Consider the following 144,179-nt stretch of genomic DNA (forward strand, 5'->3'; position numbering starts at 1 on the left):
ACATAATTTTATTCCTTGCGTTATGTTGTAAGGGAAACTTACAACACAGTTCAGCCAGTAATTGCCGTTTAGCGGTTAAAAATGAATAAAACGAGCTCACTTCATACGTATGATTTTACTTAATTAAAGTTTAAGTTCGTTAAAATTAGTTTCAATTTTACTTTCTTTACATTTATTGTATTTTTATGAGATTTGCTGTGTGGTTGCTTTGAGTGTGAGTGTGTTATCTTTACGCAGTAATTTCAGTTAACAGTGGAAATTCGCAAGTATATTGTGTAGAGTAACATATCCTTTGAAGGTATATTAGAGTAATCAAATTCCAAACTGTCTTGTTCACGCAAAGCAGAAGATCATCTCAGGTATAAGAGGCAGTATCTGTTTTAAAATGTGATGTGTCATGTCAGAAATTTTAAAGCTTGTTTAAAGAAGACTACTATGGAGCAGATTCGATGTGCTGTGTGGCGAAATTCAGTAATTACTGTTCGTTATCCACTATGACCTTGATAATAGACTTCATTAATCCTCGAGCTGTCACGCTTTGTTAGGTTGTATCAGCATAGCATATTGATCACTGATAATGATAAGATACAACAATTCCACTGCAAATCTGGCCTCTGATTTCTTTTATTCACTGATGTTCAAGTATCATAAAACCCTATTCGCTATTCAGTTTAAGAGAGTGCAGATAGAGAAGTCCTTGAAAGATATAAATGGCGAAATAGTTCTTGGCAATAAATTATAAATTTCACGAAACTTAAATATAAATCTAAGAATGAGATGCATTTACATTTGGGATGAGACCGCTAGAATGTTAACTCTGGCCCGACTGTTTAGTTTTTTTTTAATAGTCAAGTATTAAAAAATCAGGGGACATAAGGAAATCCCAATGACTGCTTGAAACGTCTGTACTCGAATTAAAGTAATAAAATACAATCAATTCATTTTCTTTAAATGTAATGTATTTTATTTGGTATATACAGAGTGAACCGTAAGTAGTGTCATTAATTTCAGGGAGTTTTTTTTTTTTTTTTTTTTTTTTTCAAACAAAGAAGTTTAATACAATTTTGCTCGTTTTCTCTTCCTTTTCGAAATAAGAATTTTTTATATTAAAAATGTCATATCGTGTTTTGGGAAAACCATTAATTGAATTCCCATATGCTCAGTCAGTTTAAGGGAGCAGTGTATTATGATAATAAATGATTGAAAAAATTTTAGTTTTATCCTTTAAATATGCAGAAATTTCATCTGAACAAATGTAGTTTTTGTCGTTCTACAAAGGAATTTTACAATGTTACATTTGTTCGGATCTAATTTCTGCACATTTAAAGGACAAAACTAAAATTCTTTCAATCATAATACACTGCTCTCTTAAACTGACTGAGCATATTGAAAACTAAATCAATAACTTTCCCAAAACACGCTATGAAATGTTTAATATAAAACAATTTTTATCTGCATAGGAAGCAAAAATGAGCAAAATTGTATTAAACTTTTTTATTTTAAATATCTCAAAGAATAACACCCTGAAATTAATGATATTATTTACTGTTCACTCTGTATACAGGTCTATATGTATATATTACTTATATGTACAGTATATACAGGGTGATTCACGAGGAAAGGTAAAAAAATTTGGGATGTGAATTCTGAAGTCATTCTGAGTCAAAACGTTCATATGAATATGGGTCCGTTCTCAAATGGTTACGGAGATATGGCTCTTTGATTTCACAAAAACTTCTGGGATTCCATTGTACTAACTCGCATTTAGAGACAGATGAAGGACAAATTTAAAGTTTATATTCACGAATGCATACATACCTAATATTCTAGATGTCGGGGTCGATGTTTTCGCACATTTTCAAAAGTACCTTCTTCTGCTTGAATGCGTGCATCGCGCTCATCGCTCGGGAGAGTTGCACGTGGCTGTTCTTTATGCGGCGTGCAGCATTCAAAATACGGTCGATTAGCGCCTCTCTCGTTTCCACCTTCCTTTGGTATACCAAGTCTTTATCCAACCCCATAGACAGTAAATACTCTTCGATATGGTACTCTTCTGTTCGGAAAGCGTCGTTCATATTCAGTGGCGGCAAGCAAGGAACTTCCATCGCACAAACCATAAACATACACAATATCGGCGTATTCTGCAGTCGAAAATTTATAAGGCATCTTGAAAAACAACTTAACACTTCCGATAACTGTACCTGTATAACTACTGTACTGTAAGTAGCTGACTGAACTGCTGTGAACTGATAAGTGATAGTGATTTGTGTTACGCGCGGGATCTGTGTCATTACATCAGATAAAGGCAGGCGATTGGACATTTGTAATGCCCCATCACCCGGTTTGTGAGGTGAATGAACTTATCCACGTCGCTCACAATGCAGATTCCAATGTTACGTCATTCATTGCGATCCGTGACCTTGTCTCACATCTCATGTCAACAGCATATGGTAACGTCTGATTCACATTGGGGCGAGACGTTTTACCAAAAAATGCATCTAGTTCCGCCATCGTTCGAAAACGGACCTAAGTTCATATGAACTTTTTCACTCAAAATGCCCTAAGATATCGTATACTAAATTTTTTACCTTTCCTAGTGAATCACCCTGTATACACGTACAGATGCCTCAAACTAGGAAGCTGCCTGGAGAGGAGAAGTAGTAGAGCTAACGGAGGGGGCCCACCTAGGCTCCGATACCCAGGTATAGTTATATTATCTGAAAAGTTGACCTCTTGACAATGTATTCAAGATGTACTCTCCCTATGCACCCTTCTCAACTGTTATTAGAACTGAGCTGTACCGTTATAATCCACAGTGCACAGCAGTAGGCGGACAGTGGTAGGGGAGAAGTGCTCTATGTGCCTGCGCGAACGAGACAGCTTGCTAGTTTGAGGCATCTGTATATGTGTACGTAATTAATATACCCGATAATTCCATGACTATTGTGTGAAATGAATGAATGAATGAATGAATGAATGAATGAATGAATGAATGAATGAAGCAGGGGAACCATTAAAAGTTACGCGATCGCGCGTCCTTGCAAGGGAATTTGGGGCTGAGAGGAAGAATCTATGTGAACTCCAAGCCTGTTGGCCACTTGTCTTAGTCTCATTTCCGCCGTTCCGTTTGATGGAACTCTAAAGAATTTTGAAGCAGAGAAGCCGAAAATGACCGTAACCTAATAGCTACCAACAAGGAGGAGGAGCTTTACAAGCACGACTAAACAACAGCAGGGCAGAATCGCCAAAGATATTACTGGCATTGTGTGAAAAACCTCGAGGCACATTTAATATTGTGATGTATATAGATATGTTTTGCAGTAAATTTTGTTCCTTAGACCTGTAACGCTTGTGCCGGGTCTGGCTTCTGCATTTCGTATGTTTTCGCGGATTTTTAGGCTGCACTTGTAAAGCTGTAACTGAGGCATAATTCTTCTGGCCTCTTGGCCTGGTCAGGATTCACTTTTCACATTCATAGACCGGTCTTTTGTAAATTCCTGTCTCAAGGATGGGATTGGGTAAGAATAGCAGCGGTGACAGGTCTTCATAAATAAGCCATAAATAACATAAAAATTCTGTCTAGCAGACACGAGTCCACACTGTTCTCTCCCCTTATGTCTCAGATCATAACTTATACGATGGTGTTGTGCTATTGTACTTCATAGCATGGTAATGAGTGTGGTTCAGTGTTATGTGTTTCGGGAAAATGGAAACCGAAAGAGATGCGAGAAATAATGATGATATAATTCATCGTTAGAATATCCTTTTTGGAGAAGAAATAATATTGAAAGAAGGGAAATTTTAAATAAAGAGATACCTACGTCATAACTGACGATTTTTCGGGGTTATGCGTTAATGTGATGCGAGATAAACTTTTCTGTTGGTCGTGCTTGTTGCTGTCGAAAAAAAAAGGAAAGAACATTGTATCTACTGAAGGCTTCAGCGATCTGAAAAAATATTTCCAGAGGAATTTCAATACACACTACTTCAGCTGAGCACAATATGCATTGCTTCATCAGTTCATTACATTCAGTCACTGAAAGAAACTTGCAGCATAGCAACTTATTTAATGAGTGATATTATTTTTCATTAATAACAACAGGCCTAATAATAATAATAATAATAATAATAATAATAATAATAATAATAATAATAATAATAATACTGATATTACTAATACAATAACAATAATAATTAGTATCATGAATAATAAACATTCTATATGAGAGATAGCTACTTAAACAAGTTACATCAAGACTCAGCAACGATTTCGGTCACCGGCCGCTACTGTCAGAGTTACAATTTTATTTATTTCGAACTTAAATGTTTTTCATAAAACATACATAAAACTTGCTAACTGGACTTGTTGCTATGTATAAGTTAAAGTAGGTTGTTTTCAGGGTTTATGTGTTACTCTATAATCTGATTACAACCTAAATATTATATTAATTAAATTAGAATGCATGGCAATTTACCTTATTCTGCTATTCAATTTGTTACACAATCTCAATAAGACGTCAATGTCAACTGAGGAACCATATATGTAGACTATTATAGACATCCAACAAGCAAAACTCAGTGCGCAGAAACCAGCGGGCGTGACTGTCTCGCGCAGATGACGTATGCTCCCGTTCCCAGCATGCTCTCAAGCCTACTGCGGGGGGGGGGGGTAAGAGTGGTATAGCATGCGCGCCGCGAGAAGTCCGAGCTGAGTTTTGCTTGTAGACTACCTATGGTAGGCCTATTTAATTTCTGGCGACAGTCGTGAATTTGACATGCCACAATTTTGCTACAGCTGACAGGTGCTCGCCAAACGGGTTTAGGCGTTTTTCGTAACGATAAAATTCGTCACCGGTATGTTTCGTCACGGTAGATTTTGTAGCAATGTCATGTTTTGTTACAGAATATGTTTCGTCACACGGTTTTTTTCGTCACGGTACAGTAGGTTTTGTAACAATGTCATGTTTTGTCACAATATGTTTCGTCACACGGTTTTTTTTGTGACAACGCGTTCCGTCGCAGCCTCGATTTTCCGGTCTTCAAACAATTAGCAGTGAAACATAACATAGAGACCAGTATTATCCAAACTTTCTATGTCCTGATGTATATTAGAAGTTTCACTGTGGAGCGCCTGGAGAAGATAATACAGTGAAGAATGGTGTTTTTTTCCAATTAATGTGTTACGACGTCTGTGCCACGCCTCGCATGTGTTCGTTGTTCTCGGAAGGTTCTCTAATGTCCGGGCATAACAGTTCCAAGTGAATGGGGGGATGATGGGTACCTGCCGTCCTCTACCACGTCTCCGTCCTTTAACGAAGGTAGGCTATCTTCGACGTAGTTAAAAACAGTAACAAGGTCATCTGTGAGTGTGTCCTGAAGCAGATCAATAGTGTCGACCACGTCCTCCTCGGGAACCAAAGCTAATTCTACTAGCGAGTGGAACTGGGCTCGTAAGTTAACATTGTCTTCCTGGAGGTACTCATCAGACAGCCTCTCAGACTGGAGTCGTCTCCGAAAAGACTGTCCGAGATGAAACAAACAACCGGCGAGCTTTGTCTGTGGGAATATATTTGAAACAGCCGTCAAGACGATTGCTTCATAGGCAGTTGATATAAAAGTTTGGTTACAATTTATTTTAGATGAAAACGATCTGTTTTTTTTTTACTTGGTTATTTAACGACGCTGTATCAACTACGAGGTTATTTAGCGTCGATGGGATTGGTGATAGCGAGATGGTATTTGGCGAGATGAGGCCGAGGATTCGCCATAGATTACCTGACATTTGCCTTACGGTTGGGGAAAACTTCGGAAAAAACCCAACCAGGTAATCAGCCCAAGCGGGAATCGAACCCGTGCCCGAACGCAACTCCGGATCGACAGGAAAATGCCTTAGCCGACAGAGCTACGCCGGTGGCTTTTACCTCCTGTTATGTGTACTAAAAATTATTTCATAGGCACGCCTGTTCTCCTCGCCATAATAAGTGCAACGACAACTGAAAACTACTGTCCACGGACGTTCACATGAATAACGTAGGCTATAATAAAATTGTTAGAATATTTGTGGTGCACACTTCAATGTTCCGTTTATAAGCTAGTAAACACTTTTCTGTAATTGTTTCAATGTCCGATCAGTTGCGAATATACGAGTAGGAACTTCTTCTGCAAGTGCAGCATCAAAGTATAAAAGCCATCGATTGTTTTCTTATATCTCTCTGTAGTATCGGCGATTGTATCTCTGGAAATAAGCGAACAATAAATGAACAACCTTTGTCTATGTTGAAATCTAATAATGTGACAGAATATGACCTTACTAATTTCTATACTGTGACAAAACGTCAATGTGACGAAAATGTATTTTTTTTATTTTAGTAGGTTATTTTACGACGCTTTATCAACATCTTAGGTTATTTAGCGTCTGAATGAGATGAAGGTGATAATACCGGTGAAATGAGTCCAGGGTCCAGCACCGATAGTTACCCAGCATTTGCTCATATTGGGTTGAGGGAAAATCCCGGGAAAATCCTCAACCCCAACCAGGAATCGAACCCGGGCCACCTGGTTTCGCGGCCAGACGCGCTAACCGTTACTCCACAGGTGTGGACTGACGAAAATGTAAAGTGTGATGAAACATACCTAGACGAAAAAGGAGTGGCGAAACAACCACAATACCACATTTCAACCATTTCAAATGTCAAGCATTTTTGCGCGACCAATACAATTTCTAAGAGACTTGTTTGTTAGTGACAATTTCGTTTAAACTTCGCGAGAATTTCAATTAAAATCGTTTTTATGTTTTGAGTGATATGTAAATTTTTTCTGTGACATGGGTTAAGAAGTAGAGAGACCAAATCTGTGACACCTGGTAAGATTACGCAGTGTTATACAGCCTACAGTCATTTTTAAATTACGCATTAGCTTGCAAGCAAAGCAATAGCCATTGCTCCTCTTCTATCTTTCGGTAGAAAAGTGGGAGGGATTGGGTTTCTTACAATACATAACTACTCACCCATTTCCTAGCAATTGCTTGACAACTCCTTAAAGAGTTCGTATTTACACGAAGTAGCTCTTGGGGCTTTTATAGCAATGTAAGGGCCTACCTCCCAGTTCTTAAAAAGTGTTGAGATTGTACTTACAGGCAGTGTTTTCTGCCGATGGGCTACCAATTACAGGCCTTAGATTGGGAAGAAATTCCAATTTCATGTACTTTCTACATCCTGTTAGCACACAACCTAGCCGTTTCTTTGATACCTGACGATTCTTATTTTATTTACATAAAACGGAAATATCGTTCGCAACAAGGTGCAAGAACGGAATTGTTACGAAACAAGTAAGATTTATAATGAGATGCCATCTTCGTGACACACTCTTCTTCTTCTTCTTTTTATGATCTGAGCTTCAAGGATTAGGGGAATAGTGTTCCAAATTTAAATCAAGTCATTACAACGTTCTATCGTTCTCGTTCACAAATAAATGAGAGAATTGTGCTTAGATAGAGAAGTTGAGAAGGAATTTGTCCAGAGCCCGCCTTGCTTTTCTCAGATTTCCTATTGTTTATACAGTTCTAACATACGTACTTTCTCACGCTGCAAAAAGAGAAAAAATACAAAAAGAAAAAGAATATGGTTTTTCCCCACCCACTCCAAGCATTAGGGCACTTGTTTCTCTCTCCACCTGATCTACGAGAACATGCGCGGAGTATTTAAATGGGCGGGTCATTTGTGAAGGCTACTACAGTCCCCTCTAGCGGAGGACAAGATAACGAACAGAGTTTCATCCCGTGTTTATAGGTCAGTTCCATCGATGAGTGCGTCAGGGTCTGTCATGGACGGGGGCCGGTACGCCAGCTGCTGCCGGCTGATTCTGCTGCTGCTTGCTTTCGTAGACATCTCGGTGAGTACACGAACAGGATGAACAGAAGCATTTGCAACGAAATAAGTTCTCTGAACGTAATTTCACTGATTTAGTGAGATTGTGAGCAACCCTACGAAACTACATTTCCACTTTTTCATACTACGCACTATGAGCAACTGTAATAATAATAATAATAATAATAATAATAATAATAATAATAATAATAATAATAATAATAATAAGGGGGAAAGGAACTGGCCACCCTACCCATTATCTCCTGGCCTGATTACCTCATAAGTGGTGCCTTGTTGGTGTCACTTATGAGGTTCAGACCTGTCATAATAATAATAATAATAATAATAATAATAATAATAATAATAATAATAATAATAAGGGGGAAAGGAACTGGCCACCCTACCCATTATCTCCTGGCCTGATTACCTCATAAGTGGTGCCTTATTGGTGTCACTTATGAGGTTCAGATCTGTCATAATAATAATAATAATAATAAAATTAATATTATTATTATTATTATTATTATTATTATTTAGTCAACTGTCCGAAGACAGGTCTGAACCCCATAAGTGACACCAACAAGGCACCACTAAATTTTATTATTATTATTATTATTATTATTATTATTATTATTATTATTATTATTATTATTATACCGATTAGGCAAAACTGAAAAATATTCAAAGAAAATTTATTTCATTATGTTCTTACAGATTTCTGCCTAATAACTTCGGGTAAAATTAAGAGCAAAATGCGAGTACTTAAAATGTCGAAGCTTGTATGCTAGACGTCATGATCTCGATTACTTATTCTTATGTAAGGTCCTTAAAGGTGACATTGTCAGTCTTTCTTAAACAGTGTCACCTTACGTATTCCTATGAAGAACATGAAACATCACAATCTCTTCTATATTAGAAATTCTAAATCTTTCTCTCCGGTTTCCAGATGTATTAAAAATGCTAACTTACATGTAGGCGATTTCGATCCATTCAATGTATAGAAGTATTGAACATGGCAGTGTCTTTGCTAATAATATTACCTAGCTATTTCCATAATCTTTCTACACCAGCGGTGACCAAAACTCGAGCTGCAGTGATTATGCGACAGACAGCCTTTGAAGTAAGGAGACTGTGGAAAAGTACTTGGCATGGAAACTACAACCAGTGGTTGTTCTTGTACTAACATCTTGATCAATTCCGCGAATAAAAATCTCAAGCTTTGCTGTATCAGTAATGTCACTGCTATCATCAAGAGCCAGTGAATAATATACGATTTTTCTTTCTTCTTTTTTTAACCTTTCTCTTGAATATACTCAGGAATTTTCTAAATTCTTCTCTCGATATTTGGTCGAGAAATTTGTAGTTTTTCAAAATTAAAACTTATGTACAAGTTATTTAAGCTATTTTAATCATTATTCTTTTGAGAAATTCTGTCCTATTAAAAGGCTTTAGAGCACGAGATATTTCAAACCCCACTAGGTAGCTGACTTCCTTCATGTCATCTTTCTCTTCCTGGTTATGATTTAAGACATGCCAATTCCTGGCGTTTAACAGTTCGTTGGCACATAATATTGAATCAGTTTTTGTACATTATTATTATTATTATTATTATTATTATTATTATTATTATTATTATTATTAAATGAATAATTAAATGAATAATTAAAAATATATACCCTCATCTAAAGATTAAGAAGATCAAAATTGAGATAAAACCAAATAATTTTATCCTTCTAGGGAGAAGATCTAAAAAATATCAATATTTATGCACATACACATAGTAGTCAATAATAATAATAATAATAATAATAATAATAATAATAATAATAATAATAATAATAATAATGCATTATTCAGCGTGGCAATTAATGTGTCTACATACTACTAATTGAACCCTTGAGCAAAGTAAACATATTACATTTTATTCGACAGAACAACAAAACAGTTCTCCTTCCCATTCTTTACGAAACCACCTCTTACTGCTTGTAGAGACAGAGTTTGTAATGCGACATGATACCGCCGCTGCTTGGCTTCAGTACGTGAATAAAACACACAGCAATGTACAGAAAACTCTTCGTACCCGTTTGAATGTCTGTGATTACACGATGTAATCACGACACCCGCTTTGGTCACCGCTGTTCTACACAAATTGATAACACGTTCTGTAAGAATTAACTTCCATAACATATATAATAGTATTAATTTTTGTAAATTAATCATTGTAATCTGTGTTCTCCATTTTGTTGTTATTATTTCAATTATTTAGTTAATTTGTACCATAGTTGTTCATTTTATTGTATTAATTGTATCACTGTGTTGGACTTTTATTGGCCAATTGCTGTTGACCAGCAGATAAATAAATAAATTTACAGATAAATAGATAAATCGATCAATCGATCAATCGATCAATAAATTATTATTATTATTATTATTATTAATATTATTATTATTATTTACTAGTATTAATGAATGCTTCGAAGTTACTTTTTCCACCTAAGTTATATATTTAATTAATCTGATATGTTGATATCCATTTTCCGGGCAGATCTTCAATTGTACTAGTAAGAAAGCTGTGATGAAAAAAATCTAATACTTAGTAGAAATGTGTGCATGAACAACGTTTGAATACAAAATTATGCATCAACACGCAAAAAGTTGTTATAAAATATACGTATGTATGCTGTATTAATAAAACTTTCCTTTAATCGTTTCCATTGTTTGTCGACATATAGAAGTTACGTGAATAACGTTATGGTTATCAAAATACGCATAGAGTGATTCATTCTAAGAAGGAACCTCAATAAATAAATAAGCAAATAAATTTTAATTATACACTTCAGTGACCTTCACCGTAAATTAAGAAAGTAAATTAACATGCCTTTCTTGTTCTAAAGCAGCGGTTCCCAAACTTTTTGAATGCGCGACCCACTTTTGGGTGAGACTTTCTTTTGGGACCCCCTCCCCCACTACTACACCGGTACTTAACCTCATTCGAAAAATACAAATCCTTGTCAAATCGAAAATAACTATAATTTTACTCAAAACTATTGCCTATATTTCAAAGAACGACAAAAATATACAAGTATATGCTGTAACAAGTATTGCCGTAACAGTGACACGAAATAATAAGTAAACATCATTTCTAATACTTAAACTATTACCACCATAGCACTGCAGCAATACTGTAGTTCAATACAAAGTGGTAAATTTCATCGAAGGAAGAGCTTTGCAAACTCATATTTTTCAGCAAAATTTGTGAAAACATGGGTTCGTTATACGAAAATATTCTTTATCATGCGAAAGTAAGACGGTTTTCGTGGAGTGACATGTTGAAGAGAATTTTACAGTTAAGAGCATAACTTTACTGTACCGCAGCGGTGACCAAACTTGAACAGCAGTGATTACACGCGAGACAGCGTATGAAGTAAGGAGATGGGGCAGAGGTAGTTGGCATGAAAACTACAACCAATGGTGGTTCATGCAAATGCTCAACTGGTCAGTCTGTCTGTCTGTGTACATATAGGCAGAATATGCTCTTTTATATAAACAATATTCATTAATATATTATTTTAATGTACCGAAGTACATATGATGTTTCCACGCAGATATTCTGCGTCATCGTACAATGAAAGAGTAGTGGAACGGAGAAAAATTATCTCCGGGACCGGGATTTGAACCCGGGTTTTCAGCTCAACGTGCTGATGCTTTATCCACTAAGCCACACCGGATTCTCATCCCGGTGTCTGATCGAATCGTCTCAGTTTAAGTTCCACCTCTTCGGTTCCCTCTAGTGGCCTGCCCTCTGCACTACGTCATAGATATCTATTAACGTAGGACAATGTCCACATAATACACCCGAAAGTGATATGCGTAAATCACTTTGTGATTTAAGACGGCGCTTATTCCGTCGGATCCCGGCCAATCAGTCACTCATAACGAGTGCACCTCCGCACATATGTGGACATTATCCTACGTTAATAGATATCTATGACGTAGTGTAGAGGGCAGGCCACTAGAGGGAACCGAAGAGGTGGAACTTAAACTGAGACGATTCGATCCGACACCTGGATGGGAATCCGGTATGGCTTAGTGGATAAAGCATCAGCACGTTGAGCTGAAAACCAGGGTTCAAATTCCGGTGCCGGAGAGAATTTTTCTCCGTTCCACTACTCCTTTTCATAATACAGTATTCATTAATCTCAATAGCTATGTTGCAAAGAAGCAAATAGTTTCATATTAAAGCATTAATAATGTAATAAGAAAACAAGCGGACCACATTTGTAAGATAAGTTAAACAAACATGAAAATCTTTTCCCTCAGTTATTTCTATACATATTTCCGAAAACGAAACAAAGTGTGGCTGAATGTTAGACACGGCAATTCTCAACTGTGTTTTAAGATTTTCGTCCATAAGGCGAGACCTGCTTTTGTGTCTGATATGTGTAACTTGTGAAAACAACTGTTCACATACATAAATAGAAGAAAAAAACGCCAATATCTTAGCAGCAAAAATTTTTAGCAAGGCATACTTTGTTTTACATATTGTTTTAAATATCTCGGCCCCTTTTAAACCTAAGTCCCTACATGTTGTTCTGAGATTTACATTCGTTTGCAAATCAATGATTTCAGTTTGTAATTCAATTCTCACAGATTTCATTTTAAGGGAATAGATCTAAAAGAATAACAGAATTCATGCACGTACAATAGAATAACACTTAGCCTACTGATATTATATTATTAGTCTTCTTATACCTGTTACGAGTGTATAATGAGCGTGACAAATATTGTAATGCCTTTTGATGTTGTTTCTATATACTTCTAATTGAACGGTTGGGCAAAGCAAACATAATATTACATTTTCTCTGACAGAACAACAACAAAATTCGTCTTCCCATTCTGTACAAAACCTTCTCTTCCTGCTTACAGAGACAGAGGGTTTAGACAGCAACATGATACCACCACTGCTTGCTTTCAGTACGCGAATGAGACGGAAAGAGTTGTACAACAATCTCCCTTACCTGTTTGAATGCCTGTGATTACACGATGTAATAATAATGATACCTGCTCTGGTCACCGCTGCTGTACTGATACGTGCAAGACGAGAAATCGGAATATACAAACCTATTTCCCAATTCTCTTCGACTTCTTAGATTGGTCTTCCTTGCTCATATTTTCGAACACTTAAACTTAATAGTTTATAAGGCCAGGATGTTAATATAAAAACAGTCAGGGATAAAAGCAACGGATTTATAAAGAAACTTGGCTTCTGGTCGATATCACTTGACAAAAAGAAATTGATTAATTCCAGTGTATTAAAGAACTCATGGAAAATTTAGGCACGTATGATAGGCAAATACTGACTTTGTTTGTGAGGACAAGCAATTAAGTTTGCACAATTTTAAGCAACAGTTTTTTTAGTGTTTTCCGAAAAAAAGCTAAAAAAAATTACGACAGTGACAGATGGATGGTTAGACATTTTCGTTCAACTGGCTTGAAATTTCACATTTATTACATTAATTGTTTTTTAATTCATAACTACTGAAACATTTTTTCATTCTTATGTTCAACGTTGTTTATGTTCATGTTTATAAATTCAAAATAAATGTATGTTAGTAAAAGTATTATTTTGTAATTCATCTCGTGACCCCACTCAGCTCCTTACAGGATCCCCTTGGGGGTCGCGACCTCCACTTTGGGAACCACTGTTCTAAAACAACAGCGCGTACAGGACATACCGCTGATTATATCAAGGGAAAACACTCCATTTTTATTTTGGTGTATAGCAAAATAAAAATGTTTACTACATTTGTATTCTATTTTTGATCCAGGAAAAATACGTATATTTTTGGAAAATATTCGTGTTTAATAAAAAAAATGCCTAAGTATCGCCTCCGATTGTATACATTGAAAGTCACGCGGTAAAGGTAAACAAAGTTTTACGAATTAATAAGTAATGACAATGAAAGAGAAATAGTGTTATTGTCTATTTTAAAGGAAAAAATATGTCTTTTAGGGCCCTTACCGAGTGTTGACAATTTTACTTTCTCACTATAGGTCTATTAATAATTATAGATAAATTATGAAGCTGAAACATATTAATTTAGAAATTTGCACATAGTTTCACGTTTTTAGCATTACTGATACTCAAAAACTGGTTTTTAGACAGCTGTCTGTGTACAATTCTTTCTTCTTCTAAATAAATAAGAGAATATTGCTTAGAGAAGTTGAGAAGCAATTTGTCCAGAGTCCGCCTTGCTTTTCCCAAATTTCCTATTGTTTATACAGATCTAACATATGTACTTTCTCACGCTGCAAAAAGAGAAAAAAATACAAAAAGAAAAAGAATATGGTTTTTTCCTACCCACTCTAAACACTTGGGCACTTGTTTCTCTCTCCACCTGATCTACGAAAGTATTTAAATGGCCGTGACATTTGTGATATTACTTTATAAGTTTTGTCATTTTTCTCATAACTTGTCATTTGAACTTAGCCAGTTTGGAATCCACCTCTTCATATATTTTTGATCAAATATAAACCTCTCCAGGAGGGTTCAAGTTTACCCCAGTTTGTGGTACAGATATGGAAAATAGTTCATTTCAGAGGAAACAGGGAAGGAGTATGCCACGCGATATACTCTGTCGGGCTTCCCTAAAAATCTCGCTTCCCCAAGCAAAAATTGAAATGACACCTATGCTGTAGTTTTTTTTTCTCTCTCTTGTACGGAGGAGGAACCCGAAGGCTTACACTGCAGCCTGAGCCTTATTGTGAATGATTGGGTAGCCGAACAGCTGCTATCTTGTACAAGTATAGCACGCCGCACCGTGAACTTAACCCGGGCTATTGTATGGATGAATCAAGTTCTGGGTTAGATGACAACAGGTATAGGCCTAATTCAAATAATGTGAGCGAAAATTCCCTCCAGGTTTCACAAAAACGCACTGCGTTTCGTAAATATAGTGACGAATACTTTCAATATGGTTTACGTGGCGTGGAGATGAATATAAACAAAATCCCGAGTGTCTTATATGTGTAAATGTTTTGTCAAATCAGTCGATGGTGCCGAATAAACTAGAAAGACATTTAGAACTGCCGTTTTCAACGTCATACTTGTGTCAATCTTCATTTTTTACCATAAAAATTGTGAAATCTAAATAAAGGAACAGACTGCTGCATCTTGAAGATGATTTGCATGTTAGCCTGTCAATCATAAGGCCACGTATAGATAAACTCTGTGCAATCCACAGAACGCAGACTTCACATTATTTCAAATAGGTGAGTTTTCAAAAACGATAATAAAAATCTTTTATCTGACATCCAGCATTATAAATAGGTTGGGGTTTTTGACACATATCTTTGTTTTTCCTAATGCCACTCAAGTTGCTGCTTGTGTTTTTAGAATTTTCGGTTGCGTATTAACATTCACCTATCCACAACACTGGAAGTCCGACACTACATAGAAGTTATCAGTCCTTTTTTTCTGGCGGAACGCGCTGGAACGGCGTTCCAGCCCCTTCTTGTTGCATTCTTCATCATGAAACCGAAATATGTGTGAATAACAATGTTTTTAATATAATTTTTCTTTGTATTCCGCTTAGACCTTGAAAGCAAGTCAAAAAGTCTTACCTTTTGGGATTCATATAAAGAATGCCTTTTATGTAGCCTCTATAAAGCGAAGTTTATTTTCTTATTTTGAATGACAGTTCAAGAAAGTATACAATTAGTATACTCTACAAGGGAATATTGTTCATAATGTGATTAAAGACTTGAATTGTTTCGAAACGCGCAAAATATGAAAAAATGTGTCATTTTCGTTACATTAAAAAAAAATTGTGAATTTAGATTCAATTCGCTCTTTATGCATAATTAATTCACATATTGATTGATTGATTGATTGATTGATTCATTCATTCATTATTTGGATACATACATCTTTAATTAATGTTATTCACATGATGTACGCCGAATGTCAGCGCATTGTTCCCATTCTGTGCTCGTTTCTGGACTGGCTGTAATTTCCTTCCCAGTGAGGTCAGTGCTTTTCGCCTGCCTAGCATTCCACAGTTCTGAGCCAAGTACTTACGGGTCGCCCTCGTTTCCGTTTTCTTCGTTGGTTTCACTTCAATGCTTGTATGCTTCCATCTTCCCTTCACAATAAATTTATTTAATTCTTTTATTTTTGTGCCTATGTTAATCGAATTTTGGTTTCATCTTCTTCAGTGTCCATTATTTGCTACGAGTTCTAGTCACACAAAGTTCAAAGTTCTTCGAAGATATCTATTCACCAACGTTTCCTGTCACCGTATGGCAGCGGTGACCAAAGCGGGTGTTGTGATTACATCGTGTAATCACAGACATTCAAACGGGTACGAGGAGTTTCCTGTATATTGCTGTGCGTTTCATTCACGTACTGAAGGCATGCAGTGGCGGTATCATGTCGCTCTACAAACTGTCTCTACTAGCCGTAAGAGGTGGTTTCGTAAAGAATGAGAAGGAGAATTTTTTTGGTTCTGTCGGAAAAATTGTAATATGTTTACTTTGCTCAACGGTTCAATAAGAGTATATAGAAACATTGCCACCCTGAATAATGTATTACTATTATTATTATTATTATTATTATTATTATTATTATTATTATTACTGACCACTAAGTATGTGTTTCTATAATTCTTCTGTACGTATATGAATATTTATATTTTTAGATTTTCTCCCTAGAAGTATAAAATTATTAGGTTTTATCTCGATTTTGATCTTCTTAATCTTTAGATGGGGGTATATATTTATTAGTTATTCATTTAATAATAATATTGTAGAAAAAGTGATTCAATATTATGTGCCAACGATCTGTTAAACGTCAGGAATTTACATGTCTTATATCATAGCCAGGGAGAGAAAGATGAGGTAAATAAATGTAAAGAAGTCAGCTACCTAATGGGGTTTGAAATATCTCGTGCTCTAAAGCCTTTTAATAGAACAAAAATTCTCTAGAGTAATGATTAAAATAGCTTAAATAACTTGTCCATAAGAAGTTTTAATTTTGAAAAACTACGAATTTCTCGACCAAGTATCGAGAGAAGGATTTAGAAAATTCCTGATTATATCCAAGATGAAGGTTAAAAAAAGAAGAAAGAAAAATCGTATATTGTTCACTGGCTCTTGATGACAGCAGTGACATTACTGATACAGCAAAGCTTGAGATTTTTATCCGCGGAATTGATCAAGATGTTAGTACAGGAACCACCACTGATTGTAGTTTTCATGCCAAGTACCTTTCCTCCGTCTCCTTACTTCATAGGCTGTCTGTCGCATGCAATCACTGCAGCTCGAGTTTTGGTCACCGCTGCCGTATAGTGACTTATCTCACATCTGTATCGATCTGGAGACACTTATACTTCAGTCTTTAGATATTAGTTGTAAGCGAAAAATAAAAAAAAGATTGATTAGTGGCATATAGTTTCTTGTACGCTGTAATTTTTGCGAGTCATTATTACCAGACAGCGAATTTTCGGTCCCGATACTGAACGTTACGTGTACGTCAGTTGCAGGGAGATCATTGAACTCATTGCTACGTTCTCTTCTTACGCTAAGGGACATGACGCCACAGTCTACTATATACAGTCACGAAGCTTGAGTTTTAAGGGTGCTAGAAACAATAGACTGTGACGGTACTATTTTGCATTGCCTGTAATGAGGCGATATTAGCGATCCTAGTGGTGAGCAACTACCTAATGTTTGCATATTTACCACGTATTGAGCTTCGCGACTGTATATACTAGACTGTGATGACGCCTTGTCGCTGTGTAGGGGCCGAAAATACGCTGCCCTCATTCTCGAGCTGAGTTCTATTAAAATTTTGTTTAGCAACAGACTGTCCATGGTGCATTTTTGTTAATACACTCAGGGACAAAAAAAAAATAAACGGACACTTCTATATTTGCTTGTATTTTGTTGCCAATTATTTCAAAATGAAACAAAACACATTTAAACAAAGTAATGTTTCATTTAGCACTTTATACGACAACATTTGAAAAAAAAAAAAATCTCTGATGAGAAAATTTACAAAAAATTACGAAGGGCGTATAACTATGGCATCGTTTGGTCTAACTGTTTTTTCATTTTATGGTGCCTTAAACATTAAAAACTCTTTTTAGTAACGGGTATTACTCCCTCTGGCTTGAATAACTGCATCCATACGTCTTGGCATGCTCTCAATTTGGTTAGCAATGTCTTCTTGAGGAATAAGTTCCCATTCTTCGCCAAGTGCTCGCCTCAACTCTTGTAACGATTCTGGTCTCGGTCGTCTATTCTTAACCCGCCGTCCCAGCATGTCCCACACGTGTTCAATTGGGTTCATGTCTGGACTCCTTGCTGGCCATGGAAGAACATGGAATCCCACTTCTTGGATATAATCTCCGATCGCATGGGCAATATGCGGCCGTGCATTATCATGCATTAAAACAAAATTATCGCCTACAAATTGGCCAAATGGCACAACATGATCAGCCAAACATTCATTTATATACCTATCAGCTGTTAGTCTTCCATTTTCAACAAAAACCAACTCTGTACGAGCATCCGTACACACTCCTGCCCAAACCATCACTCCACCACCTCCATACGGCACATTTTCGGAAATGCAACACTATGAAAATCGTTCTCCCCTCCTTCTCCAAACTCTTTCACGTCCATCAGGTGAGCACAGATTGAAACGGGACTCATCGGTGAACAGAACACAGCTCCACTGTCCATTTCTCCAATCCCTGTGATCATTTGCAAAACGCAGTAATTCAACTCGATGCATCCTGAGAAGTCTGGGACCAGTTGCAGGTCTACTTGATATCAGTCCACTTGCTTTCAACCTCCTTCTAACTGTTTTGGCCGAAATTGGGCGTCCATGCATGTTAACAAATTGCTGGGCTACACTAGTAGCTGGCAGGTTGCGCTCCCTAAGAACTCTCAACACCATATACCTGTCTTCATTTGGATTTGTAGCTCTTGGACCACCCGAACCTGGTCTTCTGGTATATTCTAGGGTCTCTCTATACCGTTTTATGGCATCATGGGTTGTGCCTCTAGCCATATTCATAACATTTGCAATGTAACGTACACTGCGTCCATCATCGTAAAGGGCTACAGCTCGAGCCACATCTTCAGGTCGCATCTTGTTTTAAGACAAATGTTACAACCCCACTTAAACTCAGAAAATGTAAAAATAAAGAAATAACGAATGATAACGATAATGAAGCACAAAATGGTTGAGACAAAATTGTTATAGCTGAGACTCCGAAAGCAAAATTGGAATATTTGGTTGTAATGGCTTGTTTATAAAACAAAAAACAATCAACAATGTATACACGTCTCCATAACAACAGATGGCTACCATAATATTGTATGAGAAGATAATGTTTTGCAAAATACCAGCAAATAAAAAAGTGTCCGGTTTTTTTTGTCTCTGAGTGTATTTATAGTATTATTATTATTATTATTATTATTATTATTATTATGGCTCGTTGTAGTGTCACATTACATGTTCGAAGTTCGAGGTTTCGACTCCCGACGAAGTCACGGATTTTGTCTGTTGATCTAATCCTCTCGGCCGTAATATGGTTCTGCGGTTTACTCAGCTTCTACCAGACATGAGTACCAGGTAAATGGAAGTAAATTCGGCAAGCACGTAATACTGACGTCCCTACTGCTACTAATGCCGATTGTATGCAAAGATGGGAGCCTTAACCTCCCGCTATGCTATGGGCCTTCATGGTTTTTAATGGGGATGACTTTACAACAACAACAACAACAATAATGATCATAATAATAATAATAATAATAATAATAATAATAATAATAATAATAATAATGGCGGCCGGGTAACTCGGTGTAGTAACGGTTAGCATGCCTGACCGTGAAAAGAGCAGGTCCGGGTTCAAATCCTGGTTGGGACAAGTTACCTGGTTGAGGTTTTTCCGGGGTTTTCCCTCAACCCATTAAGAGCAAATGCTGGGTAACTTTCAGTGCTGGTCTGACTCATTTCGCTGGCATTATCACCTTCATTTCATTCAGACGATAGATAACCATTAGTTGTTGTTTAGTCAACTGTTCGAAGACAGGTTTGAACCTCAAGTGATTACAAACAAGGCACCACTTAAGAGGCAACTAGGACAGGATACAATAGAATAGGGTGGCCAGTTCTTTTCCCCCTCCATTGCATACATCGTCGACTAGCTACATACTACAATGGTCAGACTTCAGATGCATAAAAAACAATTGTTCTTCCTCTGATACATATTGTCAAGTGAGATGTACTGCCTGATAATCAGGCTTAGAATCCGGGACACTTTAGCAACCATTGTACGCACAACTTGATTATAGAGTTCCTTGAACATAGTAGACAGACATACTGTGAATGGAAACAACGACGTCAATGTGCTGCGTTATATTCTACTGTTAATAGTACAATCTAGTGACGGTGGAAAATGAAGTAGGATACATACCTAACAAGTTTTAATGTCCCTCGGCGACATTGAAGTCGTTAGCGTTACAATGAACAACCATGTAAATACTTGCTACTAGTTCGAAAAAACTGTTCACTATGAATTGAAAATGCACTGTAATGGCCTGAGTTCGTTTCGTAGGGAGAGACTGAAAAATACTGTACCTCTGATCACGAACCGGATTGTACACTGACGCAAGGTAAACAAAACTAAACAAAACTCACCACTCCGCCTCACCCCATCTATACTGCGTTGCACTGTTAACTTCACTTCATTCTTAAGTTCTCTGGGATCCTAATCCTGCTGATAATAGATGTACAGCTGTCAAAAGAAAAAGTGGCCGTTCTCTAGATACAAAGTTCCCTTCGGGTATCTCCGCTACAATTCGGATTCAGGCGATGTTACATGTTGTTAGACCACGATCCGTGCTATATACAGTTATAACTAAAGTATCTTACGTGTTACACTTGCGTAATGGTAGCGTTCCGGGCTGGTATTCGTGAGATCGTGTGTTCGAACACCACGGAGTGTTTTTTATTTTTTATTTTTTATTTAAGATAGAGAGAAAATATAATTGCTGTTGTCTCTTTTTTGACTGTTTTAGTAGGCCTAATTAACATCAGATGCATGAATTCATTATGCCATGATTTTATCATTATTTATTATGACATTATGGCTGCAAATGGAACGAAAGGAAGATTATGTTCTCAACAAAAATTCATGGCGTAAACATAACAAATATACTGGTGTATGCCTATGAAAATTCAAACAATTAAAAGTTAAAAAAAAAAAAACAGACCAAAAGCCACTATTCAGTATTTAGTCTATCGTCTTCCCTCTCGATCACATTTTGCAGTCGAGTGGACATGACGAGCTTCCACAAATCATCAGGATGTCTTGGAGGCGGATTTGGGCAATTTTTCCGCATATTATTATGCTTCTTTACTTGTGCCCCGTGGCTCAGTTGGAAGAACGTCTGAATTCAGATGTCAACGTCTCAGGCTCAATCCTCGTCGTTCTGTTTCATTTTGTGATACAGAATAGTATAATGTAATAATGTAAAAAGAAAAAAAAAACTAGCACTAGTATTATGCAACTATTTTTTTCCAAAGTTAACATTAAATTTATATCAAGTTATTTATATCGCTAAAGAACATAACAGAATATAAATGATAACTTGAATATTATTTATATCGCTAAAGAACGATAACAGAATATAAATGATAACCTGAATATTATTTATTTCGTTAAATAACGATGTAGAATATAACTGATAATTTGAATGTTATTTATAACGCTTAGGAATGATAACAATATAAATTATAACCTAAATACTATTTATAACGCTAAAGAACGATAACAATATAAATAATAATTCGAATATTATTTATATCGCTAAAGAACGATAACAGAATACAAATGATAACTTGAATATTATTTATATCAGTAAATAACGATAACAGAAATGATAACTTTAATATTATTTATATCGGTAAATAACGATAACAGAATACAAATAATAACTCGAATATTATTTATATCGCTAAAGAACGATAACAGAATACAAATGATAACTTGAATATTATTTATATCGGTAAATAACGATAACAGAAATGATAACTTGAATATTATTTATATCGGTAAATAACGATAACAGAATACAAATGATAACTTGAATATTATTTATATCGCTAAAGAACGATAGCAGAATACAAATAACTTGAATATTATTTATATCGCTAAAGAATGATAACAAAATAAAATAACTTGAACAAGACTCGAACTCACAATATTCGAATCGTTAAATAAGCATTCTACCACTACACTACGAGACGCAGATATCGAATGACTCCATAGTTCAGAAACTGCTTCTACAAGCGCGAGCATCGTGTAACATCACCGTGATCCGAAGTGGACTTCGAAAATATTCGCTCTTCACGAGTGCGGCCACTTTTTTTTGACATCTGTACATATCAGCCAGAATCTCAATCAGAGGATGTAGATAACCATAGGAGTTGATAAAGCGTCGTAAATTAACCAATTAAAAAAATTCACTTGGTAAAGTAACGGACGATAGACTGGAAGATGCCAGGTTGAATCTCTAGGTGATGACAGGATTTTTCTCGTTCAGAACGGCTGCGAGGTCCACACAGCCTCCCGTATATATACATATATACACAGGGTCGTCCACTTAACTCATTCACCTGCGATAGCGTGTGAAATATTTCAGATGTACACAAGCCGATAATTAAGCTTATGAGTTAAATTACACCAAAGGGGACATCTGATACACATAATGTATATTTTGCATAAAATAATTTTCAAGATATTAGAGTCAACTTTATTTTTTTAAATGGAAACCTAGTCCACACCTGTGGAGTAACGGGCAGCGCGTCTGGCCGCGAAACCAGGTGGCCCGGGTTCGATTCCCGGTCGGGACAAGTTATCTGGTTGAGGTTTTTTCCGGGGTTTTCCCTCAACCCAATACGAGCAAAATGCTAGGTAATTTTCGGTGTTGGACCCCGGATTCATTTCACCGGCATTATCACCTTCATATCATCCAGACGCTAAATAACCTTAGATGTTGATACAGCGTCGTAAAATAACCGAATTTAAAAAAATAAATAAATAAATGGAAACCAACTATGTTTTGTATTGCAAATGTTGCGTTAGCTCTGTGTAATAACTAGACATCGGATGTTTAGGAAAATGCCTATTTTTTTTAATGTTCATATTTAAAGGCTTTTGTAAATGTGCACGAATCATGAGAAATGAAGCATTCTGATGAAGTTTGATCTTGCATTTTTTGTCGTTTATTCCTTTTTTACTTCAATGTGTATTTTTTGCCTTTTTCTTGCTTTTATAAGTACTTTTCTGCCTTTTTCTTTATATGACTACTCACTCAACAATACTGCATTTATTTCTGCGTTCGAAACTAAGGAAGTTGCAGTCCTTATAGTAGCCATAGATATGGGACACCCTGCTGCAATGCAGTGTTGTTTCGCTTACTCAGGAATCGACCTTGTCCTTACCCAGCAATGACCTACCCCATTAATTCCTGGCTTAGGTGCCTCATGAGTGATGCCTTATTAGTGTCACTTGTGAGGTTCAAATCTGTCTTCGTACAGTTGACTAAACAACAACAAACATCAGTTATTAGTCGAATATATGAAGCGTTGGATTTTCATGCTGATAACCCGGTTTCGAATCCCGGTGAGTCCAACTATAATTTGTGGTGGACAAACATAGTGCTTGCTGGTAGGACTTCGTGGCTCTACCGACCTCTATTATTGTTACATTAATCATCGTCACATTGATTTTGTCCCATAAATGTGACAGAAGTTCGTGCGTTAATCTTGAAAAGTTGCTTGTTTATTGTAACTCAAATGATGGACGTGAAGTTGTGGATGAATAAGTACAAGTGAAACAAGTCTATAGAACAGAGAAACTACTTCTCCAGTGTACTTTGTTAAGTTACTTATGGTCTTATGGATGTTTACTTTATGAATTATGGATAATTCAACATAATTTCACTGCCTTTTATTGCCCTATTTTTGTTGTTTTTAAAGCCTTTTTAGGCGTCTAAAATACCATTTTTTAGTGCTTTAACTTCCGATGTCTACTAATAACTGACTACTTTCGTGATGTCATTATTTCGTTTGCTGAATGTATTGACATTATTGCTAAGTATGGAAATCATTTTAGAAGAAACTTTTAAAGCAGAATTGGGTTTAATTCCAAGAAAATCTTGTGAAAGGTAGGAAAGAGAGCACGAGAAATTTATTAAATGGTTGAAGAGTAAGAAAATGAAAGAGATTTCAGAAACAGTTTGTTCTGGCATATCTATCGGAACAGATCAATTTAATATACAATTTTACATTTCATTGTTTTATTATATCTGTCGGAAGAAGTCAGGTGATTAAATTTAGCATTTCACTTCACGTTTAATTTTAATATTCAGAAGTAAAACTGCGTTATTGGGTAATGAAATATTGACCTTTTTCTAGGAAATCTGTATTGCAATAAATATGACCTAGCATTGCCATAAATACAGATGTGTTAATGACGTAATTATTGATATAACAATTTTATTGCACACGTGCCTGCCATAAAATGTCATTTTATGAACGATTTTGAGCAATAGTAAAGACCGTTTATAATTTTTCCTAAAAAGGGAATTTTCCTGTGTTCGTCCATGGTCTGGAATTTAAGTTACGTTTAGATTTAAGACCTCTCCTGGCACCACATAATCATAATCATCCTATCATATCATCGGGGTAATGTAACTCCGCCTTCCAGGCTCTCCAACCTCAGAAGTGGGTTATACTAAGCTTCTGCCACGAGAGAAGACCAGAAATATCGAGACAACCTGGTGGCATTAGAGAAAAAAATGCTGGTATACAAAAAGTAATTTCATAAACCATATAGGAAGATGGAAGAATTTTAAACAGCTCAATCTTAAATGATTTGCTGAGACTAGCTTTAAAATTTTGTTTTTCGCTAGACATGTACGGATGTCTAGAGAAGTTAATACCTTTAAAACCTCATGAACGATCTGATTACGTAGGTCCACTGCTAGTTATTTGACACGTAGTCTATTTGAAATATTGTTATAAAAGAGGCATACCTTAAGTATTTCTGGAATTTTGGATAAAGGTTGTAGTAAATAAAACAATAGAAAATATTACAATATACGTACAGAGGAGTCCGTACAGGCCAGTTTCTATTTGATGTTTTCCAAATCACTGCGGGCTAAGGCAAGGATATGCACTATCACCTTTGCTTTTTAACTTCGCTCTAGAATATCTTCTTCTTCTTCTTCTTCTTCTTCTTCTTCTTCTTCTTCTTCTTCTTCTTCTTCTTCTTCTCAAGACACTACAACTTCAAAATTGAATGTCTTGGCCTTCTCAACCATTTTTTTTTCCAGGAATTTCTATTCTGTATGACCATCATCCAATCCAATTCTTAACTTTCTCAAATCATTCATAACATCATCTTCCCAGCGGCTTTTCGGTCTACCCGCTGCTCTAGTTCCCAGGGGTTTTCATTTATACGAGTATATACCCTTCACTAGCCTCTAGTCTTCCACTCTTTTAACATGGCCAAACCAACTTAACCTCATAGCCCTGATAAAGTTTATTATATTTTGATTGTGTATTAACTCATTCTCTCTAGAGTATGCCATTAGGAAAGTTCAGGATAACAGACAGGGTTTGGATTTGAACGGGTTACATCGCTTCTCGGCAATGCGGATGACGTGAATATGTTAGGAGAAAATCCACAAACGATTAGGGAAAACACGGAAATTTTACTTGAAGCAAGTAAAGCGATAGGTTTGGAAGTAAATCCCGAAAAGACAAAGTATATGATTATGTCTCGTGACCAGAATATTGTACGAAATGGAAATATAAAAATTTGACATAGGTGGAAAAATTCAAATATCTTGGAGCAAAAGTAACGAATATAAATGACACTCGGGAGGAAATTAAACACAGAATAAGTATGAGAAATGCTGTTATTATTCGATTGAGAAGATTTTACGAGTATCATCTAGTCTGCTGTCAAAAAATCTGAAAGTTAGAATTTATAAAACAGTTATATTACCGGTTTTTCTGCAGGGTTGTGAAACTTGGACTCTTACTTTGAGGAACATAGATTAAGGGTGTTTGATAATAAGGTTCTTAGGAAAATACACTCAGGGACAAAAAAAACCGGACACTTTAATATTTGCTGGTATTTTGCAAAACATTATATTCTCATACAATATTATGGTAGCCATTTGTTGTTATGGAGACGTGTATACATTGTTGATTGTTTTTTTGTTTTATAAACAAGCCATTACAACCAAATATTCCAATTTTGCTTTCGGAGTCTCAGCTATAACAATTTTGTCTCAACCATTTTGTGCTTCATTATCGTTATCATTCGTTATTTCTTTATTTTTACATTTTCTGAGTTTAAGTGGGGTTGTAACATTTGTCTTAAAACAAGATGCGACCTGAAGATGTGGCTCGAGCTGTAGCCCTTTACGATGATGGACGCAGTGTACGTTACATTGCAAATGTTATGAATATGGCTAGAAGCACAACCCATGATGCCATAAAACGGTATAGAGAGACCCTAGAATATACCAGAAGACCAGGTTCGGGTCGTCCAAGAGCTACAAATCCAAATGAAGACAGGTATATGGTGTTGAGAGTTCTTAGGGAGCGCAACCTGCCAGCTACTAGTGTAGCCCAGCAATTTGTTAACATGCATGGACGCCCAATTTCGGCCAAAACAGTTAGAAGGAGGTTGAAAGCAAGTGGACTGATATCAAGTAGACCTGCAACTGGTCCCAGACTTCTCAGGATGCATCGAGTTGAATGACTGCGTTTTGCAAATGATCACAGGGATTGGAGAAATGGACAGTGGAGCTGTGTTCTGTTCACCGATGAGTCCCGTTTCAATCTGTGCTCACCTGATGGACGTGAAAGAGTTTGGAGAAGGAGGGGAGAACGATTTTCATAGTGTTGCATTTCCGAAAATGTGCCGTATGGAGGTGGTGGAGTGATGGTTTGGGCAGGAATGTGTACGGATGCTCGTACAGAGTTGGTTTTTGTTGAAAATGGAAGACTAACAGCTGATAGGTATATAAATGAATGTTTGGCTGATCATGTTGTGCCATTTGGCCAATTTGTAGGCGATAATTTTGTTTTAATGCATGATAATGCACGGCCGCATATTGCCCATGCGATCGGAGATTATATCCAAGAAGTGGGATTCCATGTTCTTCCATGGCCAGCAAGGAGTCCAGACATGAACCCAATTGAACACGTGTGGGACATGCTGGGACGGCGGGTTAAGAATAGACGACCGAGACCAGAATCGTTACAAGAGTTGAGGCGAGCACTTGGCGAAGAATGGGAACTTATTCCTCAAGAAGACATTGCTAACCAAATTGAGAGCATGTCAAGACGTATGGATGCAGTTATTCAAGCCAGAGGGAGTAATACCCGTTACTAAAAAGAGTTTTTAATGTTTAAGGCACCATAAAATGAAAAAACAGTTAGACCAAACGATGCCATAGTTATACGCCCTTCGTAATTTTTTGTAAATTTTCTCATCAGAGATTTTTTTTTCAAATGTTGTCGTATAAAGTGCTAAATGAAACATCACTTTGTTTAAATGGGTTTTGTTTCATTTTGAAATAATTGGCAACAAAATACAAGCAAATATAGAAGTATCCGGGTTTTTTTTGTCCCCGAGTGTATTTGGGGCTAAGAGGGATGAAGTTACAGGAGAATGGAGAAAGTTACACAACGCAGAATTGCACGCATTGTATTCTTCACCTGGCATAATTAGGAACATTAAATCCAGACGTTTGAGATGGACAGGGCATGTAGCACGTATGGGCGAATCCAGAAATGCATATAGAGTGTTAGTTGGGAGACCGGTGGGAAATAGAACTTTGGGGAGGCCGAGACGTAGATGGGAGGATAATATTAAAATGGATTTGAGGGAGGTGGATATGATGATAGTGTGGATTAATCTTGCACTGGATAGGGACCGATGGCGGGCTTACTTGAGGGCGGCAATGAACCTTCGGGTTCCTTAAAAGCCAGTAAGTAGTAAGTAAGTATTAGTGCTGGTTTATGTAAATTAATTAAATTCCTCTAATTAAAGGGTAGAGCTATAATTTATAAATTTAAGTTAGATATCTTACTGCTTAAGATTCTAAAAAAAGTCTTGTGTAGATTTCAGATTAGATTTTATTCTGGGGAATAATAAAGTATGTAATTTGTAGGCCCATATGACTTTCAATGATAGTTCAAGAAAATGAACACCGACTACTGTTATAAATGGAATTGTCACTGACTGTTAGAACATGTTACGAGAATTGAATCTTCGCGAGTCGCGCAAAACGTTTAATGAGGAAGTAGTGTGACCTTCGTACCATTAATTTTCTTCGTAATATCTTGTGGAGGATCAGAAATATCCACTGCATTTAGGGAACTGTTGCGCATACATGAATTCATTCCACCTGAAATAATTAAAAAAAAAAATCAAGAAGACACTCAACATTAGCGCCTTAGGAAAACCACGAAAATACCTTAGGCAGGATGAGTTGTCTCAATTTAAGAGACTAGCCAATTGGCTCTTAGATAAAATGACTCTACGAATCGATGGGTGTAGATAAAAAAGTTATTTTTTTTCTTTCACCATATTGATAATGTCAAAAGAAGTGCTTATACAAATTTTGGTCACTCGACCGCAATTACGAGGGCCGTAAAAATAAGTTCACCAGGGGCCGTTAACAGGAAGAAAACACAATTTCATTGGAAAATTTTATTGGAACAGACACTGCAATTGTTGAGCTATTTTTCAACATATTCCCCACCGGAATTGAGACATTTGTCATATCATGGGATCGACAGAGAGGTGCAGACAGTTGTCAGAGCTGGTTCCGATCCTAGGCGGCAGACTTCTACGACACAAGGATACAAAAATTAATCTCATGGTATGATAAATGTCCCTCAGTGGGGGATATGTTGACAAATAGCACAACAATTGCTGCATCTGTTTCAATAAATCTTTCTATGCAATTGTGCTCTTTTTCTGTACATATTCTGTAAAATGCCCCAGGGAAAATCGCTTTGCGGTCTCATGAGACGATTAAGCCAAGAGATAATGGGTTAGGGTGATCAAATCCTTCCCCCTCCATTGCCAGCATCGCTGAGTAGTAATATAGTTCACTAATCTGAACTCTGATTAGTTAAATATGTAGCTAATCGGCGATGTATGCAATGGAAAGGGAAAGGAACTGACCACCCTACCCCATTATCTCCTGGCCTAGTTGCTTCATAAGTGATGCCATATTGGTATCATTTGTGAGGTTCAGACCTGTCTTCGGACAATTGACTAAACAACAATCAGATTTAGATGTATACAGACAGTTAATTGTCCTTTCTCTGACACATAACTTCAAGTGAGATGATAATAGATGTTATCAACCAGAATCAATTAAAGGTGTAAATGCATAATGCAACATATTATGTATTAAATAAGCTTAAACAATTAGTAATAAATGGATTTCGTAAAATTTGTCGGAATATAATTAAGAGTCCCTGAAGAAAGGCAACTGCAGGAAGTTTGAACGATAATAAAGATCAAAAGATGGAAACTCAGCAAGAATTGTGCAGAAGTGATAAATAGCGAAAAGAAAAAATAACTATAACCCGAGAAAATCTTTTAACACTACTAATCTCAATTTCTAAACTGTCCAAATAATAAAATCAGTGCGTGGAAAGGGGTGAGTAAAGTGAACGGCCGTCCAGGGCCTAATAGAAAAGTAACAGGAAGTATTAGATAAAACTAAAGAAATATACTTTTATATAAAAGTAGATTAATATAGGTTATCGAAATGCAGTGGCGTAGCCAGGAATTCAATAAGGGAGGGCACGTTTTGGGAATATCACTTGGATAATTTGCCCAGAATAATTACTGTTTAATATTATGAAATTTAAAATCAATTTAGACTCCCCAAAAGCTGTAAGCAAGATCCATTCTCCGTCGTTGCAGAGGTGAATCAACAATAACCGATAACAGTGGGTAAAATGCAACTTTACGCACTATCACAGGAAAAAATATTGTATAACACACGAGAGGAAACAGATTTCATGCACTCGTGGAAATTATTTCCTAAACTTTCCAGTTGCGCATAAAATCTAGTGTTACTCTCTTACACTATAAATTACTATTGTCTGTGAAGATTATTACGTTGAGTGTTACGAACTATTTAAAAAATTAAAAGTTCTTGGTCGGTACATAATTATGCAGGAGTACGAAGGATGTGTTCATATAACGTGAACAGAAGGTGAGGTGTATGTGAATTTTTAAATATTGTTGAGAAATATTCTGACTGTTCCTGTAACAATTGCTTCCGCTGAAAGGAACTTTTCAAGACTGAAAGTTAACATCTCGGAACGAATATCTGGATCAACAGTTTTTTTTCCGTAGAGAACGATATCGCCTCTCCCGAGACTTTTGTAGTGAATAATTTAACACAATAATAATAATAATAATAATAATAATAATAATAATAATAATAATAATAATAATAATAATAATTATTATTATTATTATTATTACTTATTTATTTATATTTAATGTGCTGTTCAACAGCCAGTGGCCAATTACAGTTCAGCACAAATATAACAAAAACATAATATAAAATAATTATTACACATAAATACAATTACAATTAGTTACAATAATGACGATGAATGGATAAATAATGGATGACTTTAAAATACATAACTAAGAATACTATAAGACAATGATGATAATTGAGTATAATGCCTAAAAGAATACATAAATGATAAATCGTTGCCAAGAGCAAACTAAGTCTATACATTGAAGGGATCGAATTCGCAGCCATGCATGTTGGCATTTTAAATGCATCTGGAGACTGGTGAAAGGATTTTTGAATTCCTAATATAGAAAAGTTTGTGGGCTCTCATATCTTTTGTTGGAATACGTAAGGTAATATTGTTTATGAAAGAGTCACAGGATATATCAACTTTGAGGACTTTACAAAAGAACAGATAATCTAGCTCATGGCGTCTAGCATATAGATTTTGACAATTAAAATATTCACATTTTCTCTCATAACTGTACCCGGAATTAATGGGCAGAAATCTGAATGAACATAAAGATATAAATTTTCTTTGTATATTTTCTAATTTAGCCGAGTCCGTAGATGTATTCGAGTTCCAAACTACAGATGCATATTCGAGTTTCGATCGCACCAATGTATAGTATAGCATTGAAAGAAAATCGGGCGTGGAAAAAGAAAACGTTATTGACCGTATTATTCCTAACATTCTGATTGCGTGATTGTAAATGTAATCAACGTGACTATGAAAATACAATTTACTGTCAAAGAATATTTCCACATCTTTTACGCAATCCGTTCTGTTAATTAGAACATTATTTAGATAATAATTAAATTTCAGTGAAGAAGTTTTTCTAGAAAAGGTTATTGCATTAATTTTGGATACGTTAATTTTCATACCATTGTCTTCCGACCATTTAGCGACTGAATTAATATTACATTGAAGTGATTGACAGTCAGCACTACTTTTGATTGTACGAAAAATTTTTAAATCGTTTGCAAATAATAAACAGTCAGAAGTTATTCTTTTACATATATCATCTGTGAATATAATAAATAGGAGAGGTCCTAAAGTAGATCCCTGCGGAACTCCGCAATTTATATTATAAGAATAAGGGTGTCTTACACATGAAACTCTATTACTTAAATAATTTTCGAACCAGTTTACGTAGCTTACAGAAAGGCCAATATTTCCTAACTTATGAAGAAGGATATAGTGCGGAACTACATCAAAAGCTTTACTGAAGTCGAAATATATTGAATCAGTTTGTCCCTGCGTTTCAATTATTGGTACAATTTGGTTTAGATATATGACCAGGTTAGTGACAGTGGATTTAGTTTCAGTAAATCCATGTTGAGAAGAACTGAGCTTGTTTTTCACATAAAAAGATATATGTCTGTGAATAATGGTTTCAAAAATTTTTGAAAAGTTATTTAGGATCGAGATAGGTCTGTATTTTCTAACATCGTTCCTTTTTCCATTTTTAAATATAGGAATAATTGCAGCTTGTTTCCATAGTAAGGGAAATTCACCATTTTTCAAACTAATATTAAATATGTGGACTAAAAGAGGAATAAATATATCAGAGCATCCTTTAATTATAACATTTGGAATACCGCCAGTCCCAATTGTTTTTGTTGGTTTCCGTTTTTTAATTGCTTTACGAACGTCATCATGTGTTACTTTAGGTATAGGTAATGACTCTGTTATATTCATAATAATGTTTTCATCTGTATGGCTGTGTTTAGTCTGAACAGATTTGAAGTGATCAGCAAAAGCATTGACAATGTCTAATTGATCTGTGATGTGTTTATCGTTAAGAATTAATTCAGAGGGATAATTATCTGTCTTCCGAAATGATTCAACGTATTTCCGAAACTTTTTTGGTTCCGTTTTAAGATTTTCATTAATATTTTGAAGCCATGATAATTTATCCGATTTAATTTTAGATTTCACAAGTTTTCTATAGTAGGAAAATTCAGTTTTGAATTTTTTATATTTTTTATGTGCATGGTCTTTCTTTCTAATAAGTTTACGTAAGGTGTTAGAAAACCATTATGGATAACCATCTACGTCTGGACCTCCTCAAAGGTCTTTTTCCTTCCGGTCTCCCAACTAACACACTATATGCACTATATGCCCATACGTGCTACATGCTCTGCCCATCTCAAATGTCTGGATTTAATGTTCCCAATTATGTCAGGTGAAGAATACAATGCGTGCAGTTCTGCGTTGTGTAACTTTCTCCATTCTCCTGTAACTTCATCCCTCTTAGCCCCAAATATTTTCCTAAGCACCTTATTCTCAAACACCCTTAACCTATGTTCTTCTCTCAAAGTGAGAGTCCAAGTTTCACAACCATACAGAACAACCGGTAATATAACTGTTTTATAAATTCTTTCAGATTTTTTGACAGCAGAGTAGATGACAAAAGCTTCTCAACTGAATAATAACAGGCATTTCCCATATTTATTCTGCGTTTAATTTCGTTCCGAGAGTCATATTTGAATTTTTCAACCTCTTCGAAAGATAAATCTCCAATTTTAATGTTTCCATTTCGTACAATATTCTGGTCACGAGACATAATCATATACTTTGTCTTTTCGGGATTTACTTGTAAACCTATCACTTTACTTGCTTCAAGTAAAATTTCCGTGTTTTCCCTAATCGTCTGTGGATTTTCTTCTAACATATTCACGTCATCCGCATAGACAAAAAGCTGATGTAACCCGTTCAATTCCAAACCTTGTCTGTTATCCTGAACTTTCCTAATGGCATATTCTAGAGCGAAGTTAAAAAGTAAAGGTGATAGTGCATCTCCTTGCTTTAGCCCGCAGTGAATTGGAAAAGCATCAAATAATAATAATGATAATAATAATAATAATAATAATAGTAATAATAATAATAATAATAGTAATAATAATAATAATAATAATAGTAATAATAATAATACTAAAGGTAAGTAGGCCTAATACAAGTGCCGGGAGACAGCTGGTAATTCTGTTGTAGTTAAAATATAACATTTATGTTTAGAAAAGGGAGTCTGACATTCTAATCTCGCCCAGGGCCTTGCAGTATGCTGCTATGCCACAGAGTAAAATTATCCATTACTGCAGATGTGTGTAATGTACTATGACTACAAAAGACGAAAAGATTGCTTTACAGGTTCGCAGCGTGTCATTGTCCTGAACAGCGTGACTTGTTCAGTCTCTCAACTACCACATTTCATCATGACATCTGACTGGGTAAGCAAGTTTGCGTGTACTCTGAAGAAATAACAGAATTGCTTAGATTCGCAGAAGCCGACAGAGACCGATAAACGAAGTATAAAGCTGGTTGTGGTCCTTTTGTAATTTTATTGCTACCATCCCCGGAATTGGGAAACCACAAAAAAAAATTCGAGTCAGAATAAACGACTCCTTGGAGTCGAACCAATGACCCTCTTAATAATAATAATGATAATAATAATAATAATAATAATAATAATAATAATAATGTTCTCCGTCATGTCCGCTAGAGGACAGGTTTGTCGGAGTGATACAGATAGGCCCAAGCCCCTACAGCCGACACTGAGCAGAAGTTTAGAGTAGGGACAAATTGAAGCTTGCGTCCGCCGCCATGTTTTGGGAGAAGCACCCACTAGAAGACAGCTATACTATGCAATGTTGAATGTTTAATATATCTGTTTGATGTATCTTATAAATCAATCTGAATTGATAAATAAAGAAATCCTATTAACGTTAAAACGATGACGTTATGGACATAATTCAAGCTTAGTTGCCGTTAGTTTGACACGAAATGAAAGAAGACTGGACCATTTTGATTCCGTAACCAAAGACGTTGTGTAGTCATTTGACAATGTATAGAGCGAACAGAAATACAAACGTATATTGTAGTAATAGTTCAGATGAAAAGAAAATTATTAGTATTAACTATTATTAACAAAACACTGCCAGCTGTGTAATGTATTACATTAGGCCTATATTGTAAACATGTTAACTTTGATGTGGACGAGAAACGAACAATTATTATTTATCTGCTTCTACCATGCATTAGCTTATTATCACAGCTGTAGTATGAAATAAACGTCACATTCATGAATTAATCATATAATAGAATCAGGCCTAGTGTACAGAACATCTTGCCTATTGATTTATTATTATTATTATTATTACTATTATTATTACTATTGACTTCGCTATTCGCTAAATGTTGTCTTTCAACATTTTTATGTAAAGTCGTGTTGTACCGGTAACTTTAAGCTGTGTGGAGACATCTGCTCTTTATGTATCTAGTACTTTCTTTTAGTTGATTATTTAACGACGCTGTATCAACTACTAGATTATTTAGCATCGATGGTATTGATGATAGCAAGATGGTATTTGGCGAGACGAGGCTATAGATTACCTGACATTCGCCTTACGGTTGGAGATATCGAAAAAAAACAACCAGGTAATCAGCCCAAGCGGGAATCGGACCCGCGCCCGAGCTGAACTCCGGATCGGTAGGCCTTAGTTTGCTGAGTTACGCCGGTATACCTTATTTTATTTCAAGGAGTGCAGTTCGGTGTTCAAATAAGCCACCGAACTGCATTCCTTGTTTTATAGCTCTTTATGTACTTCTATGGTCAGTTTAACCAGTTTAAAATATGATTCTCGGGGTAATCTGGGGACCCAGTTTCAAAATATTTTCCTATAGTTGTAGAAAGATTATACAAGTGTTCTACTGTTAGATCACATTGTTTTTCACACGATGTAAGAGAGACCCTTGAGTGGTAGGCCTTATATGCCATTATTCCATGTCAACGTCGGTATATGATAGCTCTTTCACTTAAGCGGCATATTTCTAAAATCTCAGATGATGGTATGACAAGACTCCCATTATTCTTCCGTTAAAAAAAAAAGAAAAGAGATTTTGTTTACTGCTGGTACGTACCATAAATTGAGTGTTTAGATTTATTATATCACTAACTGAATGCACCCGGCGTTACCCCGGTTGTCCTTTTTGCTTCCTTTTTTTTTACTAAACTGGTTGTTAGACTTTTAGAAATATCTCAGAAACTCAACTATAGACAACCAAAACGAATTGTCTTTACTAAGCTTCTCTCGTCCATAAACATGAATCTTTACGTAGCGTTACTTACACTAATTAATGAACTTCTTAGCCAAATGCCTGCCAGAGTTAACTCAATTTAAACCAGCTGTAGATCAGGCACCCGAAAGAAAACATATCCTATACCTTACGTTCAACTCTTTTTTTTTAATCTATAGGCCTATATAGTTATTTGTCTTTATTTATTTATTCTGGTGTAGTTAAGGCTATTATTCCTTCTCTTCCACACCACCACAAATATGAATGTAATAATAGTAACGTCAAACTATAAATAAAGTAAAACCAAACGAAAATATATGCAGACTACAGTCACACAAACTTTAAATGAATTAGCATTGTCAGCTCAGCAAAACAGAACCACACCATATTAATTCTTATTTTATAAACAGAATATAGATACAATATAAACTCGCAATAAGTCATTTTTAACATAAAGACTAATATTCTGATAGACGTTTACTGGTATTTTAGAAATTAAGAGATGTTATTTCCACAACTCATAACACTACAATGGCAACTGATTATACAAATAGAATTTCGCAGTAACAATTTTCGGACGTAAACATCATTTTGAGAGACGTATATTTTAGAATATTATACAGTATTATTTTCAGTCTGCTTACGTACATTCACATACTACATTAGCAAAATGACAAAAGTATCATTGAAGTAATTTTTGATATATGTAAAATCTTTTTTCCTCCACTCATTTCTATAAAATATAGTTGAGAATGTGAAAAACGCGCAGTTTTTAAGTTAATGTCTGCAACTTTGAGCGTCTGTCCTTGAGCTTCATTTTAATAAATGGCCATTACAAATGCTAGTTGCACTGAAATTGTTGTTGCTTAAAATCGAAAGGCATTAGTGGATATCATAGGAATACGTGGGATGAAAACATCTTTCGTTTTGCCAGTTATTATTGTCACTTCTATTAGGTTCTGCATGAGTTTTTTTTTCACGCCAATTCTTGTTCCATTGCACAATTTTGGTGGGTCAGTATTTCGCAATAGTACAATTGGTGATTCAATATTAAGTATTAAATTATTTGGTAGCAATCCTTGTGGTTCGAATGAATTCAAGAATTCATTTATAAAACACAGCCTGGTTAGTATCTACATGTGCATCGAGAAATTCATAATATGGTCCTGGACCGCGTAAAGATACTTATTGCATAATTATCTGGCTTTAGTCTTCACAATGTGTATCAACAATGTTATTTAAATTCGTGTTATAATTTCCATGGCCTCATGAAAGTCGATGTTGAATACAACAGACAATAATAAAAAACAATTGACTACAGAAGATTGCATTTTAATTTTTCATTTTAGTGGGTTATTTTACGACGCTGTATCAACATCTAAGTTATTTAGCGTCTGGATGAGATGAAGGTGATAATGCCGGTGAAATGAGTCCGGGGTCCAGCACCGGAAGTTACCCAGCATTTGCTCGTATTGGGTTGAGGGAAAACCCCGGAAAAAACCTCAACCAGGTAACTTTCCCCAACCGGGATTCGAACCCGGGCCACCTGGTTTCGCAGCCAGACGCGCTGACCGTTACTCCACAGGTGTGGACGATTGCATTTTAATATTATACATGAATGTTTGATTGTATTTATTTATATTTTTTCATTTTTAATTAATTTAACGTGCATTTGCACAATTTTAATGTAGTCTATGTTCTTCTCCGGGTTATGAAGGTTAAATGTGCAAACTTTGGCAAATATCGGTCAAAGAGTGTAGATTTGTATTGAGTACATACATACATACATACATACATACATACATACATACATACATACATACATACATACATACATACATACATACATACATACATACATACATACATACATACATACATACATACCACATTGACTTTTATATATAAGATATTTTCTTAGTGATTTAACAACAAAGCCAGCAATGCATACAATCACATTTTCAAAATATTCTGTCATTGAGAATGATGTAAGAATGAGGGAACTGTAATAAAATGTCTGCAGTTGAAAGTTGTAAAGAGTCATAGGCTTATCGCCTCTGATTTTCAACACACTGAGGATTATTATTACAGTGCGTTATGTGTTTGGAAAATACCATTGAGTATTTAGGCATCTTTTTAGCGGACATCCCCCTCTTTGTAATATAATTTAAATAAGTTACTTACGTATTTTCTAACATATATATAAAATAAGTAAAAATATTCCATGTATTCGGTCATTGGAAATAGAAATAAACTAATAAGTCTATTTGTGCAATATAAGGCGTTTATATTTAAAGCAATGCTTAGTTACAGTATTTAGATTTACTTATTATACGTTAGGAAATACGTAAATAAGTTTAGTTATATTACAGTGAAGGGGAATGTCCGCTAAAAGGATGCCTATATACGCAATGATATTTTCTAAACTCCGAATCCTTTATAGAAACAATCGTCTGTGCTCCCATATCATGGCGTCGTGCGAACCTGTGCGAGAGGTTTCAAATTTGTACACGACACCAGCGCCAATTGTGTGTCTATAACTATAACTATAACGTCTTTGGATAGGCCTAAGTGGCAGGCCTATTGCGCAAGATGATACGATATTATGAGAATTGATGATGAAGTCCGAGTTTAGATTGATAAGAAGGCGAATCTAACCTTATGAAATTGGTAGTAGTTACCTGCAGGGATTTGAAAACTAGAAGTCATAATAGCCTCTTTCTTGGGTCGATACGACGGGAATAGGTCTAGTACTTGGTAATTTGTCATCCTTTCGTATTGTTTGGGCACATTTTTATATGATTTTTTTTACTCAGATTTGTCATTCTTTCGTGTTGTTTGGGCACATTTTCATATGACTTTTTTACTCAGATTTGTCATTCTTTCGTATCGTTTGGACACATTTTTATATGATTATTTTTACTCAGATTTGTCATTCTTTCGTATTGTTTGGGCACATTTTTATATGATTATTTTTACTCAGATTTTTCATTCTTTCGTATTGTTTGGGCACATTTTTATATGATTATTTTTACTCAGATTACTCATTCTTTCATATTGTTTGGGGACATTTTTATATTATTATTTTTACTCAGATTTGTCATTCTTTCGTATTGTTTGGGAACATTTTTATATTATTATTTTTACTCAGATTTGTCATTCTTTCGTATTGTTTGGGCACATTTTTATATTATTTTTTTACTCAGATTTGTCATTCTTTCGTATTGTTTGGGCACATTTTTATATGATTATTTTTACTCAGATTTGTCATTCTTTCGTATTGATTGGGGACATTTTTATATGATTTTTTTACTCAGATTTGAAATTCTTTCGTATTGTTTGGGCATATTTTTATATGATTTTTTTTACTCAGATTTGTCATTCTTTCGTATTGTTTGGGTACATTTAATGTGATTTTTTACTCAGATTTGTTATTCTTTCGTATTGTTTGGCACATTTTTATATGATTTTTAACTCAGATTTGTCATTCTTTCGTATTGTTTGGGCACATTTTTATATGATTTTGTAACTCACATTTGTCATTCTTTCATATTGTTTGGGTACATTTTTATATGATTTTTTTACTCAGATTTGTCATTCTTTCGTATTGTTTGGACACATTTTTATATGATTTTTTTTACTCTGATTTGTCATTCTTTCGTCTTGTTTGGGCACATTTTTATATGATTTTGTAACTCACATTTGTCATTCTTTCGAATTGTTTGGGCACATTTTTATATGATTTTTTACTCAGATTTGTCATTCTTTCGTATTGTTTGGGTACATTTTTATAAGATTTTTTTAGTCAGATTTGTCATTCTTTCGTATTGTTTGGGCACATTTTTATATGATTTTTTTTTACTTAGATTTGTCATTCTTTCGTATTGTTTGGACACATTTTTATATTATTTTTTACTCAGATTTGTCATTCTTTCGTATTGTTTGGGCACATTTTTATATGATTTTTTTATTCAGATTTGTCATTCTTTCGTATTGTTTGGGCACATTTTTATATGATTTTTTTACTCAGACCTGTCATTCTTTCGTCTTGTTTGGGCACATTTTTATATGATTTTAACTTAGATTTGTCATTCTTTCGTATTGTTTGAGCACATTTTTATATGATTTTTTCCTCAGATTTGTCATTCTTTCGTATTGTTTGGGCACTTTTTTGTATGATTTTTTACTCAGATTTGTCATTATTTCATATTGTTTGGGCACATTTTTATATGATTTTTTTACTCACATCTGTTATTCTTTCGTATTGTTTGGACACATTTCTATATGATTTTTTTTACTCGGATTTGTCATTCTTTCGTATTGTTTGGGCACATTTTTATATGATTTTTTTTTTACTCAGAACAGTCCATAATCCTCTAATTGAGTTCTGGCTGATATGTACATCTATTATCAGGCAGTACATTTCACTTGACGATATGTTTCAGAGGAAGAACAATAATTGTTTGTATCCATCTGAAGTCTGATTAGTGTAACATATTTGGCGATGTATGCAATGGAGGGGGAAAGGAACTGGCCATCCTACCCCACTATCTCCTCGCCTAGTTGCCTCATAAGTGGTGCTTTTTGGCATCACTTGTGAGGGTCAGACCTGTCTTCAGACAGTTAACTGAACAACAACAACAACAACAATCCATATTACCACCCTCTAAAATATTTACTATTCCTCCTGAGTCAGCTTGTATATAATACTTTAATATGCATCTAAAATGAAATTCCGTTTTCCAGGTTACACCCAAACGCCAAAACTAAGACATGATAATCCTTTTCACGCGACTTAGTACATAGTCTCAACTTCTTCGTGGCTACAATATTTTGTCTGGGCGTATATAATTAGGGGCCGGATTTTTATGTAATATCAGGGTGTGAAATATGTACATGTTTATGTAAGAAAAATAAGCTGAATATGCACCAAAATATGTAAAATCATGAAAATATTTAATATCAATATGTGGCAAGTATAGGATAGGTAAGACTCTCCAGTTGTGATTTCATAGAGCACCCGACTTTTTTACCGCATACTTGACACATTACTATTTTTCCACCTGTAGTGAAAGCTTCGTCCATCGCAATCCATGATTTTATATTTGTCGTTAGGGTTGAAGATACACAGGTCATTTTAGTTAGTTTATACTTTAAGTACTAAAACTAGAGAACTGAGTGAAATGAATGACACAACAGTACTGCAAGAACTGTTTCGCTTTATTGGATTAGGAGAAAATAAGAGGAGATGTCGGACACATGCATTTTAGCTGCTCCTTGTAAGAAAAAAAGTACCTACTAAAACCTCAAACCATAGGTATTTACAAACTGTTGTTTGAAAAGTGACATTCATGCCTCATTCAGAAGGGAAGGTTTTTTTCCAGCCGAGAACCATACTTTCTAATTGCTCGGAAAATCCCATTTCCGTATAGGTCTGCTAAATTTAAAGTAAAGAGGTCAAGCAATAACCTGAAAAGCTATTTATTTTAATCTTTCAATACCTTTCCAGTGTATTCCTTTACTTCAGCTTCTTTTCAAAAGTCGGCTACTTTATTGCGGCTCATGCCAGACTTGACACGGGTTTTCCTTGGAAGGATTAGGAAGAGGGTGGGTAAGGTTGCAAATTGCATGGGAACGGCTTGTTAAGACGTGTGCAGAACAACTATAGTTCGAGACAAATCATGTCGTCCTCGTCCCACTCCACCGCATGAAGGCAACGCTACTTCTTGAGTGATTTTGTTGTATGAGAAAGATTGCCTTTTGTTCATTCATATTTACAGTGGGCGTTATGCGGTGAGTGCCTCTATTACTTCCTGGAACTAAGGATATTATGTTTCGTCCCGAAATATATCCTTTCTTGGGTAGGTAAAAAGGCTTTTTAAATCTGTGTATTTCAAATTGTAAACTTCCACAACGGAAGTTTTTTTTTTTTTTTTTTCCTTTTAGAGAAGTAAAAATGAATAAAACCGCTAAATATGTAGATTTATGTAATACCAAACCATAATATGTAATATGTGGTAAATATGTAAAAATATGTAGTATCAAATTTTAATGTAGTATTAATGGTAATTACAAGATTCGCAAAAATTTGTCATTTATATACGGTTAGATTGAAAGGAATATAATATGTAATTACATAAAAATCCGGTCCCTGATACATCAAAATTGTCTAAGGAACAGACAAATTTTATAGAAAATTCCTTGTGTACCCAAATAAATCATAAATATAGGGTATACATAAGTGAGTTATTAATTTGTGTATCATTCTGAGACCATGGTATTACCCGTCCAAGGCGAGTGAGGGCCGGCGGATCTGCGAACTAAACTGTGTATCTGCTGTGGCTATGAGTACATTCCCGTGTAACTAATATATCATTAATAATTATTAACTTTTTAAATTGTATTTATTTATATAATGATACAAGATTGTTTCTTATGTCCAAGCAAAAATTATACCATGAAATTTAGATAAATATGTCACGTGGTCGCATCATAATTATGACGTTGCGTTAGTATCTGATGTTTCAGTTGCCTCTACGGTCTGCAGGACGGTCTAGTTCGTAAACAGAACAAGTGGTGCGCTCATCTGCCAGGCCCTCACTCACCTTGGATGGGCAATAACTAGCGTTTTAATTTATTTACATAGGAATTTCTTATTTTAGTGGCTCAGATAGGATAATCAGTTTATTGATAATGGAGGAGTTTGGTAACGTTAACAGTGTAATACACTGAACAATTGTTAAATCAGTGAGGATGGATGCTCAACGTCGTCATTTAAGCAGTGATGTCATGTTTCGGGCGATTGATATAATTGAAAATGGTAGAACACAAGCTGATGCAGCGAGAGCTCTGAATAATGGAAAAGACATAATATCAAGAATGTGGAATCGATATCGCGAACTTGGCAGTCATGTTGATGTTCAGTACCTACGAATCAGTTTATTTGTGCACGATGTACACGAAATATAACATTTTTATAATAGATCTTTACTTACAAAGAAAAGTATTATAAAATAGCGATAAACTCAGAATCGGCTTAGATGATTTCCTCTTAAATACTTTTATGTCATCCTAGCGTTATAAACAGGTTGTTACTACATCCAATGGCGTTAGTAATCGGCTTATTATGGCACGCGTATTAATAATAGCAATGACGTATTCGCTATGACGTAATACCGGAACGCATGGGTCGGGATACATGCAACTCGTCTATCTTGCTTACCGCTTTACTGCTTCTACGCGCCGTGTAACAAGAAATGAAATGCAGGACACAACGTAACGTATCATTTATTTTCAATCTTTAACAATTTTGTAGTCTGCCTCGGTAGCGTAGTTGGTATAGCGCTGGCCTTTTGTGCTCGAGGTTGCGGGTTCGATCTCAACCCAGGTCGATGGCATTTAAGTGTGTTTAAATGCGACAGGCTCATGTCAGTAGATTTACTGGCATGTAAAAGAACTCCTGCGGGACGAAATTCCGGCACACCGGCTACGCTGATATAACCTCTGCAGTTGCAACCGTCGTTAAATAAACCATAATTTAAAATTTTAATTTAAACAATTTTGTATCACATTTATAATATCACAGAATTTATTGTAGGCGTTATTTATTGCAGGCGTTATTATAGAATAGTTTTTATTTATAGTCATAGGTTTATTGCATCTATTTATTTATAGTTAGAAATCTTAGGTTTATTTTATTTCATTTTTATTTATTTTTCTTTTATTGCTGTAATTGTTGTAGAATTATATGTGGTATTATTGTATATTATATATCACTGCCACCGGGTGTATACCCAATTGTAGTGTTAATGCATACATACATACATACATACATACATACATACATACATACATACATACATACATACATACATACATACATACATAAAACAGTTCTATGGTTCAAAGAATCTATATTAACAAAATAAAGCAACATTTGTAACAAAATTTGATACTTAACCTAGAATTTTTAATTCCTGCAAGGTCATTCATTTTTCTTTATTCAATGCCAATGCCAGGTGCAAGTAATTGATACGGACATATCAAAACTTTGTCAGCCGTGGATGATTTATAATTTATTTCATACAATTTATTATGTTAAGATGCCATAAAGTGTTGTATCCAACTCGTGGATAATCTTATTATGACACTGATGAAAATTGTCGCACTCACAATCGTTCGTACGACAAACATTCACTCATGCTATAACCATCAAGATTATTCACTTGTTGCATAAATAACTATTCTTGCATAAAATAAGGTGACAAATGAAAATGGCTGGACATTAAAAAAAAATATTTTTTTTTTTCATTTAAATAGAATATGAACTACAGAAATATGCCTTTTATATAAAATTTCAGAAAATAATGTCAGAGTTTGAAGATATCTGAATAAATTATGGTAGTTCATGAAATTAACACAGTTCAACCCGTTATGGAAATGGGACAAAGTACTTCATTTTGCTATTATAGAATACACTTTTGTGTACAAGCATTAATTTAGTTTAAGAGTCGTTTCTCGTTATTAATATAAAATGTAAAAGAACTATCCAAAGTTTTGTATTAAAAGAATAAGCTCTTTTTCACATTTTGCCAGTCAGTCAGAAAACTCGTTACGTGACACCATACAGTGATGTTTTAAAACTTTATCCCAAACAAATCACTTTATAGTACTCCTGGTTACTTGACAAGTAAATTATGTGAATAAATAGAATTTCACTTATAAACTACGAATCCATTTTAATCGTCTATCAATTTTAAATGCTGTTTTCATAACTCAAGGAGATGCACTATCATCTTTACTTTTTAACTTTGCTCTAGAGTATGCCATTAGGAAAGTGCGGGATAACAGAGAGGGTTTGGAATTGAACGGATTACATCAGCTGCTTGTCTATGCGGATGACGTAAATATGTTAGGAGAAAATGCACAAATGATTAGGGAAAACACGAGGATTTTACTGGAAGCAAGTAACGAAATAGGTTTGGAAGTAAATCCTGAAAAGACAAAGTATATGATTGTCTCGTGACGGAAATATTGTGCGAAATGGCAATATAAAAATTGGAAATTTATCTTTCGAAGAGGTGGAGAAGTTCAAATATCTTGGAGCAACAGTAACAAATATAAATGATACTCGGGAGGAAATTAAACACAGAATAAATATGGGAAATGCCTGTTATTATTCGGTTGAGAAGCTTTTATCATCCAGTCTGCTGTCAAAAAATCTGAAAGTTAGAATTTATAAAACAATTATATTACCGGTTGTTCTTTATGGTTGTGAAACTTGGACTCTCACGTTGAGAGAGGAGCATAGATTAAGGATGTTTGAGAATAAGGTTCTCAGGAAAATATTTGGGGCTAAGAGGGATGAAGTTACAGGAGAATGGAGAAAGTTACACAACACAGAACTGCACGCATTGTATTCTTCACCTGACATAATTAGGAACATTAAATCCAGACGTTTGAGATGGGCAGGGCATGTAGCACGTATGGGCGAATCCAAAAATGCATATAGAGTGTTAGTTGGGAAGCCGGAGGGAAAAAGACCTCTAGGGAGGCCGAGACGTAGATGGGAAGATAATATAAAAATGGATTTGAGGGAGGTGGGATATGATGATAGAGAATGGATTAATCTTGCTCAGGATAGGGACCAATGGCGGGCTTATATGAGGGCGGCAATGAACCTCCGGATTCTTTAAAAGCCAGTAAGTAAGTAAGTTTTCATAACTAAGAAAATAATGTTAAAAGAGAATATGATATCTAATTTTGAAACAAATTGCTTGGACCTACTAGCAAAAATGTATATCTTAATTGTTGGTATTATAAAATAATTACTTTTGTGTGTAATACGAAAAGATAACATTTATCTTATTTTGGTGCACAGGAAATGATATATTCATGTATGCCTTTTGAATCTTAGTATAAAAATTAAAAAAACTACGCACTGGGATGGTGTTGTTGTAAACACGATGAAATAACTGAATTGTTGCTAATACCTTACAATTAAGAGAAAGTGTGTGTCATCTTTGAAACATTAACTCTTTAAATTTCGAAGAGAACTTCAATTGATGAATTCTTAGCGAACTTATGTATATCATCAACCTCTAGTTATTTTCAGTATTGGCAAACTATGCGATCTGAATGGTATTCCCATATCTCTGCCATTTTCACAATTTTTTCAAAATTTATTTCACTGATTCAGAAGACAAAATATTACATAACACTTCATTGCTGGTACAACTCATGAAATTATTTGATTAAATGTATCTCTAGTGATTGTCATGAGGATACTTGAATTAACGCCAGAACCTGTTGTAAGACTTGGAAAAGAGCAATTATGAAATAAGGAAGAGGGGAAGATGAGAAATAGAACGAAATTGAAAACAATGGGACGTAGGAAGAATTTAAATGTGAGGGAAGAACTGAAAGAGAAAGTGGAAGAAATGGAAGGAAGAAAATCAGGCTAAGAAGAAGTCGTAAGAGGAACTCTAACTAAATTAAATAATAAAAGAATTACGAAACTTCAATGAAGGTCTGGTGGGCCGAATAATAATTTCTAAAATGCTGACATTTAAAAGGTTGCTATTTTATTCGAATTTTAAAAATGTGTGTTAAACCGAAGCGGCTGATGAGATACAAAGCCATGTTATTTGAAGGGTTCAGAACCATAGTGGGCCAAGCGCCAGTTACTAAAACCGTAGGAGTTAAAATGAAGTTATTACCATAATGCAATGGAAACATATAGCAAGTAATATAAAGTGTATACATTAAAACTAAATGATATATCAATCTGTCCACATCTGTGGAGTAACGGTTAGCGCGTCTGCGCGTCTGGCCACGAAACCAGGTGGCCCGGGTTCGATTCCCGGTCGGGGCAAGTTATCTGGTTGAGGTTTTTCCGGGGTTTTTCCTCAACCCAATATGAGCAAATGATGGGTAACTTTCGGTATTGGACCCCGGATTCATTTCACCGGCATTATCACCTTCATCTCATTCAGACGCTAAATAACCAGAGATGTTGATAAAGCGTCGTAAAATAACCCACTAAAATAAAATAAAAATATATCAATCTTCATTAATCTATGGCATTCATTTAACTTTAACCCTTGCTTTCTCCGTTTTTAATAAATGGCACTTGGCCCAGTATGGGTCTGAACCCTTCATATGCAAGAAACCTTGTTCAACTGGTGCTACAGCCAACATCATAGAATACTTTTATAACTTAGCAGTAGCTAGAAGCACTAGTATTAAATTTCACTCTCCTTTTTTGTTACTATATAACGCTCATCATTCATGCAAAAAAAAAATGAATTCTTAATTCTCTTAAGGGACACCTCTCAATAGCGGACACTTCGAAATTTCCTTGTAGAATTACACGCACTCTTGTGGAGAAAATACCTTCTCGGACAACTATATAAACATATTTTTTTATTTAAATACTTCTCAATAGCGGACACAAGACGTACTAAAATCTAAAAACATCGTCAGTCATCTGGTAACCTTACTCGAGGTTTTGTGTCATTCGTGCAACTCATAACTTCTAATTGCATACTTCTCCTAGTCTGGCGGCAGAATACTCGTCCGTTGCAGAACTTTCCTTACAAGTGGGGCTGCAGTAAATGAGATGAGGAAAGTATGCAAATATTTTATAAGTAACTGTTAGAGATGAACAAAACTAACTGCCACTCTCGCTCGCTGTGTTCGTTGCACTACTCTTTCGAGTCTCGCTCGTCATTCTCGAAATAGCATTTGGTCGACGTGGAAAGATTTCGTAACTTTGAATAACAAACATCATTGAAATAACATTAGATATGTTTGATACAAAAAGAAAAAAACAAAACAGTATATAGTTATCAAAATGTTCTGGTTCTATTATGAGATATTATCTATGGTTATAGAAGTAGAAAGAAAATCTCAAATAAATTTGCATTTCTAAGAAACAAAAAAAAAAACATTGTTTTATAACGTTAATATATTTTTTTTTTACTTGAGATTGTACATTTAATCTCAAACATACGAAAAAAATTTCCTAGCCTTTTAATAAGAGCCTAGTAATTAGGTAAAGATTTTGGAACGGATTATTATACACTGAAAGATAGAGATGATGTTTCAAATAGGCTACTTGATTGTTTATACATGTATAACAGTTGCCAAAACAGATAAAAGTTCAGTCTGGCATAAACAACTGTGACGATTCAAGGCTACGTGACGTTCGAGAGTTGACCACTCCCGATGTCTTGAACGTTTGCTTGATTTACTCACAAGCAGTCAACGACCTACGCAATACTGTCGTGCGGGTTTTCGGCTTTGCGGGCGCTGTTAGTCTTGCTTTCTCGCTCGTTGTTCAACTCTAATAAGAGTGATGCTCAAGTACTTCTGATGTAGAAATGTATATTTATTTTTGATTCCTTGGCGCGATAGCCTATAGAGAGCCAAGGCCTCAAGTCTACATGCCTCAGCAAAGGTAAACGATCACTCAAACAGAACGATGGTAACGTGTGGTCAGCACTATGATCCCCCTCCCCTCTCCCCAACCGTTACATCTGGATTTCGAAACTGGATTTTGCTACCCATCGAAATTCCCCAAATTCATGACTATGCTAGGTGGGCACCGGTCCTATACATTGGCCTAAATTTCGTGTGAAAATTCCTTCTCCACGAAGATTCGAAACAACGCTCTTGATGCCTCACGACACTATGGAGCGGTATGTAGAAATGTATGTAGAAAATGCAATTCAGAACTAACAAGGCGACAGATTAAAATTTCAGATGTCATTAAAATTTAAAATGTATAATTCATAAATTATTTAATGTTTCAGTCAAATTTTACAACAAAAAGATGTTTTTTTTTTTTTTTCCATGACATATAATATTGCACAGAATGCAATACTTCTTAATATAAGCACAGTCTGCTATATACAGTCATGAAGCTTGAGTTGTTGAGAATACTTGGAACAACACTGTGCCGATACTATTTCGCATTGTCTGTAATGAGGCGATAGTAGCGATCCTAGTGGTTAGCAACTATCTATGGATGCATATTCCCTACGTATTGAGCTTCGTGACTATATATTAGACTGTGATATAAGTGCTACTGTGTAAAATAGTATAAGTCTATTGCGATACAAGTATGGTAAATGCATTATAACAAAACCGAGGAAATAGTTTGAAAAAGTGAGGCGAAGCCGAGGTTTTTCAGTTTCCGAGATTCTGTTACTAACTTAACGCATGCGTATTACATAGGCCTACTATTTTTTGGCCGATCTTAATAAAAAAATAAATTGTTATTAATCATTTTAAATTTAAATAAGTAGTTTGATTTTTGGACGCTAACATTTTTATATGTGATCGCAGTTTGTTATTTGTCAATAGGTGTCATTCATTTGTTAGTATGTACTCGTATTTGTCGATAGGTGTTATTCAGAACAGAGGGATCAAGAAGGCGGTGAAATAAGCAGAATAGAGATTGATTGTGTGCTCTTAATATTAAGTTTTTAAAAGGAATTCGTGTTCAATAATATTTGTTGTGTATTAATAATTGTTAATTGTGAACTCATTGATGTGTTGTGACATTTCATTCTACTGAAAAGTTTTATTTTATTATTAATTGTGTTTAATATTATCAGTGAATCTTGCCATAACTTAAGACAATAGTGACAAGTGACTATCTCATATTGCAAACAATCACTTCTATTACATTGATTTGTATAAATTAATTTAATATGTCTCAAAATAACATGTCCAACTCTGCGACTGATACAAATTCAACAAAACGTCAAAAACTACATCACGAAACCACTATACCGACATCAAATGCATTTGCACCTTTAGCTGACTTGAACGAAAGAGACCAACAAGAGTCTTCGTATCACATTCAGATGGAAACATCTACACCAAAGAAACCACCACCAATTTATATTCACAATATTCTGAATATTAATTCTATGCTTAATGAGCTCAAAACGCTGGACTGTGGCGGTTTTCGACACATAACTATCGAAAATAACAAAGTGAAGCTAAATATGGATCTCATAGATGGATACAGAAAGGCAATTGATTATTTAAAATCACATCATGCTGAATTCCATACATATTAGATGAAATCTGAGAAAGCTTTTCGTGTAGTCATCAGGGGACTACATCACAGTTGTAATATAGAATTCATGATGTCAGAACTTAAAGAATTGGGTTATGAACCTATACAGATGCTACCAGTTAGACATCCAATTACCAAATTACCGTTACCTTTATTTTTCCTAGATTTAAAACACAATCCTAAGAATCCTGAAATATACAGCTTAACCCGACTTTATAACGGAATAATAAAAGTGGAGCCGCCTAAACCAAGAAAAACTATTGTACAATGTATGCGATGCCAACAATTTGGACACACAAGAAACTTCTGTAATCAGACTGCAAGATGTGTGAAATGTGAAGGTCTTCACCCTACAGAGAAATGTAATAAACCAAAAGACACTCCTCCCATTTGTACAAACTGTAAAGGGAATCATCCAGCCAACTACAGAGGTTGTCCTGAACATACAAGACTACAAAGAGGAGCAACTAGGCATCAGACAATTCCATATAGATCTCAACCAGCACCAGGAACATCTTCTTTAGATAAAACTTCAGCTTCCCCTCCAGAGCTGAAAAAGGTTCCTGCACAGGACTCTCCATTTTCAGATGTACACAGGGAATTTTCCAATCGGCCCTTATATTCAAGTATTGCAGCGTCTTCGGTTAACAAGCAAGGTACTGTAGATAATACCCTAATCGCAAATAATGCATTATTCTCTGATATGATTAAGAAACTAGATGTGCTCATATCATTAATACAACCTCTGGTTAATTCATTGAACTTGTTACTCCCAAGAGTACTGCAAAATGAATAACATTCCACAGAAAAGTTTCATTATCAGCACATGGAATTGCCAGAGTTTAAATAATAAATACTATGAATTAGTCTGCTTCCTGAATACTTATCATATTGACATAATGTTGATTACTGAGACTAAACTTGCTCCAAATCTAAACTTTTTCATATCTGGATATAAGATATATAGAGCTGATCATCCCTCTGGAAGCAGAAAAGGTGGATCTGCAGTAATTATCAGAGCAGATTTGTGTCACAACGAACTTCCCCCAATTTTAGAGGATGAAGTACAAATTTCAAGAGTACAGATAAAAATTGATAATACAGACTATCAAATAGGTTCATTCTACTCTGCTCCGGACCAGCGTGTCACGCCCACTTTGATTTGGGGAATAGTTCATGAAATGAAATTCAGATTCATACTAGGAGGTGATTTTAATAGCAAACATCCTAGATGGGGATCCAACGTAACCAATCCACGAGGCATTATGCTATATGATCAAATTTTTAAACTTAATTTGGAAATAGCATATCCTTTTGAACCTACACATTATCCAGATTCAGGACATATGCCTGATCTGCTTGATTTCTTTATTGGTAAACAATTCCAACATTTCTGTAACGTTCCAAGAGTTATACATGAATTGAGTTCAGATCATTTACCTGTTCTTCTGACTTTATCAGCAGCTATTCCGAATTCATGTAATAAATACACGCTCATAAGACACCCCTTTAACTGGAATGAATATGTATCTTGTCTTGATATCTCTACTAACTTGAAGATTCCCCTAAAAAATAAAAGAGATATAGATATGGCAATAAATACACTTACCAATAATATTAAAACAGCTGCAAATACGGCTTCTTCCAATAGTTCAAACTTTAATCGAATTAGAAGAAAAACAGTATTTCCACCACATATCTTACAGCTCCAATATGTGAAAAGATCAGCCAGGGCACTATGGCAAAGAACAAAATATCCTCCTCACAAGCAAAATTATAATAAGGCTACACAAGAACTAAAATTAGCCCTAAAAGAATTATACAGTGAGGCAACTGACATTCAGTTAAAATCCTTAGATTCAAAGGATGGCAGTCTATGGCGTAAAACAAGACAAATTACTAGAGAAACTGAAAAGATTCCACCGCTAAAATATGACAATCAGTGGCTCACAAGCCCGAATGATAAAACTGAGATATTTTCCAAAATTTTAGAAGACCAGTTTAAACCTAATGACAACGAAGATAATATTACAACTTTAGAAGTGAATAATACTCTAGACCAGCCTCTACAACTGTCTCCAATTTGTAAACTATTCACTCCAGCTGAAGTCAGAAACACGATTAATAGATTACCCGCGAAAAAAGCCCCTGGACATGACTATATAACACAACCTCTCCTCTTGCAACTGCCTAGAAGAACTATAGTACTGTTAACACAGATATACAATGCAATGATACGCTTATCATATTTTCCTTCAACATGGAAGCACGCTAATATTGTGATGATTCCTAAACCGAATAAAATTCGTACTGATCCATTTAACTACAGACCTGTAAGTCTTCTGCCTCTCTTTTCAAAAATATTTGAGCGTCTTTTATTACCTAGACTATTAACGCATCTCGAATCATTGTTACCAAATACTCAATTTGGATTCAGAAAAATGCATTCCTGTCCGCAACAATTACACAGGATTATTGACATAATTCTTGACACCTATGAAAAGAAACAAATCTGTTTAGGCCTTTTCCTTGATACAGAAAAGGCGTTCGATAAAGTGTGGCACACTGGTCTCTTATTCAAACTAAAAAACCATCTTCCTGACACATACTACCGTTTAATTCAATCATTTCTTAGAAGACGAACTTATTCAGTAATATACGAAGGTGTACAGTCTCAGATTAGATATATTTCTGCAGGTGTACCTCAAGGGAGCATTCTAGCCCCTTTTCTCTATTTAATTTACACTCATGATATACCAACACCTAAATCAGATTCTATAACTGTAGCTCAGTTCGCTGATGACATTGCTGTCCTTAGCAAAGGAGATACTGGTGAACAAGTGACAACCATTCTACAAAACTTTCTTCAGGAAATTGAAATATGGAACAAAAAATGGAGAACAGTCATGAACACAAATAAGTCATCAACAGTAACATTCACATACCTCAAAAAAGAAAAAGTACTTCCATTATACCTCAACTGTTCACCAGTACCACAGCATGAAGAAATACGATATCTTGGACTCATCCTAGACAGTCGCTTGACCTGGAATAAACATCTCACTTACACCCTCCAGAGATTAAGATACAGACTTCATCGATTGAAAGCAATACTTTCCAGCTCTAGTCTTTCCCTTTCCAACAAAAGGTTAATATATGTAATGCTTCTCAAACCTATTTGGCTCTATGGATGTTCATTATGGGGATCGGCTTCTATAAGCCAAATCAAGCGTATTCAAACATTCCAAAATCGGGCACTAAGGATAATCACTGGAGCACCATGGTACGTAAGAAATGAAACACTTCATTCAGATCTAGACCTAGCCAAAATAGAGACTGTAATTCATTCTTCCTACACACGCTTATTTGCAACATTGTCAACACATTCTAACAACTTAATCAACCAGATTCCTCGGAACCTGCCCCCTGCACGGCCTGATCGTCGCCTCAAGAGGAAAAGGCACACTGATTTGTTGATGCTTTGAGGAACGTTAATGGACGTCACCCTCTCCACAAGTCTCATATTATTGTAACGTTAATTATTTAAGCACAATTGATAGTACTAATGTACAAAAATTGTCAAATAAATTAAAAAAAAAAAAAAGGTGTTATTCATTTGTTATTTACTTACCAAAGAGTTTGTAATACTTACTAGAGACACATACCCATGAGTGGCAGGCAAGAAAAATGTCACAAATTGAATCGGCTAGAATCCGCCATTAAAGGGAATGTTTGCGGCGCGAAATTCGAAAACAGTACCAGAATACATTGATGTAGCCTGGTGATAGACACTGTTTTAAACATCTTTTACAAAGGATGAGTCGTGATGAAATAAACATGAATGGCAGAGGAGCGCTATATTTATTAAAGTATTATAATGATTCATCTTTGGCGATATTCTAAAAAATAAATTAAATCACCCATATACACTCGGGATAAGTATGTGAAATATTGAATAATGGCAATGTCAACATTAATTTTCAGTAATTACTAGTATTGCTTTAAGGACACAATAATGGATATTTACTGTAATATTTAAAATGATCTAAATTTCAGTCCTTTCATGCAAAGAAAGAGGAAGGTGTATGGTGCTTTGAAAATATTTAGTGGTGAAATATGAGATCATAAAAATTCTGGAAACTGATTTAAAATATAATGAGAATAAATTTGATCATAAAACAATCTATTCATTGTGTAGTTAATGACCATCAGGTTTGAGGTCAGTACAGACTTTTTAATACAATTAGTAGCGGTAATAGTAGGCCTAGTAGTAGTGATAATAGTAGGCCTAGTAGTAGTGGTAATAGTAGGCCTAGTAGTAGTGGTAATAGTAGGCCTAGTAGTAGTGGTAATAATAGACCTAGTAGTAGTGGTAATAATAGGACTAGTAGTAATGGTAATAGGCCTAGTAGTAATGGTAATAGGCCTAGTAGTAATGGTAATAGGCCTAGTAGTAATGGTAATAGGCCTAGTAGTAATGGTAATAGGCTAGTAATAATGATAATAGGCCTAGTAGTAATGGTAATAGGAGGCCTAGTTTTGGTAATATTACTAGGCGTAGTAGTAGTGGTAATAGTAGGCCTAGTAGTATTGGTAATAGTAGGCCTAGTAATAGTGGTAATAGTAGGCCTAGTAATAGTGGTAATAGTAGGCCTAGTAATAGTGGTAATAGTAGGCCTAGTAATAGTGGTAATAGTAGGCCTAGTAATAGTGGTAATAGTAGGCCTAGTAATAGTGGTAATAGTAGGCCTAGTAATAGTGGTAATAGTAGGACTAGTAATAGTGGTAATAATAGGACTAGTAATAGTGGTAATAATAGACCTAGTAGTAGTGGTAATAATAGACCTAGTAGTAGTGGTAATAATAGACCTAGTAGTAGTGGTAATAGTAGAAGTAGTAGTAGTGGTAATAGTAGGTGTAGTAGTAGTGGTAGTAGTAGGTCTAGTTTTTGTGGCAATAGTAGGCCTAGTAGTAGTGGTAATAGTAGGCCTAGTATTAGTAGTAGCAGTAGTCCTAGTTTTTGTAGTAATAGTAGGCCTAGTAGTAGTGGTAATAATAGGCCTAGTATTAGTGGTAATAATAGGCCTAGTTTTGGTGGAATTAGTAGGCCTAGTAGTAGTGAGACCTATTTAGTAGTAGTGGTAATAATAGACCTAGTAGTAGTGGTAATAATAGACCTAGTAGTAGTGGTAATAATAGACCTAGTAGTAGTGGTAATAGTAGAAGTAGTAGTAGTGGTAATAGTAGGTGTAGTAGTAGTGGTAGTAGTAGGTCTAGTTTTTGTGGCAATAGTAGGCCTAGTAGTAGTGGTAATAGTAGGCCTAGTATTAGTAGTAGCAGTAGTCCTAGTTTTTGTAGTAATAGTAGGCCTAGTAGTAGTGGTAACAGTAGGCCTAGTATTAGTGGTAATAATAGGCCTAGTAGTAGTGGTAATAGTAGGCCTAGTTTTGGTGGAATTAGTAGGCCTAGTAGTAGTGAGACCTATTTAGTAGTAGTGGTAATAATAGGCCTAACTAGACCATCAGCTATATTTTCACTAATTTCTTTGCATATAATACAACCAAAAACTAGAAGTACATACTTTACAAAACGGAAATTACATGATTAATTCATTTATTGTGAAACAAAACAGTTTTAGACAGATATAGTCTGAGGATTTTCTTATGCACTCTGCTATTATAATCCCCTGTAATATGATGGCACCTAACCCTTACATACATTTTTGAAACCAACCTTATAAACCTGATTAATGTGTTTCTGGAAAAACTTTATCCAAGAAATATTCCGACAATCTCTAAACACATTCAAAGGAGGAACTGCATTTGGAACATTATTTCAAATATTAAGATATGTATGCTTTCCTGAGCATCCTACAATAGTAGCTATGTTCGAACAATTATTTGCAACGCAGTATTTCACCATTTTCTTATTATTTTCCTTCAAGTGTACTTATATTTATTCGTATTCCTCAATAAACATGAACTGCTCGTTCTCCCGGCGAAGCAACAATTCCCTTTAATGGCGGCCGAACAGCGGTTCAATTTTGTACGCGAAACTAGCGCCGTTGGTGTCTTTAGTTATATATTACAAACTCTTTGTTACTTACCGCACGTGTGTTGTAAGCACTGCCTGCTGGATCGTATCCTATAGCTGCAGCCATAGGATTTGATCCAGCAGGTAGTGGTTGTAAGTTTAACTTACAAGGCATACCAAGAACATCGCTAAGGTTGTTAAAAAAAACACGATCGGCCAAAAATGTTGTATTCAACCAAGGCTTCTATACTTAGAAGCCTTGGTATTCAACATTATCATGGTTACTAAGAAGTTAAAAATAAATTAGGCATGTGTTAAAATATAGTAGTTTAATTTCTGTTATTTTCAAATGTCGGACATTTTTTAGTTTTTAGGAGGTGTCCACTATTGAGAATTTCACTGAAAAATAATTTCTTGAAGGTTTCATTTCGTTGAGATTGTATTTCATGGGTTGATAAAGATGCGAGTCTGTGTTGAACCCTAACATAATATTTTTAATTTTCTGAAATCCTTGACCCTTGCATTTATCGTGAACTTAAATCATGGGTCAGTAGAGAGAGTACAAATGCCAACGAGTCGACAGATAGCGTGAACAAGTTTTTACAATACTTCCTGAATCAGTTCTGTTTACGAATACAAATAGATTACTAAGCATACGGTTCCTGACCTTACTGAATCTGCACTGAGATCTTCATATCGTATTTATTATAAATCCTAGTGCGGTTAATGGTGTAACTTACGAACGGAAATAGAAGTCTTAGCCTAAACAGTATTTGGTTTTTAAACTTAACGCTAGATAGATACGTGGTGGGACCCCAGTAAGGTGGGCTCAGCGTGACACTAGCAAAATTAGAGATGTTGAAGCATGAGAAATATAAGAGGCCATTTAAGAAATCTTCATTTCCAGATGTGCTATCTACAGCGTGCAGTAATTTATTGCAGTTAACATGACCCGAGTCACAGATTTTTATAAGAAGTCATACTCATGACTCTCCTCGCTACGATGACGACAATGGTGTTGTGATGGCGATGTTTACAACATTATTATTATTATTATTATTATTATTATTATTGTTATTATTATTATTATTATCAGCTATTATGGATAATTCCATAGTCTGCTGTCAAAAAATCTGAAAGTTAGAATTTATAAAACAGTTATATTACCGGTTGTTCTGTATGGTTGTGAAACTTGGACTCTCACTTTGAGAGAGGAACAGAGATTAAGGGTGTTTGAGAATAAGGTTCTTAGGAAAATATTTGGGGCTAAGAGGGATGAGGTTACAGGAGAATTGAGAAAGTTACACAACGCAGAGCTGCACACATTGTATTCTTCACCTGACATAGTTCTTCTTCTTCTTATTATTTGGTATTACAGCCCAGGTGGGCCTTAACCTCCTCTATGGCTCTCTTCCATCCTTCTCTATCCATCGCCAACTCCCTCCAATTCCTTATTCCTAATCTATTCACATCCACTCGTACACAGTTCCACCATCTTGTTCTCAGTCTTCCTCTTAATCTGGTTCCATCTGGGTTGTTATTGAAGACAATCTTCACTTTCCTTGTTGTTTCCATCCTTGTGACGTGTCCCAACCATCTCAGTCTTTGACATCTTATGTGCGCCTCCAAATCCGATTCCTTGTACAGTTCGTATATCTCATTATTATATCTGGCTCTCCATCCATCCACTGTTTCAATTGCTCCGAATATCCTTCTTAAGATTTTCCTCTCAAATACTGCTAGTTGTTTGCATGTATTTTTATTCAGAACCCATGTTTCTGTACCATATGTTATAATGGGTCTTATTAGGGTTTTGTAAATCTTGATTTTGATTTCTCTAGATATTATTTTATTTTTAACAATTGGTAAAAGTGAATAATATGCCCTGTTAGCCAGATTTATTCTTCTTTGTACCTCATTCCTTAGGTCATTATTTGCTGTCAATATTGATCCGAGATATGTAAATTCTTTTACTTTTTCAAACTTGTATGTTCCCATTTTAACTTCCTTCACTTGATCATTTTGTCTTTTGGTGACTGACATAAATTTAGATTTCTTTGTATTTATTTTAAATCCCAGCTTCTGTGTTTCCTTATCCAATGCTATCAAGGCTTCTTCAACGTCTTGTATCCTTCTTCCGGTGATGATGACATCATCCGCATAGCCTAAAATCTGTTGTGTCTTATTAAAAATAGTTCCATTAATTTGGACTTCTGATTTTATTATTGCAATGTGTAGGGCTATATTAAACAAGAGACGTGCCAGCCCATCTCCTTGCCTGGTTCCTTTCTCCAATTTAAAATTTTCAGTTGTGATCTTTCCTAATTTCACTGTTGCCTTTGGTTCAGATGATACAATTCTGCATACATTTATCAGTTTCCTTGGAAAACCGAGTTGGTGCATGTGTCCCCATATTGTCCTAAGTATTAGATTATCATATGCAGATTCAAAATCTAAAAAGAGGCAGTGTAAATCGATGTTCTGTTCCCAGCATTTTTCTGTCTCTTGTCTCATTATGAATAGCTGGTCCACCGTCGATCTTCCCGGTCTGAATCCGCACTGATAGTCCCCTACTATTCCTTCCATATATGGTAACATTTTTTTATATAGGATGTTAGTCAAAATTTTATAAACTGTACACAGTAAAGTTATTGCCCTATAGTTCTCACATATCATATTATCACCCTTTTTATGTATTGGAACTATCATCCCTGTTCTCCACTCCTCAGGAATAGTCTCGGTTACCCATATCCTTTGTATCAAATATAATAGAAACATTAAATCCAGACTTTGAGATGGGCAGGGCATGTAGCACGTATGGGCGAATCCAGAAATGCATATAGAGTGTTAGTTGGGAGGCCGGAGGGAAAAAGACCTTTAGGGAGGCCGAGACTTAGATGGGAAAATAATATTAAAATGGATTTCAGGGAAGTGGGATATGATGGTAGAGACTGGATTAATCTTGCTCAGGATAGGGACCAATGACGGGCTTATGTGAAGGTGGCAATGAACCTCCGGGTTCCTTAAAAGCCAGTAAATAAGTATTCTGGATAATTTCAGTTTAGTTCGTTATAATCTCTGTTATAAGATTTTTATGTAACATTAAGATTTTGACATCAGAAACATGTACTTTATGCAAGTCTATTGACTGCTAATTATTATTACAGTATTATTATTATTATTATTATTATTATTATTATTATTATTATTATTATTATTATTATTATACATTCATTAATTGAAGTGGGTGTAAGTGCAAAATTGAAATTAGTTATGTTAATAATTAAAATATTGTACTTTCAATTTTATTGAAATTGCAAATTTGCTATATAATCAGTACTATGAAATTTTATCAGAATTTAAAAAAGTGAGCAAAAATCATCTTTATGACACAAAATGTCTTATATTTTTATTACTATTTAATCATAAACAAATATGTGAAATTTAATATCTCAATAATTCTGTTCAATGGTATGAATTTATTTGTTTTTTTAAGTCTGCAGATTCTTTTTATGTAAGTTTTATGGCGGAAAACTGTAGCCTCATTTTTGCTCCTACATTTAGTCTGTTTCAGCATTTTGTTTCGCTGGACACACAAGCAAAATATCCAGTGACATAAATGATAAGCGTTAAATATTTATTTTCTGTAAAAAGTTTAATAAGAGTGCGTGTTTCCCTAAGACGTAAGGAAAAATGATGTGTTATTATGTGGGCGAACAAGTGCTCATAGCTTTTAGGGTATGAGTTTTAGGACCTATATTATTGTTTGACTTTTTTTTTGTTTTGGTGCATAGTATCTCCTCTCAAAATACGGCACTTTTTAACACCCTGTATATATACATACATAATAGAAACTATTTTGCGTAAATATATGGACGAACAGTTGTAGGGCCTAACAGAAAATAATGCGCCCGAAAAGTGTCATCGGGCTTAGCTGGATTGATTGATTCTTGTTTCAGCTTTCAGTAGCAACAGTAGAAGTGGATCGCTCCTTCAGAATTGATTATGATAACAACCAGTTCCTTTTAGATGGAGCTCCTTTCCGCTATGTGTCCGGATCTCTGCATTACTTCAGGCTGCCCCGAGCTTACTGGCGCGACCGTTTGCGCAAGATGAGGGCTGCAGGACTCAACGCCGTCTCCACGTAAGTTCGCAGCTTGTATTACAGTTGAAATAGTAAGTAGACAAAATCAGTCAATGTATGCTAGTTCGTAAGTACTTTCCCTTGAATTGACAGTTTAATGCGTACGAATGGAATGCACGATGGACTTGACAAAGACCTAACTGCTAAAACCAGTTCAATAGTCTCATAAAAAAGAGAAGCTGGAAGAACAAAGAAAGGTGTGAAGTGAGAGAAGGAGAAAAACGGAGAAGGAGAGGAAAAAGAAATGTTGCGGGAGGAAAAAAAAGAAGACAGCGGAGGAGAAATTTACTAATACGAGTAACAGGCTACACAACTACAGGGTGATTCACAATTCAACAGCACTTAGGGAGCTCTTCCTGTGGACCAGTGGTGACCAAACTGGGTATCGTGATTACATCGTGTAATCAAAGCTATTCATACTGGCAAGGGGAGTTTCCTGTACATTGCTCTCTGTCTCGCTCACGTACTGAAGGTAAACAGTGTCGGGACCATGTCACCCTACAAACCTTCTGTCTCTACGAGCAGGAACAGAAGGTTTCGTATAGAATGGGAAGAGAAATTTATTCCCTATTCTGTCGGAGAAAATGTAATATGTTGCTTTGCTCAACGGTTCAATTAGTAGTAGTATATAGAAACGACATTACAGGGCATTACGCTGAATACATAGGCATAACAGATATTATTATTATTATTATTATTATTATTATTATTATTATTATTATTAATCAGCAAGTGTTACCATTTTTCTTATATACGTGTCTCAATATAGGTATAAGCCTACATCTTCCCTTGAATATCTCCATTTTAATTTCTTTTTTAATCTTTTGATGACTATTATCAGTTATTTACTAGTTACTAATTTAATTATGATTAATAATAATAATAATAATAATAATAATAATAATATAGAGAAACTGATTGAATATTACGTGCTAGCGTAGTACCTAATGAAACGAGCTATTAAACTCCAAGAACTGAAATCAGCCTTAAATCATCGTCATGAAGAGAAAGATGACATAAATGTAAGGAAGCCAGCTATCTAGTGGCGAACGAAATAGCTCGTTCTCTTAAGCCTTCCAACGAAAAAGAGTTTTATAAAAGCGTAATTATCAAGGTGGCTGAAATAATTTATCCAGGGAAAGTTGTTAATTAATTTTGAAAAACTGCGCATTTCTCGACTAAATATCCAGAAGAGAATTCAGGAAATTTCTGATTGTGTTCATGAGTAATATTTATAAAAAGCAAGAACATTTGTATATATTTTTAATTGCTTCTTGATGACAGTAATGGCATTACTGATACAGCAAAGCTTACTATTTTTATTCGCGCGGTTGATGAAGAACTCAATGTTAGTGCACGAATCACCACTGGTTGTAGTTTTCATGCCATGTACCTCTCTCCCGTCTCCTTACTTCTTAGACTGTCTCTCGCGTGTAATCACTGCCGTTCGAGTTTTGGTCACCGCTGCTGTGGACTGTGTGGAGTAAAAGAGTATGTGAAATTAGCCTATATCCGATTTCAATAGTATGTTGTTTATTTGTAAAAATGTATTCTGTCGCATTGTAAACAATGCTTGTTTTGTAGCTTCCTAAATAAAAAGAATATAACCTATGTTCACATGGCATCTTGTGCTCAAATAGTCAGCCGACCTGGGTGGCGCAAGCCGTAGAGGCACGCAATGACTCTACGGCTTGGTCCGAAGGGTTGTGGGTTCGAGTCCCGCCTCGGGCATAGTGTTATGTTTGTGTTAGTTTAGGAAAAAGAAACAGAAAAAAGAAAACAGCAATCTTTAGGAAAAATGGCCTCTGGCCGGTAAAAAGAAAAAAATGTACAGTGAATAAAAAAAACCGTTGAAAATGTTGATTTCTACACATTGTGAGATACTTCTTCTGTAATATTAAGATTTAAAAAAAAATCCGTAGAATTGGATCCTTAAGTGCTGGTGAATCGTCGTGACTCATCCTGTATAGGAGACAGAGGTTGGAGGGGGGAAAATAGAAAACAGAGAAAAAGGCTGGTGATAATGGGAATATAATAATAATAATAATAATAATAATAATAATAATAAAATAGGAAGTCCTGAATGATCTTTGGTGTAATACAGTATTATATTCTGGGATTAGTAGCAATATCAAAAGTCGTCGATGTTTGCAGATAAGTAGTTACCAGTAGCCACTGTTTAATCATCCTTTGCTGTTTATGCTGGCACAGAATTTTCTTGTACATTATAACAACCACCATAAGTTATAAACGAAGCTAACGCGGGCTCCTAAACCAGTTCTTCTAAAGTAGGAATGGGTATAAGGGTGGGGAGATAAATATGATCAATTTCACTTCTTCCACAATATTTCGACGTGTTTGTATCACATGAACTTGGCTTCTCTTCCGCTTAGAATGTACAAATCTAATGCGGCATGTCATTACATTAAACATTTCAAATCAAGTCAAATACGCAATATTGGCATTCCTATGGTCATTATGGCTTAGCACTCATTATAGATAATCGCTTATGAGTTCTAGATCGCCTATCAGTTTGGCCAGGACGAGTCTGTGTATAGTAGGATGAATACCAGTCTATTACGTACAGTATAAACGTAGAGCAGTTACGAGATGATAGGCTGCTAGACGTTACGCGCAATATTTTCATCAGGTTCATTTTCATTTTAGAAAAAAAAATGTTCACGACATAGTGAATTCAAAGATTGCCAGCATATTAGCTGCGAAATTATGCAAGTTAGGAGGCTTGTCATTAAATGATAGACCTATTTAACTCTGCTGTTTATAAAGGTTGAGTTGCAGCCTTGTTTCTCCCACATTTCTGTCACACACTAACTCAAAATTCTCTGCAACTATTAGATTCACATAGTTTTAATACCTTACATATTATTTTCGCAGCTTCTTTTTGGTACAACATCTTACACTAATAAGACGTATCAGTATGCAAAATTTGAAGGTCCTACGCAACCTTCCTGTGTTGACTGTTTCCTAGTAAGACATGATTGAAAGTAGTTGATTTGCTTTATGGTATAGAACGTTCATTTCAGACCATGTCGGAGACACATTATTTGCTTCTGGCAATATTTATAGCAACAACAATGCATCCTCAGGAAACATAGTAGTTAGCACAAACTATTGTAGGTACAATTTGAGGCAAGCTGGGAAGATGTGATATAAAGGAATTTACAATTTGTAAAATTTTGTGACATATGCACCATATTTGAACATGCAGATATTGATCTTTTAACGTAAAATGTTAAATAAGCGGAACTTCTACGGATTTATTGTCCCTTTTCTTGTACTATGATGACGTCACTCGTGGTTTCATGGCAACAGAACTGTAAGTAGTTTTCCACGTGGCCAGTCTCGCTCTTTTCTCTGTTTAATGTGCCTAGAAGTTTTCTACACAAATTATATAAATATTGGGTATATGGGTTAAGTAATATGTATATACAAGGACACCAATTAAATAGACTGCAGAACAGTGTTAAAGAAAGTAATTATATTGTATATTGCATTTTATTACTTCGAGTATAGACGTTTCACACAGTCATTGGAATTTCATTAGATTTTCTGTCACTTATTTGTTTCCGGATATGCATCTAGCATGAGTTGAAATATTTAATTAAACATACGAAGTTTGTTTGTTCTTATTTCTGAACAGTTACGTAGAATGGAGTCAACATGAACCAGAACCAAACGTTTTTAATTTCTCTGGCGAACTCGATCTCCCGTACTTCATCCAAGTGGCACAAGAAGAAGACTTGCTGGTCCTTCTCCGGCCTGGGCCTTATATCTGTGCTGAGCGAGAAATGGTGAGATCATATTTTGAAGTCGGAAGCCAATTTGGTTTACAGTTTGGGGGCTATATATTAAAACAGAACATAACTTAACTTACATTTGAAGGATTGTGATGACCTTAGCTGACATGACTTTAAATTTATTTCTTTAGTAAGCATGCACATATTCACGTAGAAGCTTTTAGCTTTTGCTGCGTCGTCCACACGTTCCGATTTCAGTCAGCGAATGCATTCGTTTGTCGTTCATTCGTTGTTCGTTCACTACGTGTGTACGCACCTTAAAATAAATGTATGGCAATCTTTTAAATATATATCTCTTAGATCTTCAACTTCACATCGGAATAAGTTTCTTAGGTATCTTTTAGAACGTCCTTTTTCACATGATGCAGATACACGAGATATTTGTATGTAGTAGGTATCCGTGATTATAAAGCCGGATGTGACGTCAGAAGTTATGATCCAAAGCTACATAATGCATAGCAATCAAGTCCGTAGTAGCTAGTAAACGAAAATGTTTGCTTGATTGTTGACTTGTTCACTAAACAAACATGGATACCTCATCAACGATTGGGGTTATGAAATCTGAAAATGCTTTGGAAGTGAAATAATGTAAATATAATGTAGAATAACACGTTAACTTTGAACACTGACATTGTTAGTACCTTCTGTACAATGTTTTAAACATTATTGTAATACAGTATATTAAGCCCTTATCTTTTCCACATAACTCGTAATGAAACTGCATTAGGACACTGACTTCTTAATTCAGTGCTGCACCGTGATGTCATAGTTTTTAGAAAAATAGTCTATGAAGAAGGCCATGTTTCAAGCATACATTTCCGAAGCTCCCTAGTGTGTAGTTTACAAGTCACCTAGTTGCTGGTCACTAGTGTGTAGTGCAGACTTGAGCTTTGAGACACGGCCTAGTTTGTATCAATATACTGTACATCGATTATGTCACGTCACAGTTCCGGTAACATGGCCGCCACTGCCGTTGAGAAGGCATTTTACGTGTTTGAATTAACCAAAACGAATTCTGTCGAGATTCCAACTTAGCGAAAATGTAAATAAACGGAAAATTCGAATATGTGGGAATGAAAATTCTAGAGCAACAATGGAATATGTGCGGAATTTTCCAGTGGTTAATGTATTTATGCAATGTCCTACAGAAAGGTGTATAATCCCTTCTTTTAAAAAAAAAAAAAAAAAAAAAAAAAACATCGTTGCAGGAGCTTCTTATCTCGACATGTTCATTAAGGGTGGTATAAGTGAAATTATTATTTTCTACAATTTGTTTAAGGTAGAGACTTCATATTTTGCACACTTCGTCACCTTCCTATAAGTATTTTTGCATATAAGTTTCATTATGATCAGATGAATGGTTTTTTTAGTTATTCAAATAAAAAAATCCATATTTTCAAAATTTATCTCTTTCCACAAAATTTAGATCTCATGTATGACTTTTTATGGCGTATCTGATATTGTTAGAAAAGCACTAAGTAGGCCTATCCAGAATTTTAAATTTACGTCTTTAAATGGAGCGAACAATTTTTAAAGATATATATTTCAAAATTTAAATTGTTGGTGTCCATTAAATATGTTTTATTTCTTAATTTCGAAAGAACTCAGTTCATCAAAAAATGTTACTGTGTTTTGTTAACCATAGTATATATAACAAGAAATAAAATTTTCATGTTCCTAGCATCGAAATTGTGGGAGCCTTTACACTTTGAACATAACGAAATGTGCTGAAAAAGTGTGAGAAAACAACTTGTAAAGTTTGCATGGAATTCAAAATCCAGGGTATAGCCATTTAAATATGGTATAATTTGTATGTTTGCAAGCGCCACAGTATACTGAAACTTGCTCAACATATAAATGAGAGAATGCGGATTCATTTTTTTTTTCACGAAATAAAAGCGATTTTTCTTTGAAAATGACCAAAATTTCATCTGTATCCTCCTTTAATTTATTTATACCTCAAGTGCATGAAGATAGTGAAAACTTCATTTTTCAACGTAAGTTAGAAATTAGATCATCTCGATAGAGCTCTTCCTCAACGCTGGATTGGTCGTGCAACAATAATTATTGGAAACGAATCATTCACACTTTGGCCATCAAGAAGCTCTTGACCAACACCTTGTGAATTTAGTCTATTTGGGGATCTATAAAAAACCGAGCCTTCATTCCTCTTCTTCCTAATAATCTAGAAGACATGTAAAATCACGTCACAGCTACTGTTGAAAGTGTTGAAAATATGTTACATACGTTTGGCAAGAATTAGACTTCCGTCTTCATATATGTCGTGTGTGGCAGGGTATACATATCGAACATCTGTAAACTGTTGGAAAAACTTCAAGCATGTATATACTGAGCCATGTAAGATGATTTTCGATATCTTAAATATTTCTGGCCCTATAACTTGTTGAAGTTTTCTATTTATTTATAATCACTCAGTATTTTCATTACTCATTACAATTTTCTCCTTTTGACACTAGAAAAGAGATATATCAAGAGTTATTATGTGTTAATGATAGTATAATAAATATATGACATAAGGTATTCAGATATTATATAATACTTATTTTAAAGTCTGTACAACATAATCATTGCTTTACAGGGAGGCTTACCATCATGGCTGCTCAACAAGAATCCCGATATGAAACTTCGTTCAAACGATTCAAGTAAGTAATTAGTGTCTTATAAATAAGTGTTGGTACCTACAATATATTCATATGTTTAAGGTTGAAGACGAGTTTGATTTTTAAATACATATGACAAAAAGAGAATTAAATAGATTTTCGTAAGAGTATCGTCTGACGGATGACTAGGCCTATGTCTTCAAGAAAACAAGGTATCAACATAAATTTCTCTGAGTACAGGATTTATTTTCCTTCCCGGTCCCAATCTATCTTCATTTCCATTCTCATACTCTTTTTTTTTATATTACCGCTTTTGTCATAGCCTAACTTGTACTAAAAACTTATGAAATAAATAAATAGATGGATAGATAAATAAATGTATGTTTGCATATATATATATATGTATATATAACTAAATGAATGAATAAATATATGAGTGAATAAATGACTGAATGACTAAAATAAATAAATAATTAATGAATGAATAAATTAATAAATTAATGGATGAATAAAATAAATAAATAATTGAATGAATAAATAAATAAATAAATAAAAAATAACTAAATGAATCAATGAATAAATAAATTTATGAGTGAATAAATGACTGAATGGATAAAATAAATAAATAATTGAATGAATAAATAAATGACTAAATTAATGAATGGATAAATGAATTAATTAATAAATAGATGAGTGAATAAATTAATAAAATAATTAAAGGGATAAATGAATGAATAAATGAATAAAATAAATATATAAATAAATAAAAAGATAAATAAATATATAAATGGATGGATGAATAAAAAATTAATAAATTAATGAATAAAATAAATGAATATATAAATAACTACATAAATCAGGGATGCAAAACTGGCGAGAGAGGGGTGGAAGTATGGGGAAAACGTTGGTTCCCCGTCCACAGTCCACCGGCGTTGAATGACGTCTCTGTGGCCCGTACGCAATCACATAACACTGAATATAAATCCCCTCCCCTACCAAGTCAATGACGCGGGAGTGGAAGGAAGGGGTGAGTGATGAATTCCGCCTTATGATGTATACCACAATTGACGCCCATTTCTGCAAGCCTGACATAAATGAATGAATGGATGAATGAATAAATTAATAAAATAAATAATTAATTAGATAAATATATAACAACATGAATGAATGAATAAATGAATAATGATTACTTGCTTACTTATGGCTTTTACGAAACCCGGAGGTTCATTGCCGCCCTCACATAAGCCCGCCATTGGTCCCTATCCTGAGCAAACCTATCCAGTTCCCACCATCATATCCCACCTCTCTCAAATCCATTTTAATATTATCCTCCCATCTACATCTCGGCCTCCCTAAAGGTCTTATTCCGGCCTCCCAACTAACACTCCACATGCATTTCTGGATTCGCCCATACGTGCTACATGCCCTGCCCATCTCCAACGTCTGGATTTAATGTTCCTAATTATGTCAGATGAATACAATGTGTGCAGTTCTGCGTTGTGTAACTTTCTCCATTCTCCTGTAACTTCATCCCTCTTAGCCCCAAATATTTTCCTAAGAATCTTATTCTCAAACACCCTTAATCTCTGCCCCTCTCTCAAAGTGAGAGTCCAAGTTTCACAACCATACAGAACAACCGGTAATATAACTGTTTTATAAATTCTAACTTTCAGATTTTTTGACAGCAGACTAGATGACAAAAGCTTCTCAACCGAATGATAACAGGCATTTCCCATAAATGAATAATGAATAAAATAAATAAATAATGGAATGAATGAATGAATGAATAAATAACTAAATGAATGAATAAATAAATAAATGAATAAGTGAATGAATGAAATAAATATATAATTGAATAAATGAATGAATACATGGATGAATGAGTAAAATATGAATAAATAAAACAATGAATAAATAAATACATAAGTAAATAAATAAATACGAGCAAATAAATCAATAAGTAACTAAATAAATAAATTCGTAAGTAAATAAGTGAATCAGTAAATACGTAAGTAAATAGGAAATTAAATAAGTAAAGGAATAATCAAACAAACAAATAAGTTTATTTATGCATTTATGAACAAATATATAAACAAATCTGTTACCAATTTCAATGCCCTCTTGCTCTTCTTCCTCTACTATTTTCGCTTTTTCTGTTGTTATCATTACTATGACTTCACTGAAACTAAATAGTCTGTTAAATTTAGAAAATAATTAAAATATCAACATCTGTCAGGTGTTTGGCCATTTTCTCGGTCCGTCCTCACTGGCGTGAAGGTTGTGAGCCAACGTTAGACATTCACCTGATCATGCCCCTGATCATGGTGCAGTGCCATCGCTTTACAAGATATACGACAAACACAAGCCAGACACACAATCCTTATGGAAGAAGATAAATCTCCAAAACCCTATCGCAAATCGAACCCGGGCCCGCTGCACTTGTAGATACCAGAAACACTTCTGATTGTGTCACACTGAAGAAAAAAGTTGTGTCCCATTTTCCCTCCTACGATAGTATTGTGATGTAGCTGTTATATATATATATATATATATATATATATATATATATATATATATATAGTGTATATATATTTATTTATTTATGGACACACACACACACATATATATACATATATATATATATATACATATATATATACATATATATATAGGCCTGCAATTTTACGTATGGAACCTGGCATGGTTTCTGTGGAATAAAATATACTGACTCAGCGAATTGGCTCACGTGATAAAACACTGGACTTGCATTTGGAAGGTCCCAGATTCAGATTTCAGGGCCGAGCAATCTGATCGGAGTTTTTCGTGGTTTCCACGATCATCATGTCATTTCTGCCACAGAAGATACAGATGACGCAAGATTCCAATCCCTATTGATAGTATAAGGTTGATTGGCCGATGGATAGCAGCAATCCAACAATATATCGCTCCAAACACATAGTCGACAGTTGTGAAATGACCTCGAAGCTAAGTGACTATAAATTAAATCTAAGATTATACAAAGAGCAATACACAAATTTTCGGACTGCCCTGAATGTAGGCATCACACAGGACATAGTAAACGAAGCAGTTATCTAGAATTGGGAAACGCCTGGAATATATACAAAATGCATCACTCGAAAGGTAGAGAAGAAGACTAACCATAAGTTATATGCCCAAATTCTTTTCCGCCATTCTTCTCCTCCCAGTCCCTTTCTTCCAAATGTTCCAATTCCAGGAAAAATCGCAATAGATCCTTGACATGTTTGCACAAAATCGTGTATATAAGCTCAGTTCTTAAAAACAATCTGACGCTGTTTGATAGACTGACTCACAGGCATGGAAGCAATGATCTTCAGTGATACACGCATGTACGTTTAACGGTACAATAAATACAAATGCAGTTCATATTCATTGTACCTTGTAGGCTTACTTAGGCCTATATACAGAGACACACAAAACACTAGCTCTTCCTGACTCTTATATGGTAGTGAAAGTTGAAACTTTTACAGGCAAAGATGAATCCAGATTTAAATCCTCAGAGATTAAATTGTGCGAAGAACAACAGAATACAATTGAATCAGTCATTTTAGAAACCTTGGCTATAAGTTTTACTGCAGCTTATAAATATTGGATTACGTTCTTATCTTTTTAGGGTGAATTTTTCATTTGAATTTCAATATTTCTAAATATTTGAAAGCAACCTTTAATTATATTTAAGAGCACCAGGATGTCCTAAAGTTGGTGAACATGTGTTGTTTCTCGAATACATGAAATATTTGCTGCAAAAATTATAGTAGTTTGTATTTATTTTGTGTGAAAGCTATTTAGTATATAACGTATTTTGTCCTTCATATTACAAAATGAAAAGAAAAATTCTAAAAGTTTCAAAGTGAAAACACTTATTTTGTTGAAGTCCCACACTACAGCTCCTCAGGTGCGTCATCTTTTCTTACGACTAGACCAGGAAAATATATCTTCATAAAATCGTTTTGATTTCATCCTATTCAGCGAAATACTTTCGTGACATCATCGCTTAAAAATAAGGTGCACATGTTCACTTTCTCATACACACGTCCAAATACATGTATTAATGTCAGAAACACAATAGACTCGTTTGGCTAAAACTGGACTTGCGTGGTTCCACAAATAACCGATTTAATTAGTCACACTTGAAAGAAAGCATTCAAAGTAACCCCAATCTCGGAAAACAATTAGCAACATACAAAACGAATTGAATTGAACATATAAACCGAATGTTCAGATCAAAACTGCTCGAATTAATAAAGAAATATACTCCACATGAATCAGAAGAACAGGGGAGACCAATGAAAGGGCTGACAAATGACTTCTAAAGCTGGAATAGGTCAACAGTGACTATATCTGTGTTGATGATGATGATGATGATGATGATGATGATGATGATGATGATGATGATGATGATGATGATGATGATGATGATGATGATGATGGTGGTGGTAACTTTCAGAGTGTTAGCATGAAATATTTTTATTATACATAAGTAATGATATGATAGGAATATTTGGTAGTCTAACTCTCTTTCTTTTCTCACAGCCTACATGGAATATGTGGAACGTTATCTCAACCACTTGATGACCGTTGTACAACCTCAGCTATATGGAAATGGTGGCCCAATCATTATGGTGCAGGTAAAAAGTTGCAGTAGCTTTTGTATTTTGGGAATTTTAGTGTGAAAATATATACTAAACTTGCTTATGTTTAAACAGATTGAAAACGAATATGGCAGTTACGAAGCATGTGACAAAAACTACACAGCACAGCTTCGTGACATAGTGAGCAGCTTCGTGAATGATGCCGCTGTGCTATACACTACAGATGGGGGCGCCGTAGGCTACCTGCGTTGTGGGAAGGTTCCTGGTGTATATGCAACTGTAGACTTCGGTTCGGGTAAGAAGCGTGTTTTATTATTTCTAAAATAAGAAAATGATTGTGGCTAAAGAAAACTTCTTATGGACTTAAATGTAAGCAGTACATATTGTATTTGATCTGACTGTTTCGTCACTTTGCAGTGGACGAATTTTGACGAAACTTTTTACCAGATATCTAAAATAAGGCTAAGTGACCAATTACTATATTCTTAACAAAGCGAGGAATAGTCAATACATATTCTTTATTGAAAAATGTAGTATTTAAATTAAAATGCTACATAGTCTTCACACACAAAAAAAAAAAAAGTTCCCTCTACGAAATATAAAATAACCCCTTACTCATAAAGAATGCCTATCTGCAGGAAAAGTTGCATTACTTTCTTAAATCTATGAAACTGTAAGAACAATTTCTTTTGCACCTTTATAGCTGACTCAGTTTAAGAAATTTTTTATGCCACTTTAAGTATACAATTAACGAAATAACCACTGCAATTAGAATCACTACTTTTCTTTCTAGTTAACAAAATAGTAGGTTTAGATGTTCTTCCTGCAAGAAAAATGTCTGGAAATATCCATAAGCAGTTGCCGCTCTGCACACACATTTTCAGGAGGTGATGTGAATGCGGCATTTGCGGCTCAGCGAATATACGAACCTCGTGGACCTTATGTAAACTCTGAGTTTTATCCGGGCTGGCTGACACATTGGGGCGAGAATCTTCAGACAGTTGGGGCCGACGGAATAGTAAAGACGCTGGAGGAGATGTTGACAGTCAATGCTTCTGTCAACTTCTATATGTTTTTCGGAGGCACCAATTTTGGCTTCATGGCAGGTAGGATCTTCTTATATAGAATGTAAATATAACTAATATTCTAGATCGTAACTGTGGACAGTGTGCAATTTATTTTCTCTCTCCTTCTATTCTCACTCCATGTGTACTTCTGTCTTTGTCCGCCCAGCATTATTTCGAATTCTTTCAATAAAACAGGTGTTCATCCTAGTATTACACATTAGTGAACCAAAATGAAACATGCATGCATTTTAACTTAAAATATCACACAAAATACCGAACTACCTCTATAGTATAGAAACTCTCAACATTTTTAGTCCTAAAGATATTGAATAAGTTTATTATTATTATTATTATTATTATTATTATTATTATTATTATTATTATTATATTATATTATATTATATTATATTATTGTTATTATTATCATCATCATCATCATCATCAGTCGGCCTGGTTGGCGCAATTGGTATAGCGCTGGCCTTCTATGTCCGAGGTTGCGGGTTCGATCCCGAGGCAGGTCGATGGCATTTAATTGTGCTTAAATACGACAGACTCATGTCAGTACTTTTACTGGCATGTAAAAGAACCCTGCGGGACAGAATTCCGGCACACCGGTGACGCTGATATAACCTCGGCAGTTGCGAGCATCGTTAAATGAAACATAACAGTTTTATCATCGTTATCATTATTATCATTATTATTATTGTTATTAACTCCATATGTAGATGAAATTATTGGGGATCATCAGTGTCGTTTTAGGCGTAATAGATCAACTATTGATCAGATATTTTGTATTCGACAGATAATGGAGAAAAAATGGGAGTATAAGGGTACAGTGCATCAGTTATTCATAGATTTCAAAAAGGCATATGACTCTGTTAAGAGAGAAGTTTTATATGATATTTTTATTGAATCTGGTATTCCCAAGAAACTAGTTCGATTAATTAAAATGTGTCTCAGTGAAACGTACAGCAGAGTCCGTATAGGTCAGTTTCTGTCAGATGCGTTTCCAATTCACTGCAGGCTAAAGCAAGGAGATGCACTGTCACCTTTACTTTTTAACTTTGCTCTAGAGTATGCCATTAGAAGAGTTCAGGATAACAGAGAGGGTTTGGAATTGAAGGGGTTACATCAGCTGCTTCTCTATGCTGATGACGTGAATATGTTAGGAGAAAATCCACAAACTATTAGGGAAAATACGGGAATTTTACTTGAAGCAAGTTTGGAAGAAAATCCCGAAAAGACAAAGTATATGATTATGTCTCGTGACGAGAATATTGTACGAATTGGAAAAATAAAAATTGGAAATTTATCCTTTGAAGAGGTGGAAAAATTAAATTACCTGGGAGCAACAGTAACAAATATAAATGATACTCGGGAGGAAATTAAACACAGAATAAACATGGGAAATACCTGTTATTATTCAGTTGAGAAGCTTTTATCATCCAGTCTGCTGTCAAAAAATTTGAAAGTTAGAATTTATAAAACAGTTATATTACAGGTTGTTCTTTAAGGTTATGAAACTTGGACTCTCACTTTGAGAGAGGAACATAGGTTAAGTGTGTTTGAGAATAAGGTGCTTAGGAAAATATTTGGATTTAAGAGAGATGAAGTTACAGGAGAATGGAGAAAGTTACACAATGCAGAACTACACGCATTGTATTCTTCACCTGACATAATTAGGAACATTAAATCCAGACGTTTGAGATGGGCAGGACATGTAGCACATATGGGCGAATCCAGAAATGCATGTGGAGTGTTAGTTGGGAGGCCGGAGGGAAAAAGACCTTTGGGGAGGCCGAAACGTAGATGGGAAGATAATATTAAAATGGATTTGAGGGAAGTGGGATATGATGGTAAAAACTGGATTAATCTTGCTCAGGATAGGGACCAATGGCGGGCTTATGTGAGGGCGGCAATGAACCTTCGGATTCCTTAAAAGCCAGTATTATTATTATTATTATTATTATTATTATTATTATTATTATTATTATTATTGTTATTATTATTATTATTATTATTATTATTATTATTATTATTATTATTATTATACTATACTTTGGTTCGATCTAAACTTGAATATGCATCTGTAGCCTGGAATTCCATTACTTCAACTGATTCGGTGAAATTGGAAAATATTCAAAGAAAATTTATTTCCGTGTGAGCTTTTCGATTTATACCCAATTCCTCTGACTTTAAATATGAGATTACCTGTAAATATTTTAACTGTTGTAGTCTTTATTCTAGACGTCAAAATCTTGATTATTAATTTTTTTTGCAAAGTTATCAAAGGTGATATTGATTGTGAGTCTATCATAAACACTATCAGCCTTCGCATTCCTGCAAAGGATTTAAGATTTAAAAAAAATTTTTACAACAGAAATTCAAAATCTCTTTCTCCAGTCTGTAGATGCATAAAATATGCCAATTTGCATGGGAACAATTTAAATCCTTTTAAAGAATAGTTTTGTTTATTAGTATTTACTGTCCTTGTTCTCAATTTTATTTATGTTTGTTTTTCTTGATTTAAGATATTATTTTATTTATTCTTGCACCTTTGTATCTTCTGTTTGTGTATTGTGCTGTAATTGGCCTCTGACTGTTGTTCAGCACACAAATATAAATAAATAAATAAATAAATAAATAATTAAATAAATAAATAAATTAATTAAATAAATAGAATAAATAAATAAATAAATTAATTAATTAAATAAATTAAATAAATAAATAAATGAATGGATGAATGGATAAATAAATGGATAAATAAATGGATAAATAAATCGATGATGCAAACAATATCGAAACTAGTCAGTTAGGCAACATAACACCAAAAATGTATAATGTTGACACAGTGAAGTCGTTATTTATTTATTGATTACATCAGTGATTATAATATTATCTGAAATAATACATATCACAAAAAGTTTGTTTACATTTCCAGTGTTTTTTGGATTTATATTCTACACCGGTACTTATATATGATGGGTATTTAATGTACCTCGTAACACAGTTGTTTGTTGTTTAGTCAGCTGTCCGAAGACAGGTTTGAACCTCATAAGTGACACCAGTAAGGCATCACTCATGAGGTAACTAAACCAGGAGGTAATGGGATAGGGTGGCCAGTTTCCTTCCCTCTTCATTGCATACATCGCTGACTAGCTAGCTACATATTACACTGATCACTTAATCAGACTTCAGATGTATAAAAGTAATTATTGTTCTTCCTCTGACACATATCGTCAAGTGACATTTACTGCCTGATAATATCAGCCACAATCTCTATCAGAGTTAATACAGTTAATATTTACAAAATTTATAACAATTATAACTAAATACACTTAATGATTTTAATGGTTCGATTAAAGAAACCCACTAAAAAGTTGAAAAAATATAAATGTTTGCAAACTCTTTGTGATGTAGGCCTATACATATTTACAACCATTTCTAAGAAATCGCAGTCGGAGTAGGCCCAAGGGTAGAAATACAGTATCACCCTCGGTTGGGACAAGCAATGCATGGGCAAGATGGATATGCATTTGGGCAGTGGAGAGAATGTCAAATTCTGGTCGTTGCATTAATTCAATTAAAACATTAACCTTTTCAAGCGTTGTCGTTTATGAACACAAAGTAAAGTAACTAAAAGCAAGCAGAACTCTCTAAAAAGACTCGTTTGATTTATGTACTCAAAGGAATTTAAAACTATTATAAGCAGTTGACCAGCTAATTAACAAATTTACAAATTGAAGATGTTTATAACTTGAGTTTCTTCTGTAATATACCGTATATAGTGCACTGACGCAACAGTGAAACATTTACAATTTATTACCTGTACATATTTATTATGACAAGAAGAACTTTATAACTGCCAAGAATAGACAGAATGTTGCTTTCGCCACATAGAACTACTATGTTCATATTCTGATTCCACCATTGTTTATTCTACTGTCTTTATCAGTTAATTAAAACAATGAACTTGCAACCCATATTAAACTTTCATCGTTTCATTAAAACCTTTAGAATGTGCTATTCTCTAAAAGTCTTGAAGTAGTATAATATGTCTGTGTTTAACAATATTTCTTACCATTTCAAGAAATAGGCTAACATAATATTACTGATTAAATTGCAAACTTCTTTACAGTGTTAATATTTAGTATTTACCTTGCTTGACTAGTTTCGAAGTCTTGTTCTTCATCGTCCAAAGCCTAGACTAGGTAAATACTAAGTAATAAGACGGTAAAGAAGTACCATCATTGATATATAAGTGTTAAAAGTGTGTTTATAAAAATGAAGAACCATAACATATATTAACTTACATACGGTATTCAAAATACGCTGATTTTTTTTAGAACATTTACTTAATTATCTGTGCACACATGGTTTTATTTGCAAAAGAAAAATGGAAATTTGGTTACATATAAAACATAGAAATTTTACACAGTTTGTTAAGGTATGATCGTATTATTAGACCTACATAATAAAATTGTGTATTTGTCACAGGTGCCAACTATGGGGACAAATACCAACCACAGCTCACATCTTATGATTACGATGCCCCACTTACAGAAGCAGGAGATCTTACAGATAAATATTCCGCTATTCGAGAAGCAATTGGCAAAGTAAGTCTATGTTATCTCCTTCAGTTCCCTTGCAAGTTGTGATTACTTTAACTGTATAAAATAACAAATGTTTGAATTTGGCTTACTGAGTAAGAAAATAAAATGTAATTAAGAAAAAAGCAGTCCTTGTCAGCACATGTGTTAGGGAGAAAATGAAAGTTCTGTAGTAAATATGGGAAAGTGCAACGTCATATTAATGTATACATGTAAGTACATGAAAATATTGCTGCCCTATTTCGTACCCTGATAACACATCACTGTGTTTTCTTTCAATTCTTCTTCTTGTTTGTATCAAAGCACTTTCATCTGTGCCACTTAGAATGTTACTTGGTATAAATATAAGCCGCATATCGTAAAAAGGTTTTTAGATAGACAGACAGACAGATAGATAGGCCAAGCAGAGAGTATGGACAGGAAGTAACTGTAATTTTTCTTCACTCGACAGCCTCAGCCGTATTTCCTCATCTGAAGGAAGAAATGACAAGAATTTTTATGACACTTAAAAATATCAATTGCCTTTGGCTGAATTTGAAGCCGTGAACTTCGGACCAGTGGCAAGCATTGCAACCACTCACTTATCAATAACTGTTTTGGACCAGGTTTTTAATTCAGCATTAAATCGGTTCGACTTTTTCATTGACCAATGGTAGTGATGTTACAGATTGTTCTGATAAGTTAACTATGACTGCTGAGTTTCAGAACAGTTTGATGAAATATATGGTAGGTAATTTCCTAGAATCAATGGATGGCCGTGGTGTCATTGATGACGTCGAGATTATTTTTGTAGTCTATACACAGTGGATATTTTGAATTAATGTATTATAATCGCCAATTTCGTAAGAAATTTTATGAAAACCATAGCATATAATAGACCCTATATACAAATTTACAGCATTTCAGGGGCTGTATCTCCTAAACCCCCAACTATTCTCTGTACCAACAAAACTTCCACACATCATATAACACGACAAAAAAAATGTAACATTTTACACAACATAAAAATTAAAAGAGTACACAAGAAATGAAGAAATATTACTCGTCTTCAACAAAATTCAAAATCACAATCACAAAATGTATTAATATTTAAATCGACTTCCAATACAGTAAAACAATGCAGCTATGCATACATCAATGCCATATTCTGTTCAATAAAGTATTTAACAACAAACAAACAATGTATTTTTCGTAATAGCTGTCCTCTTTTACATACATAAGGAATAAATCCGTAGGGATAATGACGTTTCTCAGATCGTTTGCAAGTCTTTACCTTACACTATGCTCCACAATCTACACAAGTCTTTACACACTGCGATGAAATAATTCCATAGAGCCTTAAAAAATAAAACAACTCTCCACACTGGCCAAATTATGATTGGACAAAGTAATCGGTCGGTTATATCTAACAGAATATCTGCCTCCATATCAAACTCTCAACAAAAGAACTATTAAACTTTCAAGTGTCAAAAATATTTAAATGTCAAAATAGACTACTGTACACCACAACTCCATCTATGGATCCATCGACCATTTACCGCCAACATACAATGCAATAACTTACGTCGTCAATGACGTCACGGCCATCCATCGATACTGTAAAATAACCGAAATATAAAAAATAATAATAATAATAATAATAATAATAATAATAATAATAATAATAATAATAATAGTGTAGGCCTACTAAATTGTCATCTAAAATGTGTTTTCAGTTCCTGCCATTGCCAAACATCACGGTGACAGCATCTGCGCCCAAAGGTGACTATGGTACGATCAGCCTCGCTCCAGTTGCGTCCCTTCTGGATCTGAGTGTGAGAGAGGGATTGGGAACGTATCCAGTTAGAGATCTGTTTCCCCAGACATTTGAAGCACTCAATCAGCAATATGGATTTGTGTTGTATGAAACAATTGTGACTGAGCCTGCAACAGACCCAGCATTGTTCAGCATCCCTGACATCAGCGACAGAGGCACCGTGCTCGTGAATAATGTAAGCAAAAATAATGGTTTTATTATTACTTGTGTTCTGTTTGCATCCTTTGCGCACATCATTGCCTGATTAAGATGATGTATGTTTACTTATACAGATTCCTCTTAATTACTATTTTGCCCATTTAATAATTTGGAAAGTTCAGGATAACAGAGAGGATTTGGAATTGAACGGGTTATGTCAGCTTCTTGTCTATGCGGATGACGTGAATACGTTAGAAGAAAATCCACAAACAATTAGGGAAAACACGGAAATTTTACTTGAAGCAAGTAAAGAGATAGATTTGGAAGTAAATTCCGAAAAGACAAATTATATGATTATGTCTCGTGACCAGAATATTGTACGAAGTGAAAATATAAAAATTGGAAATTTATCCTTTGAAGAGGTGAAAAAATTCAAACATCTTGGAGCAACAGTAACAAATATAAATGACATTCGGGAGGAAATTAAATGCAGAATAAATATGGGGAATGCCTGTTATTATTCGATTGAGAAGCTTTTGTCATTTTTATCTGACATTTTATAACATAAAAATAACATAGTACTGTGTATTGAAGTTGAATTTTGTTGAACAGGTACCCAAGGGGATTTTAAGTCGAGCTGATAAAATCACATCCTTACCAATTTCAGTGCAAGTGGATTCAAGAATCCAGGTACTTGTGGAAAATCAAGGACGTATCAACTATGGTTCAAAAATAAACGATTTCAAGGTGAGTTTAATGAATTATCTTCTAAGAAAAGACTTTGATGTTTTGTATGAGTCACATTTAACTTGCAAATTTTATTGTTTGGAAAACTATTTTATAGTCCACCGCTGTGGAGTGACGATCAGCTTGTCTGACTGTGAAACGAGGGGATTTGGATTCAAATCCTGGTTGGGAAAAGTTACCTAGTTGAGAGTTTTCCACAGCTTTCCCACATCCTATAAAAAGAAAATGCTAGGTAACTTACGTCGCTGGACCCTGAACTCATTTCACTGGCTTTATCACCTACATTACACTCATATGTTAGATAACCATTGCAGTTGATAAAGCGTCGTAAAATAAACAAAAATACTATTTTCTAAGGCCATACTTACACCATGTATCTACTTGCGTGTATAATCCTGTTAGAGAAACCATTTCAAAATATGAACTTATCAATATGTATTTTGCAATTCATGAGGATTGAAATTTGTACACTGTCATTTATTTTGACTGGAATTTTTGTATCTTTGTAAATATTAAATATTGATTGCATTACTTGATTTGGAACATTACCTATCTTCTTCTATTATATCCAATAATGGTAATAACTTATCTCTCTTTAATCTGTCGAAAGCTTTTAGATAATCTATGAAAGCGAGGTGTTTTTCTAAATTATAGGTACTCACGTTGCTTTCATAATATAATTTTCAAAGTAAAATAACCATCAGCACATGATCGTCCTTTTCTGAAACTATTTTGGTCTTAACTGATTAAAGTTGCATATTGAGTAGTTAACTTCTTTTTAAAAATATATATGTAAATTTTACAGCCTGTATTTAGTAAACTAATTCCTCTACAGTTTTCATATTTTCGTAGCCTATATCTCCCTTTTTGAAAATGGAAATCACTATTGCTTTGTACCAACTGTCTGGACTCTGGAGGATCCTTTCCTGACCAAATTACGTTAGGAAATTGAAAAAATCTCTGAAGAAACTTTACACTACTAAATTTCAATAATTCTATTAATTCCATCTTCTCGAGAGAATTTGTTGCTTTATCTTACTTAATAATTTCTTTATTTACACAGTAAATAACGGCAGTAATTCCAATGTGGTAACATAACTGCATTTGTTGAACACAAACCAAGAGTAACCATTTGTTTGAAGGTTTTCATCTGTGCACAATTACGCCAGATATATCTAGACATCATTGTTAGATGGCAGAATGATCTGCACTTCAGTCATGATGTGAAAAATCATCTGCTACAATTTTATTGAAGACTTGAATAAAAATCATGTGGACTTCGATATTGGTCTTGAAATTTTGACACAACTATTAAAGACGATACATTTTGATCTTTTGGGTTTGATGTTCATGTATAACAATTGTAAAATTGCACACGGACGACATACAAATATTACAGTTGTAATATTATAGATTGTACATATTGTAAATATTTTGAATGACTGGTTTGGAGTGTAATGTTTATAAATTTTCTTTACAGGGATTTATTTCCAATGCAACGTTGGGTACTAAAGTAGTAGAAGACTGGACTATGACAGGCTTTCCTCTGAACGACATTTCAGCCATTAGCAACATGAGTACTGCTAACTCAAACTTCACATTTTCTGCTCCAGCCTTCTTCAAGGGAACATTCACATTGCCACTGAGTGATTCTACGCCATTGGACACTTATCTAGATCCCACAGGATGGGGAAAGGTAATGTATTTGCTTAAAAAGATTGAAAATATTATTTCCATGTCTTCTTCTGAAACGTCACAAAGCATATTGGGGAAGTCTACTACGTCAAATGTTAAGGGTGAATAATGATTTGACCAATATGGCGCAGTGGAAATGAGCAGAAATAAAGTAAGGCATGATATACTGTAAATTAGTATATATTGTTTGTTGTTTAGTAAATTATCTGAAGACAGGTCTGAACCTCACAAGTGATACCAAGAAGGCACCACTTATGAGGCAACTAGGCCAGGAGATAATGAGATAGGGTAGCCAGTTCCTTTCCCCTTCTATTGCATACATTGGTGATTAGCTACATACTACACTAGTCAGACTTCACATACATACAAACAATTGTTCTTCCTCTGACACATATTGTCAAGTGAGATGTACAGACCAATTTAGTCCTGACAGCTCAGCGACGCAAAAGAGGGGGAAGTAATAGGAGTAATGGGGAGAGCTCTGGAGTAGAGATAAGGGCGAGCAGTCGGTACAGTTTAACTGTACTAGAAACATACTGCTCTACCTCACGCATGACATCCGATGGCTCCGAAGACAAGCGAGTAACTAACCCAATAACCCCTTGGCGTAACTAAATGGAATCGCCTGACCCAGGCGCACACCTCCAGCGACTGTCAGGACTAAATAATCGTACTGTAGTGCCAGATAATACATGTACATATCAGCCAGAAACTCAATCAGAGGGAAATTAGTATATAATAAAATATAATTAAATAGAAAATACAAACTCGTATAATATAATATAATATAATAGAATATAATAGAATGTAATGTAATGTAATGTAATGTAATGTATTGTATTGTAATGTAATGTAATGTAATGTAATATAATATATAATGTAATATAATATAATATAATATAATATAATATAATATAATATAATATAATATAATATAATTCGATTATTATACTACGGGACTACACTCCGCAGCTCACACTGCCTTCGTCTGTTATTGCGATGTGGCATTCGTCAGTAGCTTATCAGCGTCGGGCTTGCATTTCATATGTGCTCTGTTCCACAGCATAATAACCTCCCATTACAATATTATTATTATTATTATTATTATTATTATTATCATTATTATTATTATTATTATTATTATTATTATTATTATTAAATAATAATTAAAGAAAATGAATATAAGTGACAAGAACGTAATAATGGCCGATCTGCACAGAACTTTCCTGAAGGTACATTCAACTGTGCCAAATAGGAATACAAAATTTTACTATCGTCTTGAAATCAAAAAAGATATAACTCTGTACAGTATTACAATAATCTTGACGTTTGATCAGTAAACGAGAGGAGGAGTCTTCCTATCATACTACAGTACCTATAGTACAAGTATTTATACATTATCATTGGAAAAAATCCAAGTTACGATACCCTATATTTATGTTCCTAGTCTGGAACATCCGAACTGACCAACTCCCTTCGGATTACTACCTCGCTTGCTGTGTTTGTCTCACTTGCTGTGCCCCTTCCAACTGCCTGTAGCTTAGAATTTAGCTATCCAAGAAGATTCTGTTCCCCCTTTTCCTCGCTTACTTATGTACCTGTGCTGCTATGAAATAACAGATAGAAAGGAAATGCCCGTAACAATTACTGATAAAAGGGTGGCATTGATGGATGTGAGCCGGCCTCGCTGACTGAGCCGCCATACACGGCTTACTTCATAAGTATCTATAAATGTGTCATACTGGGTGAACAATCCTCCGCACACCCCCGCTTCCACTGCTTGCAAGTCTTTGGTGAGTCAAGCCTATAGCCACGGTGAACGGGTGTCAGGAAGTCCTCAGTAAATTTACCTAATTTACTAATAGACACTTAAAAATAAACACTAATAAAGACTTAAAAAATCTACCTATACTTTGTCGCCTAAGTTATTACTAATAAATACTTAAAAAATCCATCTACACTTCGTCGCTTAAGTCATCGCAAATAAATAGGTCCACTTATAAACAAACATTAATAAACACAAAAATGAACACTTAAAACGTAAAGTAAAAATAAATTACTCACCCATATCAAGCAAAGGTTTTAATTTCAGTAACTTTGTAGCCATTCGAACAGAGCCATAGGAAATTCCCATTTTCTGTAAAAGATGTTGAAGTGATTTTCTAGGGGGATTTTCCAGAGCTATGTCCAGTGTTATCTAGAGTTTCTTCTGTGAGCCTACGCTTCTTATCAAGAAAACTTCCCATTTCACTAAATTTATTTACTAATCTTTGAATCAAACTTCGATTTGCAACTTGGACACCAGGGTATCTCTCTTGAAATAATATCTTTACAATACCAGACGATTCTGTATGCATGTGTGAATCATACATGAATACTCTTTGGGGAATAGAATACCTGAATTGAGCCAAATTAACATATTTAACACATTGTATTATACACACTGTATTATGCCTCCTAAAAAACATGTGCTTATTTTGCAAGAATGTAACTTACACTGACGCCTGACGCGACCATGAGTGCGGTGGAGGCGGGGAATTTATAACCGACTGAGCAGCTGGTTCTGCTGACTAGCCGTAAGTTGTGAAAGCATGAGCGCGCGAATAGAATATTTGTATGAAACAAACAACAAAGATAACTTTACAAAAAGGCAAATATTTTGTATCTTGAAAAAACAATTTCAGCCACAATTGCAGTGATTATATATATATATATATATATATATATATATATCATTATCCTACACGGTAGTAAAACTCAACTGCTTTCAAGACTGTGTCATAATTTTATAAGCTGAAATAAATATTTTTCTTGCAGGGCGTTGCATTCATCAATGGCTTCAACTTGGGGCGCTACTGGCCAGTGCTGGGGCCCCAGGTTACTCTTTATGTACCAGGATGCTATTTGAAACCTGCGCCAGAAGTTAATGAACTGATCTTATTCGAGCTGGAGTTGGCCCCTGCACCTCATTACAACGTGACTTTCGTGACGCAGGCTTATCTCAACAAGGTTCCCCCAACCAGTAACGCCCATCATCGCAGTGGACACTCCATGGACATGGGTACACAGCAACTCAACCAGGGACCTGCTCCAGAGATGGAAAGAGAGCATGTGTCTGTGGTCTTAACGTAATATTCTTCCAAGATAATGCTGGGGAAACACAGCAAACTGCAGAATATGGAGGAGAGAAACAACATATCCTTAAACGATTATGCATTTATGAAGTGGTTAAAAAGCAGAGCAATTCTTGCTGTTCTTAATTACTCATAAACAGAAAAATTATAAAGAATACAATATTAGACTTCGTAACACTTTCGCACTCATGAGTTTACTATACAGGGTGGAAATGAAATAATCCTGCAGATGGAAAGGGACGATAGGGCACACTTAAATGAATAGGAAACCTGTATTACGTTTTACGATTAAATGCATGGTTAATTAGAAAATTGAGTTAGAAGTTTCAGCAGTCTGGCAACATCGCTGCTAACATACTGCTCTTTCTTCTCGTAATACAGGTGTAAGAAACGAACTCAGGTCTTTCTGCCTTAGTGAACTACCTCCCATCTCCCTATACAGAAAGGTGGTCGCATCGGTCAGTGGCTCCAAATTAGTGGTTTTTTAATTAAATTTATATGAAGACTATCCATGCTATTGAAATACGCCAGAGGGATAAATGATCTTTATTATATTTTCTGTCTATATGGATAAAAATCACGATTCTACTCGCAATAGTTACCGAATAAGAGGGTGTTAAACATTTGGGGAAACACATTTTTTTCTGAGAAAACTATGAACTTTCCACCAATATGGTATTACACTTTTTGTTACACATAACATTAGCTATTCGCTCTGAAAATCTGCAAGGTTATTTCACTTCTATCCTGTAGATTTCTAATAATTACAGAACAAAGTTTTTTCGTCATTACAAGTTGACATGAATATAAACTCGAAATTCATATCACATATTTAGTTTCATGTAATGCGTAGAATGTGTTAGGTACCGTAAACATTGCCTTTTACTTCTCTTGTTAAAATGTTGTTGTGGCTGGCAAATTCCTCCTCAGATCTTTCATACTCTTTTATGAGATGCAATGTTTCATTACCTAATTTTTTTATAATTATGAAGAATTTAACACGTCATTTTGCGCAATGCGAGTAAGATTTGATAAAAAAAATTACGAAGGCGTTATATTTGTTTGTCTTAATTACATACGAAGGTTCCACAGAGTCTGAAATACCATACGAAATATCAAGTACATAACATTTTATAATTTAAAAACCACGGAAAATTTAGTATTGAAAGGGAATGCTGCATTTTGTCAAACTACGTTTCTTGGAGAGTTAAGAAAATACTTTGTCTCAAATCACTTCTTTTAGCATGAAATGTTAAATGGTTATATGTGATATGTGCCAATAATTATAGTACTTCAGAGTTGATTGAAGAACCATGACAAATATTACAGATTACGTCAATATTTGTGTGTTTGCGTATGTTATGTCTATGTGTAGTCCAGCAAAGTGTAACACATAAGTGCCTCGTGAAAGGATGAGTTTATACAATGAATAAAACAGTTTTACAAAATATATAATTATGGTGACGTATAAAATCATTCAGTGAGATGTTCCTATACTTGTCTTAATTGCAGAAACAGTGTCTCCACAAAGCACTTCATTCTAGTATGTAAGTGATAAGTATCTTTATTTAAAAAGTTGCGTGCAGAACTTCTACATCATTTCAGCTCTTCAATAATGTTAGCACTTTGTGTGCTGTACCGGTACCATTGCTTTCCTTTAGTTGATCTACTGAATGTGTTTTGAACGGCAGAGAAAGGAGAGAGTGTTACAGTTTAAGGAAGAGTGCTATTTCGCAACTTCATCCATCAGACATTAATCTGGAAACGGAACATAAAATAAGAAGGTAACAAAAAAAATTGTAAGAAGGAATAAATGTCAACAAATAAAGAGCCCACTGTGGAATGTCAAGACTTTGAGGACTGAGGTTTGTATCTACATGTTCTAATTTCTGCAAGATTTCTTATATCTTCTTAGGTCTATGGATTTTTTTTTTTTAATCTCATTATATTGTGGTACGGGTTTGGTGCCAATTCATCCAGGGAATTTTCGCACAGGGGCATTTTCATCCTCGGAACAGTCATCCATTGGATAATTTGCCCAAAATTATTAATCCAAAAGAAAGATCAACCAAAGAGAATTGTCCCAAATGTATAATTTTATTGTTTTATGTATTAGATTTATGTATTACATTTTTAATTTCGTAGTTCTGTCAAAAACTATAATTTACATGCCATATTATGACCACAAGCATGCAGATATCCAATATTACCATCATCTTTGTAATCATATACCGGGATGCAGTGTTCTGCAGCCTAACATTCAGGTTCTGGTACTTCCTTTTTTGTGGTTCTCTGATTCGACGTCCAACATCTAACTCCTGGGCCATTGTGTCAACATCTGATTGTTCCTTCTGTATGTGGTGTATTAACTTCTATATGATGGATGCTTTTTAGCTACAATGCTTACGAACCTGGTGTGCCTGGCTTTGGTGATGTTATTCGTATGGGGCTCGTTGTTTCTAGCTGCTTGAAACTGGTTCCATAACACTGGCTGGTATCGAGCTTCAACTGCAAAACAACGACCTCTTGCTCGAACACCAATATATGCCCTCTGAAAGTATTTAGCAATATCTGCCATTTGTTTGGGTATAGTTGGAAACAAAGCATCAAAATCATTCTATTCCTTTCACTTTGTAAAATTTCTCCTGGTCGCCCATTAGATCTGATTTATGAGAAACTGAAAATTTAAAACTGTAGGCCTATACTACTGTATGAGCAACTGGTAATTTAAAACTGTATAGGCCTACTGATGTGTGAGCAACTGGTAATTTAAAACTGTATACCGATGTATGAGCAACTGGTAATTTAAAACTGTAGGCCTATACTGATGTATGAGCAACTGGTAATTTAAAACTGTAGGCCTATACTGATGTATGAGCAACTGGTAATTTAAAACTGTAGGCCTATACCGATGTATGAGCAACTGGTAATTTAAAACTGTATACTGATGTATGAGTAACTGGTAATTTAAAACTGTATACCGATGTATGAGTAACTGGTAATTTAAAACTGTATACCGATGTATGAGCAACTGGTAATTTAAAACTATATACTGATATATGAGCAACTGCAAATACGAACCAATTATTATGGATATGGATATGGGAATGGGAATATTGTTGGGTAAATGTTCGTAGGATGGAGGTAAGAATGGAATATGTTGGGCGAATTATCTTTGGATTAATATTCTTGGATGAATTTTCTTGGGTAAAATATTTTGGGTGAATTGTCCCTTGTGTGAAATATTCATGGATTAAATGGCCGGAGTCCTTATGGTACTTTTGTTTTTTTATTTACTTACGGTATTTAGTACTTTTTTATTTATTTAGCATTTATTTATTTATTTATTTATTCATATACTTACGTTTGTTCATTCATTCTTTTTACAGGACTAAATGATCTAAGATTTGCTAAAATAACCAAGGCTTGCAATTAATTTGGAAATAAGAAGTTTGCAGCAGAAGCTAAGAAAAAATTTTAGATGATCATCAGATATAAGAGACAAAATTCTTGAATTTAATAAATCATAAACATCTCCGCCTCTATAAAACCTTGGTGAGATCTGTTCTATGTTATGGCAGTAAAGCTTGGACTCCAGGTATAAAAAGATTATCAAGCTGAAAAAAGAAAACTGGAATTTAAATAAAGCAAATTGCTCAGCAGAATTGCCATAGCTGTCACACTCTGCAGTTTATTTCATCTAACGCCTACTGATATCAAAGAAGGTACTGTGCTTGCCAATAATAAAATTGCTTGCCTGATTACAGCAACTGCAAATCGGCCCAGGTATAAATCCAACTGTCCTAGAACTGCTGAAATTTAAAGCGGATATAGCTTGACACGTTCAGAAAGGGTGGTTTCAATAATTTTTGGATGGGATGACCTTGAAATATTTTGTAACTTACAATACTAAAAATAATAATTTATTTGAAGGGCCTTTGACTCCAAATTCGCTACTTAAAGAAGCTAATCAAGCTTTAGTTATGATCAGAAGTACAGACTCTACTGTAACAAATGTCAAACAAGTTTTAGGCTGCTACTTGTTATTTAAAGGCCCATACAGACCAAGGCGGATGCGAATGCAATCACGAACTATTTGCAAACTTTTAGACACATTCCAACACAAGAATTCTGCGATCGAACAGTTTTGTGAGGGCAGCTTCGCGACTAACATGGACCCTTCTCAAATTGAAGAAGAATGTCGTCTTGTAGCAGCAATCTTATGAGGATATTGGGAGGTAATTACGCTTTGCAACTTATATATTATACAGCATGAACCGTAAGTAATGTCATTAATTTCAATGGGTTATTCTTTTAGATATTCCAAACAAAAACGTTTAATACAAATTTGCTTGCTTTTCCTTCCTTTTCGAGATAAATATTGTTTTATTTGAAATATTTTATAGCATGTTTTATGAATGCTATTGATTTAATTCCCAATATGCTCAGTCAATTTAAGAGAGCAGTGTGTTATTATAATGAATGATTGAAAGATTTTTAGTTATGTCCTTTAAATGTGCCTAAATTCTATTGGAACAAATGTAAGTTTTTGTTTCTCAACTTAATGTACAGCGTTGTACCACAGAACATTATAAATGGAGTAAACTTGTAATGACTACTTCATTGTGTTAGCACAGTCTAGTATATACAGTCACGAAGCTTGAGTTGTGAGGGTACTAGGAACAATAGACTGTGCCGGTACTATTTTGCATTGTCTCTGGATGAGGCGATAATAGCGATCCTAGTGGTTAGCAACTATCTATGGATGCATATTCTGTACGTATTGAGCTTCGTGACTGTATATACTAGACTATGCTGTTAGTATAAATTCTGGTGGTACATTACCTGACTGACTAGTTTCGATCTGGTTTTTTCATCATCTTCTGAATCCTAGGTACTCAGTCAGTTAATTTACCATCAGAAATATATTAACACAGAGAAACAGTCATTACTAGTTCAGTAACGTTCATCTGTGATTATCTTACATACCGGTAACAAATAAATTACGAAATAATATAAAGTGCTAAATTACATAGTTCTAATCCATGTTTTCGTAATGTATTTCTTAGATAAAATAAAGTGATAAATGAAATACCGGTAGTTACAATCATACTTTCGTAATTTATTTGTTAGATAAGATAAACCAATAAATGAAATGGCCTAGCTTCTTAATTTAGTTTGTTAGGTAAGATAACGTGATAAATGAGATAGTTCTAACTATATTTTTTTGTAATTTATTTCTTTGATAAGATAAGTGATAAATGGTTCTAAGCATTATTTTCATAATTTGACTTACATTAGTCCTAGATACAATTGCATATACATGCATAAAACTCATGTTTTATGAAATTTTATAATTTTTTATGTAGGACTGGTATGTCAATGTCTATTTACATTTTAATATTGTAGTTACATAGTCATTTAATATAAGCTTATACTATTTTATTAACAAAACACACAAACACACAATATGTATACTTACCGTAAGAAATGATATTCAATTAATGTGATAGATATTGCTTCAACATATCTGATGATGCCAATACTACGCGAAAACATTCAAAATATCTATATGATGTTATTAAATGTATTAGGCTTGGGCTGATTACCTGGTTGGGTTTTTTCAGAGGTTTTCCCCAACCGTAAGACAAATGTCAGGTAATCTCTGGCGAATCCTCGGCCTCAGCTCGCTAAATATCATCTCGCTATCATCAATCCCATCGATGCTAAATAACCTCGTAGTTGATACAGCTTTGTTAAACAACCAAGTAAAAAAGAAAGTATTGATTTACTAATATATTTATCATCATATGATCAATTTTTTACTGAAAAATAAAAATTTGTTTGTAACAATATTTAACTTCTCGGGATGTCAAACATGAATTTATGAAAATAAAAAAATGAATTTTACTTTTGTTATTTTTGACACTTGACAATGATACTTATACATAGCAACAGTGACGGTTCTAGATGCTTTAAACTGGGAGGGGGAAAGACATGATTCCCTTACAATAATGCGACATTTCTGTGAGATGGTAATAAATTTGAATATGAATCAGAAAAAAAAATACGTTTCCTCACTACCAATACTTTATTCATGACATGCAGGTACTTAATATTGTTTTTGTCAAGATCATGCCAGGCTAGAATTCCCTCTAATGTATTGACCATTAACTGGTTGATTAGGTAATGAATATTAAGTTACCTTATTATTCAAGTATATATATTTTAATATACATGGTATATCTACAGTGTGGTCTGCTGAAGTGGTGTACAACTTGAAAATGGGTCACAGTCCTGCTATTTATCTGCAATATGCGGAACCTGAATCACGCAAGTGAAGTGGGTAGGCATTAGGCACGCACACGCACGCGCGCGCGCACACACGCACACGCACGCACACACACACACACACACGGTATAGGTATGTGAATTTTCATAAATTTGGGGCCCCCTTTATAATATTATGCTACAGGCCTGTAGTAGCTTTTTTTTTCTCTTGTACAGAGGAGGGATCTGAAGGTTTGCACTGCAGCTGGCACTGTTAGTATCTAATGTTGAGGAATTGATGATGATGTCATTCGCTCGTTTGTACTGTAATAAATTTTTTTATCAGGAAGACTAGAAAATTTATTAAAAGCTGAACAGTGAAGAACATGATCTTAATCCATATCTTCATTAAGATTTCAGAAAGGACATGTAGGAGATTCTACAATACCGGTATCACTTTTGCGTAAAAGTTTAATGAGGCAATCATGGTCTGTAAATAATCTGAATGTTACCACCGTAGATTTTCGTGGAAGTTAAGTTATTAAATTAGGTATTCTGCATAATATCTCCTTTTTCCCCACCATTTGCTTTAGAAGTGTAACTTTTACTAAATTGTTCTGATCTTAGTCTTCTTTTAACAGAGTCCAAATAAAAGTGCTGTTATCAAGATTGTTGTTGATAAATATCAGAATTATGTTATTGATTAATACATATTGTCATGTAACTGGTACACCATTATCCATACGACATTCCATACAAGAAACTTCAATTTGAATTCTAGGAAGACTAAATGAAGGTTTAAAATCCAACATTTTCGACAGGGTTTGAACCTGTAAACATCAGATACAATTACTAGCATGATATCTGCTAGATGAAGCAAGATCACTGTTACCGACACATATGTAAAATTTGCATACATAAATGATACCGGTACTAAAATAAATAATCAATTTTAAATGTCTTGTATAAAACATCATATGTGGAAGAGAAATAGGTAATAAGACAAGTATTATGAATTTTGTTTTTAAGCCAATGTCTGTTCAAACGTACAACAAACTGAAATTGTACAACGTCTTAAAAAGATGAACTTTAATGTACGTCATTATGGCATGAACCATCTGTAAAAGTGATGAATGGTAAACACGTAGAATTGTGCTTTATGAAGAAAACCATTGTTGGACATAGAAGACTTCATAAAAGAACATGACTAAAACACACGTTACATTCTAATACACACCGTAACTACAAAAAAAAAAAAAAAAAAATATATATATATATATATATATATACAGTATATAGATATTCCATAAACAATAGTAACAATAGGTGATGTGAGTACATAGGTACTAAGTGAAATACTATATAATTCTTCTTAGGAGCACTTAGAAAATGGAATATAACTCTATTTCTATTTTTTAGTTAAAAAAGAACATCTTGTAGAATAATTTCCCAAAGTTTAATCTTCACCTTATCTTGTGGGTATATTCTTTCTCTGATACGGTTTTATGTTAAAAATCAAAATACTTTTAGTACTAATTAGAACATTGATACTTTTATTCTTTTTCTTCATCATCATTCCTATAAATATTCTGTCTTATGTCCTGTTACGCTCTCACTGTTGAATTTTCAACCCATCGCTTCATTGGACAGCCCAAAGATCACTTCACCTTCGGACAGTAATGAAACTATGAACCATGGCTTTTGGGAATCTGTTTGAATGCATGCGATGTATATGGATTTATTCAGTTGTTTTGTTAATGTTGTATGTGATATGCTATGTGTTCTAATTGTAATTCTTCTATTACATTACATACTCATTACATTTAGTAGGCTATATCCTACTGTGTACCTCTTAAACTTAATTTAGTTACCTGTAATTCTTTTACGTTTCTTTCTTAATATCCATGCCTCACTACTGTTATTGTAACAAACTACATGTAAATAATTGATTAAATTCAAGTGTTAAAAGTAGTGTACGAAAGATTCAACATGGATAAACTACATGTCTTGTCAGATCTCACATAGTTGAACTCGTGTGTATTTTTATAAAGATTTTTTCCATGTTGAATCTTTCGTACACTACTTTTAACACTTGAATATAGATAGATAGATAGCTTTATTGATATTGTTCACAAAAGTACAAAACTTAATAATTTAACAAAAGATCTATATACAAATGTAGTTCTACATAATAAATATACAATTTCCTAAACTAATTAATCTATCGCAAATCTCAATAATTTATTGGTTCAAACTTGCACTTACGTCTTGTTTTAGTGCATGTTTAAACCAATCGTGATAACCCTTAAGACTTTAAACCTTAATTATTTGCTCCTTTTCAAAAATCTAATTGTAATATTTAGGTCTTATTTTACACAATAATTTATTATTCCAATTAGATGATCAGATGTCGACATACTGTAAGTCATGAACCTGAAATAGCTGAATCGGTACATTCCATATGTAGGTTAATCTTTCTTTCTTACAATATTTTCATGTCAGCAGAAACGTTTGCGTAACTTCTACGAAGACTATCGCATGCCTGCTTAAAAACAAGCTTGACAAATTGCTTACATAATCAACCTCAATTTAGTTTCATCATTATGTCGCATGTACTCATTATCGATTCATTTCTATTATGATTTCTATTATGATCTAATAAATTTATTATAATTGCATTCTTATTGAAATTAAAATACATTAGTTGACTAATTTATAAAGTCAAATTTTCTTCTGAACTTTTACTAATTAATATAACTATCGGAATACCTTAATAACTACCTTAGTTCTCTATTTTCAATTTTTTTTTATTATTATTAAAAAAAAAAAACCTTGACGTAATTCTATCTTATTTTCAAAACCTGTCTTCTTACCTTATTTAATTAATAATAAGTTTTTCTGATTTTAGGAAAATTTAATCTTTGCTGATGCCTATCTCTTAGTAGGTAGTTTCGTTCAGTATCTATAGTTTTGATTGAATCTACTTTATTTCTGTTAGAGTTTCTATTTGTCATTTTACCTCTTATTAACTGTTCGTCACCTGCTTCTACTTCATCGGTCGGTATCGCACAGCTCCTCCAAATTGTAGCACTTCCTCTCGCGCACCCCGGACTACCAACGGCATGTGGCATTTTTATTAATTGGTCTTCACTTGCGCTGACTTTGCCGGTTGATCCACAATCGCTTCTCCTTGATGTATTTTCACTTGCGTGCCTCGGACTACCCTCACTGGTCGTTCTCTCAGTCTGTGCCCCAGCTCCCCAAACAGCATCTTCACTGGTTCCAGCTTCTTCTTCCATACAAGGTTTTCCTTCTTCACTCTTCTTTCTTCTAAAGGGATCTGTGAAAACAGTGCTGTCTAGTTTATTTAGGTATGCTCTAATATCATTCACTGCCGTAAGCTCATCAATTCTTCTATTTGTTATTTCTGATTCCTTCTGCCCGCTTGATGAGTTACTTTTCTTATCAGTCCTCTCTACGCTTCTAGACTTCCTGTTTCGTGATGCACTTCTGTTTACGTGTGGTGTCGATGATGCTCTATTTCCACAAGTCTCTATTTCGTTATTTCTGTTGTTGCAGCAACTTAATAAATCCTCAGTGAATTGATTACTTAAGGCCTCTACGTTAACTATGTTTCCGTTTATCTTCATTTTATCTTTTACTAAAGTTGCCCTCAATCCTTTACCTCGAGCTTCTTTTAATATTGGAATTAGTTTCTTTCTTTTCTCTCTAATTTCTTTTGCAAAGTCATTTTCTATGAATATATTTGTGCCTTTGAGTTGACGCGTATTGGCAATGATGTGCTCTTTGATAAAGTAACTGTTCAATTTCACAATAATTGGTCTTTTTTTTCCGTTACCGACTCTATACGCGTTATTAATCGCACTTATGTCCAAGTTTAGACTGAAATACTTAGTTAATAATTCTAACACTACGAAACCAGTATCAATTCCTTTTTCATGATTGCGCTCTTCAACACCATAAATTACAATGTTATTAATTCTACTGTCATTTTCCCATTTTTTAACTATCGATTTTAACACCACCTGCTCTTGGATAACCTCCTTTAACTTCTTTTCCACTTCAGTGTATCTGTTTACTAATGTATCTATATCACTTGCTACTTTGTTTAGTAGAAAACTTGCCTTTAGTCTGTCTTCTCTCGTTTCTTTCATATAGTTTATCCATTCTCTTTGAAACACTTCATCACTGTAGACTCTTCCTTCTGTATCTCCAGGACCAGGGTTTAACTCCACATTTCCAATAATCAGTAGAACTGATAAAACAGCTGCGGCCACAAATATGTTGATGCTATCAGACACTATTGCATTTTCACCTTTTGAACATCTGCAACACTGCCCTGCATTGAAGCACCCGATTCGCGCCCTGTAAGAATTTAGGTCGTCGCCCATACCTTCTTCACACGCTAACCTACTTGTATATGCTGCTTACTACACAACCGTTCTCTACGACTGCACTTTGTGAACTGAACACTTGAATATAAATAAGTGATTAAATGGCGATCTTACTCGTGTTAATTGTACAATTAACACGAGTAAGATCGCCATTTAATCAATTATTTAAAGATTTTTTGTTTATTACGAATAAAATTCTATAATTTTAATAAAGGACATATATTAGATCTCCATCTATGCTCTGTTAGTCTCAACTGTTACTGGTACCGGTATAAAAAGAGGTTCAGTATTCATATTTTATGGTCTTCAATGCACTGCGTAATTATCTTACAGCTTTAAAGGTCAAGAAAAATAGTTCAGAGCAGTATTTTAATATTAATTTCTGTTTTATATTCGACAATATATACAATCTTTATTTTGCACTAAAGTGTCTACTGATACAAACATTTTCAGTCCGATGAACTTTTAAAAACATGAGATAAGTCATTACACTGAGAATTTTTGTATCAATAGGCACACTTTAGTTCAAAATAAAGGTTGTAGTTGGGAACAGACTTAATAAAATTTATCCATATTCAGACCTTCTGCTCAAATTATGAATTGTTTATGCTTGTAAATTAAATTAACCTAACTTTTTTCCCTCCTTTATTCAGAGGAGAAGCCTGAAGGTTAGCACTGTAGCCTGAGGTTTATTATGCTTTACCCTTCCTGTTCTAGGGATGATATTTGTTGCTGAATGGTAGTGCTCTTGTATATATGCAGCACGCTGCACCATGAACCTGGGCAACGTATTGATGGTAATAGCATGTAAATTAATGATGGCGAAATGAGTCCGAGGTCCAACACCGAAAGTTATCCAGCAATTCTGCTTCAATTGGTTGAGGGAAAAGCTCGGAAAAACCTCAACCAGAGCCTGCTCGTTCCACAGTCAGACAAGCTATTACTCCACAGGAGTTGACTAAATAAATCTACTACAGCCCGGGTAAAGTTCATGGTGTGGCATGTACTTGTACAAGAGCATGGCTGTTTGGCTTCCCAATCACTACAAGAATAGGAGTGATAAGCACAATAAGCTTCAGGCTGCAGTGTAAGCCTTCGGGTCCCTCCTCCATACAAGAGAAAAAAAAATCTACTGACTATATATTATTATATATTTTTATATAATTTTTTTTACTTATTCCACGTCTCAAAGCTACATTGTTGATTGTTGGTGTAAGATCTATGAAACAGTGGTGACTCGTGATATTTTTTGTATGTAGGATATGAGATTGATGACTGATGACCAAGACAGAAACATAATAATAATAATAATAATAATAATAATAATAATAATAATAATAATAATAATAATAATAATAATAATAATAGAGCATACGCAATTAATTTCTTGATACAGTTAAATTCTTCTAAATGATCAAATATAACTTCAGATATTCTTTCGGCAGTCCTGTCATCTGAAAGTCCTGTTAATTCTTGTTTTATTATAGTTTATTTTATTTATTTTCATGTAATTTTGGTTTTTATTCATTTTATTTTTTTATATCATATCATTTTAAATTATTTATTATTTCGTTTATTCTGTTCTCTTAAAATGACCAATGAACTGCATTTAAGGAGGCTGCAAGGGTACTTGAAAATTCGTATTGTAGTCTCTGACAAGATCTCCACCACTCAGAAAGAAGGATCGTAGTATTAGGATATACACTCACAACCTCAAACGCGGTTAAAGTTAAGCCATACCCTGCCCTCCACACCCTCCCCTGTCCATAATTTCACTGCTAGAAAAAAACCGTTTGCTATAAGATATTTGAATGGTTCCTCGGAAAGTATTTCTAAGGTCTGAGATGTGCAGTAGCGACAACTCACGACAGAAAATGGAAGTTTGAAGAAAATTATTACGTCAGGAGGCATTAAAAATCAAAATCTGTAATTAAAATGTTTCCTATCCTCAGAGGCACGAAATTAAACTGTAGGATCATCCTCATATCCTTTACGAAGGAATCGCCACTGCTATGAAATACAATAAGTGAAAATAAATAGAGACAGTAACAAGCTATAACACTCAGTACTTGTGACACTGGTGGTGATGGACAAGTTCTTTTTAGTGGGACTGAGGATGGGTGAACTAAGCATGGATTAACACAAATGCAGGATGAGAGTCAGTCTCATGAAATGAAGCATGGTGTTTTGACACTTGGAAAATTTTTGTTTCAGCTATAACCATGGTTCATTACATAAAATGACATTTCGAAAGTGGATTAGCTCTGGAAGAAGCTGCAATATATGAACAGTGCGCACCAGTTTCCTCTACCATTCTCATCATCTTATCGAATCTTATCAGTCTTTGTGCTTTAAAAGAGGTGTTACAGAATTTGTGATTACAGTTCCACTGTCAGATATAAATGTACAAATATCATTGTGCTACAAGGTACTAGAACTCACCTGCTTTCAGGACTGTGTCCTAACGATTGTTTGTTATGGCTGATTGGGAAATGAAATAAGGCGTTGCATTCATGGCTTCAACTTGGGGAACTACTGGCCAGTGCTGGTCCCCAGGTTACGCTTTATGTACCAGGATGCTATTTGAAACCTGTGTCAGAAGTTAATGAACTGTTCTTAATCGAGCTGGAGTTGGCCCCTGCACCTCATTACGTGACCTTCGTGACAGAGGCTAACCTCTTTAAGATTCCACTAACTAGTCATGTCTAATGCCACAGTGGTAACTCTGTGGGCATGGGCAAACAGCAATTCAACCAGGGCTCTGCTTCCCAACGTAATGTAAAAACAACATGTGTCTGTGGTCGTAGTTTAATATTACTGCAAAGTAATCAAGGATAGTGATTCACAGTTAGTGGGGAACCACAAAGAACAATAACATTTTTAAAATTTGATTCATAAAAAATTAAACCTCAGACTATACAGTGTTAAATAAAAACACAAGTTATTTTCTTTTTAAACTGATATTATCAAAGATGTTGTCTCCCCCCTTGCTTAATAAACGCAACATGTTTTCCTTATAACAAAATGGAGGAAAGGAGAATAAATTTGCTTCTCGTTCATTGTTGGACTAAACAGAACAGCTGTCTCACTTCGTAGACCAGGAGTTCTCGAACTTTTTGACACCATGCCACTCTTCATATGTCACATTTTTCCATGAGACATCCCTGTACCCAAAATTTAAAAAAGCTCAAATTCGATTGCTGGTATTTAAAAAAATAGTAATTTACATTACCTACTAGCTTAACTATTCTTTTATATGTAAAAATACAAAATTAGAATAAAATATGTACATGTACCAAAAATCTGCATGTTGCATTTCACTGTACTGTACATAATAGATTTTAATTTCTTCTTAAAGTCGAGATGCCCCAAAGACTGGTGATGCACCAAGGTGCCGCAGTGCACAATTTGAGAACCTGTGCCATAGACACATATGAACATATTATATTCAATCTCTCTCTGAATGTGCCATTGTCGTTTAACTCTACACTGAATTGTTCAGAATGGATTTTATATTCTACACCAGTGATTACCAACTGGTAACACAACAGACACAATTTTGTACGACACATGCTTACATTAAAATGTAAATTATACTTACTTACAAATGGCTTTTTAGAGAACCCAGAAGTTCATTGCTGCCCTCACCTAAATCAACCATCGATCCCTATCCTGTTAAATGTTATGTTTTATTTAACGACGCTCGCAACTGCAGAGGTTATATCAGCATCGCCGGATGTGCCACAATTTTGTACCGCAAGAGTTCTTTTACATGCCAGTAAATCTACTGACATGAGCCTGTCACATTTAAGCACACTTAAATGCCATCGACCTGGCCCGGGACCGAACCCGCAACCTTGGGCATAGAAGGCCAGCACTATACCAACTTGCCAACCAGGTCGACATCCCTATCCTGAGCAAGATTAATTCAGTCTCTACCGTCATAACCCACTTCCCTCAAATTCATTTTTATATTATCCTCCCATCTATGTCTCGGCCTCCTCAAAGGTCTTTTTCCCTCTGGCCTCCAACTAAAACTCTATATGCATTTCTGGATTTGCCCATATGTGCTACATGTCCTGCCCATCTCAAACGTCTGGATTTAATGTTCCTAATTATGTTAGGTGAAAAATACAATGCATGCAGTTCTGCATTGTGTAACTTTCTCCATTCTCCTGTAACTTCATCCCTCTTAATCCCAAATATTTTTCTAAGAACCTTATTCTCAAACACCCTTAACCTCTGTTCCTCTCTCAAAGTGAGAGTCCAAGTTTCACAACGATACAGAACAACCGGTAATATACAACTGTCTTACTTCCAATTTTTATATTTCCATTTCGTACTATGTTCTGGTCACGAGACATAATCATATACTTTGTCTTTTCGGGATTTACTTCCAAACCTATCTCTTTACTTGCTTCAAGTAAAATTCGCGTTTTCCATAATATTTTGTGGATTTTCTCCTAATATATTCACATCATCTGCATAGACAAGCAGCTGATGTAACCCATTCAATTAGAAACCCTTTGTTATCCTGGGCTTTCCTAATGACATATTCTAGAGCAATGTTAAAAAGTAAAGGTGATAATGCATCTCCTTGGTTTAGCCTGCAGTGAATTGGAAAAGCATCTGACAAAAACTGGCCTATACGGACCCTGCTGTATGTTTTACTGAGACACATTTTAATTAATCGAACTAGTTTCTTGGGAATACCAAATTCAATAAGAATATTATATGAAACGTCTCTCTTAACCGAGTCATATGCCTTTTTGAAATCTATGAATAACTGATGTACTGTACTTTTATACTCCCATTTTTTCTCCAATATCTGTCGAAAAAAAAAAAAAAAATCTCATCAAGTCTATTATACCTAAATCCACAATGATGATCCCCAATAACTTCATCTATATATGGAGTTAATCTTCTCAAAAGAGAAATTGTCAAATTGTATACGTATTATTTTTAAATCTTACACTTATAATAATTAGGGAAGAGATTTCTAGGTGCTAAAAAGAGAGATTTAAGACTTTTAGGAATTTATATGAAATTAAAAATAATTTCAATTTTAGTATATATTCCATTTTAGATGGAATTAAAGTACAAAGACTGGTGTTGGCAATGAGTGCTAGTGAACTGAAGACTCAAATTATATCAGTGAAAGAGACTTATTGTTGTTGGTCAGTTTCATTTCGTATAACAGGGGTGTACTGACTTGAAAACTAATTTGTAAGCTCTCGCCTAACATGAACAACCTACAACCCCTTTTTATGCTAGACGAACTTTTCCAAACGAACTTCAGTGCCAGGATTTTAGGTAAAATCTTCTTCTCTCCCCTTTTAAGACCAATATGGGACGAACTTACCACACGCAGTGTTTGTAAGATATATGCTTTTTAATAGTATTTTTTTTTTTTTGTAGTTATCTTGGCATTTTTTCATTTTCATTACTAGCATTTTTAATTTAAATATACGCAAAATAGTAAAAAAGCATTTTTCAGGCACAAACAGATTTTTAGGCATTTTAGGTCCTACAGAATTTTAATAAGGCGATATTGTGTACATGAAACATAGAGAGATCTGAATAACTTACGTCTAGGACGTAGCAAACAAAATGGGTATGGAACTAGAAATCCCTTCCCTAATAAATTTCACATAGATCTATATACAGATTATTTCAAACTGTGAACAGAAACTATGTCTTTGGAACTTGTAAAACAAGTTACGTACCTTTTCATTTTTGAGCTAAAACGATATATAATTGTAGAAGGTTAAAAAGTTGCAATAAATGAGTGCCTCAAAATTATCTATTTTTGATTCAGCTGAAAATTTCAAACCAAGAATATAGAGATAAAGAGAGGCAGGAAAGTCATTCATGAATTTCATTGTGTTGCCTTCTTATCTTATGGGACTTCTCAAAGTGTAGTAAATGAATTGCTCCATGCAGAAAGGGCTTCAGTGCAGCACATAAAACAATTTTTTATTTTGGCCATTTACGAAACTTGAAAGTCATTGAAATTCTGTAAGGCCATTCTTGCTAGGTCACTAAACAACCGTGATTTTTTTTCATAAGATTTGAACTCATAATATAGTCTACAGAATGTTTTATTTTTAGTTTTCTCAAAACTAGGGATAATGGACTGAAGCCTTTCTGCATGGGGTGATTCAAATATGGAGTTTGCACTACAATACGGAATTAATATATATGCTCACAGTTCGGACATCCTTATTCTTTTAATGTTACTGTACAATTTACACAAGAATTTTACACACAAACTGTATAAAAATATTCATAAATATGAAATAAGAAATTATAAAGATTAAAACAAATAAAAATTTTAGAGCCATATAAAATTATATAAACAGGCAAAACTATTACAAAAAGATCTTATTTACTAAGCAGTAGTCTGTGTGTCACTAAGAATGAATGAGTTGCAAGTTCTCATGATGTGAATCAAAGCCAAACAAATGTTACAGGTCGTCATCGGAATCAGAGTCGTCATCTTTCCCACGAATTGTGTGCTTCTTCATACCAGCACCCAAACCAAATTTGTTGACTGGTTTTCCCTTGACTGGAGGCTCGAGCAAGTTTCCATTGTACTTGATGACTCCTGGCTGGGCGATTCGCCATTCCATCATTTCTGTTGAAAAGTCATCACAATTTCCAAGATCGGTGAAGCCCACAACATAGTCTTTAGTCTTGCTGTCTTTTATTAGAGCAATAGTGGGAATGATCTTGATGCGAAGTCGTTCTGCAAGAAAAGTATGCAACATTCAAAATAGATAATATTAAAAAAAAATAGGATTTGCTGCAATGTTAAAACAATTGATTTATGTAATGCAATGATTTCAATATCCAATGTTCCAAGGGTGGCAAAATTATTTATCATTGATTCCATACACAAGCAGTTTATCAAAATTCTCCTAATTGTACCACACACAAAACTATTTTTTTTATCAACGTAGATCAGTATTAAGAGCCACTTCACTCAAAGGTCCATAATTAAATGTGACTTTACAAGAATGTCTGCAGGCAGGATTAGAATTTTGATCTGACATTAAGCTGCTTATACTATGGTATGCATTTCAAGAAACTGCACTAAATTTTAAGAATTTACATTTGAAGGTGCAATAACACAAAATATAATGCACAGAAATAATTCATCATTGACTTTAAGTTAGACTAATTATAATATTAAAATAACGAAGGTTCTTGTATGTAAGGTTGGGAAACTTATTGACAGAAATGGAACATTACATGCAATGTTTTTTTTTTTATATTGTATAACAATTACATTCATTTGGAATGCTATCAGTTTAATACTTACGTGTTAGAAAAGGAGCTCTTTCTACATCAATCTTGCAAAATCTCGCTTCTAAATGTGACTTGCAAAGAATTTTCAAGTGGTGGTCAACAATTTTACAACGAGGTGAGTCATTCTTGTAGAAGTGACAAACAATATCTTTAGATTTTTTTGTTATTTCGAAGAACTCCTTTTCGTCAGATAGTTCAGTATACTCTCCGTGACCCTGAAAGATATAACAAACATCAGCATAAACTTCATGGATTAGAGTTACAAATTAGATTGTCGGCATGGGCAGATTTCACAAATCATATAAAATAATTCTTTCAGAAAATAATAGCCTATACTCTCTACTTTGGAGAGAAGTCATCTCAAATGGACAGAATGAGAAATATAAGACTTTAATAAATTTTAATTAGACCTAAAATCATAAACGTGATGAATACAAATCACGACATCCAAATATGGAATATATGAAATAGTACATTACTAATATAAAAAATTGTCTCTTTTTTTACTAGTCTGCTTATTACACAAATTACTATATGGAGTTAGTTTTAATGTATGTACAAAATTCAAAATATTATGTGATGTCCTGAGGGTCACACTTATACATAAAACAAACTATATTCTGTCCAGAGAAAGAATAAAGTGATGTAAACCATAGAACACCAATAGATCTGTTCATATTATAACAACAAACAAGAATGTCACTGTAAATTCAAAGATCTCAGTACCACTTAGTTCTTTGCTGGACAGACTTTAGGTATTTCATGACGAAATTAATGTATTTTTTTAACATGTTTATAATATAACAAAAACAAGGGAGTAGGCCTATGTTTCCATGAATTTTGACAGAATTTCATGTCTTAGATTTTCGATTTGAACTAGTTATTTATCGTGTAGGTTATACATTAATACTCTTGACGCAAATAGATTACTAATAAGTATTTTTAGTTTTTTCAAAAGACTCTAGCATTAGGCCTATATTAGCTATATAATATTCGACTTAAAACATAGTGAAGAAGAGTCGATCTTCTCTTACCATCATTCGCCATTCCTGTATTTGTTGTGCCTGTTTCTTCATTTCCTTTAACCTCTGTTCCCTGAGTTTATCCAAGTCATCCGAATCCAATTTTTCTAATTTTTCGAGCTCTGCGTCCAGTTGTTGTTCAACTGTTTTCGCAACCATCAGGACATTCTGCTGAACTGCCTGCTCTAGTGATGCCATTATGTAAAGTTGGTGACCTATGCATAAATAAATAAGAAATAGTAGGTAGTAATTAATTTTTTTACAAATACAATGAAGCCAATATGATACGTACGTATATCAACCTAATTTATAATTAATTTCTATCCAAGTTACAACCACGTTGTGCTCTTTTCTACTTATCGTAACTAAAGCCCTAATTTCTACTGTTCATTTTTAGTTATTTTCAAATGCGTTTATACGTATACGATCACTATGAAGATTATTAGATGAAGGCGAATGTATAACATAGGTATCTGTTTTCATACACATGTTTGCAGGCTGTAACCAGTGCTGTAACCTAAGACGTTGACAATCACTGACGTAGGTACTTCGTATTGCCATAATCAAAAAATACAAACATACTTATATTTACACGTCATACTAGTTTCTTGGGGCACTGATTTTCTACAATTATTCAACATTAAAGATACATGGCGTGTCAAGTGGGCGTTGTGTGCCAAACTTCGACAGTACTACCATATACGGTCATGATGGTTATACAATTAGACACTTTTTATGTAGCACGTTTTACGAAAGGAGAAATTGTGTAAATTATTTCAGAACTTGCAGTTATTACTTTGCAGTAAATATTTAAGCATTCTTGTAAACGTCTATATACTTACTGTTTATTAATTAATGATCCACTTCACTGACATTCGGATTATTCTTTCGGATGTTGAATTAATATATCGATTACGTCATAGAACTCGATAGTCGAGACGTCGAGAGAGCGTGGTCGCCAACCATGCAAAAATATATAATTTCCGCATTCGTACAAATTTCCCAATTACAGTACTCATATTTCATTAGCAATTAGAACTACATCTACCTGATAAGGGTGAATGTAATTTTTCTCTGTGATTTTGAATAGATTTCTTTTTGGAAAGTTTTGACATTTTTGCGGGAATTTGTAAAGTTCTTTGCTTTTCTTCCTTTTTTCATATAGTATTTTCGTTTCTGTTCCTTTGTATTACGTGATTCTTTACATATTTCAAAACCTTACTTCAATAGGCTACATTAAATTGACTTAATTTAGAACACTTCTGAATTCAAATACCACTTCTTGTAATTTATGACAGTTTAAAAGAAAATAAATACCGGTAATTATGCCTTGAAAATAATATAACTATCGCAATGTATCGATTATCAATAAAACCAATCAACATAATTTGAATAATATAAAGATTTGCCAATAGAAAGACACTGTGCTATATTATGACATTTACAACCTAAAAAGATCTTCCAATCAACGTCAGTGATAGTGACTCTTCACCAGTGTGTTGTTGCAATGGATGTAGAAATCGAGTATAATATTGTGATTTTGTTTCAGTGCTATAAATCAAAACAAAAACTTAGATACTTTCATGGTAGAAAAATATTGGGATCAGTAGTGTATAGGAAATATGTTTACAAATGAAGTGAAATGAAGTGAAGAAGGTAATGTGGCCGCACTTAATAAAGTTGTTTTAAGTTAAAAGAAGAGGACTTCCGGACGTAATAGAAAGGCATCAAGTAAGATATACGTATAGCGTTCACTTGTTTTACTTCATTTAAGTAAGAATAAAAACACATTAATATTAAAATAATAGTCTATGTTTGCGATTCGAAGTCTGTTGAAAAGTAATGTGGGCTGAATATGAAACATTCAGTTGTCTACCCACATAATACAACGTACGATTTTGGTAAACTCTTGTAATAAGAAATAATGTGCTATGTATTTATATACAGATTAAGTGGAAGAGGTAGACTACTAACATCGTAGTCATATCACTTTATTAGAAGTATAGGTAACTTTTGATGATAGGCATATTTACATATAGTAGGGCCTATAAATACTTCATGCAATCTTATGTTCAGAAAAGTGTTTACAAATTTTCGAAAAAGGAAAGGAGAGGAGAGGAGAGGGGAGGGAGGGTGGAGGGGAGGGGAGGGGAAGGGACGGGGAAGGGGAAGGGGAGAGTTAAAAACTACCGATACTAATGATTCCGGTGTTATCGCTGTAGTACCTAGTATTTAGAGTTCAAATTAGTCAAAAACGATATATATTATGCATGTAGGTCATTAAAATTAAAGAGGATTGAAATTAATTAACTTTCGAATTTCCAGAGCATTGGACTGGTCAAGATTCTATTGTATCACGTAAGTTGGGCCTACAGATTGCAACAAATTAATTTCATTGTATATCAACACTGACTAAGTCATCGCAACTACCACCGCTTACTGATACAACTCAAAATAAATCGTGGTTTCCACAATCGTAAGTGAGCGTGCGTGCGTCGTCCGTCCCCCCCCCCCCCCCACCTCTCTCTTTCTCTAACAAATAACAATTCATCGTACCCATAAACGTTTAGTTATTTACTTCGGAATATGCATAACTATATTTATTATGGTTTAGGAGAATTTTACTAGATTCTACAAAATAATTACAAACAACGTTGAAACTTCGATAACCTCCCATACTACACATGGGACAGATGTCTGATTTGCGTTGTCTTATTTCATGATCATATGAAAGCGATAGATGAAATAACTTTACAAATAACTTTAGATGAAATACGAGAGCTGGGACATAAGTTATGGCAACTATTTTTCTTTCCTGAGAATGCGAGTGTGGTTCGAAATATTAAGACGAAAGGGCAGGTTACGATAGAGTAGGGATCAAACGTCCATGAACGACACAGCATCATGCTACTTGAGAGGACAGAGTATGTGTGAAAGGACAATATAGAGCAGCGGTCATCAGCACAGTGCACCCTCGGACTAGCGTCTCTTACCCGCGAATATGACATTGCACTGGCGTGGCTGCTGGCGGGTATGCTGTCTCCATATCCCTTCTGCACGACGGAGCATATTTCGTTGCACTCCTTGCACTTTACCCATTTCAGCGAGTGCTGACGACCACTGATATAGAAGGTCGTCTTCGAAGACGGGGACGTGATGAAGGGTATTATGACGATGAAATTCGTGATAGGCACCGTCATGGTATGATTAGTTATGGAGATATTAAAGGCAACACCCACAAGTTAAATGGGGTAATAGTTGCTTTTGATCCATAGCGCGTAGTAATTGGAGTTACATATCAAGAACACAATACTGAAGCCACTGGCGTGGCTCAGTCGGTTAAGGCGCTTGCCTGCCAGTCTGAAGTTGCGCTCGGGCGCGGGTTCGATCCCCGCTTGAGATGATTACCTGGTTGGGTTTTTCCGAGGTTTTCCACAACTGTATGGTGAATGCCAGGTAATATATGCCGAATCCTCGGCCTCACTTCGCCAAATACATCTCACAATCACCAATCTCATCGACGCTAAATAACCTAATAGTTGATACAGTGTCGTTAAATAATCAACTAAAAAACAATACTGATGTGATGTATGCGACATGTAGGCCTACCTCTCCCTGAAATGGTCGGATTTCTTGGCTTCAGCGCAAGAACTGCGAAGAAAATAACTTAGCTGGTTTGTTTTAAGTATTGTACTGTGAATTCTTTGTGCAATGTCCCAGTTTAAACTGAGGTTACAATGCGTACTATCTGTTGCACATTGTGAAGTAAGGTAAGCACGTGAGGTTTAATTGCATATGTCAAGCAGGGTCGGTTTTCAAAGCGTGCTGTGCGACCTACCCGTTGTCAGGCGTTGAACTAGCAAACCTGTGTGTGCGGTGCTTGGTGTGACGAAAGTGCAACTTGGAAGTGCGGAATGTTTGACGAGGACATGTATGAACTTAAATGTGTGCATACAGAAGCGTTACCCACGGAAATAACACTTGACTCGTTAGATATTTGGGAAATTGCAAGGTAGGGTTTTGGTTCCTATCTTATTTATGCTTATTTTGACGTGGTCTATTACGCGTTGGTCTTCGAAGATGGCATTTAGCATTTACTCTGTATATACGTACTAGTGGGTAGGATAGGGTAGACCAGCCATCGGCAGAATTGTATCTACTCACGATGAGATCAGGCAAAGTAACCAGTAATACACGTGACATCGCATGGTTGTGGGGAGGGCGAAGAGCCCGCTCAGACAACAGTGGCGTGCAGCTGTCACAAACTTCACATTTCCTATAGGCCTACCGTAACTTTCAAGATACCACAGAATTCTAAGTTTATGTCACATGTAGCCTATCTCAAGATAGTGAATAAACGTTCATATTTCAGCCGCGATCTTTGTTTTGTTTTTGCAAGTTTCAATTAAATAAAATGTTCGCAATTGTAAGTGGAACCAAACATTGCCGCTATATAGAATGTTTCGCAAATATTTTGTCAAACCTTGGAGGTATGTTCCTCACACCAAAACGAAAAAAAAGTATATAAATACATGTCCAAAAATCCTTAGTTTTTTAGTTATTAATGAAAGAACATAATCAAATATCTGTTAGATATTGTCAGCTTGGTAGCAAGTGTTGCAACGTTAATCAATTCAGAAACTCATAACAATGAAAATTTACGTTCAACGTGTTTCGAGGTACAATCCAACTTAAGTTTGTAACCGATAATATTATTCATTTTGTTAGATCACTGAGGAACAAAAGAGATTTTTTTGTCTCAGAAAGAAAAGTATGTGATTCTGATAGTATTTTTTCTCCTGAATTCAAATGTGATATCGGTTTTTCCTCATCACGCAAGGTTTTCGAGAGACAGGCATTTATAATTTCAAACACTTCAACATTTTCTACTTTCTTAACTACACAATATTCAAACATTCTGACTCACCTAGAAAGTAAGAAATGACGATTTTATACTATATTTCGCCTGTAGAGCATCCCTCTTGATAGTCCAACAATAATCGGCCAGCATATTAGGATTCCATTTGCCTTGATACCTCTTTTCCATAGCTGAAATTTCCTGATGAAAATGTTCCCTATGCTCATCGCTCACTGCGCCAAGATCTTCCGGGAAGAAATCTAGGTGCGAGTGCAGGAAGTGTACTTTTAATGACATATTACAACTCAAATGTTTATAAGATTTTACAAAATCATTAACAATATCACGGTAATTTTCTGTCTTTCGATTTCCTAAAAAACTGTAACTTTTTTGAATGCTTGCCAAGGTGCTTTCTCCAGTGGATTCAATAGTTCCTCAAACTTTTCATCATGCATTAGTGATTGTATTTATGGACCCACAAATATTACTTCTTTAATTTTTGCTTCACTAATTTTAGGAAACTTTTGTTTTAAGTACATGAAACCAGGAGTATTGTCCATGGCTTTGACGAAATCTTTATGAATCCTAATTTGATATGTAACGGAGGTAGATACACATTTTTAGGATTACACAATGCGTCATGTTTCACATTCCAGGAATGAATGATTCGCGTTTAGACCATTCTTTTCTAATGTAATGGTTTTTTCTGTCCCTACTATCCCAGTGACACAAAAAACAACAGTACTTTGTGTAACCAAGCTACAGACCAAGAATAAGTGCAATTACCTTCAAATCACCACAAATATTCCATTCATACACTACATATTGAAGCTTTTCCAATATAAATTTAAAGTTTTCATATGTTTCTTTCATACTAGCAGAGTGAGCCACAGGTACTGATGGGAATTTGCAGAAGCACAGCTTTTAAACTAACTTTAGAGGAATCAATAAACAAGCGCCATGCTGTTGAGTTCTATTCAATACCAAATGTCATTACAAAACACTAAGCCATTTTCTTCAGAAAAATAGTCTTTAAATTGAGAATGATGATTACGATACATACCTATCTTTGTATTCTTTTAGCCGGGAAGCAAGCATTTCAGACTGTGTTTTGGGTAACTTTAAACCTCTTATGAGATCATTAAGATCTTCTTGAGTCTATAAATGAGGCTCAAATGAACAGCTTTGTTCAAAAGTTGTATCACCAAACTCTGTTTCTTTTTCTTCCTTACTTCCATCAGAATCTGAGCTCTCTTCATCTAATGTCACATGTTCTGGAGGCTTTGGTATGGGCATTTCTTCGCAGTGTGGAACTGGTCTCATTGCAGATTGCAAGTTAGGGTACACCACTGTATGTTTTGATTTTGACGTAACTTAATCCCTTTAATGTTTGTTAAGCAGAAAATAACAGTCAGAGGAGTGATCTTTGGGTTCCCTCCAAATCATAGAGATAGAAAATAGCATATGACGTGTGCTATTTTTCCAGGCAGTGAGAAGCCTAGAACACGATAAACAACAGATATGAGGGTCCAGGCCCTTGTTTGGTACCCCACTTTAAACCCAAAATAAAGTTCATAACACTTTTTCACTAATGGAGTAAGGTTTCGCCTTTGGGACTTGAGCGTCACTTCACCACATACATAACAAAAGTTGTTAGGACTATTTAAACAAACTCTAGGCATTTTGTAACTAACGACTAATGCTCCAACGAGACAGTGCTTATGAGAAAGGAAGAAGAAATAAAAATATCTGTTAAAATATGACCATATGGGTATATGTGTGGATCATTTTTTTCTTCCTCTTACATCTTTCTGTCTTTAATTCTGCTAACCGTCACATTAGAGATAAGTAACACACAGTAATATGGATCTTTTAATTTATTTACCTACATTTGGAGACGGATGGTTTTGAACATACAACAGTTACTGCGAACTATTAACTTTGTACTTATATCGCTAATCTATGAAGTCAGTTCAGAAAGTATTCGAATTAAATATAGTCCTTAAGATTTATGGTAAATGATATAGTGTGGAAAGGAGAGATACGAAAATGTAAAATTGTGATTGGTGATGATTAGAGGCGAAGGTGTAGTGACAAATGAATCAAGAAGTCTGTAGAGTAGCGGAATAAAACGAAAACTAATCTGAAGTGAATAGAGCCATGAAATGAAAGTTAAGATAACCTAATCAAACCAGACTTAGCCTAAAGAAACTAAAACTTGTCTAAAGAAAATCAAAATTAACCTAAACAAATTGAAAATAGCCTGAGAAAATCAAACCTAATTTAAACAAACAATAAATCGCGTAAAGAAACTAACAATATCTTGAAAAATCTTTGCAAATCAAAACTAGTCCAAACAAACCAAAACTAAAATTCATAAAATGCAATAAAATACAATAAACTAATCTAAAATAATCATTAGCATATGCCTGTAGGTCTACCTCTGTAGAATCCAGTGTGACGTGAGCACATACTTGCATCCGTCTTGTGCAATTAACTTATACCTGAGTGTAAGAGACTGCATGAGTCGTTATTCTAAGTTTAGACTTCACCTCAAACCTAAGCTAACTTAACCTACCTCAGAATATTGTCATTTAGGCTTTCCAGCATGTAGGTATTGCGCTTGTAAATCCTGTCTCATAGAGATGTCCCTATAAATAAATGTCGCGAGGATTAGATTGGGAAGTACGGTACCCTTAATCTAGTACTAAATATTCTCTTTTCAAGCACCCTTCTTATTACTTTAATATATGCCTAGAATTTACTATTATTACAAAATACAAATTAACAATAGAGGCGTTGCGTCAGAGATAGTCACAAGCCACAAAATCATAATTTTACAGGAAAGCATTTTAAAACTTTGGAGTGATGCTAAAATCAGAATAGTCTAATACGAATTTCAAGGTTTTTAAGGCATATTCTCTGATATTTTCTGAAGTATTTTACAGAAGCAAATATTGTTTTATTATTTACACAATTTAATTATTATGAAAAAATATTACAAGCATGTAGGTAATTGTAGAAGTGGCTTATGACTTTGTCTCCAGAAAAATTAAATTTATTAGCTTTTTAGAGCTTTGTAAGTTCATTTTAATCACATAACATAAAACCAAAGTACAAACGTATCCCAAGTGTCCCGGGTTTGAATTCCGGTTGGGGCAAGTTACTTGGTTGAGGTTTTTCCGGGGTTTTCCCTCAACCCAATACGAGCAAATGCTGGGTAACTTTCGGTGTTGGACCCCGGACTCATTTCACCTGCATTATCACCTTCATTTCATTCAGACGCTAAATAACCTGAGATGTTGATACAGCGTCGTAAAATAACCCAATAAAAACAAACGTATCAAACGTATTACAAAATGCTTTATCAGTCTTTCTTAATCAACATCAATCTCCAAATCATTCTTTTTGTCACCTTCTAGTGCATGAAAGGAATGCTGATTTACTATTGGAATGTAATTCATAAGTGACAGTACATCCTGTAGTTTCTTTTTATTTATTTTCAAGGCTTCTTGTTTTTTCAGACAATTTGAACGGTATTTAAGAAGTTATATAAGTTATGCCTTTCTACAAATGGGAACTTCAGCATTTTCATTATTTTCATGAATGTACAAATGAGGGAGCTGAAAATTTTTTATGATTATTCTCTTCAAGTTTGAAGTTAACGGTGTCCAAAAATCGAACAGTTTTAATATTGTAAACAGTCCTTTTCAATATGTCAGGCTGCAAGCTTTCCACATCCTTGAAATCTTCTCTTTGCATCATAATGATAATGAAAGTTACATACATTGACAGACGATTTGTTTAACATCAGCCCAGTCATTCGGATCGTAAATGCCTCTGCTTGTTCGTGCACGTTTTTCTATTCGTCCGAAATTACGGCTGTTGGGTAATCCGATATGACACATTTGGGGGAACCAATGGGTAACATATTTACTTCTTCTGCATTCTACTAGTGCTCTCTCCAGGGCTACAATCTTCCAATTTTTGTTCTGTCCCTTACAGTTATCAGTTATTTTATGAGATGTTCAGATTTGAGATCAGCTATCTGCAATTTTTTTTCAATAAGCAACTCCCCACCTCGTCTGCTCTTCTTCTAGCCTGGTTTTCACTCCAGAGAAACATATACTCTACGTAGACCTGTGGAACAGTTGTGTATCCCTAAGTTGTATCCAAATATTTCTGCAATAAAAAAACTGCACTTATAGTTAACTTTGGGGTAGGTAATGTCTGTGGCAGTCCATTGCAATGACATGAATTTGATCCATTTTCTTAGCAATTTCAGAAAGATCTTTTATTATTGTTTGACCCGTTTATCCTGTGCACGATGAAGATTTCTGACTGTTTCTATTGCTGTTATTTCAGTCACAGGCCTTTGTGTTTGTCTACCATCATTCAACTGTTTCTGAACATTGACTTCTAAATATGGATTACATGGACTTTTCAGTAGCTACGTACTCGTATTACAAAATGAGAGTGGAATTTAGTGACCTCACATGGTGGGTTGCAAGAAATGACTGAACACTCGTGCATCCCAAATAGCTGGGATTTCTCGACCAGTATTCTGAGGAGTGAGGATTGGGTGAGTGAGCAGATAGATCAGTCAGTTCCAACTCAATGCTCTGTGACGTCATAACGAGCTTCTCTCGTTCTCCGTAGCAATCCAGATAGATTCTCGGAGCAGACAGCAACGCCAGACTCTATCAAAGCAGTGGTGTATGGCAAACCAGTTGAACTTAACGTTTGCAGTACCTCATAATAATATATTAATGTCTTAGGAACTAGATAGGTACACGCTACTACACTTAAATAATTTTGGTATCGTTCTGATATATTTAATGTACTACTCAAAGTTCATGTGGACTTATTTTTAGACTAAACTATAGTCCTGGGCGGCTTGGCCTTTTATTAAAAACCCTTTATGTCAACCCAAACTAAATGCAGTTGTTTAGTAGGTAGGCATATTTTATTTATGTAGAAAGTCACCTGTTATAACCTAGATATAAGAACTACATGTCTTTAAATAATTTTATATCTTTTTTTATAAGTTGATATAATGAAAATGCAAGTAATTGCACCATCCTGAAATTTCTGCAAAGTGTTCCAAAATAACTATTTCTGTTGGAAGTGAAGTTGATTTATCAGCTCACAGTCCTAGGAAAGAAAGATTGAGGAAATTAAAATGACTTAAAAAACGACATGTACAAAGTAGGAGAAAACAGTCGTGATTCTCAGCTTGCGGGTGGAAATAGCGATAAATTAAAAATTTATGATATACTTTTAATTACCGTAAAGATTTAGCACACATTGTGAAAATTCAAATGGATTTACGGGATCGTAGCAAGAAAGGAATGTGATACCCAAAGGAAATAAAAATTGTAGCTCTAACGATGTTTTTGTAAAGTTGAAACTAAATAATTTAAGTGAGATAGAGAAATATTGTCTTTATTTCAGATGAAATGCCATTTTTTACTTCATATTGAATGACGAAATAGTAGGATTAGGTAGTACAGGTACTGTAAATGAAATGTGTACCTAATCTATGTTTGGCATTAACTGGTAGGTTTACAGTGTAGATTCTACATATTTGTAGTTGCTTCATAATTGAATGGGAATTTAAAAAATGAGACAAAAGGCATTGCCCTTTTAAGTATGGTATTCCTTGCATACCGTGTATATATATATATATGTAAATATAATTAGTTTCGTTATTACGCTACTACTACTACTACTACTACTACTACTACTACTACTACTACTACTACTACTACTACTACTACTACTACCACCACCACCACCACCACCACCACCACCACCACCACCACCACTGTATTTTTTATTGTGTACAATAAGTCTAATTCTGTACCTAATACTTTTTCATTTTTGCATTTCTTTGTATTACTGGTATGTTTAGCAGGCCTGGCTTCAACACGGCTGCCAGCACGGCTTCATAATAATCGAAGGAACCGATATCTACTTTCCTTTCTGTATATTACTTATTCTCTACATTACACTATTAGACCTATACATTCAACCAGAACTAATAGATATGACAATCCACGATCCGCCACAGCTTCGAGCTTGGCTCTGACTATTTCTCCGGGCCTCTTCTCCGAGAGGAAAAGCGTGCTCCGACGTCACAACTCGACCAGTTGGTAATGACTGAGATAGATAAATAAATGGTGAAAATTGCAATAATACAATAAATCACAGTAAAACCAAAATTATTTACACTGGCTACTTCTTCTTTTGTTTCGGCACGTTGAATGTTTACTCAATGAAGAGCAGACCTGAACTGTGTGGGATTCAGTGTCACAGATCTACGCGACTACACTGTTGCGAGTTGCTTCGTGTCTCTAGGTAACCAAACACAGGGCTCTAGTTATATCGTAGGAGAAATGGGGATAGTTATTCTTACTTTCTGTCTTTATTTTTATATTTTAAAAATCTGATATGACACATCAGATATTTATTTATTTATTTATTTATTTATTTATTTAGTAGATTTATTTTTACTGGCAGAGTTAAGATCATAAAGCCTTCTCTTCCACTCAACCAGTATAAGAACAATAGCAAATATAAAAATGGCAGAAATACAGGAACAATATACAATTAATAATAATAATAATAATAATAATAATAATAATAATAATAATAATAGCAAAACGAAGACAAGTTAGCTGCGTGTAATTCTAAGAATCAAACAATTACAGTAATGTGAATCTAAGTATTTGTTAAAATAATAAAGAAAATTGATATATTAAAAGTAAAAATAAAAACATATATTAAAAAAGTATATTTTAGGAAAGCTCACAGTCTAAGCAGTCTAGCTGACAAATGGGTTTTGAAATTAGTAAATGTCTGACAACTCCTTAAGTTATGACATAGGGAGTTCCAATGACGAGAAATTGAAACGATGAATGATGAAAGTATCGGGAAGTGTTAGGAGATATTATTTCTCTTTAGGTAGATGTATTTACAACCAATTTATCTTAACTCGGAATTCTTTACAATAATGAATCGGTCATTTTGAAAAGGGGTCATCTCCAAATAAAAAAAAAATACTTTTTGACGGTTCGCATTCCTACAGCATCTACTCATTTATTCCTTATCAAAACAGAACTTTTTCATCTAACAAAGCACTTTTAAACAGGTCACATTCAAGCGTTCATTTGGAAAACAAGTCATCACCTACAGATAATCCGTTTTCAAAGTGATCTGTGTGACCGCCTAGGCTACCTGCCTCACAGCTGATTCTCCTCCTAAGCTCCTGTTTTGGCAGATGCAGTGGGGTTACCGGTAGTTAACTAGCAATCATCTGCCTATGTTAGTCGTATGCATTTATTTATTTATGCGTAAGAAGAGAGATGAGCGACTATGTTATTTGAAGAGTAAGAATAGAAGTCTTCATGACGTGAGATGAAAATCAGCCGGCTGTAATTCAGGAAGGATTTCAGGTGACGATTGACACAAAACCCATCAGTTTATTGGTAGCATTCCTGGCAAACAAGTCCGTTATTCAATTACCATTAGAAAGTATCTCTTTGCTGGGCTCAGTGTTAAGATCATGTACAAAATGTTCTTAAAGATGAATTCAGAATGTGAAATGAATATCAGATGTACAAATTTTCCTTAAGCATTTTAACGAAATTTTCAGTTTGTCCTTTGATCGTTCTCAAATAGACCTACGTATTGAGCTTCGTGACTGTATATACTAGACTGTGGTTCAAGCTTTACACTGAAAGTCGGAAGGCCTAGGTTTCGATTCCTGATGGCATCGTGGATTTTTCCCGTTTGGTCTAATCCTTGTGGCCCTAGAGTTTACTCAGCTTCTGACCGTAATTAACACCAGAGACATTTCCATGGGGGGAGGGGGAATATGACATGCGCGTAGGGCTCATCCTTAATGCTACATTACATCTTGCCAGAACATGCGTGCAAAACGTAAGAAGGCCGTAATTTATTTAGTCAGATTTAATATTACATTAATAATTTACATCATTTATGTTTCATTTTCGTTCTATCTACTATATTCCAGCGCTTTAATCTAGCTTCAGTGGTAGAGTTCGCGTATCTATTGATTTGTTTTTATGTGGTGGTCGATTTGATATAATTATTTCATGAATTAGCATCAATTTGTTTACTTCATTACGACGCTACACTAGAATGTTAATGGACGTGTTCCTGTTTTTGTGCGTTGTTTCGTTTTAGTGTAATTATGCCAGGATTTAGTAGTTATTCGTTTATTGGAAGAGTAGGTTATAAAGTTTAATACCAGGGTATTTAAAGCTAGTTCTTAGGGTGATTGTGATTGCATAGAGTATGAAGTAAACATTTACGCCGTTTTGTTGTGACAGAAATTATAAAACAAGAGAAGGCTGAAAGCGATTATTTCGAATTTTGTTTCAATATGATTTTTTTTCTAGAACTAAGAGAGTGATCTGATAACCAGGGAAAGGATTTCTATGTTGTACATATTTACTAATAAAGCTGATATAAATTATATTTTGCATTATCTTTATGTTTCACAATGTGTAGAGTTGAAAAATGCTACTTTTATTTTCCATACTTCTCCATATTTCAGAGTTTAATCTACATATTTAAATTAATTTCCATTTATTTTCCGTATTTAATGTAAAAACAGTCCATATTATATTAAGCTTAACTAGGAAATGTTCCTGTGTTCGTCCATGATCTGGAAATTAGGTTAGATTTAGGTTTAAGACCTATCCTGGCACTTCATAATCATCCTATCATTATATCATCGGGACGGCGTAACTCCTCCTTCCAGGTGCCCCAACCTCAGAAGTGGATTACAAATAAGACATTGCCAGGAGAGACCAGAAATGTCAAATGACAATGGGGCAAAATATATACATTAAGCTTAACAATAAAATAAAGTAAAATTCCATTAACTTAAAAAAACATCTTCACAATAGAGTTTTAAACATTTTGAGTAATTCTTTGAATCCTGCAATGCTCCCCCGGGTGACGCGTCACCCCAAAGGACTATTTTCTTCTGTAGTTTAGTCTAATAATAGCTTGGGCTATTCAACGACAATAAAAGTTTCAATTAACTGTAGTAGAGGGAGGGAAGGAGGGAGGAGAGGAAAGTTATAGGGCAACAACATACCCCAGGTGAGCAATAATGATGTCCAAAACAGGATGAGCAGTCCAGGGTTAAAATCAGAGTTATTTGAAAATTAACAAAGGGAAAGCAAGTTAAGAAACTGTATTATTTTAATTTTAAAGTTTGTAACAGAAAACATATGTGCAGCTCCACAGTTACATGTCAATCAGAATACACATTGGTTCAGTTCTGTTAATCATTTTGTAAAGACGGTAAATATGCGAAAAGTACCACATTCAACCACTTTAAAGTTAAGAAGTTACATTTCAGAGTTTAAAGATAATGATTTATCAACTGACAATAAAATATTTTGTAATTTGTGCCAGTGTGCAGTACCGTATACACAAAAGTTTCTAGTGCAACAACATATTCAAACCAGTAAGCATCAGGCTAACAAACAACTACATTCCAAGCAAACTGTTTTTAACAGAATCAGCAACATCGAATATTTTATTTGAAGTTGTTGTTTAGTCAACTATCCGAAGACAGGTCTGAACCTCACAAGTGATACCAAGAAGTCATCACTTATGAGGCAATTAGGCCAGGAGATAATGAGATAGAGTGGCCAGTTCCTTTTTCCCCTCCATTGCATACATCGCCGACTAGCTACATGTTATACTAATCAGACTTCAGATGCATACAAACATTTGTTCTTCCTCTGACGCATATCGTTAAAAGAGATGTACTGCCTGATAATTGATGTACAGCTGTCAAAAGAAACAGTGGTCGCTCTCTAGAAGCAAAGTTCCCTTCGGGTAACTTCGTTACAAATCGGACACAGGCGATGTTACACGTCGTTGGAGCACGTTGCCTCAAATCTACAGTAATAATTAAAATATTCTGGAGTAACGGTCAGCGCGTCTGGCCGCGAAACCAGGTGACCCGGGTTCGAATTCCGGTCGGGGCATGTTACCTGGTTGAGATTTTTTCCGGGCTTTTCCCTCAACCCAACACGAGCAAATGCTGGGTAACTTTCGGTGCTGGACCCCGGACTCATTTCACCGGCATTATCACCTTCATTTCATTCAGACGCTAAATAACCTAGATGTTAGTACAGCGTCGTAAAATAACCCAATAATATACATAAATATTCTGCGTGTTACTTAATAGCGTAATGGTAGCGTTCCGGGCTGGTATTCATAAGGTCGTGCGTTCGAACACAACTCTAGTTATTTTTTTAAGAGAGAGAAAATATAATTGTTCTTGTCTTTTTATGACTGTTTTTGTAATTAACATCAGATTCGTGAATCTATTATGCCATGACTTTATCATTATTTATTATGACATTATGGCTACAAATGAAAAGAAAGATTATATTCTCAACAAAAATATCTTTCGTGGCATTAACAAAACAAACTTACTGGCCCCTGCCTTAGAACATTCAACAATTAAAAGTTCAAAAAGCAAAACAAAAAGCCACGATTCAATATTTATTTATTTATTTAGTCCATCTTTCTCCCATCTCGATCACATCTTACTGTCTTGAAATAAGACCACTAGAGCAGTAAAAATTTCTAGGTAAAGAATTTTTTCGGCCTGAGCATTCTTAAAGATCTAAATAAAAAATTGTACACTTTAACTAATTTAAAATTTCAGTTTTTAACAGGAAAAAGAGAATCACGAAAAAAAGTAACATAAACACCAAAATGGTAAAAATTGATAGGTTGACTTTGCGGTCGCACTAAAGGACGAAGTTACATATTTTTATTCAGTTTTTTATTATTTCTTACATGTTTGTACATCGGACAGTTGATCGGCCAAGTCGTAGGCTCGTTTAGAAAATTTTCGTAAAATGGGTTTTTCACGCCAAACAGGTTGTCTTCCGACCACTATGCTCCGGTGATAGATGCGCAGATAGCAAAATGGACAAGTAACATGTCTCTGAAACCGCTATGTTTTCGTTTGTTACAAATGAATTTAATTCAATTGCTTCCAACTTTCCAAAAAATTTGGTAATCTTGAATAATAAAATAATCGGTGACTTTTAATCTCTGCTATGCGTGACAATTTAACTGCTACTGCTGTCCTAAGCCTAAAAGTGTTATTTAATCATAGATTCGCATAAATACGGGAAATTAATTTCATTTTTTGTCCTTGTTGTGAAGAAACATTTTCGTTAGATATTAATATTATAAAGTGGATAGCATACAAAGCAAACGAATTATATCATCATTTTGTCACTTTTATTTGTAATCTTGATTTCACTACTGCAAATGGTTAACGAATGTTTGGGAGACATTTTACCTGAGAAAAGCGAAAGTGTATTTTCATATTCCTGAAAGTGAACGCACTTCTGTGTAAAAATCTGAAGATCGATTGTTCACTATGACAACAGCTGAAGCTCGAGTCGCGCGGATGTCGGGGGAGGGAGGAGACACCCACGCTATATAGAGACTGTATTATCACAGGTCGCTGAACCTAACACTCCACATCGTGTACGTTCTGTAATTACTGCACAGAGAATGCCTTAAGAATGGAGCAAAGGCGCAGATTTGCTAAATTATTCATCACGAGGTTTACATAAATCTGAATGTCTTTCTTTTGTGGTGACAAATCTCTGTATCTACATAGCTTCTGTAAAGAAGTTCAGTAATGTAGAAATGGGTATATGTAAATAACACACACTTTCTCGCTATTCATATTACGAAGCATTTAAAGTAATAACTACGTTGATGAAGTGTTTTGAAAAATTACATACGGTCACATTTTTAGTTTAACTGAATCAAAGATTGTCATTTTCGGAAAGCTATATCTGCTTTAATACTGGCCTGAAGCATAATCAGCGCACAATAACAAGGAATACTCACACCACCCCTCGTATCAAATTCCCACCTAACTTCATCTAACATCACCTCACCCTATCCCTGTCTTACTTTTCTATTCCCTCGTTACACCATCAATCTTGCTGATGTGGCCCGGAACAAACGAATACGTAAGAGATTTTATTTAACATCTAGGAAATAAATAATAAACATACAAAACTATAAGACATAACGAGTAAGAATAGTAACACAGTATAGTATATACAGTCACGAAGCTCAATACGTAGGTAATATGCATTCATAGATACTTGCTAGCCACTAGGATCGCTACTATCGCTTCATCACATATAATGTGAAACAGTACCGGCACAGTCTATTGTATCTAGTACTCTCATCAACTCAAGCTTCGTGGCTGTACCTATATCATCGTTCTTCCTGCAATAACTCCTATGTGCAAAATACTGTAAACAATTTTTCAGTAGGAGGAAAAAACACATTTATTCATCCTATGGTAGCCGTACATAAGGGATTATCAATTCTTACATTTTCGAAAGAAAGAAATATAATTACATATAGGAGATTTTATTATTTGCTGTATCACTATTTAAGTTACTTAATAGAACAAAAATCTGAAAATCGATAAATATGTCACATGGGAGTTACTGCAGGAACAACGACGACATACTAGACTGTGGTAGCAATCATACTTTATTTAATGACACTCTGAACTGCAGAGTTTATTCGGCTTCGACATTCAATATGGGCGAGAAATAGCTGACAGATTTTGCCTGGAGCCCATTACGAGATCCAGGGTTCTTTTACGTGCCGTAAAGCTTAAACGTGGGTTTCAAACTTTACTTCCGTCCCTAATGATTTTAGCCCTTTGTCTCGGCTGGGTTTGAACCACTGAACACCGAACTAGACTACTGAGGACGACTATACAGAATGCCACATTCTCGAAAGTCAGGGAGAGATCAGGGAAGTTAAATTTGGTCATGAAAAATCATATTGTTATAATTCTTTAAAAGTCAGGGAAATTTCCTCAATTATGTAATGTCAGGGGGCAATTTTATGCTCTAACCTGCCATAGCCCAGGTTATAGTAGCATTTTTTTCAGGTGTGCGACGCAAGTGAATTCATATGATCACTTTGTATGAGTGCACTCGTACTTCTACTTCAGTTATGCAATATTTAAAAATTTGTTTCAGGTTTTCATTGTTAAAGTTTGAGAAACAATACCATTATGGCTAAGCAGTGTATATTTTCCAATTATTTTACTTCAAATCTCTTCAGTAATTACTACTCCTAAAATCGGAGTCAAAACTTTTGGGGTGACATAGTATTACTTTTTTCTATAATGTTTTGACACTTTACTGAAAAAAGTTTGTTATATTGGCAGCCATTTAAGGGGTTAGATACAGCTTACAGCAGTAAAATTTAGGAAATATTCAAATATTTTTTTCTTCCATTACTGTATCTTGTACATTAATGAAAATTAGTAAGTGTAAAACACTGTCCTTCTGCTATATGAAATATATATATTTACGATAAAAAACATTTACATTTTTTTTTCAAAATTCAGTTCACTGTGCAGTGATGAAGCTTTTCTCACATAACTAAAAAAACTATCCAGTATTCTGTGATGAAATTGTTTGTGTGTATTTATGCATGTCATATTTACAATATGATGTAAGATCACTTCTATACCTTTAATAGATTGTCTGATAAAAATAAATTCATTTAAAAATGGTCAAATATTAGTGTTTTCTCCTAATATAAAATAAAAATATATTATTTATTAAGGAATATAGTTGAAAGAGCATGATATTGTAAACATGAGTTTCAGCAATAAAATAAAAGAGAGAAAACATGAAAAAGTTAACACGTTTGAGTTATGAGGAAAACACTTCAACAATGCACAGTGAACTGCCACCATTTTTAATTTTGAAAAAAAAAAAGATATAAATATATTTTTTTAAATCGTAAAAATATTTTGTTTCATATAGCAGAAGGACAGTGTTTTACTAATTTTCATTATTGTACAAGATACAGTAATGGAGGAAAAAAATGTTGACTATTTCCAAAAATTTTAGTGCTGTAAGTTGTACCTAACCCCTTAACTTTTGTTGTGTGGACTATTAATTAAAAATTATTTTGTAATTTGCATGACATTTTCAAATAAATATAACAACAAAGGAGAAAGAAAAATGAAAGCCAGGAAGTGGAGAGAGTTAGGCTAGCTATGGGGATGGTGGGGGCTAGATTTCCTTGTTTTTTTTTGTTTCCTCTAAAAAAATCATTCAGAGCAGAGAGCTTAACATTCTTCATTCAGGTCACTGGTTGGTCAGGAGAAATCAAGGAAAAGTCAGTGACTTTTTTTTTTTTTTTTTTTTTTTTTGCAGTGGCCACTCTGTATAAAATATAACAAAACAGCTCTGCGAGCATAGAGCGAGGAATGATAATTACATTTATAAGATAATAAAGCCCTTAAGGCTTCAGGTTACAATACCCTTCTTATCCATTTTATTAATTATTTTGTGTAAGAGCCGTCTATGTGCTTACAAAGTACAAATAGTCATTAAATACTATAGCCGTCTATGTGCTTATCAAAGTACAAGACTATTTGTACTTTGATAACCACATTTAAGGGGTTAGTACTATAGTATTTAATGACTATTTGTACTTTGATAAGCACATAGACGGCTATAGTATTTAATGACTATTTGTACTTTGATAAGCACATAGGCGGCTATAGTATTTAATGACTATTTGTACTTTGATAAGCACACAGGCGGCTCTTACATAAAATAATTAATAAATTATTATCTGCTTATCGGACTGTTACTAACATGATTATAAAATTTTCTTCTTATCCAGTTTGTATGGTTTTCTAAAAACCACAAAAAATATTTTAAGGTATTTTTTATATCTACGATTCAAGCCTATATGTTAAAAGTAATTAAAAAAGAACAAAATCAGTCTGGAAAGTTTCTTCCTTCAAACTTTAATATGGTAACAAAAATAATGGATAATAATTTAGATAAGATGTTGATCAGAATCGTACATGGAACAAAGCCAATTTTGAAACTGTAACTCAGGGATTTGAGGGTATTTGAAACCAAAATAAATAATTAGCCTTCTTTCTTGCGGTCAGACGCACTAACCGTTACTTCACAGGTATGGACTTCGGGCGTCTTACGAAAGAGATTTTATTTAGGCATCATGATTATTTGCAATACCTGGGTAGCAATTTGATTACGTAATATATCTCCTACGCATGTGCCTGGATCAGAAAGCTGCGTCTCATTTTTTAAAATATACTACCCACACAAATATAACTTTATATTCGTAATAATGGAGAATGAATACACTACGTGAAGTAAGGGAGTGTATGTGTAGAATTAAGTGATACTCAGTGGCATTTTCAAAGAACAAACAATTTAAAGAAAATAGCTCAACGCCTCTTTCAGGGGCAAGCTAAAGTTTTTCTGTATATATTATATTTTATGTTACAATTATTAGCAAAATAAATAAATAAATAAATAAATAAATAAATAAATAAATAAATAAATAAATAAATAAATAAATAAATAAATAAATAAATAAATAAATAAATAAATAAATAAATAAATAAATAAATAAATAAATAAATAAATAAATAAATAAATAAATAAATAAATAAATAAATAAATAAATAAATAAATAAATAAATAAATAAATAAATAAATAAATAAATAAATAAATAAATAAATAAATAAATAAATAAATAAATAAATAAATAAATAAATAAATAAATAAATAAATAAATAAATAAATAAATAAATAAATAAATAAATAAATAAATAAATAAATAAATAAATAAATAAATAAATAAATAAATAAATAAATAAATAAATAAATAAATAAATAAATAAATAAATAAATAAATAAATAAATAAATAAATAAATAAATAAATAAATAAATAAATAAATAAATAAATAAATAAATAAATAAATAAATAAATAAATAAATAAATAAATAAATAAATAAATAAATAAATAAATAAATAAATAAATAAATAAATAAATAAATAAATAAATAAATAAATAAATAAATAAATAAATAAATAAATAAATAAATAAATAAATAAATAAATAAATAAATAAATAAATAAATAAATAAATAAATAAATAAATAAATAAATAAATAAATAAATAAATAAATAAATAAATAAATAAATAAATAAATAAATAAATAAATAAATAAATAAATAAATAAATAAATAAATAAATAAATAAATAAATAAATAAATAAATAAATAAATAAATAAATAAATAAATAAATAAATAAATAAATAAATAAATAAATAAATAAATAAATAAATAAATAAATAAATAAATAAATAAATAAATAAATAAATAAATAAATAAATAAATAAATAAATAAATAAATAAATAAATAAATAAATAAATAAATAAATAAATAAATAAATAAATAAATAAATAAATAAATAAATAAATAAATAAATAAATAAATAAATAAATAAATAAATAAATAAATAAATAAATAAATAAATAAATAAATAAATAAATAAATAAATAAATAAATAAATAAATAAATAAATAAATAAATAAATAAATAAATAAATAAATAAATAAATAAATAAATAAATAAATAAATAAATAAATAAATAAATAAATAAATAAATAAATAAATAAATAAATAAATAAATAAATAAATAAATAAATAAATAAATAAATAAATAAATAAATAAATAAATAAATAAATAAATAAATAAATAAATAAATAAATAAATAAATAAATAAATAAATAAATAAATAAATAAATAAATAAATAAATAAATAAATAAATAAATAAATAAATAAATAAATAAATAAATAAATAAATAAATAAATAAATAAATAAATAAATAAATAAATAAATAAATAAATAAATAAATAAATAAATAAATAAATAAATAAATAAATAAATAAATAAATAAATAAATAAATAAATAAATAAATAAATAAATAAATAAATAAATAAATAAATAAATAAATAAATAAATAAATAAATAAATAAATAAATAAATAAATAAATAAATAAATAAATAAATAAATAAATAAATAAATAAATAAATAAATAAATAAATAAATAAATAAATAAATAAATAAATAAATAAATAAATAAATAAATAAATAAATAAATAAATAAATAAATAAATAAATAAATAAATAAATAAATAAATAAATAAATAAATAAATAAATAAATAAATAAATAAATAAATAAATAAATAAATAAATAAATAAATAAATAAATAAATAAATAAATAAATAAATAAATAAATAAATAAATAAATAAATAAATAAATAAATAAATAAATAAATAAATAAATAAATAAATAAATAAATAAATAAATAAATAAATAAATAAATAAATAAATAAATAAATAAATAAATAAATAAATAAATAAATAAATAAATAAATAAATAAATAAATAAATAAATAAATAAATAAATAAATAAATAAATAAATAAATAAATAAATAAATAAATAAATAAATAAATAAATAAATAAATAAATAAATAAATAAATAAATAAATAAATAAATAAATAAATAAATAAATAAATAAATAAATAAATAAATAAATAAATAAATAAATAAATAAATAAATAAATAAATAAATAAATAAATAAATAAATAAATAAATAAATAAATAAATAAATAAATAAATAAATAAATAAATAAATAAATAAATAAATAAATAAATAAATAAATAAATAAATAAATAAATAAATAAATAAATAAATAAATAAATAAATAAATAAATAAATAAATAAATAAATAAATAAATAAATAAATAAATAAATAAATAAATAAATAAATAAATAAATAAATAAATAAATAAATAAATAAATAAATAAATAAATAAATAAATAAATAAATAAATAAATAAATAAATAAATAAATAAATAAATAAATAAATAAATAAATAAATAAATAAATAAATAAATAAATAAATAAATAAATAAATAAATAAATAAATAAATAAATAAATAAATAAATAAATAAATAAATAAATAAATAAATAAATAAATAAATAAATAAATAAATAAATAAATAAATAAATAAATAAATAAATAAATAAATAAATAAATAAATAAATAAATAAATAAATAAATAAATAAATAAATAAATAAATAAATAAATAAATAAATAAATAAATAAATAAATAAATCAATAAATAAATCAATAAATAAATAAATCAATAAATAAATCAATAAATAAATCAATAAATAAATCAATAAATAAATCAATAAATAAATAAATAAATAAATGAATAAATAAATGAATAAATAAATGAATAAATAAATGAATAAATAAATGAATAAATAAATGAATAAATGAATTAATAAATGAATTAATAAATAAATAAATAAATGAATTAATGAATGAATAAATGAATGAATGAATGAATAAATGAATGAATAAATGAATAAATGAATGAATAAATGAATGAATGAATGAATAAATGAATGAATAAATGAATTAATGAATGAATAAATGAATTAATGAATGAATAAATAAATTAATGAATGAATAAATAAATTAATGAATTAATAAATTAATAAATTAATGAATTAATAAATTAATGAATTAATGAATTAATAAATTAATGAATTAATGAATTAATAAATTAATAAATTAATGAATTAATAAATTAATAAATTAATGAATTAATAAATTAATAAATAAATGAATAAATAAATGAATAAATAAATGAATAAATAAATGAATAAATAAATGAATAAATAAATGAATAAATAAATGAATAAATAAATAAATAAATGAATTAATAAATGAATTAATAAATAAATAAATAAATGAATTAATAAATGAATAAATGAATGAATAAATGAATAAATGAATGAATAAATGAATAAATGAATGAATAAATGAATAAATGAATGAATAAATGAATGAATAAATGAATAAATGAATGAATAAATGAATTAATGAATGAATAAATGAATTAATGAATGAATAAATAAATTAATGAATGAATAAATAAATTAATGAATTAATAAATTAATAAATTAATGAATTAATAAATTAATGAATTAATGAATTAATAAATTAATGAATTAATGAATTAATAAATTAATAAATTAATGAATTAATAAATTAATAAATTAATGAATTAATAAATTAATAAATTAATGAATTAATAAATTAATAAATTAATGAATTAATAAATTAATAAATTAATGAATTAATAAATTAATAAATTAATGAATTAATAAATTAATAAATTAATGAATTAATAAATTAATAAATTAATGAATAAATAAATTAATAAATTAATGAATAAATAAATTAATAAATTAATAAATTAATAAATTAATAAATTAATAAATTAATAAATAAATAAATTAATAAATTAATAAATAAATAAATTAATAAATAAATTAATAAATTAATAAATTAATAAATAAATAAATAAATAAATAAATAAATAAATAAATTAATTAATAAATAAATAAATAAATTAATAAATAAATTAATAAATAAATAAATAAATTAATAAATAAATTAATAAATAAATTAATAAATTAATAAATAAATTAATAAATAAATAAATAAATTAATAAATAAATAAATAAATTAATAAATAAATTAATAAATTAATAAATTAATAAATTAATAAATTAATAAATTAATAAATTAATAAATTAATAAATTAATAAATTAATAAATAAATAAATAAATAAATAAATAAATTAATAAATAAATTAATAAATAAATTAATAAATAAATAAATTAATAAATAAATTAATAAATAAATTAATAAATTAATAAATTAATAAATAAATTAATAAATTAATAAATAAATTAATAAATTAATAAATAAATTAATAAATTAATAAATTAATTAATAAATTAATAAATAAATTAATAAATTAATAAATAAATTAATAAATTAATAAATAAATTAATAAATTAATAAATTAATAAATTAATAAATTAATAAATTAATAAATTAATAAATTAATAAATTAATAAATTAATAAATTAATAAATTAATAAATTAATAAATTAATAAATTAATAAATTAATAAATACATAAATAAATACATAAATAAATACATAAATAAATACATAAATACATAAATACATAAATACATAAATACATAAATACATAAATACATAAATACATAAATACATAAATACATAAATACATAAATAAATACATAAATACATAAATAAATACATAAATACATAAATAAATACATAAATACATAAATAAATAAATGGATGAATAAAACTGTATAAGTAATAACTTGATAAAATAAGGCTTTCTAATCATAATAAATAGAAAATTAGAAGAATCCACAAACAGTAACTTATATTATAGGACTATTCGAAAGGCAGGAAAGATTTGAAAATTCTGTACATTTTTAAAGGTAATTTTATAAAAAAAACTAGTGGCTTGTGCAGCAAATGCTGCTGCAAACTAAGTTCGTTAGACGTTCAAATAAACATCTTTCAAATTTATTTTCAATGAAGAATACTTGTCTTTTTGATAGTTATTTGATTCCATAATAATGAAACGTACTCCCTCTGAATAGATTGTTTTAGGCCAAATACTTTTTCTTGAACCTATCCAACTTCAGTGTTTGAGTTTCAACGCTAAAACGCAAGTATCAATGTCAGGACGATAGCAGTAGCTATTTCAGGTCATTGTGGATTGTAGGCAAAAGTTAATAAAAATGTCACGTTTGCTAAGCTTTCGAACAATAGCATTTTCGTATAGCTGCTGCATGTAGAACTTGAAATGTAGAGCGTAAAATATTTTATCCTACTAAGAGATCTTGCTGAAATGATCTGGAGACTACAAAATTTTCTATGCCTCTTATTTTATCTGTAAGTAATATCTTTTGATCTTTCCTTAGGAACTGTAATTTTTGCGCTCTCTCGAGCCAATACTGAAGACAATGACACATATCAATATATACACTACACCGCCATTAAGTATATGGAAAAAGACCCAACCTCGTTGGGTTAATAAGTATAAAAATATTTGATTTTAATAACAATATTATTATCTTACTTAAGTTTTGTAGTTATATATAGCAGCCACTCAGTAAATTATAGAAATGAAGATATAAATTAAGATATTCTCTACATTTACTTACATAACCTCAAAACGTTTCACTTTCATGTCATCAATATAGCATCAATATTATGTACAATTAATGAAAAATAGATGCATCATGATATTAACTATAATAATATTTAATTTATAATAGTAACAATCTCATCAAACCACCTCAAGTTTCGTAGATTTGAATATCCAATACACAGCTGTACTCAGAAAATTATACACTGCAGAATCAGTTTTTAATAACAAATTGAATTGAGCTCTAAATATGTCGGCAATCCTGCAGGTCATGGCCTTGTTTATTGTAGTGTGTGTTTTGTTCTGAAATTCAATCAAGTCGGCCGTGATTCAAAAAATTAGTTCTCAAAACTGACAACAGATGGATTTTGGAAAATAGGAAAATTATGTAGGAAAATTGACATTTCACTGAAAACTACTACTTTTCCGAAAAACTTTGGGTTCCAAGCTTCAAAATGAGGGGCCATTTATTAAAATCCGTTCAGCCGTTTTCCCGTAATTTCCATTACCAGTTCAAATTATATATATATATATATATATATATATATATATATATATATATATATATATAATAGAACTGTTTTATTTATAAAATAATGTAGTTTATTTTTACAGGAACAGATTCCGCTATTGTTGCTACTGCAAATAATAACAATTGAAGCTGTGCTTTCTTGTAAATTTATGTCAGAAAATAATGGTTTTTCCTCTACAAATGCGAATAGCGGAACAACGTGCATTAACAAAATCGTACTAAAACGACACAACAATCAAAATCAAAGATGTGACGTAACAATTAATTCCGATACACCGCACTTGAATGTAAGAATCTCTCATGGTATCTGTATCTTGTGTTTACAGACCCATGCAGCAAGATGATTCTGACGACTCCAAGAACTGAACGTCTTCCTGACTTCTCCATTCCATGATGATAAAGTAAGTTATTGTATATAATAACTTTGGTGCTTTTTAAGCTTACGCACACTTAAATGAAACTGTAGTCCCTGTCTAGACTAGAAACAATAGATAACAGTCCACATAACAGAATATTTTGGACTAATTATCTTCCATCTAAAATATTTCAGAAGGTTTGGTCTTGAGACTCTGTGTGCAGGACTTTATAAAAGAACACAAAACAGGCATGTCGAAGTACTTTGACATTGTTCGGTCGAGCATTTAGAAAACAGCTTTGTCACTGAAGAGTACATAACATGCCGGAACTGTGGACCAACACGTTCAATCCGTGGATTGCAACTGGCTTCCAAATTGCAACAGGAACGTTCAATTTATTTTGGAAGAGTATTCGTGTGCGTCCTACGTCTTGGACTACGTTAACCCGAAGAATGGCAGCTTAAGCAATCTACACCGAGAACTCGTATAATATTATGTATCTTCTCTCCTACATTTTCTGTAGTTACGCATATATTCTCACGTTTTTCACTCACATTACTTTCGTTCGATGTTATATGTGTTAAAGTACGACGATGTGACGTACGCCTGCGTGGCTTGGTAACACCGGAGTCTTTATTACTTAATTTGCAGTCATATTCACTGTAATTCATAAACCATTTAAGCTACATCGAATCTGATTGAATATACTTAAAAAAAATAAAGAAAAAATCGGAGTAGACTGTATCGATCTTGCTAGGATAGGGACCGATGGCGGGCTTATGTGAGGGCGGCAATGAACCCCCGGGTTCCTTAACCTCTTCCCTTACTATATATTTTACCAGTTTTGTGAAAAAAAGTGTCATATTTTTTTATTTTCGTAAAGAGGTCATTTCATATTGCAGAATCACTGTACATCACTAATTTTCTTACATACTTAAAAAATCACTATGAAATAGACACTGGGACTCAAACGAGTTAACTCGGGTTAATAAATTTTGACACATGTTAGCAACTCGAGTTAACTCGGGTTAATCAGGGAAGTGGTTAAAAGCTGTAAGTAAGGAAGGCTATATCGGATAAACAGCCGCAAATTTTATGTGCGAATACATCACTGATAAAATTGCTGTTAAGGTCAACGTCAGCAGTGACAATCAACATATCTTCTTTCCAGTTACCCTGAAAACATTGAGTATTTTCGCTGTGCTGGGACTCCTGGAAATAGCCATCTTGTATGCATTGAGAGTAAACATGTCCGTTGCTATATAACCATCGTGCTCTATCGTTTGTTACCCGTTGCTTATGCGCCCGCTCCCATTTGCGCTGCGTATGTCCTACATTGTGAAATTTCTCGCTTCACTCAATTTCACTCGCAAATTTTTCCAATTTAACTTGTTGACTGTTAATTCAATTTATAAATTCATAATACTTCGAAATTTTATCACTAAGGAGGCATTGAGAATAATAGTTTTAGCTTTAGTGCAATCGCTAATACAATATGGTGTAATAAATTGGGTGGAGTAGCATCATCTGTACTTAATTCATTAATTTTATTACACAGAAGATTAATAAAAATTTGTCTAACCAAAAATATGGATTATCCAACAAATTTAATTTATACAGATTTTAAAGTATTAACTATTGATAAGTTTATAAATACAGTTTACTAACTTATTACCACAGAAATAAAATAAAACATAAATCTAATCGACATGAATATCGTACTCGAAGACAAAAGTCTACTTTCCCATTAGTTGAGCCTAAATGTCATACAAGTGCAGCACTTAAACATGGTGCTAGTTTCGGCCCAAGACTTTATAAAATAATAATAATAATAAATATTATTATTATTATTATTATTATTATTATTATTATTATTATTATTATTATTATTATTATTATTATTATTATTATTTATTCTGGCGAAGTTAAGGCCATAAGACCTTCTCTTCCACTTAGCCAGAAACAAAAGAAGCTCATACAATTTTACAGACTTATATATAAAGAACACTAATAAAAATTTATATAATTATACAAGCACCAGTCGAGTAAAATAATGCGAACATACTAAATAATAATTAAAAAATAATATAAGGCTAGAATTAATATGAAAGCGATAAGTGAACCAATATTACAAATTACAAGAATAACAAATTAAAATGTAAATTATAACTATACCACACTGAGGAAAATTACATATATACACTAAGGAGAATTGAACCTGAATACTGGTCACGTGTTTAATCAATTCACTTTTAAATTCCAACATTGTTCGACAGTTCTTGAGGGAGCTGGGTAAGGAGTTCCAGAAACGAATTGCTGAAACGGTGAAAGAGGAAGAATAGTGAGCTGTTTTATGGCAAGGCATAGATAATAAAGGGCCATTTATAGAACGAGTACCCAGGCTGTGATAAAGAGGACAAGAAATTAAAACGCACCGAGAGATAGTTAGACGAAGAAGTATTGATGATGCGATATAGGAAAATTAGTGAATGGATATATCTACGGTCATGTAATCTTACCCATTGGAGCGTTTCAAAGGAAGGTGTAATGTGGTTGTATTTGCGGATGTTGCAAATGAAACCGTATGCAGGCATTATAAACGCCCTGCAATCTTTGGGCTAAGTTAGAATTTAAATCTGTTAGTAGAATGTCGCAATAGTCAAAATGTGGCAGTACCAATTTGTAAACCATTTTCCAAATTTGAAATATTTTAAAATTACAGCTTTTAAAAAAGAAATTTATAAAATTATTCATAATATATAATATTAACAAATGTGCGTATTTTTTACCTGTTATTTCTGTTGACTATATTCATGTTTTTATTGAATATCACTGGCTTCTGTCTGATTGTCAATTTACATTAAATGTGTTTTTTCTCTGTTTTTCTCTTTCTTCTTTTTTTGCTCTTGTGTGTTATTTATTGCTTTGTATTAAGTTACTTACCGTATTTAGTAAACTGTCCTTGTAAATTTTATGTTATATTATTGGCTAAGACCACAACGTACACGAGCCTGGCTCTTACGGTAGTGGCTAGAAACTTTTTTGTTTTATAATTTTAATTTGTACTCATTAGCTAGCTAGTTAAATAAATTAAATTAAATTAATTGTTGCTCAATTGAGATTGTGGTCTGGTTCGTTACTAATCGTTTGACATCACTGGGAACGTCCTATCGCTTCGTATTCTCGATTTACACTGCAGCGGCTGTCGCGCGTCCAGCAAATTCGTGACACAAATTCCCTTATCCGGAGTAGTTAGATGACGTCACCCGCTTTAACTCAAGGTTGCGTTGTATACATTAATCCTTCGCCTGTCGATCGATTCTTTCTTCATTGGAATATGCCTATATTTCAGAAATTATAGGTGCGGCAAAACTCGCCTCAAAATGTGTTATTCTACTTTCTGGGATGGCATCGTAGTAGTGGACCGAACTTAGACGTATTCACGTCAAAAACTTGATTTTCTACTTATTTCGTATGCAACATATCCGATACCCTACATCTCCTACATGTGGCGGACGTGTGAAAGTATGTGTTAAGAAAAATGTTTAATTTTGTTTACTTCGAACTAAAAAATGTAAATTTATACAATCAAGCAACTTATACAGAGACTTAAATCTCTTTAGTTTGTGAACAATTTACTTAGAATTTCCATAATGTACGCATTACCGTTACAGTATAATGAAACTTTGTTTCAAAATTTATTCTTTGTTAAGTGTAACAAATGTAAAATTTAAAAATTCCTTTGAAGAATGAAAAGTTACATTTGTTCGGATAAAATTTCTGCCCATTTGAAGGACAAAACTAAAATTCTTTCAATCATTTATTATCTTAATACACTGTTCGAGCAACAGTAACAAATATAAATTGCACTCAGGAGGAAATTAAACGCAGAATAAATATGGGAAATGCCTGTTATTATTCGGTTGAGAAGCTTTCGTCATCTAGTCTGCTGTCAAAAAAGCTTAAAGTTAGAGTTTATAAAACAGTTATATTACCGGTTGTTCTGTATGGTTGTGAAACTTGGACTCTCACTTTGAGAGGAACATAGGTTAAGGATGTTTGAGAATAAGGTTCTCAGAAAAATATTTGGGACTAAGAGGAATGAAGTTACAGGAGAATGGAGAAAGTTACACAACGCAGAACTGCACGCATTGTATTCTTCACCTGACATAATTAGGAATATTAAATCCAGATGTTTGAGTTGGGCAGGACATGTAGCACGTATGGGCGAATCCAGAAATGCATATAGTGTGTTAGTTGGGAGACAGGAGGGAAAAAGATCTTTGGGGAAGCCGAGACGTAGATGGGAGGGTAATATTAAAATGAATTTGAGAAAGGTGGGATATGATAATAGAGACTGGATTGATCTTGCACAGGATAGGGACCGATGGCAGGTTTATGGTTGGTTTATGTGAGGTCGGCAATGAACCTGCGGATTCCATAAAAGTAAGTAATACACTGTTCTCTTAAATTGACTGAGCATATCGAGAATTAAGTCAATGGCTCTCCCAAAACATTTTGTCAACTGTCCGAAGACAAGTCTGAACGTTGTAAGAGTCATATAGAACACATTTTATCTCGAAAGGAAGCAAAAACGAGCAAAATTCTATTAAACATTTTTGTTTGAAATACTTTAAAGAATAACCCCCTGGAATTAATAACTTTACTTACGGTTCACCCTGTGTACTCAATATGGATTAATACTTTGTATTATTATTATTATTATTATTATTATTATTATTATTAACAATAATAAAATTGGTTCAATTATTGTATTTTAACGCCTTCAATTTCTATTACCCGCTATACACAGTAGTCGGAGAAGTTGCCGCAGATGCACGGCGATATCTTCACATGTCTGTAACTAAGTACTGTAAAATTGAATATGCTACTACCCTTTATGCATAAAAAATGAATATTATTCGAGGACAGTTCTGAAAAACTAGTTCGTGAGTCGTTAGGAAATGTAATGGCATTCGTCGAAGTAACATAATTACAAATCTGTATAATTTCAGGCGATTTAATTTATTAAAATACTTGTTAGATTAAATTTTATATGACGATGATAATTCAGTTCTAACAGTCAAATTCTTCGTTTCTTCTTTTTATTCCTGTTTCTAGTCCTCTTTATAATCTCCTGTTACCCATTTAATTTGTTTCTTACGGCTATATTCATTCTCTCTCTCTCTCTCTCTCTCTCTCTAAAACTGGCAAAATTTGTAAATGATGATTATTTATAATATCTCTTTAAAATTTTCAGATTGCCAATACTTAAAACCAGTTTTTTTTCCCCCATAATTCCTATTGGAATCCAAATACGAACACTCATTGGTCGTGATCTACTTCAAGTTACCGTCCGATATATTTACTTAGAGATATAATAAAAAAAAACTATTGAAAATGTTGTAGTTTGCTATGGGCTGTTAAAATTTAGATGTTCACGAAGTTAAGAAAAAAAAACACGTCTGCATTAGGGACTGTTGCATACTGTAATGGGACATCTTTTTATTCGCTGCACGCAAATAAGTTCTGCATCACAAGGATTTCGGCTGACCACAAGCCTTTCTTCTCGGTTTTACTGCTATCCTCCCAAACAATTATTGTCATATCGTCGTGCCAATTCTGTGAGGGTAATAAATCTTCCACTCTGGAAAACGCATTTACATAATGACTGTACAATAATTTCAGTAATTATAAAATATTAATTTGCAATTAGTTTTTATTTATGAATTGAATTGAATTTGTTATTATTAGAGTGACATTAATTTGCTGCTCTTAATTATATTATTTAGCTTTAGATAATTAAATATTTACCAGCAAACTAATTATTCATTTGTGCCTCTGTCACCACCAACATTACCGTAGCATAATCTGCAATGTTAGTAATAGCTGCGTCTGCGTCGGTCGGATTCGATTCCCTATTGTCGTTATGGAATTTGCTGGGGGAAAAGCAGATGTTGGAGAGGATTTTTCTGGAAGTATTCTTTCACACTATCAACTTCTCTATCTTTCTTTAATTTAATTTTTCTGCAGCAGTTAAGAATAGAATGAGGAGAAGTCATAGCTGTACTAAGGGTCTCCATGCTCATATAGGAGTTAAAGGTTTGGTACTCCGGGCTCTAAAGCTTGTAAGTCATTTTTCTAGGGATGGAATCTGTCTTTGTCAGTGCTTTGACAGATTGGCTCGCCTGTCAGCAACGGATTCACGAATCCACCCGTGCCACCTGTCGGACTGAAACAATAATTGAATCTGTATTTGTTGAAACGTCAGTCACAATTTATGTGGTGTTCAAGTTTATCGTTATTTCGCAATGTTTTTAGCTCAACACAACATTTGTCCACACCTGTGGAGTAACGGTCATCGCGTCTGGCTGCGAAACCAGGTGGCCCGGGTTCGATTCCCGGTCGGGACAAGTTACCTGGTTGAGGTTTTTCCGGAGTTTTCCCTCAACCCAATATGAGCAAATGCTGGGTAACTTTCGGTGCTGGACCCCGGACTCATTTCACCGGTATTATCACCTTCATCTCATTCAGACGCTAAATAACCTAAGATGTTGATAAAGATTTGTAAAATAACCTACTAAAATAAAAAAAACATATCATTTGGAGTTAAAATTACGTGCTTTATGGATTGGTTATGAATCTACAGAGAACTAAACTACTTTAATTTTGCTTGAACAGCAATATTTTTTGAAGTTTCCTACAAGACCGGATTTCATCACTAACGTTGTTTTAACAAATCCGATTCAGTTACATGTAGGGGATATAATCAGTCAGCGTAAGACTAAGTGCAAGGATCCGTCCTGGGTTCGGCCCCCGAAAATCCGGTCAGCTAATAATAATAATAAAATAATAATAATAATAATAATAATAATAATAATAATAATAATAATAATAATAATACGAGTAATTTGTCATAATTTATATCATTATAATATAACCATAAATATCATAATGTAATCATTACCACCATCTGACCATCACGTAATCACCGCCACGATGGAATCAAGTATTCGTCTTAAAGCCATCTGCGAGATTAATGAGCGTAATTCTTACTGGAAGACTGCTCGGGAATGAGTTCAAACCCCACTTGGGTTAATTACCTAGTTGGTTCTCTTTTTGGACAATATTACAACTGTAGAACATCTATAGGCTTAAGGTAATCTCATGGCGAATCCTGCACCCCTTTCAGCGAAAAAGTTAATGGATGTTTATCATTGTTTGAATATACTTTTCTGTCGCCATGGCAATATTATTTCTTCCCGTTACAAAAGTTTCTTAAAATAATATGTTTACAGGATGAACAATAAGTTTTGGGACTTGGTAGATTTTTATAATTCGACAGGTAGCGTAAAAAGCACTTGAATTTAATAAATCTGTATTTTTATGTTTTTATTGATCTCGAAAGGCATTTTACAGGCTGGAACTTAAAGATGTTTTAAGCATACTGGAAGAGAACAACACACCAAATACTTTGATTTTACTGATATATACAGGTAATAAGAATTTGAACAGGATAAAAATACAGTAATTGGGAAATTGTCAAAAAAGATACCAACCACAAAGGGTAATCGTCAGGGAGACTCCCTAAGTACACTGTTTAATTTAATAATGAATGCGTTAATAACATTGTGTTAAGATTAAAGTTGTCCATAAAAAGGATAAAGAACTTAATAAAGTATGTTATGCCGATGATATCGTTTTGACACCAGATGAAGAGGATACTGTTATATAGATTCTTAATTGCCAAAAGTATAGTAGAAAAACCAACAAAAACTAAATCTTTGACTAAAAATAAATTTCCTAAAGTTGTAAGCTTGAATTAGAAGGAAAAATGATTGAGCAGTTATTGAAACTTAAGAATATAGGTGTTAAGATAACTAGTTGGGGATCACTGCAAAAAGAAGTTGTATATCAGGCTAATGAAGCAGGAAGAATAGCTGGCTGTCCGAATGTTACTCGTATAATATGGAAAAAAATTAGCTTAAATTAGGATTGTAAAGTTAAAATGTATAAGCAGTGATGCGTCCAACATTGACTAATGTTTCTGAGACAAGAGCTAATACTGTGAAAAATAAGTAGGTTTCAGAAACAAATGAAATGGATATCCTGAGAAAAATTTTACATAGACTACATTTAGGAGAGATAAGATAGAATATATCCAGAATGACATTAGGCAGGATTGTACAGCTGTCAAAAGAAAAAGTGGCCGCTCTCCTGAAACAAAGTTCCCTTCGGGTATCTTCGCCACAATTCGGAGACAGACAATGTTACATGTTGTTGGACCACGTTGCCTGAAATCTACAGTTAAAATTGAAGTATTCTGTGTGTTATTCGGTAGCGTAATGGTAATGTTCAGGCCTCTTATTCATGAGGTCCTGCGTTCGCCTACAACCTCGTGCTTTTTATGTTCTTTTTTGTTCTGTTTTTGAGAGAGACAAACTATACATAATGGCTCCTTTTTCTTTTACGATTATTTTAGTAATTAACATCAGGTTCATTAATAAATTATGCCATGACTTTATCATTATGATATTGTGGCTGCAAATGGAAAGAAAAAAGCTTTTATTCTCAATAAAAATATCTTTCGTGGCATAAACAAAACAAATTTACTGGCGTCGGCCTTAAAACATTCAAACAATTAAGCGTTCAAAAAACAAAACAAAAAGCCACAATTCAATATTTAGTCTATCTTCCTCTTATCTCGATCATCTTGCAGTCGAGTGGGCATGGAATTGACTAGTCTTTGCAAATAGCGACTGTTCTTAGACACGATATTTCAGGCATTCTGAACATACCCACATACATAACTGTTCTGTCCATGGGCAGGTCTTTCATTGCAAACCCAGCAATCAAATCTTTCCTATTTTCTGCCTTCCTCTTAGTCTCCGCATATGATCCACATATCCTAATGTCGTCTATTATTCTTTTCAACCAGAGACCCAACCAATTCCTTTTTCTCTTTCTAATCAGTTTCAGCATCATTCTTTCTTCACTCACTTTTTCAAACACAATTTTATTTCTTATTCTGTCTGTCCACTTCACACACACCGTTCTTCTCCACATCCACATTTCAAATGCTTCAATTCGTTTCTCTTCATTTCGTCGTAATGTCCATGTTCCTTCCCCATACAATGCCACACTCCACACAAAGCACTTCACTAGTCTCTTCCTTAGTTCTTTTTCCAGAGGTCCGCAGAAGATCCTTCTTCTTCTATTAAAAGCTTCCTTTGTTCATGTTTGCAGCTTTTCTTGGGAAGGATAGGCCTAAATGCGGTAACATCCTGTTGCTTTCCGCACACCACTATCTCTTTCGCATCTTATTAAATTCCAGGGGGCCCAAGCGTGGAGATGAGGAGAGTGGATTTGACTAATTGGGCCCTCCGGACTTCACCGAAAGTCACGGCAAGGGTTAAATATTAATTCTATCAGGATGTTTGACCCGATCAGAGACCGGGAAATCTCAATTAGCCTTTGCCCCCAGCATCCTGGACTAGCTTCTACGAATTATCAGAAAATCTTAGAGTGTGATTGGGCCAATTTTTCCGAAAATGTTTCCACACTTTTGCCCTCGTATCTCAGCGGACCAACGTCGGAATTTAGATGTCAACGTCTCAGGTTCAATTCCTCGTTACTCCTTTTCATTTTATTGTGGTTCAAGATAGTATAATGTAATAATACAAAAGAAAAACTAATAGCAGTATTATGCAACTGGATTTTTCCAAACCTTATATTAAATTTATGTTATTTATATCGCTAAAGAACGATTACAATATAAATAACTTGAATATTATTTATACAGTATCACTAAAGAACGATAACAGAATATAAATGATAAATATCGGTTTGTTTAATTAATATAAGATATTATATAATACTATTTAATTATCTAAATAAAAAAAACTATTTTACAAAGAAAGATGGTTATTTGTGTTATAATAATTACTTACATAAAATACAGATTATTTATATTGCGAAAGAACAATAACGATATAAATAACTTGAATATTATTTTATAATGCTAATGAAGGAAAACAGAATATAAATGATAACTTGAATATTATTTATATCGCTAAAGAACGATAACAGAATATAAAAAAACGTGAATATTTATTCATATCGGAATTTCACAGATTTATTACAGATGTATTTAAGAAGTTGTAGAAGAATAGTAATTAGTAACAGTGTCCTATTTATTCTTCTTGGAGCCAAATTTATAACTTTTAAAAGTGTGGTTACTATGTTGAAGTGTATGTGTTGTAACGGATGCTTGATTTGTTATGTATGTGAGTCAGTTATGGGATGCTTGATGTCGTCGCAATGTCGTAATTATAGTTTGATTGTGTTTGTGTGACTATTGTGTATTAATTTATGATGTATGGTACGGAAAGCTGCATATTTGTGTTATAGAAGTGTTACGTATGTGTGTTGTTAATGTTTTTGTTTGTTTCAAATTGATACCTGATATTTGTTTTGCAATCGCAATGCCTAATTTACGGATTGTTTATGTTTTGTTTACATCACCTAAGCTAATTTAATTTTATTTTCCATTTCTCTTTATGCTTATCTTTTTTGTGTATAAAACTATAGCCCTAACATACATATGTAAAATAGGGCTAACCCCCATTGGAGATACAATAATAATAATTATTATTCATATCGTTATAAAACGATAACAGAATACAAATGATGACTTGAATTTTATTCATATCTCTAAAGAACGATAACAAAATATAAATAACGTGATATCCATAAAGAACGATAACTGGATATAAATGATAATTTCAATATGATTTACATCGCTAAAGAACGATTAAAAAATAAAATGAAAACTTCAAGAAGGCCCGAACCCACAGCCTTTGAGTCATTAAACAAGCATTCTACCGCTGGTCTATAAGGCGCAGATATGGAACACTTTCTCAGTTCCGGAACTGCTTGTACAAGCACATGCATCGTGTAACATCGCCGCGACCCGAAGTGGACTTCGAAAATATTAGCTGTTCACGAGTGCGGCCACTTTTTTTTTTTTTTTGACAACTGTACATGGCACGAAATAACATTTCCCGGTCGAGGTGGGTTCCGCCAAGTTGGTGACCGGGGGATGCAATGGTGGCTCTCGTGCTTTTCTTTTCGGACATTAATCGCCTTATCACCACCCAGCCCTTTTCATTCTCTCATCTTTTTCATCGCTGTATTTCTCCTCGCCGGCCACCACTGCATGCGGAACGCCCACCATATCATCATAACCATTTTCACCTCTCCATCCCCGCTGTTTGTTTTGCCACGTCCGTCATAATGACGGGATTGATTTGTTAAGGTTACCTTGCTAGGTTACATTCTTCTTCCTCTTCTAGTTTTTATATACATTATTAGGTTAAGTATCTTAGGCTTACAACTCCCGTCTCACCAGCGGGGATCTTTCCTATCTCCGTGGTCCTGTCCCACGGTTTCGAGCGCGACTTCTAACTTGTGCGGCCCGACAGGGCGCCCAGCAACGAAGCAATAGTGGACCCTTCATATTGCCCCTATATGCAAGTTTATGTGCCGAGCCCGGACCAGAAGTCAAGTATATTCACGTAGAGCCCCAATGGGGCCCCGGGCGATGTAAACGCCCCGGAGACCGACTCTGCTCGCCGGGGCGAATGTGTCGCCCCGACGTGTTACCGCTGACTTATGGGTGTCGCAGTGTAATCAACCACAAGTCCCCTGAAGCTGCGTGCGGTTTCGGATTGCTCCGGCTTTGGGAGGGTCGGTTGGAGTTAGCCGAGTGGTCTGGCACTTGTATTCAGTGTAGAGTGGGGAGCCACGGGCGGTTATTCCCGTGGTAGGGGCATAAAACTGCGACACGCCTCTGGTGTAAGACTTGCCATTAGGTGTGTAATGACCAGTTTGAAGGGTAACTTGCGTGAAGTGGGTTGCTTGGGATCGGGCTGTGGGGAGGGGGTCCCCACGGCCGGCACAGACCGAGAAGAATTTAGATGTCTGTTTCTTCCGCCCCCCCCCCGGTGGCAGGCTGACGCCGACGGTTCCGTAGGGGGGGGCAGTTCAAAATTTCCTCGCGTTCTTCTTCCCCTCCATTAGAGAAACAACCCAAAAAACAGAAGATAGGAAAAGACAATGCGACTGGTGGTCATATGCCGAACAATGCAATGGATTTGGACCCTGAGAGAGTAACAGTTAAAGTGCCGCCTCCGAAGTGCATCAGTATCACCTTGGATGGAACGGAAAAAAACCATGAAAAACATTAGTCCATTATACGTGAGACTTGCGCTCGATGGACTCGTTGCCAAGGTCAGAAATGCAACTAGGCTCCGTAACGGTAGTCTCCTCGTTGAGACTGCATCTGCAAAACGGAGTGAGACGCTGTTGAAAGCAAAGTTGCTGGGGTCATACCCCATCAGAGTCGAACGTCACTCCTCGCTCAACACCACGCGAGGAGTTGTGCATACAGATTCTTTAGATGGTCTATCAGATGAAGAGATCCAACTAGAGCTGGCGAAACAGTCCGTGTCCAAGGCCTACCGTTTACTACGGAAGCGGGACGGACGGACTGAACCCCTAAGCACAGTCTTTCTGACCTTTGAGACGTCTCTTTTGCCAGAACATATCTTTGTCGGCTACGAGCGTGTCCCTGTGCGTGCGTAAGTGCCGAATCCTATGAGGTCCTTTAGGTGCCAACGGTTCGGACATACGCAAAAACGTTGCACAAACAATATCATCTGTGCAAAGTACGGCGGTGCTGACCATGGGGATTCCCCATGTACCGGCGCCGAGCACTGTGTGAACTGTTCTGGAGACCACGCTTCTAATTCTAAAAACTGCCCAAAGTATATGCTGGAAAAGACGATTCAAGAGCTTCGAGTCCGGGAAAATATTAGCTTCTTTGAGGGACATAAGCGTATTTTAGATAAAGAAAAGAAGGCAACTGAAAAGCCCTATGCGTCTGTACTGCAGAGAGCAACAGAGGGAATCGATGCCACCACACAAACGCCACCTCTTACAAACATACCTGGGAAGCGAATTGAGATCGCAACCCAGACATATGTAGACGCCGCTACTCAGACTGCTGAGTCAGACGACACTTGTAGACTTGACATCAGGCCTTACGTCCCTAAGAAAATTATTGCTATGACAGCAGAGAAGGATTGTAGGCCTAGTAGAACACCAGAACGTCGCACTCCTAGTTCGGGTGGCAGGTCAAGATCACGTTCTCGATCACGTCCTCGATCAAGGTCGCGATCAGGAGTTCGACGTACTGCAAGTGAGTCGCCAGAGTCGAAGACAAAGCAGTCGCAGGCAAAAGGATCTTCCCATAGAAAGGAAAAGAAGAGAAGATCCCCTGTTAAGCCACCAACATGATATAGCTCCTCTTGATGACTGATATTGTACAGTGGAATGTGAACGGTGTACGCAGCAGATATACAGAACTACAGCAATTGATCTATCATGAAATCCCTGCTATTTTATGTCTCCAGGAGACACACCTTCGGCCCGAAAACTCCCTAAGTATCTCGGGATACTACGTTCACCGGTACGATCACCTTGCCGGTATTCGTGCCAACGGAGGTTGTGCCCTGCTATTCCGCCAAAGTATCTTTTCCTCTGTTATCAACATCAACAGCCCACGGTCAGCGCGTCTGGCCGCGAAATCAGGTGGCCCGAGTTCGAATCTCGGTCGGGACAAGTTACCTGGTTGAGGTTTTTCCGGGGTTTTCCCTCAACCCAATACGAGCAAATGCTGGGTAATTTTCGGTGCTGGACCCCGGACTCATTTCACCTGCATTATCACCTTCATTTCATTCAGACGCTAAATAACCTAGATGTTGATACAGCGTCGTAAAATAACCCAATAAAATAAAAAAAATCATCAGCCCACATCAATGCATAGCCGCTCGAGTCACTCTACCTTCCATCCAGTTCTCAATAGTCTCTGTATATATACCCCCAGACACACATTTCACAGTGCATGACATTGAAGATATTTTGTCGCAGGTACCTGCTCCATATCTGGTAGTGGGGGATTTCAATGCATCCTACCACTCATGGGGCTCAAATTCCGATGATGACAGAGGAAATAAAATAGCAGAAGTATTTACCCGTATAAATCTTGTTACCCTGAATTCAGGGGAAGCAACAAATCTCTCCTTAGCTTACGGTACATACTCCATGATAGATATCTCCATTTGTAGCCCAGTTTTGTCCACGCATTTCGA

The 144,179-nt window shown here is 33.8% G+C and overlaps 2 protein-coding genes across 2 annotated transcripts; one reads left to right on the plus strand and one right to left on the minus strand.

Moving 5' to 3' along the window:
* The first annotated feature begins 7,727 nt into the window (after positions 1 to 7,727).
* LOC138696483 (beta-galactosidase-like) lies at positions 7,728 to 85,602 on the plus strand. Its single transcript, XM_069821500.1, has 12 exons — positions 7,728 to 7,890; positions 59,686 to 59,870; positions 63,532 to 63,682; positions 66,288 to 66,351; positions 70,882 to 70,976; positions 71,055 to 71,235; positions 71,825 to 72,046; positions 76,505 to 76,623; positions 78,333 to 78,608; positions 79,184 to 79,318; positions 80,799 to 81,014; positions 83,831 to 85,602. Exons 1-12 carry the CDS (start codon positions 7,801 to 7,803, stop codon positions 84,143 to 84,145), a joined length of 2,049 nt encoding a protein of 682 aa, XP_069677601.1. The 5' UTR covers positions 7,728 to 7,800; the 3' UTR covers positions 84,146 to 85,602.
* Positions 85,603 to 101,037: 15,435 nt separating this feature from the next.
* On the minus strand, positions 101,038 to 104,103 carry LOC138696484 (thioredoxin domain-containing protein 9). The gene is made up of 4 exons (XM_069821501.1): positions 104,008 to 104,103; positions 103,178 to 103,380; positions 102,157 to 102,358; positions 101,038 to 101,580 (listed from the first exon to the last, which is right to left on the minus strand). Exons 2-4 carry the CDS (start codon positions 103,361 to 103,363, stop codon positions 101,300 to 101,302), a joined length of 669 nt encoding a protein of 222 aa, XP_069677602.1. The 5' UTR covers positions 103,364 to 103,380; positions 104,008 to 104,103; the 3' UTR covers positions 101,038 to 101,299.
* Positions 104,104 to 144,179: the final 40,076 nt, after the last annotated feature.

This window comes from Periplaneta americana, chromosome 3 (assembly GCF_040183065.1).
Source record: "Periplaneta americana isolate PAMFEO1 chromosome 3, P.americana_PAMFEO1_priV1, whole genome shotgun sequence".
Taxonomy (NCBI): domain Eukaryota; kingdom Metazoa; phylum Arthropoda; class Insecta; order Blattodea; family Blattidae; genus Periplaneta; species Periplaneta americana.

Excerpts from the sequence above, each read along its gene's own strand:
- LOC138696484 (XM_069821501.1), bottom strand. The coding sequence starts at position 103,363 with ATGGCATCACTAGAGCAGGCAGTTCAGCAGAATGTCCTGATGGTTGCG. Across the intron at positions 102,359-103,177 it reads TACAGGAATGGCGAATGATG|GGTCACGGAGAGTATACTGA; the intron begins GTAAGAGAAGAT and ends TATATCTTTCAG. Across the intron at positions 101,581-102,156 it reads AAGAGCTCCTTTTCTAACAC|AACGACTTCGCATCAAGATC; the intron begins GTAAGTATTAAA and ends CTTTTCTTGCAG.
- LOC138696483 (XM_069821500.1), top strand. The coding sequence starts at position 7,801 with ATGAGTGCGTCAGGGTCTGTCATGGACGGGGGCCGGTACGCCAGCTGC. Across the intron at positions 70,977-71,054 it reads GCCCAATCATTATGGTGCAG|ATTGAAAACGAATATGGCAG; the intron begins GTAAAAAGTTGC and ends ATGTTTAAACAG. Across the intron at positions 78,609-79,183 it reads GCACCGTGCTCGTGAATAAT|GTACCCAAGGGGATTTTAAG; the intron begins GTAAGCAAAAAT and ends TTTGTTGAACAG.